The 144,179-nt window shown below is 33.7% G+C and overlaps 7 protein-coding genes, 1 non-coding gene and 2 pseudogenes across 8 annotated transcripts; 6 read left to right on the top strand and 4 right to left on the bottom strand.

Annotated features, from left to right (window-relative positions):
- Nucleotides 1-34,984: 34,984 nt before the first annotated feature.
- LOC146921622 (uncharacterized) lies at nt 34,985-45,341 on the bottom strand. Its single transcript, XM_085711346.1, has 10 exons — nt 45,246-45,341; nt 42,239-42,302; nt 40,987-41,054; nt 40,721-40,876; nt 40,220-40,334; nt 39,336-39,339; nt 39,088-39,217; nt 38,764-38,943; nt 35,436-35,545; nt 34,985-35,135 (listed from the first exon to the last, which is right to left on the bottom strand). The coding sequence occupies exons 1-10, from the start codon at nt 45,339-45,341 to the stop codon at nt 35,063-35,065; spliced, it is 996 nt and encodes a 331-aa protein (XP_085567472.1). The 3' UTR covers nt 34,985-35,062.
- A 3,068-nt stretch (nt 45,342-48,409) lies between these two features.
- Nucleotides 48,410-49,119, top strand: LOC146921621 (protein MAINTENANCE OF MERISTEMS-like). Its single transcript, XM_085711345.1, has 2 exons — nt 48,410-48,947; nt 49,067-49,119. Exons 1-2 carry the CDS (start codon nt 48,410-48,412, stop codon nt 49,117-49,119), a joined length of 591 nt encoding a protein of 196 aa, XP_085567471.1.
- Nucleotides 49,120-49,213: 94 nt separating this feature from the next.
- On the top strand, nt 49,214-49,717 carry LOC146921620 (uncharacterized). Its single transcript, XM_085711344.1, has one exon. The coding sequence runs from the start codon at nt 49,214-49,216 to the stop codon at nt 49,715-49,717; it is 504 nt and encodes a 167-aa protein (XP_085567470.1).
- A 15,022-nt stretch (nt 49,718-64,739) lies between these two features.
- On the bottom strand, nt 64,740-66,254 carry LOC146921619 (uncharacterized). Its single transcript, XM_085711342.1, has one exon. It carries the CDS (start codon nt 66,252-66,254, stop codon nt 64,740-64,742), a length of 1,515 nt encoding a protein of 504 aa, XP_085567468.1.
- A 12,801-nt stretch (nt 66,255-79,055) lies between these two features.
- On the top strand, nt 79,056-79,163 carry LOC146921618 (small nucleolar RNA R71). The gene has a single exon (XR_015012995.1). It is a non-coding gene; the product is annotated as a small nucleolar RNA R71 (small nucleolar RNA).
- Nucleotides 79,164-91,825: 12,662 nt separating this feature from the next.
- LOC146921617 (protein MEI2-like 4) lies at nt 91,826-95,150 on the bottom strand. Its single transcript, XM_085711341.1, has 5 exons — nt 95,045-95,150; nt 94,381-94,796; nt 94,095-94,253; nt 92,414-92,715; nt 91,826-92,217 (listed from the first exon to the last, which is right to left on the bottom strand). Exons 1-4 carry the CDS (start codon nt 95,148-95,150, stop codon nt 92,497-92,499), a joined length of 900 nt encoding a protein of 299 aa, XP_085567467.1. The 3' UTR covers nt 91,826-92,217; nt 92,414-92,496.
- Nucleotides 95,151-95,463: 313 nt separating this feature from the next.
- On the top strand, nt 95,464-97,173 carry LOC146921616 (uncharacterized; annotated as a pseudogene).
- A 7,605-nt stretch (nt 97,174-104,778) lies between these two features.
- LOC146921615 (lysine histidine transporter-like 8) lies at nt 104,779-106,004 on the top strand (annotated as a pseudogene).
- Nucleotides 106,005-115,766: 9,762 nt separating this feature from the next.
- LOC146921614 (uncharacterized) lies at nt 115,767-126,595 on the bottom strand. The gene is made up of 10 exons (XM_085714969.1): nt 126,536-126,595; nt 125,332-125,399; nt 125,065-125,220; nt 124,569-124,684; nt 122,918-123,009; nt 122,034-122,137; nt 121,711-121,890; nt 116,743-116,852; nt 116,363-116,457; nt 115,767-115,966 (listed from the first exon to the last, which is right to left on the bottom strand). Exons 1-9 carry the CDS (start codon nt 126,573-126,575, stop codon nt 116,382-116,384), a joined length of 942 nt encoding a protein of 313 aa, XP_085571095.1. The 5' UTR covers nt 126,576-126,595; the 3' UTR covers nt 115,767-115,966; nt 116,363-116,381.
- A 12,907-nt stretch (nt 126,596-139,502) lies between these two features.
- On the top strand, nt 139,503-143,505 carry LOC146921613 (replication protein A 70 kDa DNA-binding subunit B-like). The gene is made up of 7 exons (XM_085714968.1): nt 139,503-139,776; nt 140,371-140,485; nt 141,952-142,049; nt 142,154-142,327; nt 142,428-142,499; nt 143,092-143,208; nt 143,288-143,505. The coding sequence occupies exons 4-6, from the start codon at nt 142,175-142,177 to the stop codon at nt 143,119-143,121; spliced, it is 255 nt and encodes an 84-aa protein (XP_085571094.1). The 5' UTR covers nt 139,503-139,776; nt 140,371-140,485; nt 141,952-142,049; nt 142,154-142,174; the 3' UTR covers nt 143,122-143,208; nt 143,288-143,505.
- The last annotated feature ends 674 nt before the right edge of the window (nt 143,506-144,179 follow it).

Genomic DNA, 144,179 nt, shown 5'->3' with positions numbered 1-144,179 from the left:
ATATATTGTGAATATATATAATAATAAGGCATTTCTTTATTGATTTTGTTATGTTTCAAAATAATAAAGTCCCTAGAATAGATAGTTCATGTAATGGAATATTAAGTGTGACTTAATCATGAGATTACATTACGTAAAGAACGCTATTCTTAAACATATCCATAGTCAAGCTTTAATATGAATTGGGATAATAATAAAGCATAAAGACTATTATGTATGTAGACTGATGACCGCATCTCATGGGTCATTGATATTGAGATATTAAGTCTATACATAGGTATAAATATTAGGGGTAATATTTATACTGGATTGACCCACCGTGAGAATACTACATAGTATGTTATGAAAATGTCATAAGATATTCTCACAATGATAATAATGTATATTGCTCTTAGACCTGAATCCACTATGATCCCTAGATGTGGACTCAAGTGCTTTGTTGCCATTCTAACGTTGTCTGTAAAAGGATAACCATAACGTTGGTTGATGGGTACTTGATGAATCATGCTGAGGGACATGAGTGTCCTAGATGGGATTTGTCCCTCCTCATAAACAGGAGATATATCTTTAGGCCTCTTGATGAAATATGACTGTAAAATTGCATGGCCATGCCGAACTAAGTCAATATAAGATATTGGACTTATTCGTTATTCAGTATATTTTGGAATCAAGAAATATAAATATTGATCTATACAAGGGTGACAATAACTATGCCTTGGGATCAATGAAGATATCGAGACAAAGGAGTAAATATACACATGAGTGTTATCATGGAAAGGTTTCGTCAGATCACTTGACATTCTTGTCACTTGGATAGCAATGATGTGTTGCTAGATACCGCTCATTGTTTATAATATTAAATATTAGATTTAATATTATTGCCAACGTGACTAGAACCTATTGGGTCACACACAAAGAACAGTCAAAAGAGAAATATATAAGTATGACTTATATAAGGGGTGCGTTTAGTAAATAACGCTAATTAGTTAGCAAAATTACTAAACTCGTTGTTGGGCTTACTGAAGCCCAATAGTGACTTATGACTTGCAGAGCACACTAGAAGTTCTATAAATAGAACTCTGGTGCTGAAGTTTTAGGTTACACGTTTTGAAGCAACCCCTTTCTTCTCTGCACTTCCAATTCATTGGCTAGCACCGAGTTTTGGAGGAGCACTGTTCGTGTGGACTTACTAGAGGCTTTGCTGCTTTGCTTAGCAGTGATCGTGATTCAGAACAGAAACTATCGAGGTAACAGTCGTATCACTGATTCATGTCAAATTCGTAATGATCCAAGGAAAGAAAATCGAAATTCTTCTTCTTCTTCTTCTTCTTCTTCTTCCGCTGTGTATGATATCTTTCGATTTTCCTTCAAATCAAATTTAAAAGAATGGGTAGTTCTTTTGAGAATAAGAATGTGAGTGTCGTAAGACTTCAAAACAGATAAACAAAGGAAGCTCCCGCTATCCTCAAGCAACTTACAAAGCAAGCTAAAAGATCAATCCTGCACGCCGTCTATCCATCCAAAGGATAAGGTAGACGGTCAACCGAACGACCACTGGGGGTTAGTCCACAATTCATAATCAAGATATAATGAAGCATAAGCATTCAAAGATTCATGCATAACACATATACATACTTAACATTCCTAGAATACTACCATCACATAAATATATTATCCCCAGCTCAACATTAATCATGTTATCATACTTCTATCTTAACACATCAAGCATATTCATACCTTAAATCATCATCAAAATCCATCACTTAACAACATCAATCAATATAAGAACTACTCACCTCACTCCTCATTTAGCATAATTAACTCAACAAATACAATTCATCATTTCAAGTATAAGCAATAAAATCGTCGTCACCAAAAAGATCATCAAATCACATTCATATAAATCACACTTCATTATTGTCACCAAAGTAAACATCGTCAATTAAATTCACCAAGTGTACAAGTATAACAAAACATTATCAAGTACACAATTCACCAAGTTCACCGATGCACATAAATCACCATGCACATATTCAACTAATTCACATGATTCATCAAACACATAGCAAGTATGACACATGTCAAATTATGCAATGTACCTAGACACGACTCTTATATGCATGTGGTACCATTCTCCTCCAAGGTCGTCATCTCATGATGCAAACATCACATCATAGTCAACGACTATAATCAATGGCTATATGGATACAAGTATCCGGTCAACGGCAATATGGATGTAAACATCCGACACGACATATGATGAATGAACATATGACTCAATCAACCATGCATATGTTCACAACAAGTTAACAGCTATAATCAACGGCTATATATATATATATATATATATATATATATATACACACACACAAACATGCATTCTTCACCAATCACATCAAAATTAACATGTATGAATTCATCACCAACAATCAACGTTTAGCGTGCTCATTAATCAACATCAACATCGTTAGCATGCTCATCATAAATCAACACTTTCGAGGGAAGTCAACATTTAAGAAATTTAATACACCAAATATCAACTCACCCTCATTTCATTTTACTCTAGTCATATAAGCATGATTACAGAATATTCCATAAGTTATCACACTAAAAACTGCAATCAAACTACTAACGTAGTCGAACCATATTTAATATTGATTAATAACTCAACTAATCCAACCTTCTGATTCAACTTAGTTCATTTAAGTGTAGCATTTACTTCATAAAAACATAACATGGACATCTATTTAGCACATTAACAATTTTTCTACTAGCTATTAGAAGCTTTTATACACAAGTCAAATCTTTAGCGTTAGGCTTGGGTTGTGTTTACACGACAGAAGTGGAAAAAGGCACATGTAACTATCACGTGCTTATGTCAGAAAATTAGACATGTCTGTATATGAAACTTATTTGCAGAAAAGTTTGTAGTTATGTCAGAAAAATAAACATTATTGTTCTAAAGTTGTTGAACTAGGAGGCAATTTTGGTTGAAACAAACAAATTTTTGGCCCCTTTCATTTAATTTTTTTTCAGAAAAAAATTGGATTAAACCAGATTGAGTTTTAGATCTTTCAAGAGATCTAAAACTTGTACATAATTTTTACTATCAAAAGCTAAAATTGATTAATCTGACATATTCTAAAGATTTACCCAAAAACGTAACATAATCTAATTTAAAAGAATGGGTAGTTCTTTTGAGAATAAGAATGTGGGTGTCGTAAGACTTCAAAACAGATAAACAAAGGAAGCTCCCGCTATCCTCTAGCAACTCACAAAGCAAGCTAAAAGATCAATCCTGCACGCCGTCTATCTATCCAAAGGATAAGGTAGACGGTCAACCGAACGACCACTGGGGGTTAGTCCACAATTCATAATCAAGATATAATGAAGCATAAGCATTCAAAGATTCATGCATAACACATATACATACTTAACATTCCTAGAATACTACCATCACATAAATATATTATCCCCAGCTCAACATTAATCATGTTATCATACTTCTATCTTAACACATCAAGCATATTCATACCTTAAATCATCATCAAAATCCATCACTTAACAACATCAATCAATATAAGAACTACTCACCTCACTCCTCATTTAGCATAATTAACTCAACAAATACAATTCATCATTTCAAGTATAAGCAATAAAATCGTCGTCACCAAAAAGATCATCAAATCACATTCATATAAATCACACTTCATTATTGTCACCAAAGTAAACATCGTCAATTAAAATCACCAAGTGTACAAGTATAACAAAACATTATCAAGTACACAATTCACCAAGTTCACCGATGCACATAAATCACCATGCACATATTCAACTAATTCACATGATTCATCAAACACATAGCAAGTATGACACATGTCAAATTATGCAATGTACCTAGACACGACTCTTATATGCATGTGGTACCATTCTCCTCCAAGGTCGTCATCTCATGATGCAAACATCACATCATAGTCAACGACTAAAATCAATGGCTATATGGATACAAGTATCCGGTCAACGGCAATATGGATGTAAACATCCGACACGACATATGATGAATGAACATATGACTCAATCAACCATGCATTTGTTCACAACAAGTTAACAGCTATAATCAACGGCTATATATATATATATATATATATATATATATATAGACACACACAAACATGCATTCTTCACCAATCACATCAAAATTAACATGTATGAATTCACCACCAACAATCAACATTTAGCATGCTCATTAATCAACATCAACATCGTTAGCATGCTCATCATAAATCAACACTTTCGAGGGAAGTCAACATTTAAGAAATTTAATACACCAAATATCAACTCACCCTCATTTCATTTTACTCTAGTCATATAAGCATGATTACAGAATATTCAATAAGTTATCACACTAAAAACTGCAATCAAACTACTAACGTAGTCGAACCATATTTAATATTGATTAATAACTCAACTAATCCAACCTGCTGATTCAACTTAGTTCATTTAAGTGTAGCATTTACTTCATAAAAACATAACATGGACATCTATTTAGCACATTAACAATTTTTCTACTAGCTCTTAGAAGCTTTTATACACAAGTCAAATCTTTAGCGTTAGGCTTGGGTTGTGTTTACACGACAGAAGTGGAAAAAGGCACATGTAACTATCACGTGCTTATGTCAGAAAATTAGACATGTCTGTATATGAAACTTATTTGTAGAAAAGTTTGTAGTTATGTAAGAAAAATAAACATTATTGTTCTAAAGTTGTTGAACTAGGAGGCAATTTTGGTTGAAACAAACAAATTTTTGGCCCCTTTCATTTAATTTTTTTTTCAGAAAAAAATTGGATTAAACCAGATTGAGTTTTAGATCTTTCAAGAGATCTAAAACTTGTACATAATTTTTACTATCAAAAGCTAAAATTGATTAATCTGACATATTCTAAAGATTTACCCAAAAACGTAACATAATCTAATTTAAAGAATGGGTAGTTCTTTTGAGAATAAGAATGTGGGTGTCGTAAGACTTCAAAACAGATAAACAAAGGAAGCTCCCGCTATCCTCAAGCAACTCACAAAGCAAGCTAAAAGATCAATCCTGCACGCCGTCTATCCATCCAAAGGATAAGGTAGACGGTCAACCGAACGACCACTGGGGGTTAGTCCACAATTCATAATCAAGATATAATGAAGCATAAGCATTCAAAGATTCATGCATAACACATATACATACTTAACATTCCTAGAATACTACCATCACATAAATATATTATCCCCAGCTCAACATTAATCATGTTATCATACTTCTATCTTAACACATCAAGCATATTCATACCTTAAATCATCATCAAAATCCATCACTTAACAACATCAATCAATATAAGAACTACTCACCTCACTCCTCATTTAGCATAATTAACTCAACAAATACAATTCATCATTTCAAGTATAAGCTCGTCACCAAAAAGATCATCAAATCACATTCATATAAATCACACTTCATTATTGTCACCAAAGTAAACATCGTCAATTAAATTCACCAAGTGTACAAGTATAACAAAACATTATCAAGTACACAATTCACCAAGTTCACCGATGCACATAAATCACCATGCACATATTCAACTAATTCACATGATTCATCAAACACATAGCAAGTATGACACATGTCAAATTATGCAATGTACCTAGACACGACTCTTATATGCATGTGGTACCATTCTCCTCCAAGGTCGTCATCTCATGATGCAAACATCACATCATAGTCAACGACTATAATCAATGGCTATATGGATACAAGTATCCGGTCAACGGCAATATGGATGTAAACATCCGACACGACATATGATGAATGAACATATGACTCAATCAACCATGCATTTGTTCACAACAAGTTAACAGCTATAATCAACGGCTATATATATATATATATATATATAGACACACACAAACATGCATTCTTCACCAATCACATCAAAATTAACATGTATGAATTCACCACCAACAATCAACATTTAGCATGCTCATTAATCAACATCAACATCGTTAGCATGCTCATCATAAATCAACACTTTCGAGGGAAGTCAACATTTAAGAAATTTAATACACCAAATATCAACTCACCCTCATTTCATTTTACTCTAGTCATATAAGCATGATTACAGAATATTCAATAAGTTATCACACTAAAAACTGCAATCAAACTACTAACGTAGTCGAACCATATTTAATATTGATTAATAACTCAACTAATCCAACCTGCTGATTCAACTTAGTTCATTTAAGTGTAGCATTTACTTCATAAAAACATAACATGGACATCTATTTAGCACATTAACAATTTTTCTACTAGCTATTAGAAGCTTTTATACACAAGTCAAATCTTTAGCGTTAGGCTTGGGTTGTGTTTACACGACAGAAGTGGAAAAAGGCACATGTAACTATCACGTGCTTATGTCAGAAAATTAGACATGTCTGTATATGAAACTTATTTGTAGAAAAGTTTGTAGTTATGTAAGAAAAATAAACATTATTGTTCTAAAGTTGTTGAACTAGGAGGCAATTTTGGTTGAAACAAACAAATTTTTGGCCCCTTTCATTTAATTTTTTTTTCAGAAAAAAATTGGATTAAACCAGATTGAGTTTTAGATCTTTCAAGAGATCTAAAACTTGTACATAATTTTTACTATCAAAAGCTAAAATTGATTAATCTGACATATTCTAAAGATTTACCCAAAAACGTAACATAATCTAATTTAAAGAATGGGTAGTTCTTTTGAGAATAAGAATGTGGGTGTCGTAAGACTTCAAAACAGATAAACAAAGGAAGCTCCCGCTATCCTCAAGCAACTCACAAAGCAAGCTAAAAGATCAATCCTGCACGCCGTCTATCCATCCAAAGGATAAGGTAGACGGTCAACCGAACGACCACTGGGGGTTAGTCCACAATTCATAATCAAGATATAATGAAGCATAAGCATTCAAAGATTCATGCATAACACATATACATACTTAACATTCCTAGAATACTACCATCACATAAATATATTATCCCCAGCTCAACATTAATCATGTTATCATACTTCTATCTTAACACATCAAGCATATTCATACCTTAAATCATCATCAAAATCCATCACTTAACAACATCAATCAATATAAGAACTACTCACCTCACTCCTCATTTAGCATAATTAACTCAACAAATACAATTCATCATTTCAAGTATAAGCTCGTCACCAAAAAGATCATCAAATCACATTCATATAAATCACACTTCATTATTGTCACCAAAGTAAACATCGTCAATTAAAATCACCAAGTGTACAAGTATAACAAAACATTATCAAGTACACAATTCACCAAGTTCACCGATGCACATAAATCACCATGCACATATTCAACTAATTCACATGATTCATCAAACACATAGCAAGTATGACACATGTCAAATTATGCAATGTACCTAGACACGACTCTTATATGCATGTGGTACCATTCTCCTCCAAGGTCGTCATCTCATGATGCAAACATCACATCATAGTCAACGACTATAATCAATGGCTATATGGATACAAGTATCCGGTCAACGGCTATATGGATGTAAACATCCGACACGACATATGATGAATGAACATATGACTCAATCAACCATGCATATGTTCACAACAAGTTAACAGCTATAATCAACGGCTATATATATATATATATATATATATATATATATATATATATATATATAGACACACACAAACATGCATTCTTCACCAATCACATCAAAATTAACATGTATGAATTCACCACCAACAATCAACGTTTAGCGTGCTCATTAATCAACATCAACATCGTTAGCATGCTCATCATAAATCAACACTTTCGAGGGAAGTCAACATTTAAGAAATTTAATACACCAAATATCAACTCACCCTCATTTCATTTTACTCTAGTCATATAAGCATGATTACAGAATATTCCATAAGTTATCACACTAAAAACTGCAATCAAACTACTAACGTAGTCGAACCATATTTAATATTGATTAATAACTCAACTAATCCAACCTTCTGATTCAACTTAGTTCATTTAAGTGTAGCATTTACTTCATAAAAACATAACATGGACATCTATTTAGCACATTAACAATTTTTCTACTAGCTATTAGAAGCTTTTATACACAAGTCAAATCTTTAGCGTTAGGCTTGGGTTGTGTTTACACGACAGAAGTGGAAAAAGGCACATGTAACTATCACGTGCTTATGTCAGAAAATTAGACATGTCTGTATATGAAACTTATTTGTAGAAAAGTTTGTAGTTATGTAAGAAAAATAAACATTATTGTTCTAAAGTTGTTGAACTAGGAGGCAATTTTGGTTGAAACAAACAAATTTTTGGCCCCTTTCATTTAATTTTTTTTCAGAAAAAAATTGGATTAAACCAGATTGAGTTTTAGATCTTTCAAGAGATCTAAAACTTGTACATAATTTTTACTATCAAAAGCTAAAATTGATTAATCTGACATATTCTAAAGATTTACCCAAAAACGTAACATAATCTAATTTAAAAGAATGGGTAGTTCTTTTGAGAATAAGAATGTGGGTGTCGTAAGACTTCAAAACAGATAAACAAAGGAAGCTCCCGCTATCCTCAAGCAACTCACAAAGCAAGCTAAAAGATCAATCCTGCACGCCGTCTATCCATCCAAAGGATAAGGTAGACGGTCAACCGAACGACCACTGGGGGTTAGTCCACAATTCATAATCAAGATATAATGAAGCATAAGCATTCAAAGATTCATGCATAACACATATACATACTTAACATTCCTAGAATACTACCATCACATAAATATATTATCCCCAGCTCAACATTAATCATGTTATCATACTTCTATCTTAACACATCAAGCATATTCATACCTTAAATCATCATCAAAATCCATCACTTAACAACATCAATCAATATAAGAACTACTCACCTCACTCCTCATTTAGCATAATTAACTCAACAAATACAATTCATCATTTCAAGTATAAGCTCGTCACCAAAAAGATCATCAAATCACATTCATATAAATCACACTTCATTATTGTCACCAAAGTAAACATCGTCAATTAAAATCACCAAGTGTACAAGTATAACAAAACATTATCAAGTACACAATTCACCAAGTTCACCGATGCACATAAATCACCATGCACATATTCAACTAATTCACATGATTCATCAAACACATAGCAAGTATGACACATGTCAAATTATGCAATGTACCTAGACACGACTCTTATATGCATGTGGTACCATTCTCCTCCAAGGTCGTCATCTCATGATGCAAACATCACATCATAGTCAACGACTATAATCAATGGCTATATGGATACAAGTATCCGGTCAACGGCTATATGGATGTAAACATCCGACACGACATATGATGAATGAACATATGACTCAATCAACCATGCATATGTTCACAACAAGTTAACAGCTATAATCAACGGCTATATATATATATATATATATATATATATATATATATATATATATATATAGACACACACAAACATGCATTCTTCACCAATCACATCAAAATTAACATGTATGAATTCACCACCAACAATCAACGTTTAGCGTGCTCATTAATCAACATCAACATCGTTAGCATGCTCATCATAAATCAACACTTTCGAGGGAAGTCAACATTTAAGAAATTTAATACACCAAATATCAACTCACCCTCATTTCATTTTACTCTAGTCATATAAGCATGATTACAGAATATTCCATAAGTTATCACACTAAAAACTGCAATCAAACTACTAACGTAGTCGAACCATATTTAATATTGATTAATAACTCAACTAATCCAACCTTCTGATTCAACTTAGTTCATTTAAGTGTAGCATTTACTTCATAAAAACATAACATGGACATCTATTTAGCACATTAACAATTTTTCTACTAGCTATTAGAAGCTTTTATACACAAGTCAAATCTTTAGCGTTAGGCTTGGGTTGTGTTTACACGACAGAAGTGGAAAAAGGCACATGTAACTATCACGTGCTTATGTTAGAAAATTAGACATGTCTGTATATGAAACTTATTTGTAGAAAAGTTTGTAGTTATGTAAGAAAAATAAACATTATTGTTCTAAAGTTGTTGAACTAGGAGGCAATTTTGGTTGAAACAAACAAATTTTTGGCCCCTTTCATTTAATTTTTTTTCAGAAAAAAATTGGATTAAACCAGATTGAGTTTTAGATCTTTCAAGAGATCTAAAACTTGTACATAATTTTTACTATCAAAAGCTAAAATTGATTAATCTGACATATTCTAAAGATTTACCCAAAAACGTAACATAATCTAATTTAAAAGAATGGGTAGTTCTTTTGAGAATAAGAATGTGGGTGTCGTAAGACTTCAAAACAGATAAACAAAGGAAGCTCCCGCTATCCTCAAGCAACTCACAAAGCAAGCTAAAAGATCAATCCTGCACGCCGTCTATCCATCCAAAGGATAAGGTAGACGGTCAACCGAACGACCACTGGGGGTTAGTCCACAATTCATAATCAAGATATAATGAAGCATAAGCATTCAAAGATTCATGCATAACACATATACATACTTAACATTCCTAGAATACTACCATCACATAAATATATTATCCCCAGCTCAACATTAATCATGTTATCATACTTCTATCTTAACACATCAAGCATATTCATACCTTAAATCATCATCAAAATCCATCACTTAACAACATCAATCAATATAAGAACTACTCACCTCACTCCTCATTTAGCATAATTAACTCAACAAATACAATTCATCATTTCAAGTATAAGCTCGTCACCAAAAAGATCATCAAATCACATTCATATAAATCACACTTCATTATTGTCACCAAAGTAAACATCGTCAATTAAAATCACCAAGTGTACAAGTATAACAAAACATTATCAAGTACACAATTCACCAAGTTCACCGATGCACATAAATCACCATGCACATATTCAACTAATTCACATGATTCATCAAACACATAGCAAGTATGACACATGTCAAATTATGCAATGTACCTAGACACGACTCTTATATGCATGTGGTACCATTCTCCTCCAAGGTCGTCATCTCATGATGCAAACATCACATCATAGTCAACGACTATAATCAATGACTATATGGATACAAGTATCCGGTCAACGGCTATATGGATGTAAACATCCGACACGACATATGATGAATGAACATATGACTCAATCAACCATGCATATGTTCACAACAAGTTAACAGCTATAATCAACGGCTATATATATATATATATATATATATATATATATATATATATATATAGACACACACAAACATGCATTCTTCACCAATCACATCAAAATTAACATGTATGAATTCACCACCAACAATCAACGTTTAGCGTGCTCATTAATCAACATCAACATCGTTAGCATGCTCCATAAATCAACACTTTCGAGGGAAGTCAACATTTAAGAAATTTAATACACCAAATATCAACTCACCCTCATTTCATTTTACTCTAGTCATATAAGCATGATTACAGAATATTCCATAAGTTATCACACTAAAAACTGCAATCAAACTACTAACGTAGTCGAACCATATTTAATATTGATTAATAACTCAACTAATCCAACCTTCTGATTCAACTTAGTTCATTTAAGTGTAGCATTTACTTCATAAAAACATAACATGGACATCTATTTAGCACATTAACAATTTTTCTACTAGCTATTAGAAGCTTTTATACACAAGTCAAATCTTTAGCGTTAGGCTTGGGTTGTGTTTACACGACAGAAGTGGAAAAAGGCACATGTAACTATCACGTGCTTATGTCAGAAAATTAGACATGTCTGTATATGAAACTTATTTGTAGAAAAGTTTGTAGTTATGTAAGAAAAATAAACATTATTGTTCTAAAGTTGTTGAACTAGGAGGCAATTTTGGTTGAAACAAACAAATTTTTGGCCCCTTTCATTTAATTTTTTTTCAGAAAAAAATTGGATTAAACCAGATTGAGTTTTAGATCTTTCAAGAGATCTAAAACTTGTACATAATTTTTACTATCAAAAGCTAAAATTGATTAATCTGACATATTCTAAAGATTTACCCAAAAACGTAACATAATCTAATTTAAAAGAATGGGTAGTTCTTTTGAGAATAAGAATGTGGGTGTCGTAAGACTTCAAAACAGATAAACAAAGGAAGCTCCCGCTATCCTCAAGCAACTCACAAAGCAAGCTAAAAGATCAATCCTGCACGCCGTCTATCCATCCAAAGGATAAGGTAGACGGTCAACCGAACGACCACTGGGGGTTAGTCCACAATTCATAATCAAGATATAATGAAGCATAAGCATTCAAAGATTCATGCATAACACATATACATACTTAACATTCCTAGAATACTACCATCACATAAATATATTATCCCCAGCTCAACATTAATCATGTTATCATACTTCTATCTTAACACATCAAGCATATTCATACCTTAAATCATCATCAAAATCCATCACTTAACAACATCAATCAATATAAGAACTACTCACCTCACTCCTCATTTAGCATAATTAACTCAACAAATACAATTCATCATTTCAAGTATAAGCTCGTCACCAAAAAGATCATCAAATCACATTCATATAAATCACACTTCATTATTGTCACCAAAGTAAACATCGTCAATTAAAATCACCAAGTGTACAAGTATAACAAAACATTATCAAGTACACAATTCACCAAGTTCACCGATGCACATAAATCACCATGCACATATTCAACTAATTCACATGATTCATCAAACACATAGCAAGTATGACACATGTCAAATTATGCAATGTACCTAGACACGACTCTTATATGCATGTGGTACCATTCTCCTCCAAGGTCGTCATCTCATGATGCAAACATCACATCATAGTCAACGACTATAATCAATGGCTATATGGATACAAGTATCCGGTCAACGGCTATATGGATGTAAACATCCGACACGACATATGATGAATGAACATATGACTCAATCAACCATGCATATGTTCACAACAAGTTAACAGCTATAATCAACGGCTATATATATATATATATATATATATATATATATATATATATAGACACACACAAACATGCATTCTTCACCAATCACATCAAAATTAACATGTATGAATTCACCACCAACAATCAACGTTTAGCGTGCTCATTAATCAACATCAACATCGTTAGCATGCTCATCATAAATCAACACTTTCGAGGGAAGTCAACATTTAAGAAATTTAATACACCAAATATCAACTCACCCTCATTTCATTTTACTCTAGTCATATAAGCATGATTACAGAATATTCCATAAGTTATCACCATAAAACTGCAATCAAACTACTAACGTAGTCGAACCATATTTAATATTGATTAATAACTCAACTAATCCAACCTTCTGATTCAACTTAGTTCATTTAAGTGTAGCATTTACTTCATAAAAACATAACATGGACATCTATTTAGCACATTAACAATTTTTCTACTAGCTATTAGAAGCTTTTATACACAAGTCAAATCTTTAGCGTTAGGCTTGGGTTGTGTTTACACGACAGAAGTGGAAAAAGGCACATGTAACTATCACGTGCTTATGTCAGAAAATTAGACATGTCTGTATATGAAACTTATTTGTAGAAAAGTTTGTAGTTATGTAAGAAAAATAAACATTATTGTTCTAAAGTTGTTGAACTAGGAGGCAATTTTGGTTGAAACAAACAAATTTTTGGCCCCTTTCATTTAATTTTTTTTCAGAAAAAAATTGGATTAAACCAGATTGAGTTTTAGATCTTTCAAGAGATCTAAAACTTGTACATAATTTTTACTATCAAAAGCTAAAATTGATTAATCTGACATATTCTAAAGATTTACCCAAAAACGTAACATAATCTAATTTAAAAGAATGGGTAGTTCTTTTGAGAATAAGAATGTGGGTGTCGTAAGACTTCAAAACAGATAAACAAAGGAAGCTCCCGCTATCCTCAAGCAACTCACAAAGCAAGCTAAAAGATCAATCCTGCACGCCGTCTATCCATCCAAAGGATAAGGTAGACGGTCAACCGAACGACCACTGGGGGTTAGTCCACAATTCATAATCAAGATATAATGAAGCATAAGCATTCAAAGATTCATGCATAACACATATACATACTTAACATTCCTAGAATACTACCATCACATAAATATATTATCCCCAGCTCAACATTAATCATGTTATCATACTTCTATCTTAACACATCAAGCATATTCATACCTTAAATCATCATCAAAATCCATCACTTAACAACATCAATCAATATAAGAACTACTCACCTCACTCCTCATTTAGCATAATTAACTCAACAAATACAATTCATCATTTCAAGTATAAGCTCGTCACCAAAAAGATCATCAAATCACATTCATATAAATCACACTTCATTATTGTCACCAAAGTAAACATCGTCAATTAAAATCACCAAGTGTACAAGTATAACAAAACATTATCAAGTACACAATTCACCAAGTTCACCGATGCACATAAATCACCATGCACATATTCAACTAATTCACATGATTCATCAAACACATAGCAAGTATGACACATGTCAAATTATGCAATGTACCTAGACACGACTCTTATATGCATGTGGTACCATTCTCCTCCAAGGTCGTCATCTCATGATGCAAACATCACATCATAGTCAACGACTATAATCAATGGCTATATGGATACAAGTATCCGGTCAACGGCTATATGGATGTAAACATCCGACACGACATATGATGAATGAACATATGACTCAATCAACCATGCATATGTTCACAACAAGTTAACAGCTATAATCAACGGCTATATATATATATATATATATATAGACACACACAAACATGCATTCTTCACCAATCACATCAAAATTAACATGTATGAATTCACCACCAACAATCAACGTTTAGCGTGCTCATTAATCAACATCAACATCGTTAGCATGCTCATCATAAATCAACACTTTCGAGGGAAGTCAACATTTAAGAAATTTAATACACCAAATATCAACTCACCCTCATTTCATTTTACTCTAGTCATATAAGCATGATTACAGAATATTCCATAAGTTATCACCATAAAACTGCAATCAAACTACTAACGTAGTCGAACCATATTTAATATTGATTAATAACTCAACTAATCCAACCTTCTGATTCAACTTAGTTCATTTAAGTGTAGCATTTACTTCATAAAAACATAACATGGACATCTATTTAGCACATTAACAATTTTTCTACTAGCTATTAGAAGCTTTTATACACAAGTCAAATCTTTAGCGTTAGGCTTGGGTTGTGTTTACACGACAGAAGTGGAAAAAGGCACATGTAACTATCACGTGCTTATGTCAGAAAATTAGACATGTCTGTATATGAAACTTATTTGTAGAAAAGTTTGTAGTTATGTAAGAAAAATAAACATTATTGTTCTAAAGTTGTTGAACTAGGAGGCAATTTTGGTTGAAACAAACAAATTTTTGGCCCCTTTCATTTAATTTTTTTTCAGAAAAAAATTGGATTAAACCAGATTGAGTTTTAGATCTTTCAAGAGATCTAAAACTTGTACATAATTTTTACTATCAAAAGCTAAAATTGATTAATCTGACATATTCTAAAGATTTACCCAAAAACGTAACATAATCTAATTTAAAAGAATGGGTAGTTCTTTTGAGAATAAGAATGTGGGTGTCGTAAGACTTCAAAACAGATAAACAAAGGAAGCTCCCGCTATCCTCAAGCAACTCACAAAGCAAGCTAAAAGATCAATCCTGCACGCCGTCTATCCATCCAAAGGATAAGGTAGACGGTCAACCGAACGACCACTGGGGGTTAGTCCACAATTCATAATCAAGATATAATGAAGCATAAGCATTCAAAGATTCATGCATAACACATATACATACTTAACATTCCTAGAATACTACCATCACATAAATATATTATCCCCAGCTCAACATTAATCATGTTATCATACTTCTATCTTAACACATCAAGCATATTCATACCTTAAATCATCATCAAAATCCATCACTTAACAACATCAATCAATATAAGAACTACTCACCTCACTCCTCATTTAGCATAATTAACTCAACAAATACAATTCATCATTTCAAGTATAAGCTCGTCACCAAAAAGATCATCAAATCACATTCATATAAATCACACTTCATTATTGTCACCAAAGTAAACATCGTCAATTAAAATCACCAAGTGTACAAGTATAACAAAACATTATCAAGTACACAATTCACCAAGTTCACCGATGCACATAAATCACCATGCACATATTCAACTAATTCACATGATTCATCAAACACATAGCAAGTATGACACATGTCAAATTATGCAATGTACCTAGACACGACTCTTATATGCATGTGGTACCATTCTCCTCCAAGGTCGTCATCTCATGATGCAAACATCACATCATAGTCAACGACTATAATCAATGGCTATATGGATACAAGTATCCGGTCAACGGCTATATGGATGTAAACATCCGACACGACATATGATGAATGAACATATGACTCAATCAACCATGCATATGTTCACAACAAGTTAACAGCTATAATCAACGGCTATATATATATATATATATAGACACACACAAACATGCATTCTTCACCAATCACATCAAAATTAACATGTATGAATTCACCACCAACAATCAACGTTTAGCGTGCTCATTAATCAACATCAACATCGTTAGCATGCTCATCATAAATCAACACTTTCGAGGGAAGTCAACATTTAAGAAATTTAATACACCAAATATCAACTCACCCTCATTTCATTTTACTCTAGTCATATAAGCATGATTACAGAATATTCCATAAGTTATCACACTAAAAACTGCAATCAAACTACTAACGTAGTCGAACCATATTTAATATTGATTAATAACTCAACTAATCCAACCTTCTGATTCAACTTAGTTCATTTAAGTGTAGCATTTACTTCATAAAAACATAACATGGACATCTATTTAGCACATTAACAATTTTTCTACTAGCTATTAGAAGCTTTTATACACAAGTCAAATCTTTAGCGTTAGGCTTGGGTTGTGTTTACACGACAGAAGTGGAAAAAGGCACATGTAACTATCACGTGCTTATGTCAGAAAATTAGACATGTCTGTATATGAAACTTATTTGTAGAAAAGTTTGTAGTTATGTAAGAAAAATAAACATTATTGTTCTAAAGTTGTTGAACTAGGAGGCAATTTTGGTTGAAACAAACAAATTTTTGGCCCCTTTCATTTAATTTTTTTTCAGAAAAAAATTGGATTAAACCAGATTGAGTTTTAGATCTTTCAAGAGATCTAAAACTTGTACATAATTTTTACTATCAAAAGCTAAAATTGATTAATCTGACATATTCTAAAGATTTACCCAAAAACGTAACATAATCTAATTTAAAAGAATGGGTAGTTCTTTTGAGAATAAGAATGTGGGTGTCGTAAGACTTCAAAACAGATAAACAAAGGAAGCTCCCGCTATCCTCAAGCAACTCACAAAGCAAGCTAAAAGATCAATCCTGCACGCCGTCTATCCATCCAAAGGATAAGGTAGACGGTCAACCGAACGACCACTGGGGGTTAGTCCACAATTCATAATCAAGATATAATGAAGCATAAGCATTCAAAGATTCATGCATAACACATATACATACTTAACATTCCTAGAATACTACCATCACATAAATATATTATCCCCAGCTCAACATTAATCATGTTATCATACTTCTATCTTAACACATCAAGCATATTCATACCTTAAATCATCATCAAAATCCATCACTTAACAACATCAATCAATATAAGAACTACTCACCTCACTCCTCATTTAGCATAATTAACTCAACAAATACAATTCATCATTTCAAGTATAAGCTCGTCACCAAAAAGATCATCAAATCACATTCATATAAATCACACTTCATTATTGTCACCAAAGTAAACATCGTCAATTAAAATCACCAAGTGTACAAGTATAACAAAACATTATCAAGTACACAATTCACCAAGTTCACCGATGCACATAAATCACCATGCACATATTCAACTAATTCACATGATTCATCAAACACATAGCAAGTATGACACATGTCAAATTATGCAATGTACCTAGACACGACTCTTATATGCATGTGGTACCATTCTCCTCCAAGGTCGTCATCTCATGATGCAAACATCACATCATAGTCAACGACTATAATCAATGGCTATATGGATACAAGTATCCGGTCAACGGCTATATGGATGTAAACATCCGACACGACATATGATGAATGAACATATGACTCAATCAACCATGCATATGTTCACAACAAGTTAACAGCTATAATCAACGGCTATATATATATATATATATAGACACACACAAACATGCATTCTTCACCAATCACATCAAAATTAACATGTATGAATTCACCACCAACAATCAACGTTTAGCGTGCTCATTAATCAACATCAACATCGTTAGCATGCTCATCATAAATCAACACTTTCGAGGGAAGTCAACATTTAAGAAATTTAATACACCAAATATCAACTCACCCTCATTTCATTTTACTCTAGTCATATAAGCATGATTACAGAATATTCCATAAGTTATCACACTAAAAACTGCAATCAAACTACTAACGTAGTCGAACCATATTTAATATTGATTAATAACTCAACTAATCCAACCTTCTGATTCAACTTAGTTCATTTAAGTGTAGCATTTACTTCATAAAAACATAACATGGACATCTATTTAGCACATTAACAATTTTTCTACTAGCTATTAGAAGCTTTTATACACAAGTCAAATCTTTAGCGTTAGGCTTGGGTTGTGTTTACACGACAGAAGTGGAAAAAGGCACATGTAACTATCACGTGCTTATGTCAGAAAATTAGACATGTCTGTATATGAAACTTATTTGTAGAAAAGTTTGTAGTTATGTAAGAAAAATAAACATTATTGTTCTAAAGTTGTTGAACTAGGAGGCAATTTTGGTTGAAACAAACAAATTTTTGGCCCCTTTCATTTAATTTTTTTTCAGAAAAAAATTGGATTAAACCAGATTGAGTTTTAGATCTTTCAAGAGATCTAAAACTTGTACATAATTTTTACTATCAAAAGCTAAAATTGATTAATCTGACATATTCTAAAGATTTACCCAAAAACGTAACATAATCTAATTTAAAAGAATGGGTAGTTCTTTTGAGAATAAGAATGTGGGTGTCGTAAGACTTCAAAACAGATAAACAAAGGAAGCTCCCGCTATCCTCAAGCAACTCACAAAGCAAGCTAAAAGATCAATCCTGCACGCCGTCTATCCATCCAAAGGATAAGGTAGACGGTCAACCGAACGACCACTGGGGGTTAGTCCACAATTCATAATCAAGATATAATGAAGCATAAGCATTCAAAGATTCATGCATAACACATATACATACTTAACATTCCTAGAATACTACCATCACATAAATATATTATCCCCAGCTCAACATTAATCATGTTATCATACTTCTATCTTAACACATCAAGCATATTCATACCTTAAATCATCATCAAAATCCATCACTTAACAACATCAATCAATATAAGAACTACTCACCTCACTCCTCATTTAGCATAATTAACTCAACAAATACAATTCATCATTTCAAGTATAAGCTCGTCACCAAAAAGATCATCAAATCACATTCATATAAATCACACTTCATTATTGTCACCAAAGTAAACATCGTCAATTAAAATCACCAAGTGTACAAGTATAACAAAACATTATCAAGTACACAATTCACCAAGTTCACCGATGCACATAAATCACCATGCACATATTCAACTAATTCACATGATTCATCAAACACATAGCAAGTATGACACATGTCAAATTATGCAATGTACCTAGACACGACTCTTATATGCATGTGGTACCATTCTCCTCCAAGGTCGTCATCTCATGATGCAAACATCACATCATAGTCAACGACTATAATCAATGGCTATATGGATACAAGTATCCGGTCAACGGCTATATGGATGTAAACATCCGACACGACATATGATGAATGAACATATGACTCAATCAACCATGCATATGTTCACAACAAGTTAACAGCTATAATCAACGGCTATATATATATATATATATAGACACACACAAACATGCATTCTTCACCAATCACATCAAAATTAACATGTATGAATTCACCACCAACAATCAACGTTTAGCGTGCTCATTAATCAACATCAACATCGTTAGCATGCTCATCATAAATCAACACTTTCGAGGGAAGTCAACATTTAAGAAATTTAATACACCAAATATCAACTCACCCTCATTTCATTTTACTCTAGTCATATAAGCATGATTACAGAATATTCCATAAGTTATCACACTAAAAACTGCAATCAAACTACTAACGTAGTCGAACCATATTTAATATTGATTAATAACTCAACTAATCCAACCTTCTGATTCAACTTAGTTCATTTAAGTGTAGCATTTACTTCATAAAAACATAACATGGACATCTATTTAGCACATTAACAATTTTTCTACTAGCTATTAGAAGCTTTTATACACAAGTCAAATCTTTAGCGTTAGGCTTGGGTTGTGTTTACACGACAGAAGTGGAAAAAGGCACATGTAACTATCACGTGCTTATGTCAGAAAATTAGACATGTCTGTATATGAAACTTATTTGTAGAAAAGTTTGTAGTTATGTAAGAAAAATAAACATTATTGTTCTAAAGTTGTTGAACTAGGAGGCAATTTTGGTTGAAACAAACAAATTTTTGGCCCCTTTCATTTAATTTTTTTTCAGAAAAAAATTGGATTAAACCAGATTGAGTTTTAGATCTTTCAAGAGATCTAAAACTTGTACATAATTTTTACTATCAAAAGCTAAAATTGATTAATCTGACATATTCTAAAGATTTACCCAAAAACGTAACATAATCTAATTTAAAAGAATGGGTAGTTCTTTTGAGAATAAGAATGTGGGTGTCGTAAGACTTCAAAACAGATAAACAAAGGAAGCTCCCGCTATCCTCAAGCAACTCACAAAGCAAGCTAAAAGATCAATCCTGCACGCCGTCTATCCATCCAAAGGATAAGGTAGACGGTCAACCGAACGACCACTGGGGGTTAGTCCACAATTCATAATCAAGATATAATGAAGCATAAGCATTCAAAGATTCATGCATAACACATATACATACTTAACATTCCTAGAATACTACCATCACATAAATATATTATCCCCAGCTCAACATTAATCATGTTATCATACTTCTATCTTAACACATCAAGCATATTCATACCTTAAATCATCATCAAAATCCATCACTTAACAACATCAATCAATATAAGAACTACTCACCTCACTCCTCATTTAGCATAATTAACTCAACAAATACAATTCATCATTTCAAGTATAAGCTCGTCACCAAAAAGATCATCAAATCACATTCATATAAATCACACTTCATTATTGTCACCAAAGTAAACATCGTCAATTAAAATCACCAAGTGTACAAGTATAACAAAACATTATCAAGTACACAATTCACCAAGTTCACCGATGCACATAAATCACCATGCACATATTCAACTAATTCACATGATTCATCAAACACATAGCAAGTATGACACATGTCAAATTATGCAATGTACCTAGACACGACTCTTATATGCATGTGGTACCATTCTCCTCCAAGGTCGTCATCTCATGATGCAAACATCACATCATAGTCAACGACTATAATCAATGGCTATATGGATACAAGTATCCGGTCAACGGCTATATGGATGTAAACATCCGACACGACATATGATGAATGAACATATGACTCAATCAACCATGCATATGTTCACAACAAGTTAACAGCTATAATCAACGGCTATATATATATATAGACACACACAAACATGCATTCTTCACCAATCACATCAAAATTAACATGTATGAATTCACCACCAACAATCAACGTTTAGCGTGCTCATTAATCAACATCAACATCGTTAGCATGCTCATCATAAATCAACACTTTCGAGGGAAGTCAACATTTAAGAAATTTAATACACCAAATATCAACTCACCCTCATTTCATTTTACTCTAGTCATATAAGCATGATTACAGAATATTCCATAAGTTATCACACTAAAAACTGCAATCAAACTACTAACGTAGTCGAACCATATTTAATATTGATTAATAACTCAACTAATCCAACCTTCTGATTCAACTTAGTTCATTTAAGTGTAGCATTTACTTCATAAAAACATAACATGGACATCTATTTAGCACATTAACAATTTTTCTACTAGCTATTAGAAGCTTTTATACACAAGTCAAATCTTTAGCGTTAGGCTTGGGTTGTGTTTACACGACAGAAGTGGAAAAAGGCACATGTAACTATCACGTGCTTATGTCAGAAAATTAGACATGTCTGTATATGAAACTTATTTGTAGAAAAGTTTGTAGTTATGTAAGAAAAATAAACATTATTGTTCTAAAGTTGTTGAACTAGGAGGCAATTTTGGTTGAAACAAACAAATTTTTGGCCCCTTTCATTTAATTTTTTTTCAGAAAAAAATTGGATTAAACCAGATTGAGTTTTAGATCTTTCAAGAGATCTAAAACTTGTACATAATTTTTACTATCAAAAGCTAAAATTGATTAATCTGACATATTCTAAAGATTTACCCAAAAACGTAACATAATCTAATTTAAAAGAATGGGTAGTTCTTTTGAGAATAAGAATGTGGGTGTCGTAAGACTTCAAAACAGATAAACAAAGGAAGCTCCCGCTATCCTCAAGCAACTCACAAAGCAAGCTAAAAGATCAATCCTGCACGCCGTCTATCCATCCAAAGGATAAGGTAGACGGTCAACCGAACGACCACTGGGGGTTAGTCCACAATTCATAATCAAGATATAATGAAGCATAAGCATTCAAAGATTCATGCATAACACATATACATACTTAACATTCCTAGAATACTACCATCACATAAATATATTATCCCCAGCTCAACATTAATCATGTTATCATACTTCTATCTTAACACATCAAGCATATTCATACCTTAAATCATCATCAAAATCCATCACTTAACAACATCAATCAATATAAGAACTACTCACCTCACTCCTCATTTAGCATAATTAACTCAACAAATACAATTCATCATTTCAAGTATAAGCTCGTCACCAAAAAGATCATCAAATCACATTCATATAAATCACACTTCATTATTGTCACCAAAGTAAACATCGTCAATTAAAATCACCAAGTGTACAAGTATAACAAAACATTATCAAGTACACAATTCACCAAGTTCACCGATGCACATAAATCACCATGCACATATTCAACTAATTCACATGATTCATCAAACACATAGCAAGTATGACACATGTCAAATTATGCAATGTACCTAGACACGACTCTTATATGCATGTGGTACCATTCTCCTCCAAGGTCGTCATCTCATGATGCAAACATCACATCATAGTCAACGACTATAATCAATGGCTATATGGATACAAGTATCCGGTCAACGGCTATATGGATGTAAACATCCGACACGACATATGATGAATGAACATATGACTCAATCAACCATGCATATGTTCACAACAAGTTAACAGCTATAATCAACGGCTATATATATATATATATATATATATATATATATATATATATAGACACACACAAACATGCATTCTTCACCAATCACATCAAAATTAACATGTATGAATTCACCACCAACAATCAACGTTTAGCGTGCTCATTAATCAACATCAACATCGTTAGCATGCTCATCATAAATCAACACTTTCGAGGGAAGTCAACATTTAAGAAATTTAATACACCAAATATCAACTCACCCTCATTTCATTTTACTCTAGTCATATAAGCATGATTACAGAATATTCCATAAGTTATCACACTAAAAACTGCAATCAAACTACTAACGTAGTCGAACCATATTTAATATTGATTAATAACTCAACTAATCCAACCTTCTGATTCAACTTAGTTCATTTAAGTGTAGCATTTACTTCATAAAAACATAACATGGACATCTATTTAGCACATTAACAATTTTTCTACTAGCTATTAGAAGCTTTTATACACAAGTCAAATCTTTAGCGTTAGGCTTGGGTTGTGTTTACACGACAGAAGTGGAAAAAGGCACATGTAACTATCACGTGCTTATGTCAGAAAATTAGACATGTCTGTATATGAAACTTATTTGCAGAAAAGTTTGTAGTTATGTCAGAAAAATAAACATTATTGTTCTAAAGTTGTTGAACTAGGAGGCAATTTTGGTTGAAACAAACAAATTTTTGGCCCCTTTCATTTAATTTTTTTTCAGAAAAAAATTGGATTAAACCAGATTGAGTTTTAGATCTTTCAAGAGATCTAAAACTTGTACATAATTTTTACTATCAAAAGCTAAAATTGATTAATCTGACATATTCTAAAGATTTACCCAAAAACGTAACATAATCTAATTTAAAAGAATGGGTAGTTCTTTTGAGAATAAGAATGTGGGTGTCGTAAGACTTCAAAACAGATAAACAAAGGAAGCTCCCGCTATCCTCAAGCAACTCACAAAGCAAGCTAAAAGATCAATCCTACACGCCGTCTATCCATCCAAAGGATAAGGTAGACGGTCAACCGAACGACCACTGGGGGTTAGTCCACAATTCATAATCAAGATATAATGAAGCATAAGCATTCAAAGATTCATGCATAACACATATACATACTTAACATTCCTAGAATACTACCATCACATAAATATATTATCCCCAGCTCAACATTAATCATGTTATCATACTTCTATCTTAACACATCAAGCATATTCATACCTTAAATCATCATCAAAATCCATCACTTAACAACATCAATCAATATAAGAACTACTCACCTCACTCCTCATTTAGCATAATTAACTCAACAAATACAATTCATCATTTCAAGTATAAGCTCGTCACCAAAAAGATCATCAAATCACATTCATATAAATCACACTTCATTATTGTCACCAAAGTAAACATCGTCAATTAAAATCACCAAGTGTACAAGTATAACAAAACATTATCAAGTACACAATTCACCAAGTTCACCGATGCACATAAATCACCATGCACATATTCAACTAATTCACATGATTCATCAAACACATAGCAAGTATGACACATGTCAAATTATGCAATGTACCTAGACACGACTCTTATATGCATGTGGTACCATTCTCCTCCAAGGTCGTCATCTCATGATGCAAACATCACATCATAGTCAACGACTATAATCAATGGCTATATGGATACAAGTATCCGGTCAACGGCTATATGGATGTAAACATCCGACACGACATATGATGAATGAACATATGACTCAATCAACCATGCATATGTTCACAACAAGTTAACAGCTATAATCAACGGCTATATATATATATATATATATATATATATATATATATATATATATATAGACACACACAAACATGCATTCTTCACCAATCACATCAAAATTAACATGTATGAATTCACCACCAACAATCAACGTTTAGCGTGCTCATTAATCAACATCAACATCGTTAGCATGCTCATCATAAATCAACACTTTCGAGGGAAGTCAACATTTAAGAAATTTAATACACCAAATATCAACTCACCCTCATTTCATTTTACTCTAGTCATATAAGCATGATTACAGAATATTCCATAAGTTATCACCATAAAACTGCAATCAAACTACTAACGTAGTCGAACCATATTTAATATTGATTAATAACTCAACTAATCCAACCTTCTGATTCAACTTAGTTCATTTAAGTGTAGCATTTACTTCATAAAAACATAACATGGACATCTATTTAGCACATTAACAATTTTTCTACTAGCTATTAGAAGCTTTTATACACAAGTCAAATCTTTAGCGTTAGGCTTGGGTTGTGTTTACACGACAGAAGTGGAAAAAGGCACATGTAACTATCACGTGCTTATGTCAGAAAATTAGACATGTCTGTATATGAAACTTATTTGTAGAAAAGTTTGTAGTTATGTAAGAAAAATAAACATTATTGTTCTAAAGTTGTTGAACTAGGAGGCAATTTTGGTTGAAACAAACAAATTTTTGGCCCCTTTCATTTAATTTTTTTTCAGAAAAAAATTGGATTAAACCAGATTGAGTTTTAGATCTTTCAAGAGATCTAAAACTTGTACATAATTTTTACTATCAAAAGCTAAAATTGATTAATCTGACATATTCTAAAGATTTACCCAAAAACGTAACATAATCTAATTTAAAAGAATGGGTAGTTCTTTTGAGAATAAGAATGTGGGTGTCGTAAGACTTCAAAACAGATAAACAAAGGAAGCTCCCGCTATCCTCAAGCAACTCACAAAGCAAGCTAAAAGATCAATCCTGCACGCCGTCTATCCATCCAAAGGATAAGGTAGACGGTCAACCGAACGACCACTGGGGGTTAGTCCACAATTCATAATCAAGATATAATGAAGCATAATCATTCAAAGATTCATGCATAACACATATACATACTTAACATTCCTAGAATACTACCATCACATAAATATATTATCCCCAGCTCAACATTAATCATGTTATCATACTTCTATCTTAACACATCAAGCATATTCATACCTTAAATCATCATCAAAATCCATCACTTAACAACATCAATCAATATAAGAACTACTCACCTCACTCCTCATTTAGCATAATTAACTCAACAAATACAATTCATCATTTCAAGTATAAGCTCGTCACCAAAAAGATCATCAAATCACATTCATATAAATCACACTTCATTATTGTCACCAAAGTAAACATCGTCAATTAAAATCACCAAGTGTACAAGTATAACAAAACATTATCAAGTACACAATTCACCAAGTTCACCGATGCACATAAATCACCATGCACATATTCAACTAATTCACATGATTCATCAAACACATAGCAAGTATGACACATGTCAAATTATGCAATGTACCTAGACACGACTCTTATATGCATGTGGTACCATTCTCCTCCAAGGTCGTCATCTCATGATGCAAACATCACATCATAGTCAACGACTATAATCAATGGCTATATGGATACAAGTATCCGGTCAACGGCTATATGGATGTAAACATCCGACACGACATATGATGAATGAACATATGACTCAATCAACCATGCATATGTTCACAACAAGTTAACAGCTATAATCAACGGCTATATATATATATATATATATATATATATATATATATAGACACACACAAACATGCATTCTTCACCAATCACATCAAAATTAACATGTATGAATTCACCACCAACAATCAACGTTTAGCGTGCTCATTAATCAACATCAACATCGTTAGCATGCTCATCATAAATCAACACTTTCGAGGGAAGTCAACATTTAAGAAATTTAATACACCAAATATCAACTCACCCTCATTTCATTTTACTCTAGTCATATAAGCATGATTACAGAATATTCCATAAGTTATCACACTAAAAACTGCAATCAAACTACTAACGTAGTCGAACCATATTTAATATTGATTAATAACTCAACTAATCCAACCTTCTGATTCAACTTAGTTCATTTAAGTGTAGCATTTACTTCATAAAAACATAACATGGACATCTATTTAGCACATTAACAATTTTTCTACTAGCTATTAGAAGCTTTTATACACAAGTCAAATCTTTAGCGTTAGGCTTGGGTTGTGTTTACACGACAGAAGTGGAAAAAGGCACATGTAACTATCACGTGCTTATGTCAGAAAATTAGACATGTCTGTATATGAAACTTATTTGCAGAAAAGTTTGTAGTTATGTCAGAAAAATAAACATTATTGTTCTAAAGTTGTTGAACTAGGAGGCAATTTTGGTTGAAACAAACAAATTTTTGGCCCCTTTCATTTAATTTTTTTTCAGAAAAAAATTGGATTAAACCAGATTGAGTTTTAGATCTTTCAAGAGATCTAAAACTTGTACATAATTTTTACTATCAAAAGCTAAAATTGATTAATCTGACATATTCTAAAGATTTACCCAAAAACGTAACATAATCTAATTTAAAAGAATGGGTAGTTCTTTTGAGAATAAGAATGTGGGTGTCGTAAGACTTCAAAACAGATAAACAAAGGAAGCTCCCGCTATCCTCAAGCAACTCACAAAGCAAGCTAAAAGATCAATCCTGCACGCCGTCTATCCATCCAAAGGATAAGGTAGACGGTCAACCGAACGACCACTGGGGGTTAGTCCACAATTCATAATCAAGATATAATGAAGCATAAGCTTTCAAAGATTCATGCATAACACATATACATACTTAACATTCCTAGAATACTACCATCACATAAATATATTATCCCCAGCTCAACATTAATCATGTTATCATACTTCTATCTTAACACATCAAGCATATTCATACCTTAAATCATCATCAAAATCCATCACTTAACAACATCAATCAATATAAGAACTACTCACCTCACTCCTCATTTAGCATAATTAACTCAACAAATACAATTCATCATTTCAAGTATAAGCTCGTCACCAAAAAGATCATCAAATCACATTCATATAAATCACACTTCATTATTGTCACCAAAGTAAACATCGTCAATTAAAATCACCAAGTGTACAAGTATAACAAAACATTATCAAGTACACAATTCACCAAGTTCACCGATGCACATAAATCACCATGCACATATTCAACTAATTCACATGATTCATCAAACACATAGCAAGTATGACACATGTCAAATTATGCAATGTACCTAGACACGACTCTTATATGCATGTGGTACCATTCTCCTCCAAGGTCGTCATCTCATGATGCAAACATCACATCATAGTCAACGACTATAATCAATGGCTATATGGATACAAGTATCCGGTCAACGGCAATATGGATGTAAACATCCGACACGACATATGATGAATGAACATATGATTCAATCAACCATGCATTTGTTCACAAGTTAACAGCTATAATCAACGGCTATATATATATATATATATATATATATATAGACACACACAAACATGCATTCTTCACCAATCACATCAAAATTAACATGTATGAATTCACCACCAACAATCAACATTTAGCATGCTCATTAATCAACATCAACATCGTTAGCATGCTCATCATAAATCAACACTTTCGAGGGAAGTCAACATTTAAGAAATTTAATACACCAAATATCAACTCACCCTCATTTCATTTTACTCTAGTCATATAAGCATGATTACAGAATATTCCATAAGTTATCACACTAAAAACTGCAATCAAACTACTAACGTAGTCGAACCATATTTAATATTGATTAATAACTCAACTAATCCAACCTTCTGCTTCAACTTAGTTCATTTAAGTGTAGCATTTACTTCATAAAAACATAACATGGACATCTATTTAGCACATTAACAATTTTTCTACTAGCTATTAGAAGCTTTTATACACAAATCAAATCTTTAGCGTTAGGCTTGGGTTGTGTTTACACGACAGAAGTGGAAAAAGGCACATGTAACTATCACGTGCTTATGTCAGAAAATTAGACATGTCTGTATATGAAACTTATTTGCAGAAAAGTTTGTAGTTATGTCAGAAAAATAAACATTATTGTTCTAAAGTTGTTGAACTAGGAGGCAATTTTGGTTGAAACAAACAAATTTTTGGCCCCTTTCATTTAATTTTTTTTCAGAAAAAAATTGGATTAAACCAGATTGAGTTTTAGATCTTTCAAGAGATCTAAAACTTGTACATAATTTTTACTATCAAAAGCTAAAATTGATTAATCTGACATATTCTAAAGATTTACCCAAAAACGTAACATAATCTAATTTAAAAGAATGGGTAGTTCTTTTGAGAATAAGAATGTGGGTGTCGTAAGACTTCAAAACAGATAAACAAAGGAAGCTCCCGCTATCCTCAAGCAACTCACAAAGCAAGCTAAAAGATCAATCCTGCACGCCGTGTATCCATCCAAAGGATAAGGTAGACGGTCAACCGAACGACCACTGGGGGTTAGTCCACAATTCATAATCAAGATATAATGAAGCATAAGCATTCAAAGATTCATGCATTACACATATACATACTTAACATTCCTAGAATACTACCATCACATAAATATATTATCCCCAGCTCAACATTAATCATGTTATCATACTTTTATCTTAACACATCAAGCATATTCATACCTTAAATCATCATCAAAATCCATCACTTAACAACATCAATCAATATAAGAACTACTCACCTCACTCCTCATTTAGCATAATTAACTCAACAAATACAATTCATCATTTCAAGTATAAGCTCGTCACCAAAAAGATCATCAAATCACATTCATATAAATCACACTTCATTATTGTCACCAAAGTAAACATCGTCAATTAAAATCACCAAGTGTACAAGTATAACAAAACATTATCAAGTACACAATTCACCAAGTTCACCGATGCACATAAATCACCATGCACATATTCAACTAATTCACATGATTCATCAAACACATAGCAAGTATGACACATGTCAAATTATGCAATGTACCTAGACACGACTCTTATATGCATGTGGTACCATTCTCCTCCAAGGTCGTCATCTCATGATGCAAACATCACATCATAGTCAACGACTATAATCAATGGCTATATGGATACAAGTATCCGGTCAACGGCTATATGGATGTAAACATCCGACACGACATATGATGAATGAACATATGACTCAATCAACCATGCATATGTTCACAACAAGTTAACAGCTATAATCAACGGCTATATATATATATATATATATATATATATATATATATATATATATATATAGACACACACAAACATGCATTCTTCACCAATCACATCAAAATTAACATGTATGAATTCACCACCAACAATCAACATTTAGCATGCTCATTAATCAACATCAACATCGTTAGCATGCTCATCATAAATCAACACTTTCGAGGGAAGTCAACATTTAAGAAATTTAATACACCAAATATCAACTCACCCTCATTTCATTTTACTCTAGTCATATAAGCATGATTACAGAATATTCCATAAGTTATCACACTAAAAACTGCAATCAAACTACTAACGTAGTCGAACCATATTTAATATTGATTAATAACTCAACTAATCCAACCTTCTGATTCAACTTAGTTCATTTAAGTGTAGCATTTACTTCATAAAAACATAACATGGACATCTATTTAGCACATTAACAATTTTTCTACTAGCTATTAGAAGCTTTTATACACAAGTCAAATCTTTAGCGTTAGGCTTGGGTTGTGTTTACACGACAGAAGTGGAAAAAGGCACATGTAACTATCACGTGCTTATGTTAGAAAATTAGACATGTCTGTATATGAAACTTATTTGTAGAAAAGTTTGTAGTTATGTAAGAAAAATAAACATTATTGTTCTAAAGTTGTTGAACTAGGAGGCAATTTTGGTTGAAACAAACAAATTTTTGGCCCCTTTCATTTAATTTTTTTTCAGAAAAAAATTGGATTAAACCAGATTGAGTTTTAGATCTTTCAAGAGATCTAAAACTTGTACATAATTTTTACTATCAAAAGCTAAAATTGATTAATCTGACATATTCTAAAGATTTACCCAAAAACGTAACATAATCTAATTTAAAAGAATGGATAGTTCTTTTGAGAATAAGAATGTGGGTGTCGTAAGACTTCAAAACAGATAAACAAAGGAAGCTCCCGCTATCCTCAAGCAACTCACAAAGCAAGCTAAAAGATCAATCCTGCACGCCGTCTATCCATCCAAAGGATAAGGTAGACGGTCAACCGAACGACCACTGGGGGTTAGTCCACAATTCATAATCAAGATATAATGAAGCATAAGCATTCAAAGATTCATGCATAACACATATACATACTTAACATTCCTAGAATACTACCATCACATAAATATATTATCCCCAGCTCAACATTAATCATGTTATCATACTTCTATCTTAACACATCAAGCATATTCATACCTTAAATCATCATCAAAATCCATCACTTAACAACATCAATCAATATAAGAACTACTCACCTCACTCCTCATTTAGCATAATTAACTCAACAAATACAATTCATCATTTCAAGTATAAGCTCGTCACCAAAAAGATCATCAAATCACATTCATATAAATCACACTTCATTATTGTCACCAAAGTAAACATCGTCAATTAAAATCACCAAGTGTACAAGTATAACAAAACATTATCAAGTACACAATTCACCAAGTTCACCGATGCACATAAATCACCATGCACATATTCAACTAATTCACATGATTCATCAAACACATAGCAAGTATGACACATGTCAAATTATGCAATGTACCTAGACACGACTCTTATATGCATGTGGTACCATTCTCCTCCAAGGTCGTCATCTCATGATGCAAACATCACATCATAGTCAACGACTATAATCAATGGCTATATGGATACAAGTATCCGGTCAACGGCTATATGGATGTAAACATCCGACATGACATATGATGAATGAACACATGACTCAATCAACCATGCATATGTTCACAACAAGTTAACAGCTATAATCCACGGCTATATATATATATATATATATATATATATATATATATATATATATATATATATATATATAGACACACACAAACATGCATTCTTCACCAATCACATCAAAATTAACATGTATGAATTCACCACCAACAATCAACATTTAGCATGCTCGTTAATCAACATCAACATCGTTAGCATGCTCATCATAAATCAACACTTTCGAGGGAAGTCAACATTTAAGAAATTTAATAAACCAAATATCAACTCACCCTCATTTCATTTTACTCTAGTCATATAAGCATGATTACAGAATATTCCATAAGTTACCACACTAAATACTGCAATCAAACTACTAACGTAGTCGAACCATATTTAATATTGATTAATAACTCAACTAATCCAGCCTTCTGATTCAACTTAGTTCATTTAAGTGTAGCATTTACTTCATAAAAACATAACATCGACATCTATTTAGCACATTAACAATTTTTCTACTAGCTATTAGAAGCTTTTATACACAAGTCAAATCTTTGGCGTTAGGCTTGGGTTGTGTTTACACAACAGAAGTGGAAAAAGGCACATGTAACTATCACGTGCTTATGTCAGAAAATTAGACATGCCTGTATATGAAACTTATTTGCAGAAAAGTTTGTAGTTATGTCAGAAAAATAAACATTATTGTTCTAAAGTTGTTGAACTAGGAGGCAATTTTGGTTGAAACAAACAAATTTTTGGCCCCTTTCATTTAATTTTTTTTAAGAAAAAAATTGGATTAAACCAGATTGAGTTTTAGATCTTTCAAGAGATCTAAAACTTGTACATAATTTTTACTATCAAAAGCTAAAATTGATTAATCTGACATATTCTAAAGATTTACCCAAAAACGTAACATAATCTAATTTAAAAGAATGGGTAGTTCTTTTGAGAATAAGAATGTGGGTGTCGTAAGACTTCAAAACAGATAAACAAAGGAAGCTCCCGCTATCCTCAAGCAACTCACAAAGCAAGCTAAAAGATCAATTCTGCACGCCGTCTATCCATCCAAAGGATAAGGTAGACGGTCAACCGAACGACCACTGGGGGTTAGTCCACAATTCATAATCAAGATATAATGAAGCATAAGCATTCAAAGATTCATGCATAACACATATACATACTCAACATTCCTAGAATACTACCATCACATAAATATATTATCCCCAGCTCAACATTAATCATGTTATCATACTTCTATCTTAACACATCAAGCATATTCATACCTTAAATCATCATCAAAATCCATCACTTAACAACATCAATCAATATAAGAACTACTCACCTCACTCCTCATTTAGCATAATTAACTCAACAAATACAATTCATCATTTCAAGTATAAGCTCGTCACCAAAAAGATCATCAAATCACATTCATATAAATCACACTTCATTATTGTCACCAAAGTAAACATCGTCAATTAAAATCACCAAGTGTACAAGTATAACAAAACATTATCAAGTACACAATTCACCAAGTTCACCGATGCACATAAATCACCATGCACATATTCAACTAATTCACATGATTCATCAAACACATAGCAAGTATGACACATGTCAAATTATGCAATGTACCTAGACACGACTCTTATATGCATGTGGTACCATTCTCCTCCAAGGTCGTCACCTCATGATGCAAACATCACATCATAGTCAACGACTATAATCCATAGATATATGGATACAAGTATCAGGTCAACGACAATATGGATGTAAACATCCGACACGACATATGATGAATGAACATATGACTCAATCAACCATGCATATGTTCACAACAAGTTAACAGCTATAATCAACGGCTATATATATATATACACACACACACACACACACACATGCATTCATCACCAATCACATCAAAATTAACATGTATGAATTCACCACCAACAATCAACATTTAGCATGCTCATTAATCAACATCAACATCGTTAGCATGCTCATCATAAATCAACACTTTTGAGGGAAGTCAACATTTAAGAAATTTAATACACCAAATATCAACTCACCCTCATTTCATTCTACTCTAGTCATATAAGCATGATTACAGAATATTCCATAAGTTACCACACTAGAAACTGCAATCAAACTACTAACGTAGTCGAACCATATTTAATATTGATTAATAACTCAACTAATCCAACCTTCTGATTCAAGTTAGTTCATTTAAGTGTAGCATTTACTTCATAAAAACATATCATGGACATCTATTTAGCACATTAACAATTTTTCTACTAGCTATTAGAAGCTTTTATACACAAGAAAAAAACTTAAGGATCTTTCTACTTACCAGAAGATCCATCTAAGATGTAGATGCAGTTCATTTCTTTGATGGAGTTGATCCTTTTCCTTTGTCAGTCTTTTTCTTACCGATTTTCCTCTTTGAACCATTCCTTTAATAGTACGTAGTACATATAAGGAAAACAAGATCAACTATATTGTTAGCACTCAATGGATAGATAAGAATATATCATAAGCAAACCTCGAAATTCATCTATTTTTTTGTCAATATTACTACTAGAAAAAGTCGAATTACCCAAAAAAAGTGCAGACAAAAAATAAAATTGATCTACAATTCAATTCGACCATTAAACATAAAAACAACAAAACTAGAGACTAACTCATTCATGTTTGATTTTTATCGATAATTCAACTTTTTATTATAGCGTATTTTGTTAACAATTTATAAATACCTTGCATTTGGTGTTCGTTGAAATGTCGAAAAATCTTCACTCTTTGCCATAGCATACAAAGCCTCAATTTGGGTCAAATATTCTATCCTACCATCAACTTTGTACTCAACCTACATCCAAATAATATTCAATTAATTACATAGATAGTTGTATATATATGTGAAGAGTATAATCAACAATTGGAATAGATTTATAAGCTATATATAGAAGTTTTAACAAATAGCGATTTATCAAATATTAAAGAGAAATTTTTAGAGTAATTAGTATAATAAAAATATTAGTGATTTTGAATACTCTATGGAAAAAAAAACAAGTGTGGCTCAGGGACAAAAGGAAAAGTAGAGAAAATAGAGAAACTCTCTAAAATTCTCAAAGAAAGGTTTATATTATTGAAATGTTTCTATGCTTGATGATTTCAATGTGTCTAAACACTTGGTGGTGAGCCTTATTTATACTACTCTAGGAAGGCTCTCCATTACAAAGTAGAAAGATCTAGAAGCATTTATTACAAGAAAAGTCTAGAGATATGGATATCATAGTTCATATGACTAGAAGGACCTAGAAACATCAAGATTTTCCTAGTGCTTAATTCTATTTTATTTAGTAGAGTATCTAGTAGCTTCCTTATTATTATTAAGTATTCTAGAGACTTCCACATTATTCTTTATTATTCTAGAGAGTTCCATATTATTCTTGATCATTCTCCCCGGGTTGGAGGAGACTCGTCCTCGAGTCGAAAGTCTTCTTCATCGCCAAAGTATGGTGGAAGATCAGCAACATTGAAGGTAGCAGAGACTCCGTAGTAATCCAAGGGAAAAATCCATACTAACAACTTCCCAAGGTGGCTTAGGAATTGGACGGGACATACATAACTTTGATGTATGCTTCAATGGTTCCTTCGCGACTAAAAGTTCTAGTGACTTGCATTCATCTTTTCCTTTATTGAATTCATTAAGTAGTAAAGGTGCCAACTTGATTTCAATCACATCTTCATTATCCTTGTTGAGAAATTGTAGATTGTACGGATGTGGGTGCTCCTTTGTCGGCAACTTTGATTTTTCTATCATATTGTTTGATACAACATTTTCAAAATTTTTACCATCCATGATGATATCAAAAACCTTACCTTGTGAGGTGTTGGTGTGGATGATATTGTGTTTTAGACATGATTCTTCTTTTGTTGTTGTGAGTGAGATTCTTCTCATTTTAAGCGGTTCACTAGAGTCGAAAGGAACATATTCTTTGTCGTATAGTGGTTCGTCATTCTCCTCTTTCTCAAACACTTCATGAATGTCATTGGGAACATATTCATCATCATATATTGGATCTCCATTTCCCTCTTCTTCAAACACTTCACAAATATCAGCACCATCATATTCTTTATCGTAAATTGGTTCTCCCATCGACTCTCCTTCAAACGATTCATGAATTTCATCTTTTTCTTCTTCAAAAATATCATGTATCTCCTCATTAATGATGGTGATGGATTTACGATTTGGACAATCTAAGGCTATGTGTCCATACCCTTGACAAATGAAACATGTAGGTATCTTGGTATTTCTCTTTGTGATTGTGTTATGTTGGGGTCTAAATGAGGAAATAGGTTGATGGGTTAGGGGTTTGTGATAATTGATATGATTTTTGGTGGAGGAAAGTGGTTTGTATGAATATTTTTTGGTTAATTGTTTTTGAGTAAAATTGTTTTGATAATAATTAGGAGGTAAATACTTACGGCTTAGTTTCCGACGCATTTTGTCCCACGTCTTGATCTTGCTTTTCCCTTCACACTTACGTCTCCTTTTAAGATTTTCCCACCAAATTAAAGCATGTTTCTTCAGCTTGGCAGCAACGATCTTTACCTTTTGCTCCTCTGGAACCTCCTTATACTCAAATACACGTTCAACAATTTGTAGCCAATCCAGAAAATCATCCGGTTGTAGATTCCCTTCAAAATCTGGAATGTCTACTTTAATATCATTCATCTGAAGCTGACGTCGTTGTGAGCGACTGCTTCTAGATGATGAAGGGTCACTACTAGAGCCATCATCATCAACTCTTCTTCGTTGTGCTTCCAATATGGCTTGTTGGTCATTGACGGTCTCTTGTAGTTCCTGAATTTGTTGCCTCATTTCTTCCATCTCCATCTCTTGCAAACCTCTTGCATTCTGTCTTTGAGGTGGCATTTTGACGATATTAGTTCAACAAACTATTTGGTGATGATTGTGGTGATGAGTGGTGGTTTAGTTGGTGGTGAAGATTGTGATGGTGAGTGGTGGTTTTGTTTGTGGTGAAGACTTGTTAACCAAGGGTTTTCTTCACTTCCCAAACAAATGGCGGTGTTAGTTTTGCGAATAAAATGGTCGCAAAGTGAAGTTTTACAAAGGCAACTCCTTGCTCACTTGAAAACTCACTTTCCGTTGATTTTTTCGCACAAACTCAACTCCGAGGTATCGTAACCAGCTCTGATGCCAAATCTGGCTCAGGGACAAAAGGAAAGGTAGAGAAAATAGAGAAACTCTCTAAAATTCTCAAAGAAAGGTTTATATTATTGAAATGTTTCTATGCTTGATGATTTGAATGTGTCTAAACACTTGGTGGTGAGCCTTATTTATACTACTCTAGGAAGGCTCTCCATTACAAAGTAGAAAGATCTAGAAGCATTTATTACAAGAAAAGTCTAGAGATATGGATATCATAGTTCATATGACTAGAAGGACCTAGAAACATCAAGATTTTCCTAGTGCTTAATTCTATTTTATTTAGTAGAGTATCTAGTAGCTTCCTTATTATTCTTAAGTATTCTAGAGACTTCCACATTATTCTTTATTATTCTAGAGAGTTCCATATTATTCTTGATCAAAGTGTAAATGAATAGACACATTAACTTGTCGTGCACTAAATTGACACTTCATCTATGTCATTATAAGTCCCTAAAAAAACTACGTGTAACTATCATTGTCACATTTAAAATACTGTTTATCTCAAATTATTTATATTTTTGGAATATAAAAAAAAACATATTCATTAGTTTTTCCCAATAATATCCTCATATTTATAAATAGTCTATTGTTTTTTGACAATAAAAAATAGATGACTTTTTTACTTGTATGGATAAACGAAATTAAAATAACCATCGTAAACTCACATACACAAGGAGAGGAAACGGGGTTTGAACCCCGGTGATGACGTCCAACCTAAACTTTTTGGCATTGTTGCCAGTTAAGTTAGGATTCGTGGACATAATTAAATTAAAGAAAACAAACATTGTAAAAGCGACAATTATAATGAGACTGACTGTGTAAGCTGGATAAATTAAAGAAAACCATACTCTGAGCTTATTATTCATTTCAGGATTATAGCCTTGAATCGTTCCCAAGCATCTAACTCCATTATGTTCCTTGCAGATAAAGAGTCCCACAAACTGATAAGGCTCATAAGGTTCAGTTTTAGTCCCATTTACTTTCTTTGCATACCACGGTTTGCCCTCTATTTTCACTTCTGTTTTTGTCTGAAAATATATAACAAATTTCATCAAAATACAAAATATATTACTTTTTGTGTTAAACCAAATATCGAAATTAAAATGTACAACTATCATTATTTAACATATATTATAGTGATTAATTTCAATAAAAATGACTCAAGTACATACATATGTTTGAGCAAAATTTGAATTTTCTTTATTCATGTCCTCCTCTGGTGGAGTTACTTCAGTTTGTTCAATGTCCATGTCGACTCTACTTGAATACGCACCAACTTCAAAAAAAAATAAAATGAAACCACTTTAGAAATTAGTAGAATCAAATTTACATGCTTTAAATGCAGAGTTTAATGGAGATATGATGTTCGTATAAATAGTTTAAAACTGACATTCAATAAGAGCTGATCATATAGGCACACAAACCTATATTATGATATTAGTTTAAAAATAACTGCAATTGATTTGATTCATATTGAACATCATTATAAAAATAATTTACACTGACATTACATCTTTCGTTTTCTCAAATATATTTATGTGTATATATCATGACACACACACACACACACACACACACACACACACACACACATTCATACATATATGAATGTACACATATATACATCAACTATACACGTATAAAAGTTTGACATATGTGATATTGTGATCTCTAAGCTAATTGATGTATAATTTCAAGAAAATAGCATTCCCATGTATGTCATAATCATAACTTAAGTAATTTTTGATTATTTGAAAAAATATTGTATGATTTATAATAGTGTACCAATTAGTAAAGTACTATATGGAGACTTCAAGGCGAATAATACAAGGAAAACATATTTCCATACCAAAAGAATTTACGAAGTATTCTTAAAATAAAATAAAATTAGTTCTACTTTTTATATCTATCTAAATGTGTATTTATGGACAAAAACACTATTTTCTATTCATATGTGCATTTTTGAAATCATATATGATTTATTACAAATGTGTAAAGTCTCTTTAAGGCAATTGCATCAAATTCATTGTCCTATAAAATATTAATGTTCATAATCAACCAAAATTTCTTCTTACTTGAAAAATTTCCCCTCCTCCTTTTAGAAGTGGATGTCTCTTCCGCTACAGCAGTCTTTTTCATTTTAATTTCAGTAGCCATATATGTACTATTGCTGCATTTATATACATTTAATCACAGAATATTATAGATAAAAGATAAAAAAGGGGAAATTATTAATAGTATAATAGATAAATTGATAGACATTCAACATTAAGATAAGTATTTGCTTATATTATTTTATAATACCTTGGTGGTAGGGGTGATACTTGTTGGACCTACATATATCTTCCTTGTTTGCCATATTTTCAAAAATTTCATCAACGGTCAAATACTCCATTCGGTTATCATTCTTGTAGAGAACCTAAATATCCAAATAACTAATGTTAACATATATACAAGTGAATTAATAATGAGTTTAAATTAAATTCAACAATTTTTCGAAATTTTGAAAGAACGATTTTCTTAGTATCAATCATAGTAGCCAGTATAATATAAAGAATTAAACATACATGTCAATTTTTTTAAATTCGATAATTTTTAATAAACTAACTATTATGATTGATTGTCCATGTAAAAAATCCTTTCACTACTACTACAATTTATATGAACTCAATCCTAATAAGAATGTCAAAATTGATAATGTTAACATATCTGTGAATAATCTATAAATTAACTTAAAGGAAAATGTATCATAATGAGTTTATATGTCACAATTAATCAATTATATATAAATGAAGGAATTCATACTTCAAACAGATTCGCCGAGGGCATGTAGTTAGTAACAGTCCCAAGAACTTTAACCCCTTTGAATTCCTTGTAGATGTCACAACCTATTATTTTTTTAAGTTCTGGCACACTCTTATCTTTTTCAGGGTTGTTACTTGGTTGAACTCTATTTGCATCCTGTTCACAAATGTGATGAAAAATATAAAATATTGAATAAGAGAACTTATAGTGTTTAGTTTTCATCAAAAGTATGCAAGTACATTAAATTGTGTATAGTTTAGCCTAACCTCTGTCTTTTCACAAGTTTCGACAGTAATCTTGTTGACAGCTCCAGCTATATATGAACCAACTTCAACTACAAATGATTTTTTTTATATAGAAATTAGTAGAGTGAAGTTTAAGTAGTATAAATACATGTCTATATGTAATAGACCACATGTATATTACAAACAAGTAGATACATATAATCATTGAGTGCACACTTATGATGTACTTCCAAGGAGATAATAGTTTCTTGTTTTCAATGAAGTGATTTCATTCTAGTTCTAGTAATAAAAGAATGCTTATTCTAGTTCAAACAAACACACACAAAAAAGATGGATGCATGCATACATACATACATACATACATACATACATACATACATACATATAATCATTAAGAAAAACTAATGATATTTTGTTATCTGTCTTTAGATCATTGTATTGGAAAAATTATTCTATTGAAATGAAGTGATTTTATACTATTAATATAATTGTATTTATGTTTTGAAAATCAAATCTGAAACCAAATCATTAAAACCTCCCTGGCCATGGTTAAGTCAGTCGTTCAACCAAGATTGAACTAAATTAAAAAAATGTAGAAAAGTAAAAGAGAATTCAACAAGAAATAAACATGTAAAAACAAATCAAAGATGGTTAAACCACAAAAAAGATTATATATATTAGTGCATTTTGTGCTCAACAATGACTCGAATATGATTAACTCTAATATATTGAAAATCACAACAAACTCTTATCCATATGGTTAACCTAATTGAATAAGACAAAACAAAACATTGATAATTTATACATAGTTAAGTACTTGTGAGATTGCATGAGTTGTACACTCCCAGTCCTTCAATTACCTTGGAGCGACTCTTCCTTTCAACAAACTAACTTGAATCTAAGTTCAATTTTTTTTTTTAATAATCTAGTTGTCACCCTTTTGATCTCTCAATCTCTCTCTTACTCACACATGCACGCGCGCAACACACACACACACACACACACACACACACACTTTTTTTCCACTTTCTGTTTGAAATTATTCAATTTTCTTTTTTAATTTTGATTTTTTTTATTGATATGACAATCTCTTACAGCAGATCAATTTAATATTACATTTTATATCTCTAATCTCAAGATCAAACCAAATGAAATGAAAAGAATATCATTTTCTTATACACATACTAACAACTTAATCGAAAACAAGAGAAAGAATGTAATTCATGAATTCAATCCAAATCATATAAAATTAAATAGATCACGAATAATTTACCTCTGTCAGCAAAGCATTTATCATTATCTTTGCCATCCATTTTGATGTGAAGATCTTCAAAATCCTAAACAATTCAATCCAAGAATCACAAAAATCAAATTTAATTACTTTGATAGTTAGAAGATCAAGAACCTATCCAAACATACAATCTAGTAAAATTAAACAAGAAACACATGTTCACACCTTCAAGTATTGAGAAAGAAAATTTACTATCACAAAGTAAATCTCTGATCAGAAATATTTGTAACTTGGTTTACAGTAATTTATATAAGTGTGGTTGACTTCATTAGATACATTATCTCTCTAAAATGAATCTCAAATGAAATTTTAATTTCAGAAATCTTTTACCCCAATAACATATTTTCATATGTAGATTTATTGGAAAAATATATAAATTTATTAACTTTATATTAAAAGAAAAAAAAATAATAGTACATATGGAAATGAATAATTTTTTCTTTATTTTGTTTTTTCAGTCAAACAATTAATAATTAATTTATTATGTATAGTGTTATTTTATTTGGTTTAATTTTTTTTTCTTTCTAAATCAAGAGTGTAATAACATAAAAAAAAGCTGTAAGACATCCTAATCAGGTTGGCACCCCTTAAAACCTCTAATCCAATGACAAGCACTCATATATTATTAAAAAATGGGGACAACAATGAATTTTCTAAATCTATATGATTTCCAGATATATATACCACTTCCTTATTTGTTTTCCATAAAGATGACTATTAGGGCCAAAATTAATAGGTTTTATTAAGTTACCTTGCAATGAGTTTAGTTTGTAATCTATTAAGGACACGTTTGATAGTCGAGATATGATAGTAAATAGGATAAAAGCCATGAATATTGATATGATAAAATATAGATAAGATACACTCTTTTCCCATACTGTGTTTTATTTGAATAAGATAGTAAAAAAAAAAATAACATTATAGTATCATATAATGCATTTGCGATAAAATAATAATAATATATATATATATATATATATATATATATATATATATATATATATAACTAATATTGTTATTGTCATTAAACGTAATATATAGCTGGTGGTGGAGCAAAGCAATTGTTGCGATGGTTAGAACAAATCTTTCACTAGTACATGGGCGAATACCTACAAAGTCGTAAGTCCACAATGCTCCTGTCAAAGAGGTTCAAGAAACTTTGGGGAATTTTCTAAGAATGAGAGTGTGTACCTGTTTTCCGGTATGCCATTCTTATTTTTAAGCCTAGGGCATGGATATGCCAATTTTAGCATTTAGGCATAATGTCTGGGAGATATTTGGATCAAGCAAAGGGCTTCAGGGTGCTCTAAGTATATGATTCTATGTGACAATACTCGTATCTAATGTATGTAGATTGTAGTGACATGTTAATGCCTTTTTGGGCCTTTGTGGAAATCTTTTAACACCTGCACAAAATCTTCAATTTTGTTGCGAGCCTCTCCGATTTGCTGATTCAATGTCCATTACCTCAAACCCAGTAAAGGCTTGAGGCGGAGATAAACCCTCAACATAATAATCCCAATGCAACTATCTTTGTTTCCTACTTGATTATGACCTAGAGAAAGTCTTAACTTTCCGTCTAGGCCCTTGGGATTCGTTGATGTATCATATCTTACCTTTTGACCCAGTAAAAACCTGGGGAAGAGGTGGACCCTCGACATGATGTTGATGTTAACTGTTGCAGCTTTCAATGTTTCCTACCCAGTTAAGACTCGATCAGAGTCTTGAATTTCTCCATTGGCCTTTACTATTTATTAATGCAATGTAACTTATTTTCCTACCCTGTGGAAACTTCAGGAAGAGATGGACCCTCAAGATAATATTGATGTTGTGTTCCTTTACTTTTATTTCTTTGAGCCTCTAAGGAAAGGCATTTAGCCAAGAGGTGTTATCTCCATTCCCAACTAGCCATGTGAAACACTGGGATAGAGGTTGGCGATAGGGATGTTTCCCACACCGACTCGGTGGCTAGCTGAGTAGGGGGTTTTGCCAAATAAGGTGTTTTTTGACTCCATTATGAGTGTGAGGGGTAATGGCCATGTCAGTGTTGTAACCAAATGTGTTATAAAAAATGCCTCTTAAGTTTTGATGATAATAAAGTATGAAAGAACAATTTTATATACTAATATGTATTCAAGTGTGCATGATCTAAATAGTATAGTTTGTCTTCTTCTGACCACATGTAGAAAATAACAAGAAAAGTCAAGGAAAATAATGTTTGGTTTGGTTTGCTTCATGAACCATGCAGACCCCTAACCCCAATAGTGTTTATACGTGGTAATTTATCTTTAAGTGAGAAGTGTATCAAACAACAAATAATTCGAATTTGGTGGGTCTTTCTAAGATGCAGTTGTAAATTTATTTGCACTATACAATAAGGAAGTGGACTATGATATTCCTTTTCCATTAGCCTTCCCCAAAGGTCACCATTAACTGCATGTTTCCCCACAACTTGGTAGTAGCTTCATTGAAGCCTGGTAGATATTATCCAAGATATAGGGAGAGGTTCCTGCTTGAAAAATACTATTTCTTGATAATTTCGACATACATAATGGCACAAGAACTGTCTTGGTCTACCTAGACCCTTCTATCCTCTGAACCGGCACACATAATTTGATTAAGAGTGGTACTTTATAGTCTGGGAATCCACAAGACAATTCTTTATCATAGAAAGCCAGTGGAAGATGTTGGATTTTGAGTCTTTCTTTTCAATGTGAATCTCTTCAACTTTATAGCCAGCATAATTCCATTTCAATGTGAATCTCTTCAACTTTCCGCCTTGGATAAGGGCCTCAATTTGAATGTTTAACGTGAATGTAATCGTCTTTGTGGGGCTATGGTGGAAGCAACAATACTTGAATGTAGCTACATTGGGTATATCCCATAATGGATGATGGAAATCAAGTCGTTCGTCCATGAACTTCACATTCAAACATATAAGTAATATACTCTATAAACAAACGTTGAGGTAATATACTTAAGCTCATACCATGAGTTTATGGAATGTCGTGGATACTCTTAAACCACACCATGGGGTATCTTCATCCTTCAAATGGTCATCTAGATCAATTAGCCCCTTGTCCATGTCGATGAAGGGAGGCTTTCTAAACGTCTAGGGTAACAATTTTAGTGTGAAACTTCTAAGGAATGGTCCATTTGCAAACAATTTTTCTTCGTGGTTAGAATACTCTAAGGACACTGAGATGTGTTGACCTCTTTTCATCGGAGAAGAGTGTCAATACATTCTACTTCCCGAGTCATGTGGCAATGAGTTTTTCTCATGTCGTACACCCCTCTGTCACATCGAGGAGGTGAATTTTTATTTATTCCTCCTCTGCTTTATTTCGAGTCATGACGGGGAAAATGCATGCACTTTTGAGGTTTCATTAATCTCCTTTATTTCAATGTTCATTTATCTATTTGAAGTATATGTTTCTATGATGGCATTCATCACATCAAGATTGACTCGCATGTTATTGATGCCTGGAGAAGATTTCAATGTGAACATATTTCATTAGTTGAGGGATTTTTGTCGATGGTTGAAGTGCCATAATGATCAATTGTAGTTGCACCTTCTCCACCCTAGCTAAACTTCGATGATTTTCCCCATTCGGAGTTGTACATTCTCCACCCTGGCTAACCATTGATAATGTTCCTCATGCATCTATAACTGATGTTGTATCCATTGATAAAGGTCCTATAGATTATCTCTTGCATTGATCCTTGTTGAATTGTTGACATCATTGTTCTCGATCTCTAAAAGATCAATACAGGCTTTGATAGGCGGTGACATGTGCTCCTTTACGGGTTTTGAATGTTCTGCCACAATGATTACCGATATAAAGGAAATGATCACAACCCGAGAATGGCGTGGTGTAGTAGATTCTTGAATTGCGATATTGGAGAGAGCTTGAGAGGGAGTGGTTGCTTTGTTTTTGGTGTCGATTCCAGCCACAATCAAAGTATTTGAAAGATAGATAAAGGTTTTGGAGGAACGACCATAGACTGAGCCAATGATCTTTCCATTGAGTGTATGAATTGGTTATGGTGGAGTATAGAAACCCTTGTGGTGGTTCTCGACGGTTTGAGAAAATCCTTCACTAATACAGAGGGTGTACCTAAAAAAACACTCATGTGTTATAGTTATAGATGTTCAAGAAGCTCTGAGGAAGTTTCTAATTTGAAAGTGTGTACCTTTTTTCAATGTTTCACACCCTATTAATAGGCCCACATACATTGATATCTCAGTTTTACATTAGATGAAGAAAAGTGCTCAAAGGTGCTTTGAATCTAAAAGGATTGGGGATATTAGACACTATTCACAATATTAGACTGCGAATTCTGCTCTTTACCCAAACAGTTTCGCTCATTCCCAAAGTAAAAGACATTTTTGCCCTTACGCATGTTAACTCACGTAGCGTGAGTAAAATTACGCCATTTATAACAATAATGTGACTTAAGTTGCGCAGCGTGACTTAAGCTGCGCTACGTTACTTAAGTCAGTTATCAGCAACACAGCAACACAGAACCTCCATTTTTCAACTTTTCAAAAAACGAAAATTTTACCCCCAAATCCAAATTTCACCATTCTTGCGCCATTCAAACCAAATTTCGTCCACAATATCAAGTAAGTGATTATTATACTACTTCTTTGCATTATTTTGGTTGAAATTTTCGAATTTTTGTAGAAAAATTAACATTTTCAGGTTTTTAAAAAATTGTCTTGCATGTTAAAGATTATGATTGTTAGTGACGAATTAACTTACGAATTGTTGTTTAGCGTACAATGTGGTAGGTTCGGGTTTAGAAATTGCTAGATTACATAGTTGTTTGAAAATTGCACACTACGTGTTCGGTAAAATGCCTGAATGATGTTTTTTTGTTTTTTTGTTTTTTTGGATTGTTAATGGTGTAATTAGTTAGAATTATATTTGTTAATGTTGATTATAGTTAATTTGACTGCAATGTGGTAGTTTATGGATTCAAATGACACTGTCGACATTATAGTACTCTTGTTGTATTGTTAAAGATGACACGTGTGTTGCTGTCGAAATTATGTGCAAATGTGTTAAATATTTTTTTATTTTTGTGCAGATATGTTTGAGCAGGAGAGGCCTGACAGATTTAGGGCAGGGAGGCCTGCCCCTACTAGTAGTTTACAGAGGGAGAAGGATGCACTACGCACTCCTCCTGGTCGAGGTCGAGGTCGTGGGAGATTGGGGGGCACGAGACTTGGTACCGTTGATGCTGCAGGTCCATCCACATCACAGACGGGTCCATCCTAGATAATGGACCCGACACAGTCCCAGCCTGAGCAGCATTATCAGGAGCAGGCGTATGAGGAGCAGCATTATCAGGAGCATCCTGAATTTCAGTCGGGTTATCAGTATCAATATCAGGAGGGATATGAGTATCACCAGGGGTATGATGCTCAGTTTCACCAGGGGTATCTGACTGAGCAGCCTCCTCAGCAGCAGCATTTCGAGCCTCCTCAGCAGCAGCAGTTTGAGCAGCATCCTGAGCAGCAGCATGCAGAGCCTGTTATGGAGGACGAGGATGGGGGCTTTCCAGGGGGGCCTTACGAGTTGTCACTTTTACCAGACTTCGGTAAACACGTGGCATGCAAGTATAAATTGCTTTATTTAATTCAATGATATTTTACTATTATGTGAAGTTTATCTTACGTATAATATGTTATGTTTATTTAATTTAAGTATAACTACGTAAAATATGTCATGCTTATTTTACATATTTAAGTATAATTGATTTATTTTTAACGTAGAATATATATAGTTTATTATTATGTCAAGTTTATGTTATGTAGAATATATATAGTTTATTATTATGTCAAAGTTTATGTTACGTAGAATATATATAGTTTATTATTATGTCAAAGTTTATGTTACGTAGAATATTTATAGTTTATTATTTCATGTTTATTTTACATATTTAATTTTTTTTTTTTTGTATTTCAGTTGCAAGTGCATTGTAAGATTAAAGGCATCTCGCACGGGAGGAAACTGAAGCCTTCTGCCTTGTCCCTTCCGTTGCTGGTAGATGATAACCTTTGGTTCTGGGAACCGGTTGATAGATCGGGTCTAAGGCCCCTCCTTCTGACTGGGTACGACAATCTCCCACGGTTTAGTGTGTGCCATGGCTGAGAGATGCCATCAGGAGACCAGCAACTTCCATATGCCTGTTAGGGAGATGACCATCACACTGGATGATGTTGCTTGTCTCCTAGGCATCCCCGTCACTGGACGGCTCATCCAGGAGGAGGATTTAGATCATGACCATGTTGTAGATCTGCTGGTGACCCACCTTTTGTTTCCGGTGGAGGATGCGGTTGGGCAAGTGAATGATTTTGGTGCCTCTGTCTCTTACACGGCCCTGAAAGACCGTTATGACCACCTGTTGAACAGGTGTAACCATTTGCTGGGAGAGGATTTATCAGAGGAGGAGGAGCAGGAGCTGAGTCATATTAGGCCCGCCTGTGTCAAGGCGTTCTTGTTGCTCTTGCTTGGCTACACCCTTTTTGCCAGCAAGAACAACAAAATTGTTAGTCTGCTGTGGATGCTTGCGATTCGGGATTTGGCTAACATAGGCACATGGTCATGGGGCGCGATGGGACTTGCTTTCTTGTATGAGCAGCTGAATCTTACCTCAGACTCAAATGTTGGCTCAGTTGGTGGTTACATGAGCTTGCTTGTGCTAATATATTTTTTCTTCTTTTTTTAAGTTAAACGTAAATGTATAGTTTCCTGTATGACACTGGTGTGCTGATATAGATTTGTCTCTTTGTGTTTGCAGGGAAGAGTTATAGCTCACTTCAGAGGCTTGTTGGATTCGATGGAGCATTGTAATGTCACCTGGAGGCCGTACGAGCACTGACGAGACGTGACGCCTTTTTAGGACGTGTGCTGGTACTCCGGATGGATCATGGCCGGTAAATAAAAGATGGTGTGTCACTTGCCCAAGTGGGTTCTGAGGCAGTACGGTTATGTTCAGACCGTTCCCCGAGCACCTACTACGATTATGCCTCTTGCCCCACCAGATGTGGCTGCTGCCTTCTTGGAGTTTGCTCTGCATGTCGTTCCCCAGCAGCATAGGGGTTCCCAGGTCCTAGACGACGAGCCTTGGAAGCATTCAGATAGGTATGTTAGGTGGTTCTACCGTGTGTCTCATCCTCTCATCGTCAACCCTGGTCCAGAGCCTGACATTGTCATGTCGAGACCTGTCTACCAGGATATTCTTGTTGACCAGGAGTGGGCCAGACATCCTCCCGATTCATTGCAGGTCATCAGCAGCATCAGAGGCAGAGTGGAGCATGCGATGCAGATTCCAGAGGTGGTTTCTAATCCACTCTTCTTTGGCATTTTGGAGGGCCTCCGTACTGATTATAGCGTGTTTGAGCAGCAGCCGGTTCTGAGGAGGAGGTCTAGGAGTCCACATGAGGAGTAGTATTGTCTTATTTTAGGACTTGTTTTTATGACTTTTTGGATATTTGTAGTATTTTCCTGACATTTTGGTTGTACTATATTTACATTTGCGCGGTTGCACTTATTTATGACATTTACGTTAATTTTCGTTAAAATTGCGTTTCTATATTATGAATGAATGAATGCATGTTCTCTAAATTATAAGTTTTGGTTGAATGAATGAATGGTTGTAGCTATGTATGAACGAACGAATAAACAGGGAACAAGAACATGACAGTAGTTGCTGCCTGTGCCTGTCTGTTTTAGTGTGTGCACAGAACCACCGTGAGTTAACTCACACTAGTGTTAAAACTAGCGTGACTTAACTCATGCTACTATTTGGTTTAGTTAAAACTAGCGTGACTTAAGTCACATATCATTTTGTACTAGTGTAGGTTAAGTTGCGTAAGGGCAAAAAGAGAATTTACTTGGGGAATGAGCAAAATTGTTTGGGTAAAGAGCAAAATTCTTAGATAGCATGCGAATGCTTTATTGGAAGTTGGTCACAATATTAGACTCTAGATCCAAAGGTTTGGGCCTTAACCGGATCCGAAACAAATATAAAACTACAAGTTATCCGAGTGAAGAAACTAAACATACTCTCTCCGTCCCGCAATACTTGACCTACTTGGCCATTTCACACAGATCAAAAAAAGTGTAAAGATGAAAGAAAAAGAATGATATTTTTACTGAATTGTCCTTATTATTATTATTTTTAAACCTTCACTTTTTTAAGTAATGATTACTTTCTTTGTTCCACTACAAACTTTTACATGGAGACCACAAAAAGTAACTATAAGGGGTAAACTTGTCAAATTAAGCTTAAAAATTTGAGAAGGTCAAGTATTGTGGGACAAATTTTTTTTCTAAATAGGTCAAGTATTGCGGGACGGAGGGAGTAGTTTATAATAAAAAAATAAAAATTATTTTAAATTATTTAGATTTTTAAATTGAATTTAATTAGTAAAGGGACATACGTATAAAAGTTTGAGAGAATATATATGAGTTATAATAGATAATAAATTATAATATTTGATTATGATAAAAATTAAATTGAAAGCGCAACAATTGCAACATATTCAACATCCACACTATCTGTAATCATAGTGACAACAACCACAACCCTAATTTTACCATTGTCAAGATTTAACATTGTCAAGAAATTATAGTCAATTATATGTGTGACATTATGGTTAGTTATAATTAAAGTCAAAAACCATCTAAAAAAGTCAAACATTTTTACTAATCCTAGCTGTGTAAAGATTATCTTAAAGAAAAAGTATAACAGTTAGTTCATGTATCACAATTGATAGATTATGTATATTAAAGAGCTCATTACTTATAACAATTTCAGCGAAGGCATATGCTTGAAGTACATACCTTGCAGATATTACGGTCTATTGATGTTTTAGGCTCCATGGGTGCATCCTTCTCTTGTTCAGCAGTCTTCTCAGAAATATCGCTACAATCATCCACATTTTATAAAAAAAATTAAATATAAAAATTGATACTTAATGTAAAAATTATTAGGATTTAATTGATTCATATCTATCTACAGTGTAATTTTATTTTACCTTGTCAATCAATCATAATTGTTGAATCATTGATAACATTTGATTTTAAACACACGCGATTGATTAACCGTGTAAAAAGTTTTACACTAACAGTACAATAAAATCAATTTTAAATTATTAGTATACTGATGGTTATTTATTATTATTTTGTAACCAAAAAAAAGTATACTGATGGATGAATTTTACTATACCTTGGTACTGGTATTTGTTGAACCATATTGTCCAAAATTACACCGAGCCCAATATGCTCCTCTGGGTAATCATCATCTTTGTATCGAACCTAAATATCCAAATTAATTCATATTAATGTTCAACTTTATTAATAACGAGTTTGTAGAAAAATCAACATTTTATATAAATTCTAAAAGAGCAATTAGCTAAATATCATATCAATTAATAAAGTCAAGAAATATTTTTTAAGCAACATAGCTGCAAAACTAACACACATCAAGCCGTAACATAAAAATACTTACATAAAGAATAAAACTTGTTATTATCTGGATTTAGCTTACAGATATAAAGAATCATATTTTATCAAGGTACAGGGCATGATTCATAGTGCGTGTACCATTGATTAATTTTAATTATTTTTATATAAATCAAAGAACTCTTACTTTTTTTGAGGGAATCAAAGAACTCTTACTTTAAACAGATTCAATGAGGGTTCATAGGAAATAACAGTTCCAAGAGCTTTAACTCCTTGAAATTCCATGTAGAGATTACTTCCGATGATTTTATTATACTCTATCACAACCTGCTCCTGTTGAGGATTGTTATCTGCATTTGTCTCCTGTGCATAATAGAAATCAATAAAATATAAAATTCTTACAAGTAATTTTAATTAATTTTTTTAATCCAACATAATTAAGATATTTGACCCTAAAAAGACATCACAATATATCTCTACAATTAAAGCCTTTGAATTTTCTATGAGAATAATCTTCGAGTCAGTTGTTACTAAAAAAAAATGACTACTCAACTTTATTTTATATGGAGTTAGACTGTCTCCCTAATGCGTGACTCAAAAAATCATAAAAATCATACTCAACTTCATTTTATAAGGAGAATCATTCTATCAACTATCCGATGTCTTTTTAATTTTTTTTTTAAAGGAGTGACTTTACACAGAGATTCCAAAAAGAACTACAAGAATCAATCTTCAAACCTAATTCTATCATTTTCTCCAATCTCTTCCTGTGGCGAAAAGATTCAATGATTTGTATACCCAAGGTGTTACAATTGTTTCCCAACCATAGTTTCTAAACAAAAAGGAACCGACCCTTGGCCTTTGATTTCGTAAGGATCCCCTCTTGTGTAGCTAGTTTTAACTTTACAAGTATATAAACAGCAGTGTTTAATTTCTCATTTCATGCAAGTAATCAATGGTGTGTATCTTCACTCTCTCTATGAATCAACACTTCACTCTGATAAAAGAACATTCTTGTATGATTGTATCATGCATGATGCTACAATTTGCAAGTTTGTCCATTGCCCATGAGAATATTGAATTTTTTTTATAATATTTTTTTACAAAAGTATTGAATGATATATATTATAAGAATAAAAAATTATAGATGAGCACAAGCAAACACGATGTTCCACTATGCCTACGTTGTTACTTCTCTATTTAATATAATTCCTTTTGGAAAAATACAAAATTAGCATGTACAAAGTATAAACTGCATAAGATATTCTGACATGTAAAACCCCGTACTGTATTTTGCAATTTACCTAGCTAGATTAATTACTGTGATTTAGAACTGTTTTTCATATATGAAAACGTTTCAAGCAGTTAGGTTCCCTCGCACGGCCCGTCCCAATTACTTGTGGTTGCAAGTTACTCAATTCCCAACTATGCCCATGAAAGTCTAACCAAAAAGCAAGATTGAGTATTTGATGCAAAGTTAAGACGCAGCTTCATTGAGACGTGTGATTTAATGCCAAATTGCCATCTCAAAAGCATGCAAGACCTTTGAAAAAAATAAAAAATTTCGGAGCCAAATCATTGGCATTATTACTTAGTTCTCCTTCTTTTCTTATCCTTCATTAGATTTGGAGTTGCAGTTTCAAGTTTTTCAAGTCCACCTAGATTTCTTGATGTGTAAGGGGTTCATGGAAGATAGAAAGCTCCATTCAATGAAAAGAAAATAGAGTCATGAAGCCTAGTAGTGGTATTAGTAAAGAGAGTTCTCCATTTTCAATGAAATCCTTGCACTTCAAGAAATCTAGGTGGACTTGAAAAACATGAAACTGCAATTCCGAATCTAATGAAGGAAAAGAAAAGAAGGCTAACTAAGTAATAATGCCAATGATTTGGCTCTGAAAATATTTTCTTCTTTTTTTTCTCAAAGGTTTTGCATGCATTTGAGGTGGCATTTTGACGTTAAATCACATGTTTCATCAAATTTGCGTCTTAGTTTGCATCAAAAACTCAATCTTACTTTTTGGTTAGACTTTCATGGGCGTGGTTGGGAAATGACTAACTTGCAACCGCAAGTAATTTGGACGGGCTGTGTGAGGGAAACTAACTGCTTGAAACATGTTATTTTACGATAACTAATCTAGCAAGGTAAATTTCAATCTAGTAGGTGGTTTTACTTACATATCAGAAAGTCTTTTGTAGTTTGTACTTTGTACATGTTGATTTGGTTTTTGCCAAAAGGAAGTATTTTTAATAGAGAAGTGAGAACGTAGCATATTGGCACATCGTGTTTGCTTGTGCTCGTTTATAATTTCATATTTTTTTTAATAGGAATTTCTTATTCTTATTGTTATTATATAAGAATAAGTGGTAGGTTGGGAAATAGATTGACTGCTCAAAGGCTTAACAGAGAAATATGTAACCTAGATTGGTTTGAAATCTGGAAATTGATTAGCTATAATACTATCATTAGAATATACTATAATCACCATCTTCTTATGATTCAAGAGGATAAAAACTCCTCCCCTACCCATCAAATTCTTAAATCTGCCAAAATTTCAGTGCTAATCAATGGCAAGTCTGTGGGTTTCTTTGATTTTGTGAGAGGGGTCAGGAAGGGGGACCCACTGTCACCAATCTCTGGTTAACTCAGGTTTGTTCTCTCTGATGACTACAACCATAAATTTCAAGTTTCCTAGAGTGAAGCACAGATACGTATATGGACATGACATAGACACCGGCATGCAGAAATCACAAATAATTTGAGAAAATCACACAATTTAGTGTAATTACATGCTTTGGTGTCGTGTTGGTCTCAGACACGACACGTGTCCGACATTGGGACATGCCTAATCCGATGAGTGATCGTGTTTCATACTAGTCATTGCTTATATGTGGATGACATACACATCTTCAGTAAAGGTTTGAAAGCTAATGTTCAGTGTATCGAGTGTTTAGGTCAACTAATCAATAAGCATAAAACTAAATTATGTTCTAGACGCCTTTTGTCTATCAATGGTGGATTTACCTCCTAGTTTCATACATTATTGGTATACTAGGGAGTTTTGTTGTATCCCTAATGTTAAGTTTATTTCTAATTGGGTTTGGTCTAGTCCCCCAATTTGTATGGTTTTCTTTTACTTTAATAAAATTGTTTCTTTCATCTAAAAAACTGACTATTTTTGATCTGTTTCATACGAGATTTGAACCCCATAAATAAACCCTTAAAGTTATAAAATTAAGTTATTATCAATGAGCTACACTTCATAGAAACTTGTAAGAAACAATTCTATCAATGACCTAATAATAGTACTTAATTTATATTAAAAGAATACAAGCACGTAATATTTGTGGATAGCTTTAGGCCTAACCTCCATTATTTCACAATTCCTTAAAGTGTTTACAGCTCCCTTTGAAGAAGAACCACCTTCAACAATAAATAAAATCAAGTCTAGGAATTAGTAGAATAATAAATCATAACAAGTTGAGAAATAAAAAAATTTCAACATGACATAATGCATTATAACTAGACTTTTTCAACAATATAAGTAGTAGCACTTTGTAAAAATAAAAAAAGAAATTAAAATTCATCATCACAAAAAAAATTAATTGATAAGTTTTCATTTTATGAATTTATGTTTTTCACAAGGTTAACATATGTTTGTCGGTACAACAAACACAATGTTCAAAGATAGGGGTGGACAAAACCCGATTCTGTCTTATGACCTCTTCTGACTCGGATGTAATGGGTCGGGCATGACTCAATCAAAAGAAAAACACAGACAAAAAATATGGGACATTGCATGGACAAAACAAAATCAAGGACTAAGTTCGGGTTATCTATTCATCCCAATTTAATTTGAGGACAAAGTTTTTTTTTTAATATTAGTTTAAATACTCTCTCAGACTCGGTGGTCTCTCACAGATGACTCTTTCACTTCCACAATACCCACTTTCTATTTCGACCTCAACCTAAAGTTCACTTCAGACGTCATCCATCCTCATCTTTTCTCATTCACTCTCATGCTGTCACTTCTCCAACTCAGCCTCATATCATCACAAACCCTTGTTATTGAGTAACGATTGCACTCTTTAATTTATGTTAATATTTTAAAAATGTTTGTACCCTTGTTATTGGATAAAGGTTCGATTCCCAGCATTTTGTTAATAACTATTTTATGTTAATATTTTAAAAATACATTAAAAAAGGGTACAACTGTTATTGGATAAAGGTTCGATTCCCAGCATTTTGTTAATAACTATTTTATGTTAATATTTTAAAAATACATTAAAAAAGGGTACAACTGGGTGTTGAACTGTGTACAAGTTAAAAAAGGGTACAACTGGGTGTTGAAAAAAGGGTACAACTGGGTGTTGAACCGTGTACAAGTTAAAAAAGGGTACAACTGGGTGTTGAACCGTGTACAAGCAATTTAACAACACAGACTCAAACTGCTAGGCCATGTGAATAATCATGTCAAAGTAGCAACATATATTATATATAACGAATTGTTTAGGTTTATTATATGAAAAAAAAGGGGAATAACTTGGTGTGGCACTTGCCACACCATGCTTCAAGGTGGATCCGCCCCTGCTATGCTTATTCATAAATCAATGTAAATTTTAGTTCGCTTCTTAACAAAAAAAAAGTTAGTTCATTCTAAAATATATGTATTTTTAATGGTCTCAACGGATTATTTCCCAAAATTCTAACTTGATTAACTAAGTAAGAAAATTATCTCCAAAACACTAACTAAATTTTCTTTATTGTGATTACTAATTTATTTGTTTCACTTTTGATCGAGGTCTCTATCACACACACACACTATTCCTTTTTTTTAATCATCATATAATTTTTTTTTCTTTCGATAAAAACTTCAATAATATGATGTTCTCGTACAATAAATCAATATCAATATTTTTTTTTGAAGAAAAAATCAATATCGGTATTAGATTCAATTTCTCTACTTTGCACATTATTCTCCCGATGTAAAATCAAATCAAAGGAAAAAAATTAATTTATTTTCTTGCACAAATATTCATAGTTCAAGCAAAAAATCATATGAAAATTGTAAACAAAAAAAATATCAAAATTGAATAAAATTGTACAAATCGAGAATAAATATCATGTAGGGATAAAAAAATTATTACCTCCAAAATCATAGCATTGTGAATAATCATTGTCGCCCATTGCAAATTAGAGCTCTTCAAACCCTAATCAAATTCCATCCAAGAATCACAAAAATCAAATTTGAATACCTTGATTGTTAGAATATCCAAAATACAGACAAATAGGAGATTTATAAAAATGAATCACGAGAATCATGCATAAATATTATAAAATTGGATTTTTTTTTGTTTCACAAAACATCTTACAAGTAATTAAAAATTCAATTAATAAAAAGCAATCATCCTACAACCCAGTGACTTTAGGTATACTTCGTTTATGCGAAATCGATTTGATTAGGCATGAGAATGTGTTCGATTAACCATGGCAGTGAACAAGCGTCACAAATAACATGATTAATGTCATAACATAGTTCAAGCAATACTAGCTAAGCGCCAGAATATGTATCAATTTTTATTTGAACTAAATTAAACAACCAAAAAATCAATTCAAATCATCTCAATTGCAAAAACTGAAATAAATTGAATAAACATTAATAGAATTGATTTTATGCACACAAATAAAGATACATTGAATTGATAAAGAAAGAAATAGATATGTAATCGAAGTACTATTAAAATCCAAATCTAAGAATCAATTAACGACGTACACTGGCACCTATGGATCGATCTAGGGTTTTAGGCTTCCATAGGTTTGCACAAAATATGTATTATGAAAACGGCGGAATGAAAGATGGATTTTGGATCCAACAATTATCCTTATTTATACGGATAAACGGAAAACCTAATATCATTTGGGTCTTGATAGATTGAGCATGAGTTGGGCTTTAGATATCAGCCCACAATATTATTGGCCCAAATTTGTAATCAACTTCAGGGCTTCAGAGATACGCAGATAAGAATGCAAGCCTATAAAAAATGAGCTATAATGCACTGATCAAATTCTACTAAGGATAGTGTCTACGGTTTGGATTTGAAGATCACTAAGCGGTTCCATATTGGCCAATAGGTATGTGCCACAACATCAAACATAGGTTAAGTTAATTTAACTACACACTAAAGCATTGGGTTCATTGACATCACACTTAAGGGTTAAGTGTTAGTGTCTCCCAAAACACTATGAGTATTTATGGGTGGAATAATTTAATGCATGTATACACATTCGAAGTTATAGTATAAAAAGATACCGATCTCACAAGGACTGTGGGGCTATAGTTCCTCTGGCTTTCTGGTAAATAACTTATTTACAAGAAAATAATATGTCACAACAATAAAATAAAGATAAAAGTTTGGGGAAACAGTTAAAAAGACTTAAAAGTTCTCAAAGATGAAAATGTGGTTTAAACAATGAATTAGTTATGACAGAGCTTCACTATGATCTACAAAGCTATAGCTTTCTATGGATTCATAGCAACCTGGAGGCCTTTGGGGGTATGTTGACTCAGCCATCATGTTAAGCATGGGAATACATACCTTCACCGAAGTACAATAACAATATTTAACATGCAACATTAGTAGGTTAGGTCATCAGTAGCTATCCAACAATGGAAGAAGCTGAGCCTCGCCTATGACAAGAGTAATTGTTAGATCTCAACGCTTCTCATCACTCCTCAAAGATCTAACTGACATTCAAGCTGTAACACCTTAAACCCTTAAAGCGATAAATTACGCAAATAATACAAATCATACAAAGGATTTAGATGTTACTTCTTTTATAAGTCTAAAACATGCATAAATAATTTTTAAAAACATCGCAGTGGAATAATATCATACAACTCCTCAACAGATAATATAAAAGTCTCCAAAGTAGCCATGTCACATAATCATAATGCATCACCATAATAAATCTCCAATCTCAACATACTGAGTGAATAAAATCTCAACAAGTCATAAAATGTAAATAACAGACAGATACCCCTAATCAGAGTCCGACACACTAAGACTATGAAAGCAAAAGGCGTGGTAGCTCCAAAGCTAGCCTCCAGCAAACTCACCAAGCAAAGCAACAACTACTCCTGCACGCTGTCTACCCATCCATATGAATAAGGTAGGCGGTCAACCAAACGATCACTGGGGGTTAGATAACAATTCACAATTAAAGTATAATCAAATGAAAGTAAATGACACACAATTAATTTCAAATGATTAAACAACACTTAATTAAATCATTCACAACAACTCAACATCATTAATAATCATCAAGCATACAAGTATAGTAATACACGAGTACATTTTCACATCTTAACATATTCACCAAATTTCACTAAGTATATAAGTCACCAAGTTTCACCAATGCAAGTATTCACCAAGCACATAAGCAAGTATAACACATATAGCCAATTATCGAATGTATGATATGCGCCTAGACACGACTCTATATGCATGTGGTATTTTAATAACATTCGTTGAATACAAAGTATTTTAATCATCGTCGTTGGATATAAATATCCAACTTATGAATGCATGAACATATGACTCAATAATGCATACGTTCAAATGACAAATCACCAACATGAACATCGACATTTTTCATATATGCGATCACCATCAATATCATCACCAATTTGCATGTACGAATTCACCATCAAAAATAAATCATCAACATTAGAATCATCATCATAATCATCATCAACAACAATCACCTCAAAGAAGCAACAAAGTTTCAAATTCATATTTCACATAAAAGATGGACAACTAACCACATCATGATATTCATCATATTTGTCGCGTCATTTTTCGGAGATCAAGGCTATTTAATTAGCTTTTGACTCACTTTTTATTTCACGACTTTGAAAAATTTTATTTAAATTGGGGGGTCCGGGGGTTGGTTATATTTAAGGAAGGTATTAGCACCCTAAATATTCGTAGTACTCTACGAGAACCTTTTAGTTTTATTTAACATTTTGTGCTATAAACTTGCTTGCTTTTTTTTAAAAAAAAAAAAAATGAAACTTTGAAATGATTAAAAAAAGGAAGACCTAATTATCTACATTTTATTGATTTGGAAGGACGAGTGTCCTCTGCCTACGTACCCGTGAGGGATCAAAACCTCGTAGTTCGGGGTAGAAATTGACGTTTGATTTGTTTTGTGTTTTTTATTAGTTTTGAAAAGGTTTTAAAGTAAAAAGCCAAGTGGCAAATGAGAATTGGTTTGTATTTTTTATATTGAAAGAAAATAGACTCAAAGTATGATTAAAATTGATTTGATATTTGATTAAGAAAAAAAATAAAAAGAACGATCACTAGATTGAAAATCAAGGTTTATTATGAAAATATTTTTCTGATTTTTTGATTATTTGAATGTTTTGTGGTTTTGGAATAATGAATGAAAATTAAACTAATGGAGCAATGAAATTAATAGCGCGTGGATTTTTGTAGTGACGTTGGATCACCACAAAATCCCTAATCTATTTTTTGTATTTTTTGATATATATAAAGCGGTAAAGAAATAAAAGACACACACACACACACACACACACACACACACACACACACACACACACACACACACACACACACACACACACACACACACACACTTTTTTCTCATTTATATTTACATTGGACCTAAATACATTCTAATTGCTGGAAAATAAATGACAATAATTAAAATGCTAAATAGAAATAAAAAAAATGCTAAAAGAAATAAAAATGCAAGAAAATAAAAGAAAATAAAAGGAAGGGACAAACGAAGGGACAAAATTACCGAAGGGACAAAATTCCGAAGGGACTTATTCCGAAGGGACAGAAAAAAGAGAGAGAAGAAAAGAATAGCTCGTCAACACAAGCTAAATGAGGGAGAAGAGAGAAAAGTTCTTTGACAACTCAAGAGAACTTTTGGTGTCTTTTGAAGTGTGGAATGAGGGCTCTATTTATAGGTGAGGAGGTTGATGAGAATGGAAAAGTGGTTTAATGGATTTTGATGGTGATTTGAATGGTGTTTAATGGTGAATTTTAAAAGAGGAATGTGAAAGTCGACACTTGACTTGAAATTTTTTGGACCAAGGACATTTTATTTTTGGACTCATTAAAAAAAGTTATATAATAAAAAATAAAAAAACTTATAGAAGTAATTAAACTAAAAATAAAAAAGGTAAAATGGAAAATAATAGGAAAAAAAGTTTCTGACTCTGAGATTGTGCCTTTGAAAGTGGCGTGTAAACAAGACTTGTTTTTTGGACATTTTCTTTTGGACATTTAAAAAAGGAAAAAAAAAAGTGACTAAAATAAAAGAATAAAAATAACTAAAAATTAAAATTAAAATTACAAGAAAATTAATAAAAGATGGAAATTTTACTAAAAAAAGAAAGGAGAGAAGAGGGCCCGATATCGGAACAAAAAATGAGGTATTTTAAAGTACCCCTCTACCGAAATTTCCTTGAAAAGTCAGAGACTAATCAGGGTCAAAAGGCACATGAATGTAGGACCCTAGGTCAAAAATTGGGGTATGACAGATGCCCCTATTTAAGTTTCTTCGTCCGGAGATTTGAAGATGGAATCTTCAAGTTGACGGAACGATGAGACTTAAATACAAAAGTACACCAATTTTGGACCTAAGATGCTGTGAAATGCTCATGATATAAGTATGAATGTAGGACGGCAAAGATGATTTGACTGGGGACGAGAAACAACAACGGGATACCCAAATTCGTTGAAGAAAAAGGGATCCGACTCCGCTAGGGAATGTAGTTTCACTGGGGAAAAGATTGTCTACAAGACTTTTAGCGACATCTCTTGAACAGCTAAGCTGTGGATGACACTATTGAAATTGAAATTGATTAGTGACATCACTAGAACAGCTAAGCTGGGGATGACACTATTGAAGTTGAAATTGACCGGTGACATCACTAGAACAGCTAACGCTGGGGATGGCACCTTTTTTATAAGACAAGAATTTTGCAAGCTATTCGCTTGACATACATGATGACAAAAGAGGGTTGCAAGCTATTCGCTTGACACACAGGTAACAAAAGAGGCTCGCAAGCTATTCGCTTGACACACATGATGACAAAAGAGGGTTGCAAGCTATTCGCTTGACACACAGGTAACAAAAGATGTTTGCAAGCTATTCGCTTGACACATAGGTAACAAAAGATGTTTGCAAGCTATTCGCTTGACGCACAGATAACAAAAGAGGGTTGCAAGCTATTCGCTTGACACACATGTAACAAAAGATGGACTGCAAGCTATTCGCTTGACACCAAGGTAACAAAAGAGGTTTGCAAGTTATTCGCTTGACACCAAGGATAACAAAAGAGGTTTGCAAGCTATCCGCTTGACACAGAGGTAACAAAGGATCTTTGCAAGCTATTCGCTTGACACCAAGGATAACAAAAGAGGTTTGCAAGCTATTCGCTTGACATCAAGATAACTGTAGAGGTTTGCAAGCTATTCGCTTGACACCAAGATAACTGTAGAGGTTTGCAAGCTATTCGCTTAACACCAAGGATAACAAAAGAGGTTTGCAAGCTATTCGCTTGACACCAGGGTAACAAAATAGGTTTGCAAGCTATTCGCTTGACGCACCAAAACAAGACTTTGGGTGACCAATGCGGTTATGTATGAATGATGTGGTGTATATGCTGGGTATGAATGAATGTATGAATATGTGAAAGTATTGATGTATGAATGTATGATTGTATGAATGTATGAATGTAACTTGTACGACTGTATAAACTATATATGATGGGTAACTCGATGAAACGAGACAAGACAGGTAAGATGAGAGGCGGACTGACAACACAGTACAAACACTCGACAAACTTCCTTGAAGATGATACTATTGTGAACGAATTGTGCTGTTGACAGTGAAAAACCAGGCACAAGGTAGCAACAGATGCCTCCTGGGGATAAAGCCCATTGTCAGCCAAAAGTCTGGAAGAAGTCGCCATTTGTAAATCGACGCAGAGTGTTCTTCCACTGGTATGCTTCAGCAGTCATGTTTTTTTTTTCTTTTTTTTTTGAAAATCCCTAACTTTTGCCTGGACCGCCCTTTCGGGTTTTCAGTCCAACGGGAATATATTCCTTTTTTGTGCCCCTAATTTTTGCCTGGACCGCCCTTTCGGGTTTTCAGTCCACCGGGACGCTCTCTATTGCCTAAGTCGCCTTTTCAGGTTTTCAACTTAGCAAGCTTTTCATTTTTTTGTATTTCTTTTTTGAATTTTTGGATTATGACTGCGTCTTGCTCAAAGCAGAGGTCCTCTCCATAGTGTTTAGCTATGTTTCTCTTCCGGAGTGTAACCGTTCTCGAGGCGGATGCGGATGTATGCTTCACCTACTCACGAGTTCAAAGAGGATGTGTTTGTTGTTCACACTTTTCAAAAGATGTAAAAAAGGTTTTGTATTGTGAAAATTTTTGCTTCAAGTATTGCCATCAAAAATAGAAGAAATTTTGCAAATAGAATAAATGAGAGTTCCAAATAAATGGGCACAGGCTCAAATTTGATGAATTGAGTGGTGGCCTGCCAATGGCGTGGCCCCACAGATTTTTGAAAAATTTGGAAAATGGTAAATATATGGGAAGGTACATTGAACACAATAACCGTTATTCTCCCTAACAACTTTGAATGCCCCTGTTCCGAGTCTTTGATCTGCAGATGCTTCGAATCGGAGGTCTTTTGATAGCTGGATGCCCCAAGTGGATCGTGCCTGACCGGATGCGACCTTGAATTGCCCCTGTTCTGAGTCTTTGATTTGTAGATGCTTAAGTTGGAGGTTCTTTGATAGCAGGTATGCCCCATGCTTCGAATTGGAGGTTCTTTGACAGCGGGTATGCCCCAAGTGGATTGTGCCTGACCGGATGCAATTACTTGTCATGATCCTTAACTTTTGCATAGGTCGCCCTTTTTTTGGGTTTCAACCTATCAGGATGATTATATTTTTTTTGTCTCTAATTTTTGCCTGGACCGCGCTTTCGAGTTTTCAGTCCACCGAGACGCTCATTTTTGCCTAAGCCGCATTTTCAGGTTTGCGACTTATCGAGCTCATATTTTTTGACAGAGTATTTCTTGACTGCACCGGCATTCATAGGACGTGTGAGTTTGTCACTATCCATAGTTGTAAAAGTATCGCACACGAGCCTTCATAGTTAGGCGTCCCCTTGCCCTTGGAGTCTGGTTGGAAAGTAGTACAAAGTTCCCTTCTTGAAATTCATGGGGACGAACCTTTTTGTTAGAAGCTTGTTTTAAACCTCTTTTGATATATTAGCACAAGGTCGTCATACGTTTAAATTCGATGAAGCTTGGACTTTAGCAGAACTACTATTGACGGGACTTCGACTTCCACGAGAAGCACGGCCTCCATGTTGCATATTGGGGAAGGAGGGGGGGTTGCCCCTGTTGAAATGTGTACTGAAGTACGATATCCATGCGAGGCAACGGTAACATCTCATGCCAGTCTTTGAAAGTGACCACCATCTTCTGGACAATATTTTTGTTTGTAGCTTCAACGGCCAAGATGCCCCAGCATGCGAGAGATCTCATCGGGAGTGTCTTCATTCTTCCCTTCAGCTTCGGATACAAGGAACTCAAAGTTGGAAGAGAGTACATGGTTAATGTCTTCAACGGGTTTATTAATGCATGATTTGATTATTGATATAAACATTATGATTATGCAGATACGTGGAAATGATTAAAGGAAAAAATAATTTTTTGGTTTTTTGTATTACCATTTTTCCAGAAAAAAGCACAAAATAAAAACAAAGTCGGAATCAAAGCGACTTTTTTAATTGATGAAAATACATAAAGCAAAGAGCCCTAAACAAGTTCACTTCCGCCTCGGGTGGGACGAAAGGATTTTTTTTGAAAGACATAAAACAACAAACAAACATATTAATTGAACAGATGAGTAATAGAAATAAACATCAGCAACGACTCGATTGCAGCTTAAACATTCCATGTGTCAACCTTAGATACCAAGATCCGATAGCGAATTAACTTGCACTTTTCAAATTCAAACTCTTCAAAATGTATAAGGTTTTTTCGGATCAACTTCTGAACTATCTTCTGCAACGCAAAATAGTGCTCGATATCATGACCTGGTGCCCCTTGATGGAAAGCACAAAAGAGATCCGGCCTGTACCGGGATGTCAATTTTGCTGGCACTGGAGGAGGTGCCTTGGTGTAAACCAAATTCTTTTCGAGTAATTTTGGAAACAACTCTGCATACTTCATGGGAATCGGATCAATCTGTGTCCTCGGAGCCTGTTGTTGAGGTTGTTGTTGACATTGTTGGAACTGGGGTTGATAACCCGACCTTTGAACATTATTTTTGATAGGCATAACAGCGGCAACGGGGTGATAAGCGAGATATTGTTGTTGAGGCTGACTTTCCACCACACTCATTTCCTGGTCTTCCTCCTCTGAACTGTCAGTGGGAACACTTTCTTTGACCAAACGTCCTTCTCGGACCCCTTCTTCAAGATGTATTCCCGTAATCATCATCTTTGCAAAGTTGTTGGCAACACTTCCAATCATTTTCTCATAATAAAAATGATCCAGAGTCTTCAAGAAAATCTCAGTCAATTCTTTCTCTTCCAGAGGTGGACGAACTTGATCAGCAAAATCTCTCCATCGCTGGGCATATGCCTTGAAAGATTCATTATCATTCTGGGTCATGGCCCGGAGTTCGTCTCTGTCTGGGGCCAAGTGCAAGTTGTAGTTGTATCGTTGGACGAAAGCATTACCCAAATCTTTGAAAGTTTTGACATCAGCACGGTTTAGTCCCGTGTACCATTTCAAAGCGGCACCAGTCAAACTATCTTGAAAGCAGTAGATAAGAAGTTCATCATTGCCGGCTTGAGGGGACATCTTTCTGGCGTACATTGTCAAATGGTCCTTAGGGCAAGTATTCCCTTTGTACTTCTCAAAATCAGGGACCTTGAATTTGGGTGGTATCACGACATGTGGTACCAAGCAGAAATCATAAGCAATTTCCCCGAACAATTCTTCCCCGCGGAGAGCTTTCAATTCCAACCGTAATGCATCAAACTTCTCTCTCAGCTCTTCTACCTGGTTATATGCAACCACACTTCCTGGTTGATAGATTGGTTCATGAACCAAAGGAGTAGAGTAGGTCATATCAGCTTGAGGGAGCAAAGGGCCTGATTGTTGCGCAAAAGGAGTTTGAACCTTAGAGACAACGGGACAGAGTATTTCACTAGCACTTAAAGGTGTACTCCAGATATAACCTTCCAGCATAGCATGTTGAGGAGTACTAGCAAACACTGTTGAGATCGGAGTAGTGGAAGCAACCGTCTGAGCTTGAGTACTGACAATAGATATTGGCTGACTCTGTGCAACCGTCATCAAAGATACTAAGTTCTTCAAAATCTTATTTTCGGCCTGGAGGGTTGTCACCTCTTCACAAAGCTTGTGGTTCTCTTGTTTAAGATGATCCATTCTGATTTTCTCGAGTGTTGTAGATGTGAGTAGACTGATGGATTGACCTTTTGTAGACAAAAACAAAGTATGAGACACAAACTAGAAACTATGAATGCAGAATGATGCATGATATGTTTATGCAAAAAAAAAAAATGGACACATTTTTTATTTATCGAAGGACTTGTCAAAGTAATTGTAAATATCATAAGGAACATTGTTTCATTTGATAATTTGAAATATTACAAACTGTTCCCTTAAGGGCAAAAGCAAAGTCAAGGAAAAAAGACCCTAACAAAGGCTAAGGTTTAGTCAAGACTTTTGAAGATGTATTTCTTGGTGTTCCTCTTTACAAGGTCAACACCTCTGATGTTTATAAAAACTTATCGAAGTCCTTCGGTATTTAATGATAAAAAGTTTATGAATGTATGCATGTATGCATGATTATGCAACAAGAACGGTGAAAATATGGCGAGGTTTAAGTCCATAATGTTGGAGTCAAGGGTAATAATGTCTTTTGGTAAGGACTATGGTTTCATTTGTACTTGTAACAAGGGTTCTACCAAGTTCCCAGAGTTATCAACCACTCCTGAACACTATCGGGTTACGGAAATACTTCCGATCCAACAATGTTCGTAAGAAAGTCTCGTCTGAGTGTGGTATCGCGTGTCAACTAAACCAAGATTACTCATGATTAGCCACCGCACCACGTCCTAAAAGGCCAAGAGGGGTTAAAGGTAACTAAAGGTCCTCAACTTTCGACAGTCACTTGAAAATAACATGCCAAACACGAATACTCATGCCAACATAATATACTTCCAAGATCCCTCAGTTGAGTGGGGTTATCACATGTGTCACAAACCAAAATTCACTCTTGGCAAGGCACTATGATTATACCACCGTCCTATCTTAAATTTCTCTCAAGTCCGGGTGTAGGACTTATCTCACCACTCACGTTAGAAAGAAGAAAGAAGAAGGATGAACAAATATACACGTATTTCCATCTTTTATTATTTTTTTTAAGCAAGTAATAGCACAAAAAATTAGATAAAACCAAGTTAGGCTCAACCCTCTTAGGGGACATTTCCCCAGTGAAGTCGCCATTTCTGTCGCGTCATTTTTCGGAGATCAAGGCTATTTAATTAGCTTTTGACTCACTTTTTATTTCACGACTTTGAAAAAATTTATTTAAATTGGGGGGTCCGGGGGTTGGTTATATTTAAGGAAGGTATTAGCACCCTAAATATTCGTAGTACTCTACGAGAACCTTTTAGTTTTATTTAACATTTTGTGCTATAAACTTGCTTGCTTTTTTTAAAAAAAAAAAATGAAACTTTGAAATGATTAAAAAAAGGAAGACCTAATTATCTACATTTTATTGATTTGGAAGGACGAGTGTCCTCTGCCTACGTACCCGTGAGGGATCAAAACCTCGTAGTTCGGGGTAGAAATTGACGTTTGATTTGTTTTGTGTTTTTTATTAGTTTTGAAAAGGTTTTAAAGTAAAAAGCCAAGTGGCAAATGAGAATTGGTTTGTATTTTTTATATTGAAAGAAAATAGACTCAAAGTATGATTAAAATTGATTTGATATTTGATTAAGAAAAAAAATAAAAAGAACGATCACTTGATTGAAAATCAAGGTTTATTATGAAAATATTTTTCTGATTTTTTGATTATTTGAATGTTTTGTGGTTTTGGAATAATGAATGAAAATTAAACTAATGGAGCAATGAAATTAAAAGCGTGTGGATTTTTGTAGTGACGTTGGATCACCACAAAATCCCTAATCTATTTTTTGTATTTTTTGATATATATAAAGCGGTAAAGAAATAAAAGACACACACACACACACACACACTTTTTTCTCATTTATATTTACATTGGACCTAAATACATTCTAATTGCTGGAAAATAAATGACAATAATTAAAATGCTAAATAGAAATAAAAAATGCTAAAAGAAATAAAAATGCAAGAAAATAAAAGAAAATAAAAGGAAGGGACAAACGAATGGACAAAATTACCGAAGGGACAAAATTCCGAAGGGACTTATTCCGAAGGGACAGAAAAAAGAGAGAGAAGAAAAGAATAGCTCGTCAACACAAGCTAAATGAGGGAGAAGAGAGAAAAGTTCTTTGACAACTCAAGAGAACTTTTGGTGTCTTTTGAAGTGTGGAACAATTTTCGAAAAATTCGTGTCGTTGAACATTTTTTCAAAAAGTTCGATTCGATTCACAAAACTAGGTTCAGTCCAATTCATTTGATGTTTCCAAAGGGTTAGAAAGCATAGCAACAGTTAAACACATCAACAAAATCAGTTAAGAAAGTCCGGATCGACCCCTGAACACCCAAAACATGGGGTTCTGCATTGTGCAACTTCCCACGGTGAGCTAGAACTCACCCAGTGAGTTACACCAGGACATGATCCCTGTTCTTGGGTTTTCTCTCGGGAACCCCGTCAATTTTCACCTCCAAAATCCCGATTTTGATGCCCTTTGACCCAAATTCGTTCCCCAAACTTGTCCATTGGTTAATATACATCAAAAGACAATCAAAGCAACAACAAATATTCATAACATCAATTCTCATCAAAATCATCATTATGTTCATTTTTCACCAAAACTCACATTTTCTCATTTTTCATTCAAACTTTACAAACAACTACTCCCCCCGGTCTCAAATGTAAGAAACTTTTCACTTTTTAGGTTCATTCAGTAAATGATGTATGTGGTCTATAATAAGACCACATACATCATTTACTGAATGAACCTAAAAAGTGAAAAGTTTCTTACATTTGAGACCGGAGGGAGTACACCAATTCGAACCCCATCAACATACAAACATGTATAAACATTTACGAAGTGAATTTAAACGTGTTTCAACAATAATCGCTCATTAATTTCATGATTTACACTCAAATAAGCAAAAATAATCAAAACAACTTATCACCAAGAATAACTATCAATTTTAAACATATAACATAATAAATTCATGAAGTTTATCATACCCATAATTACACATGAATTAAGAGCACGCAATTTATCATCAAAAAATCAAAAAGGTCACAATTAACACAAAAGCACTTAAACCCATAATTGAAAATAAGAGATTATGGCTTAATTAATGAAAAGGATCTATCCCCCTTGCCTCTAGCTTCAAAGATCCTAGCTATGACTTCAATTTAACTCCTAGCTCTTCAAACCCCAAGCTCTCCCTCTAGCTTCCTATTCTTTCCTCTTGTGATCTACTTTCTCTCTACCTCTTATGTTTTTGTGAAATGAAATAATGAAAGGCTTAACCTAATTTCTCACAAGAGTTATGTTTATATACCACCTTTTGATTGGGCTAGGTTTCTAATTGTCATAACGGGTTTAACATTCTTACCAACTAATTCTCAAAAGTTACTACCCACTTAAACCGTGACTTCCTTGGTAATTGTTGATAGAGATTTAGGGTATAGTTTCCGAAGAATTAAACTTCTAGAACATAATGAAAGTCTATAAGTTCCCTTTGATCTTAGTATTAATTTAAGGAAAATGCTAACTTATGCTCTTGATCTATTAAAATTGAGTGTATAATATTTTTCAAAGACTATTCATATTTGTGATTGAACAAATGATTGGTAATTGATTAAAAGGGTGAATTATCACATGATATTATTTGTTTTACATAATTAACTAATGTTGTGGCTATGTAAATTGATGTACATCACCATTGATATGCTACATGTGATTGTCATAATATTCCATGTGTATTAGAGGGTCTAAGACCCTTGAGATGAATATAATTTATCCACTTTCAAGAAGAATTTGGTTTTCTTCTCTATAAAAAGAAAAGAAATGATCAAGAGACATCAAGTATATTTGAGTAAGTTAATATATATTTATTATTAATTTAATATGGAGCATCCTTGAAGGATTGCATAAAGAGTGGACTATTTTTGATCATTATGTAGATTATGTGTATTATAGTTTCGGAAGAACCACTTTTTAATTTTTAATATTAAAGCATCCTTGAAGGATCACTCAAACAATGAATTTTCTTGATCATTGTTCATGAAGATTTGAGATATAGTTTCTGAAGAACAATAAATGAAATTTGTATTATTGGTTCATTCTAAAATGTATGTATATACTAATTCAAGGTCTTAAGCGAGTATTGTTCCTATAACTTGGCCTCACTAAAGAGCACATTAATTATATATATATATATATATATATATATATATATATATATATATATATATATATATATTGTTGGATTTCGTTTGTGGATGAAAAATGTTTTTTGTAAAAGACTCAAAATGATGCAAGAAACTAATTTTAGTATTACCTTTGACACTACAAAAACTATTGAAGGCTCTAAAAGAGCCAATATTTGTTACACGGGGGAATAGAATTACATATTGAGAGTGATTATATTCCTCTAAGTCTCATTAACTTTCAAGGACATTCTTCTAAATGAATATTATATTGAAATAAGAAACGAAAGACATGTTGAATATCTCTATATTACGAGACATATTCTGGATAAAATAAGTGTAGTGAAAATGTTACATTTCTTTTTCAATGAATTATACTACACATATATTAGTGCAATTGAAGTATATATTATTGTAAACCAAAAGTTTACGAAATTAAGTATTTCGTTGGCAAGATCGGTTGGGTCATCTTCAATATGTTATGATGCGAAGAAAAAAATAGTTAATGTTATTTTTATGGATATGTTTTGAAGAGGCGGAAGTTTCTTCAAATCTAAAAACTTTTTTGAATTACTAATTTTCAAAGAAAGTTGATAATTTGAGAAAATGAGTCTCTAATTTCACAATACTCGTGAACCAATACACACATAATGATCATGTGGACCAAGTAGATATTTTATAACTTCAAATTGATGCATCAATTATGGTCATGTTTATGTTTATTATTAAATCACAACCACAAGTTTGTGAGATTATTTGACTAACATCACATTTTCCTTATTTGATATGTATTGATCGTATACGAAAATTGATATTGAATATTCGGTAACATATGTTCATCTATTAAAATGGGCATGAAGATCCATTCATTAGACGTCTAATGTTAACTGTACGATTAATATTTATAATATAAGAGACATTGATTCGCATACATGCCATCCTCGTATACGCATTTTTGGTTTATAGGCCAATATTTCCCATATGCGCATATTTTGGATGTGTTGTGTATGATTCAATTGCTCCAATACAATGCAATTAGAGGAGTTGCAAAAGAATATTGGGAAAATATATTTGATATGAATCTCCATTTTGTTTTTGGTTACTTATGAATATCCATCTTTTATAAAGTATAATTAGTCAATAATTGGTGGCTTGTTTACAACTCAGTAGGCTGATTGTCAATTGATGAATTAATTTTTATTATTAGGGGGAGAAAATAAGCAACTGAATATTTGAACTAGAAGTTCAAATGAATCATTTAAGATAAATTATTATCATCTCAATCTTCATCCTCATATAAATTAGTGTGAACCAGAAGTTCAGAATATGATTTCATCTGCAAAGTTAAAAAAAAAACAAAATATTAGTTATTAATACTCCTATATAATAGATCTCCATGTGGGACAATCTAATATTAAAAATGAATATCAACTGAGCCTGAAATATGACATACCAGTCAGTTTCTCATACAAAGGATATGAAAATTTCAAAAGAGAACTTTGACTATATTTATCTTTTAGTTCCAGCAGAACTAATCAGGTACCTAAAATTGATGTAAATAAAGAGATCTCAATAAACTATGTCATGAATGGAATGTGATGAAACCGAAATCAAGTCAACAATGACGATGAATTTACATAAAATATAGCGTTGTATGTAAAAATGATAATGAGGATCATGGATCAAAGTTTATTAAGGATTATAGAAAATACAATGATTGACTAAATAAGAAGACACATTTGATGCGAAAATAAACTAACTTTGCAAAGTGAATGGTTTTTGGACCAGTAGTCCATGCATATGAAGATAAAAAAAACAATGAGAATCATAAAAATATATATAAAGTTTGACTTATTGTTCAATAGAATTGATGAAAATTTTAAAGAGACGTATTCACCTGAAGTGAATTAAAGTACATTATCATACTTAATTAAGGCTATCACCGCATAAAAGATCCAATAATTCTATGAAGGAAGTCTTTCATGACTAACTTGTTATTTTTATATAAAATGCGCGGAAGGTTTTAACTTTATCAAAACATACAATTCAGATTTTTGAAGATATTGTTTAATTAAATAAAATTTTAGAAACATGATGTATAATATTCTTAAAGAACATTTTCTAAAAGAGAGATTTACATATCATATCATTTTTCCACTTGAAAATAAATATGAGAACTCTTGAAGAGATTTTTTATATTTAATTTTTTAAAGATAAGAAATTGAGATGAAATATGTAGGAAAGATAAATATTTATTTGAGATTACAAGTTGAGTATTTGAAGAATATCGCTATTGTTGATCATGAAATTTATATATCAAGGTGCTAAAATGGTTATATATGAAAAAAAATCATATTTGTCGTACACTCCAATGGTTGTAATGCGACTAGATGTAAATAAAGACCGGTTGAGAAGAACTAATTGGTCATGAAGTACCAAGTTTTAATTCAATTAAGGAAGAATAATGCAACTTGATAATTATTAATGTTATCATACATCATCTGTTATTTTAGATATGCATGTTATTTGTTTGATTCTCAACATTCATGTGTTTGATTGAGGGATATGATTGAACACAGAAGAAACTTGTGGTTTGTCTTTCGGAAGAGTGAATGCAACAATCATTTATGAATATGATACCATATGCATTGCTCACTAGAAACGATATGATCTTCATAAGAATGATGATACAAGCAATCAACAAATTTGTCCGTGTGATAATCTTGCACACATTTTTATAAAGCCAGTCCCAAACATAATTTTTAAACAACTGATACAAAAGATTGATCTTCATCATCTGAGAGATGATTGTTTGATTGACAGAGAGATATAAATATATCTTGCACTCTTTTTCCCTTCATCATGGTTTTGTCCCACTGGGTTTTTCTGGTAAGGTTTTTAACGAGACAAATATTTCGGATATCGTACTCTTTTTCCTTCACTAGGATTTTTTTTCCTATTGAGTTTTTTTCTTAGTAAGGTTTTAATGAGGCATATCCTTCATGGACATTCAAGGGGGAGTGTTATGAATAATATTGGTATGATGTGGATGTCCAGTGTCCATAAGCTTTCTATATTCCTTAACTCCTATGAGTAAATGACTTTACTCGTTATCATTGACATTTACTCCTATGACTCTTCATACACTTGTAACTTACAACATTTGTGTCCTATAAATAGGTCATATATGTAATGTAAAGAACACATTTGTGAAATAATACAATGTACTGTCATGTTCTCTCTTTATCTCTTTGATTTCTCTATTCTTCTATATTTTACAATATCTTGTATACTTTTGATCAATTTCATAACAAATAGTCTAATATATAATTAATATATGTAATTATAGTCTAATTCATAATCTAATAATTAATGCAAGATTTACCCCAAATACATTATTAACTATGCAAGATTTATAGTCTAATTTTTAAATCGTTGTTGTGACTTTTTACCCCAAATAAGACAATGAGACAAGAACATTTTTTTTATATAAAAATAAACGATATTCATTCAAATTGATAGAGTAAATCGATACAATATAAATCTAAAGTCGTTAAAAACAAAAAAGATGAATCTACAAACAGACTCACTGCATCCATGTTAATAGCACAAAACGACAGAGTATCTATGCCTACAAATATGACTATATTCAACCCTCCATAACACTCATATCTCCAGATCTATAACGTTTAGTCGTCGACGCCAAAGTCATTGATTGAATCTGTAATTGCTAAAAATTATTCTTTTATCTTGAATCAAATAAACACCGCACTAAGACGAGAAACACACTGCACAAAGTCTGAAAATCAAAACAAACAGAGTCGTACAAAGACAATAAAATTACAAAAACAAACGAAGGAATGCTGGATATATGTGGAAATTACTTATATAACTAAAAAATAAGGAAAAACAATTTGGAGGAGTGATTTAAGGTCAAAATTGACCTTAAATACCCCTTTTCGGTAGACAAGAAAAAGGGTGGTGTCAGCTAAGGTTTTGGAAGGAGAGAAAAGAAAGAAAAACTAAATGAGTTGAAATTGAAATAAGTAAATACTTCTAACAACTTTTCAGACAAATTTATTATTCCAACAACTTTTTTCTATTATCTGTAATTTTTGTAAACCACTGATAGAGCCAAACCGCAAGTGCACGGCCTATCGAAGTAATAGTAGTAAGAAGAGTATCGTTCCGCTAGGGAGTTGTGAATTCAATTAACTTTTAGAGAATGATTAGAAGATAGAGAAGTTTATAAAAAATGGGGTTTAATTGCTGAAAGTAAATAACAATAATATAAAAGAGCCTTGGGATTATTGGTTTGCCATAATAACAAATCCTTCACTAGACAAGACTTAAACATCTAATTTCATGGTTTACACACTAACTTCTAAAGACCGGTTTCCCTTAACCCCTCACCTTTCCGATGAAAGTCCGGTGAGAGTTTACTTCTAGCAACCAAGCCTATTTCGCTGACATGATTTCTAGAAGATGCATAGAGGATTGAAACTACTCTTTGTCTCAATAATTGCAAAGACTATTTCACTGTTTTGCAATTATTGTCTAGATTCACTTGTTCCAACATCGAGACTCCGCTCTCGCTTTATGAATTGATGTTTGGGATGATGGATTAACGATTATCAAACCCTCCGCTTTCGCTTCCACAGTTTGATAATTGTTAATCCACGTTAAGACGGTGAATCTAGATTAGAAATTAGGGTTACATAGAAATTAGGGTTTAGGCTTGTTTTGTTTAGGATTGAGTCATTAGACTCCCCAACAATCCCAAGACGAAGAAGTCTACTCACTCATGTTCATCGTAGACATGGGGGAAGAAGAGAGAAAAAACAGTAAAATAAATTGCAAAGAAAGTAAAAGAGAAATAAAGACTTTTTATTAAAATAATACTTGAAATAAACAAAGTAAAGGTGAATGTTTTATGGTGGAGAGCTACTCTATTTATAACTTTACAATCGACTTAGAAACTAAGCAACTAAAGGGATAAAACGGTAAAGCTGCAACAGGGTAACTTGGGCCCGAAGAAAAGCAGCAAAAGAGTGTTCTGGCACATGTTGGCACGGGCCGTGCCAAGCTTCTGACTTTGGGGGAACATATTTTTGTCCCGTATCTTCGTATTCTTGCGCTGTATTTGCTCCAGTCCTCTTTCTTTCGCTCCAAGGCACCTTCCACCATATATTCATTCCTAAAATAAAATAAAAGACAATTTAAAGTAAAATATTCTAAAAGGAAATAAATTATAATAAAACTAAATCAAATCTTATTTAAAACTAAACTAAATAAAACATTAAAATAAACTAATCTATGACTCATCAAACTCCCCCACACTTGAATCTTTGCTTGTCCTCAAGCAAAAGGCAACAGACATAGCAACATCAAAAGATTATTATGGCAATATTAAGAACACATGTCTCAAAAGAAAGGCTTTGCTTCAAGTACACTAATTACAATTTCAAATACTTCTCATGAACCTATTCTACCCAACATCAAGTCTCAAGTGAGTGTGTGTGTGCAGTCCAACCCTTTTCTTGCTCCTGTATAAGACAGATATTATGAGGAATAGGTTCTATCCTTAATGCTAAAGTAACCGAGAAAAGTCCTTTCTTCATTTCATATAAGAGTGATGGTAATTTAAGTTAAAATTAGATTAGATTAACAATTAAGCACAAGGGGCTGCAGATGCTTAGGGGCTATCTATCCTCGTAGGAAGTCTTCTCGGATGTAATTGTCCTTTCCCCCTAGATTCAAAATCACCCTAAGCAGTGCTGCAAAATTTTCTTTTACTTCATCTCCGCGTAGGAAGTCTTTTTGGATGTAATTGTCCTTTCCCCCTAGCATTGATGAATTTGTTTCACTTTGAGTTCAAATTAGGGAGTCACCACCACAATTAGGAAGTTAGGGATTGTCCTTTCCCCCACATGTTGGTGTCATTCTCCCGCCCCATTTAACATTAACAAATTAATAAGAATATAACAATTAAGAACAATTTGATTAATTTCCCACACAAACTTATACTACTTTTACTCTTAAGACTTTAAAGGGTCTAAGTTAACACTAAAGATAGAACGTGTTCCTTAAAATACCTATTCATGCATTTGCTCCAGGATTGCAACCGGGTGCTTTTCTCATTGGAGAATTTCACAATAAAACAAGACATGGGTATAGCAAGTACAAAAGAAACACAAGAAACTACTTTTATGTACAAGAAACAACCTTTAGAGAAGAGACAAAACAAAAAAAATTTATCATATTTTACATTAAAAACAAGCTACTAGTCATGTCTCTTGCTATAAAAACAAAACAAAAGAATAAAGTTCAAGGGAGTTTGGGAACACTACGACTCTAGACACTTTATTAGGCCCCCCCACACTTAGGGGAAGCATTGTCCTCAATGATTCAAAAAGAAAAATAAAAGAAGAAGAAGAAGAAGAAGAATAAGAAGTAGTAGAAGAAGAAGAAGAAGAAGAAGAAGAAGAAGAGTAGAGGAAGAGGAAAGCTCACAATTTTATTGAAGTCCATAGTGGACTTTGGATGTGAAGGTGTTGCATCATGTTTCGAAGCATTTGATTGTTTTCTTCATTTATTCTATTGCTCCTTTGGACATTGTTTCTTTCAACACCTTATCTTTGATGCTCGGTGCTTATTCTTTGAACTTTGGTTTGCATCCATGCCCGCCGTTCATCATTATAACTTCCACCGGCTTCTTGTTCATGGTGCAAGTTTGCACCGACCTCCTCTTTATTACCATCATCATCACCATCATTATGTACCTATTTAATTGCTCAGAATCCTTGAATTGGATCCCATGATTGCGGGCTGATGATTGCTTCTTGCTTGCACCACCTCCAGAGGCTTCAATCTTCTTACTTTCTTCATTGATGTCATTGACCTTAACTTGACTTGGTGTGGATTTTGGGTGAAGGTTAGGGTTAGGAAAGGTTTTGGTTGGGAAGAGTTGGTTTAGTGATGGAGTTGTGGTTGAAGTGAAGTTTAAGAGTTGAATGATGGAGATTGGTGAAGAAGTTTTGGTTTTTGGGTTATGGTTTAATGGTGTATGAATTTGGTTTAGAGGGTTATGGATAAAGGATGAAAGAGATTATTTTGAATGAGGAAAAAAAATAATTTTTTTTTTAATTTTTTTTTTTTAAATTTTTTTTTTTTTTTTTGCTTAAAAGTTGGCACGGCCGTGCCACCACCGGCACGGGCCGTGCCAAGCTTCTGGAGGAGAGAAGGAATTTTTTTTTTGATTTTTTTTTTAATTTTTTTTTTTGAAAAACATTTTTTTTTTGTTTCAGGTCAATGACTTCAACTTTCTTTCACTTTTTTGTATCATATTGGACAAATACCTACAAAATAAATTAAAATAACACAAAACAAACAAAAATAAAAGCAATAAAAATCATGGGTTGCCTCCCACGAAGCGCTTGTTTAGAGTCACTAGCTTGACGGTTAGAAGGTGGTTTATCTATCCTATATCCAATCTCTCAGAAAGGGATAATGGCAACAAACTAACATGCTCTCCCAAATCACACATGGCTTTCTCAAATGTTTTATATCCTATGACACAAGGTATGGAAAATCTCTCTGGATCCTTAAGTTTAGGTGGCAATTTGTTTGGAAGTATTTCAATAAAATTTCTAAACTGCTCATCTAACTTGGATTTAGCAAACTCTTGTGTTAAATGAATTTTAGGCTCATGAGATGGTGAAACAAATGGCTTGTCATTCTCTCCTATAGCTTTCTCACTTTGAGGCTCATCACTTCCTATCTCTTCTTCATTGCTATGAATTTTACCAACGGGGTCCTCTAATTGGTTACCATCCCTAAAAATAATAGCACTTATATGGTCTTTGGGGTTGGTTTCAATTTGGCCTAGAAGGACTTCGGAGGTTTGAGAGGGATTAGCCACCTGTTGGGGTACTTGAGAAGTCTGAGTCTCTATCATCTTACTGTGAGTAACTATGGAGTCTAAGTTCGATGTATGTTTGGCAAGAGATTCCTTCAAAAATTCAGTTTGATTTTTAAGCTCTTGGAGCTGCTTGGATTGATCAATAACACATTTTTCTAGTAAAATTTCCAAGCTGGATTTTTGAGGAACTCCTTGGTTGTTTGCATAACCGGGTGGTGTTGTTTGTTGTCCAAAAAGATTTTGAGGGGTTTGAAAAAAAATTTGATTGTTTTTAAACCCTTGATTATATTGAGCATAGTTTACTTGCTCAGGACTTCTAACAACACTACCTAGTTGGCAATCAATGCCAATATGGCCAAATACACCACAAACTTCACAAAGAGGTGATACAGGGGGAGGTGTGACAGCACTAGTATTTATTTTATCAAATTTTTGTGTGAGTGCGTCAACTTTAGCAGCTAGATGATCAAGGGAAGAATTTTCATACATACCTACCTCTTTCTGAGAGGGTGAAGGAGCAACATTAGTGGTGTCCCTTCCGTAGGTCCACTGATAGTGGTTTTGTGCCGTGTCCTTGATCAAAGCATATGCTTCTGTGTATGTTTTGTTCATCAAAGCTCCACCTGCAGCTGCATCAACATAAATTTTTGTGGGATACAAAAGGCCATTATAAAAAGTGTGCATAGTAAGCCAATTTTCTAAACCATGATGGGGACAAAGTCTAAGCATTTCTTTGAAACGCTCCCACGCATTGTAAAGAGATTCTCCATCTTTTTGAGTGAATTGTATGATTTGTTTTCTTAAGTGAACAATTTTAGAATGAGGAAAGAATTGGGCAAGAAAGTCTTGCTTCATTTGATGCCATGAAGTGATAGAACCAAGTTTCAATGAATTAAACCAAGCACTAGCTTTTCCCCCTAAGGAAAAAGGAAAGTAGTGCAGCCTTACGACCTCTTGGTTTGCATTCACAGTTCCACTGAGTCTTAAAAAAATTGAAATATGAAGATTCGGATCCTCAGTGGGTGATCCGAAAAATTGATTTTCCTGCACTAACTCAATAAGTGCAGGTTCTATTTCAAAATTGTCATCAACCGTTGGGTACACAATAGCATCGTATGACTCATTTGAAGATGGGATTGCATACTCTATGAGAGTGCATTCCTTAGCCATATCGTTATTATCTTCCCAAGAAGTTAAAGGCAAAAGAAGAAATAGAAAAAGATTTTTTTTTTATATATAAAATAAAATAAGATAAAGAGAAAGATTTTTTTTTTTTTGAAGTAAATAAAATAAAATAGAATCAAATAAAGATTTTTTTTTGAAAGAAACAATAAAATAAAATAAAACAACGAAAAAGATTTTTTTTTTTTTAGTCTAATCACTATTAAAAAGTTAATCAAATTTCAACAACTCCCCGGCAACGGCGCCAAAAACTTGATAGAGCCAAACCGCAAGTGCACGGCCTATCGAAGTAATAGTAGTAAGAAGAGTATCGTTCCGCTAGGGAGTTGTGAATTCAATTAACTTTTAGAGAATGATTAGAAGATAGAGAAGTTTATAAAAAATGGGGTTTAATTGCTGAAAGTAAATAACAATAATATAAAAGAGCCTTGGGATTATTGGTTTGCCATAATAACAAATCCTTCACTAGACAAGACTTAAACATCTAATTTCATGGTTTACACACTAACTTCTAAAGACCGGTTTCCCTTAACCCCTCACCTTTCCGATGAAAGTCCGGTGAGAGTTTACTTCTAGCAACCAAGCCTATTTCGCTGACATGATTTCTAGAAGATGCATAGAGGATTGAAACTACTCTTTGTCTCAATAATTGCAAAGACTATTTCACTGTTTTGCAATTATTGTCTAGATTCACTTGTTCCAACATCGAGACTCCGCTCTCGCTTTATGAATTGATGTTTGGGATGATGGATTAACGATTATCAAACCCTCCGCTTTCGCTTCCACAGTTTGATAATTGTTAATCCACGTTAAGACGGTGAATCTAGATTAGAAATTAGGGTTACATAGAAATTAGGGTTTAGGCTTGTTTTGTTTAGGATTGAGTCATTAGACTCCCCAACAATCCCAAGACGAAGAAGTCTACTCACTCATGTTCATCGTAGACATGGGGGAAGAAGAGAGAAAAAACAGTAAAATAAATTGCAAAGAAAGTAAAAGAGAAATAAAGACTTTTTATTAAAATAATACTTGAAATAAACAAAGTAAAGGTGAATGTTTTATGGTGGAGAGCTACTCTATTTATAGCTTTACAATCGACTTAGAAACTAAGCAACTAAAGGGATAAAACGGTAAAGCTGCAACAGGGTAACTTGGGCCCGAAGAAAAGCAGCAAAAGAGTGTTCTGGGGACGGGCACGGCCGTGCCACATGTTGGCACGGGCCGTGCCAAGCTTCTGACTTTGGGGGAACATATTTTTGTCCAGTATCTTCGTATTCTTGCGCTGTATTTGCTCCAGTCCTCTTTCTTTCGCTCCAAGGCACCTTCCACCATATATTCATTCCTAAAATAAAATAAAAGACAATTTAAAGTAAAATATTCTAAAAGGAAATAAATTATAATAAAACTAAATCAAATCTTATTTAAAACTAAACTAAATAAAACATTAAAATAAACTAATCTATGACTCATCAACCACTCATGTATTAAGGGACAAACGCGGTATACATTTCAAAGAAAAAAAAAAAGATGATAAATATGTGATGTGATTGAAATGTAACAATTAAAAAAATTAAGAGAATTGCATAATCATTTCACGATAAAATATAATATCTAAATACCCAACTTAAGGAGTTCAGATCCTCTCCATTTGGAGAGTAAATGGCCATCTCCCTTTACTTTCATATCCAAGTGACATGTGGTTTAAATGAAAATCAATGGCTCAGATTTAATAATCAACTTAAATCATTTATTTTAAAAATTAAAAATCGAATTTTTTCAGATCCTATCCTCTCTCATCATCTTCGTAAAACGCTTTTCCCTTCTTCTCTGGAAAACCCATTTCTCTTCTCTTCATGATATCGGCCATAAAACATGGTTCCTTTCGTCTGCACGACACTCACCGAACGACGAAGGTCACTCAAGTGTCTTGTCAATTCTTTGTCGTTGTCGTAAAATTCCACCACGGGGTTCTTGATGGTGTAGTGATTGTTAATTGCGACGGCAGAAGAACAGGTCGGTGGTAAGCGTAAAACTTCGATTTCGGTTTACAACTAGTGTGGGTCTCATTTTTCCATTGTTATTGCCTCTCTCGTTCATTCCCTCTCTCTATTTTACCTGTGTGGGTTATTGTTGTCATATAAAAGGGGACTGGGATAAATTTGAGTGAATTCAATTTGGATCAATTTTTCTCTATTTTGCCTAATGTATTGATGTAACAGGTGTTTAACAAGGTAGCTGATTATGAAGAACACCTTTTAGTTAACTTGATGTAAGAAGACGGATTAAGGGATTAGAAGACTGATTCCAACATAATTTGGAAGAAGACTAGAAAGGAGAAGACTACTATATACTATAGAAGAATTGGAGTTATAGATGTAGTGAATTGTAATCAAACATAGGACTATTGATTTGTGTTGTTCAAACATGTAGTGAATGTATTTTGTATTTTAATCTTGTTGAGCTTTTGGGGGCTGCTATTTGGTTTTCAAACAGGACCTGCTGTTTTTTTTGTGCTGATGTAGCCGAGCAGCTGCTGAGATGAAACAACAAGTCCTTTGTTTTAGGGTACCTTAGAGAGTCTTTTGGATTGCATTGACATGTTGATTTGCATTTCCATGTTGACTTCCACCTACATATTCATTTAAATTCAGATGCAGACTTGCAATGCCATGTTGATTTGCAGTCCCATGTAGACTTGCAGTGCCAAAATGATTTGTAGTTCCATGTTGACTTGTACTCCCAATTCCTTGTAGACTTGCAGTGCCAAAATGATTTGCAGTTCCATGTTGACTTGTATATCCAATCATTTGTTTTCCACCAACTTGCCTTGACACATATTCATGGAAATCTTTTGGTTTCAGTCCAGATTCATCAGCTAACACAATTTGAATAGCTTGAGACTCGTATATGCGTCGATGAGAGCGAATCAGTATATAACAGGGACATACAACAATAGTAACAATAAAAATCAGTATATAACAGGGACATACAACAATAGTAACAGAGACATGTAAAAAATGAAAGACATTAGATGTTACATAACATAGTAACATGAATAATAAGATCAAAAGAGGGCCAAATTGACAGCAAACTAACAATAAAAACCAGTATATAACAGGGACATGAAACCAGTATATAACAGGGACATGTATAAAATGAAAGACATGAGATGTTAAATAACATAGTAACATGAATAATAAGATCAAAAGAGGGACAAATTGATAACAAAATAATAATGCGGAAAGTGACGCATACATGAGCCAAAGCGACGATGCGGAAAGCGCCGGAGTGAGATAGAATAACAAATTGTAGAGAAAGATGGTGCTCCAGGTTAGCAACTCTGCACTGATGAAGAAGAGTGATTTTTGAAGCTCTGCAAATTGAAGGAGAGTGATTTTCTGGGAACCCTGCACTGATGAAGAAGAGTGATTTCTGGAAACTCTAACTCCTTTCCCGCGCGCGTCTCTTCATTTCCTTTTTTAATTATTAATTAATATGAAAAAAATAAATTTAAATCTGAGCCATTGATTTTCATTTAAACCACATGTCACTTGGATATGAAAGTAAAGGGAGATGGCCATTTACTCTCCAAACGGAGAGGATCTGAACTCCAACTTAAGGCACACTGATTTGATGGACTTAAATTTTCTACTACCACCATCACAATTTGGTCCAATTTCTGATCAATCACAAACCCTTCAAAGCAATTGGAACTTTTCTAGAGGCAAAACTGGGAGAAAATTGCAACGTTCACTTTTATACAAACTGACCAAAATACTCCCCACATGAGTTAACTCACGCTCGGTAAACTGAAGTATAACCTGCGTGAGTTAACTCATGCTAGGTTATATCCTACATGAGTTAACTCGTGATGGATTATAAGATACGTGAATTAACTCACGCTGACTTAAGTCAGGTAGCGAGCGTGACTTAAGTCACGCTGCGTGTAACACCAGTATCGGTTAACTCACGCGAGGATATTTTAGATAGCTAGAAATGAGGGAAACTTGATGGGAGAAGAGCAATTTTCAAACAGGGAACGGCCACTGTATAGAACTTTTCTGCTCTGCGGATGGGGGTACTATGTCGTAGTTACCCTCATCTATATAATCCATCCACCCACCCACCCACTATTGCACAAGCCATATTAAAATTAATTATGCTATTAGAATAATAACTTAAATTAGACTTTCTTTCTATTGTTAAAAGATGTTTTATGTAAATTTAATAATAAAATTAATAGTTTTTTTTTGTGGTGGCCGGGGTTTGAACCCCGGATCTTGCATATTTTATGCATTGTTCATACCAACTGAGTTAAGCTTACGAGGACAATAAAATTAATAGTCTAATATATGTAATCGCCGTGGACAAAACTTAGGTACAGTACCCTAAGTCCTGTTTTTACTATTCCCCAATAAAAATATTACACGTGTGCTTGTCCCTCTTAACACAGGTTAGTAACCAACGACTATGTTTTTGGTGAAAAACCTCCTGAACCTAATTAGATAATTCCTTTGTGCTCCCCGTAAAATTTTGTACAAAACCCATGAACAACCATCATCGAAAACCAGTGTTTACCGGCACCGTGAGTAGGCATGGCAACAAAACCCATACCCGTGGTTACCCACTCGAACCAAACCCAATTTGACGGGTTTTCCCCGTTTTGACTGGGTTTGGGTATGGGTTTGGGTTTTTCCCGATTTCAAAACACGGGTATGGGACGGGTAACGGGTATATAGGTACCCATCCCGAACCCATACCCAAACCCGTCCCGAATGCAGAAAAGTACTTTATGTTGATATGCCATGTTATTTTGTTTGATAATTGTTGTGTTATAAAAACTACCATTGATATTGAAAGGAGCAACTAAATCAATCGGTCTAACAAATGTTAAAGTGAACATATTGTTGGATAAAACATTACAATATTTATCTAAGGGTTGCAAAAAAACTTATATTTTCTATTAAAAAAATTATTCAATGCGGGGACGGGGATGAGACGGGGATACCCGAACCCGTCGGGGACGGGGATGGGGTTCAATTTTATCATCCCCGTTGGGTATGGGTAGGGTAACGGGTAAGTATATGAGAATCGGGTATGGGGACGGAGAACGTAAAACCCGTCCCCACCCTGCCCCATTGCCATGCCTAACCGTGAGAATGGAAAGCGCGCCTGCAATTGTATTGAAAAAGAAATAAATACACGTGTAATATTTTTATTGGGGAACAGTAAAAACAGGACTTAACTGTACCTAAGTTTTGTCCAATCGCCGTCTAATTTATATCCTAATTTGAAAGAATTACACAAATAAATTAAGACAAATACTACTCAGAGCCCAAATAATCCAAGTTACACCCCAAAATTACTAATATACTCTTTAATTAAAAAAAAGTTCAATTTAATTCAAAACTCACAAAACACAGTTCACGTATTCTCTTCAAAAGAAAAGTTCACATATTCCCTCAAACCTAGAAAGAAGCACGAACATGCCTAGACGCCTTCATCTCCTTCCATCCGCTCGGATATCATCTTCAAGAGCAGCCAATCACGCCAATCGCTCGTGTGTCTTCTCCATTAGGGTTTGTAAGTTTTCAATTCTTCATCTCTTTCAGCATGCACGCGTGTATCTGATCTCCTAATTGCTTTATTCTTAGTGATTTATCATTTTTTTAGCTGGACTGTGTTGATTCTATGTATACGTAAATTCAGTTTACATTGTTTATGTAAACTCAATTTACATGAGTTAAGTAAACTAAGTTTACGTGTACATGTTCACGTGTTCACCCACATTGTAAATTGAGTTTACTTAGTTTATGTAAACTCAGTTTACATAAGGTAAATAAACCAACGTAAATTCATTTTACGCAGTTTATGTAAACTGAGTTTACAAACACTATGTAAACTGAGTTTACGTGTCCATGTATAACTTGAATAATCTTAAATTACTCCTTTTAAGAATATGTATGTAAATTAAATTCACTTGTGACCTATGTAAACTTAAATTACGCTACCCTGTCCACGTAAACTTAAATCACGTTATACCATGGAGCAAACAAAATGACATCGACAAACATTCATGGTGAAATTAACAACATCAACACTGACAATGGTGAAACTAACATCGATTAAATCATAGAGAAACCGATAAATAGAAACTCAAAGAAATTTATGAAATTCACTTGTATGAACAGAATACGGATCAATGGAAATATGTTGATTCAATTGGCGATTTTAGTATGTATTAATTGCATATCCATGGTGGTTTGAGGGTGAAAAAGTGATAAAGAAAAAAAAGTTTTAAGAAATTTACAAGGAGAGGGCAATTACGATATTATTGTAAAATTTTAAAAAAAAATTGAGTGTAACTAGATATATATGGGGTGAGACTAGAAAAAGTCATAAATTAATTAAGGGTTAATAGTGTTTTACCCCCTGTAATATAGGTCATTTCCGATTTTACCCCCTGTGATTTTTTTTTTTGGATTTCGTCCTTGTAATTTGAAGATTTTTGGTTTTGGACCTTTATGAATTTTGACAGTGCAAAATCGAAGATATGACACGAGGTAAACCAAAATTTGCTCAAATTAACAGGGGGTAAACCGAAATTTTTTCAAATTACAGGGGTGAAATTTTCCATGAATGTCCAAAACCAGAAATTTTCCATGAATGTCCAAAACCAAAAAATCTTCAAATTTCAAGGATGAAATTCAAAAAAAAATATTTTACAGGGAGGAAAACCAGAAATGACTTATATTACATGGGGTAAAGCACTATTAACCCATTAATTAATGCAAGATTTCTAGTTTTAAATTATTGTCGTAAATTTTTACCCCGAATAAGTCAATGTGTCAAGGACATATACATATATTAAATAAAATAAAAAAATTCCATCAAAAATTAAATAAATAAATAAATAAATAAATGCCTCCCATTTAAGGAATTTGCATAAAAAATTTAAAAATCTTTTCATTATAGTTACTTCGGTCACATTTGTAACCAATCATTCTTTTTCTAAGTTTGGACTTTGGAGTAATTATAGTCCAAAGACATTAAAAGCATTAAAAATATCTTGGTCGATGATCCATTGCGTCAAAAATGTTTTTTTTCTTCTTCTATGATGTCAGACGCTGTGTTTTTTTTATTTGTTCTTGATTTCAACCCTTAATACTCCCTCCATTCCTTTTCTTTTGATGTTTTAGCTCTTGACACAAGTTTTAAGGAGTGATTAAAGTATATAAATATTTATGTGTTTTTGACTAAAATGTCCTCATTTATCATTAAATTCACATGTGATAAACCAAAGGTCACAACTACTTTAATAGTTTATAGTGTTTTCCAACAAGGGCAAACTTGAGAAAACAATAATAAATTCACTAAAACATCAAAAGTTTTGGAATATAATTGAAACTCTAAAACATCAAAAGAAAAGGAATGGAGGGAGTATTATTTTATTTTTTTCGTTTCAATCACTTAGTTGATAGTTAAAATCTTATTTATAAAAGGTCTTAAGTCTTTTGGACAACTTTTTGGAGCCAAAAATATTGCTGCACTTTTCCTTCCTAATATTTTGTTGTTTGTTTATATTTTTAGAAAATGATCGCCTATCTTACGTATTTATCTTATTTATCAAGGTTCTTAAGTCTGTTAGACAACTTTTTGAAGCCAAAAAAGTTGTTGCACATTTCCTTCCTAATTTTTTGGTGTTTCTCTATTTTTTTAGAAAATGATCGCCTATCTTACTTATTTATCTTATTTATAAAGGTTCTTAAGTCTGTTAGACAATTTTTTGGAGCCAAAAAAGTTGTTGTACATTTCCTTTCTAATTTTTTGGTGTCTCTCAATTTTTTTAGAAAATGATCGCGTATCTTACTTATTTATAAAAGTTCTTAATCTCTTAGACAACTTTTTGGAGCCAATCAAATTGTTGCACATTTCCTTCCTGTTTTTTTGGTGTTTATTTCTTTTTTTTAGAAAATGATCGCGAATCTTATTTATATTATTTATAAAAGTTCGTAACTACAACTTTTTGGAAACAAAAAAGTTGTTGCACATTTCCTTCCGAATTTTTTGGTGTTTCTCTATTTTTTAGAAAATGATTGTGTATCTTATCTTATTTATAAAAGGTCTTAAGTCTCTTAGACAACTTTTTGGAGCCAAAGATGTTGGTGCACTTTTCCTTCTTAATTTTTTGTTGTTTATTTATATTTTTAGAAAATGATCGTGTATCTTATTTATAAAAGATCTGAAGTCTTTTGGACAACTTTTTGGAGCAAAAAATGTTGCACTTTTCCTTCCTAATTTTTTGTTGTTTATTTATATTTTTAGAAAATGATCGTGTATCTTATCTTATTTATAAAAGGTCTTAAATCTCTTAGACAACATTTTGGAGCCAAAAAATTTGTTGCACATTTCCTTCCTAATTTTTTGTTGTCTGTTTATATTTTTAGAAAATGATCGAGTATCTTATCTTATTTATAAAAGGTCTTAAGTCTCTTAGACAACTTTTTGGAGCCGAAAAAGTTGATCCACATTTCCTTTCTAATTTTTTGCTGTTTCCTTATAATTCACATATCTTATCTTATTTATAAAAGTTCGGAAGTCTTTTAGACATCATTTTGGACCCAAAAATGTTCTTGAAGTCTAAATTACTTCGGGGGTTTTAGGATTTGTCTATTGGAACTATTATCTGGTCCTAGCTATGTAATTTTAGTTTATGTCTTTGGTTGTACATTCAAAGGTTGAACCAGTACCAGTGGAAACACAAAAAAGAAGGGTCAATGGTTCAATGGTGAATGAGAACATTGATCCGACACAGAAGTTATCATCTGGATCGAGCTCTAACAACTTACATGATGCTATGGAATCTAAAGATTTATCAACTCCAATTTTAGAATTCGAACTTGGTGGTACCTCCGAACAAGATCCACCATCAGCTTGTGTGAAGGGGTGCAAGCTTTGCATGATGTTTGTGATTGTTTCAAAGAACAACCCAAACTGCCCAAGGTGCAAAGCGTGTTTGATAGATGTTGACGATGTTTAATTAAATTATGCGGGAAAAAAAAGAAGGAATAGTGGCATTTAAGTACTTGTGTTTTTTGAAATAAAGGATTTGATATCTTTTTTTTTTTTTTGGTGGAAAAAGGATTTGATATCTTTATTCATAAATAAATAAGGAATAAGATAAATATATGTTCTATCTCGTGTCATTGTAGTTTGATTTTAACTTATATATTCTAAATAATTATATAAAAAAATCCTTAAGAGAATGATCTAAAATATATTATCAATATATTATCAAGCAGGGGTCAAACTATTTAAATCTACAAAAATATTAAATGACACACAAACATACGTATGTGAGCGCTTGCAATCCTTCCAAGTATAATCTTATCTTATTTATAAAAGGTCTTAAGTCTCTTAGACAACTTTTTGGAGCCAAAATTTGAGGTTAATATTGTCATTTTAATTGAACAAACTTTTGCTAAATTTGTGCCATAAACTACTAAATACGTTTTTTTTTCTTCCATAATCTTAGTTTGTTTGTTTTTTTTTTGTTTTTTATTTCTTTCATAATTTTATTTTGTTTTTCTTTCACATAATTATTTAATAATCTTATTTATAAAAGGTCTTAAGTCTCTTAGACAACTTTTTGGAGCCAAAATTTGAGGTTAATATTGTCATTTTAATTGAACAAACTTTTGCTAAATTTGTGCCATAAACTACTAAATACGTTTTTTTTTCTTCCATAATCTTAGTTTGTTTGTTTTTTTTTTGTTTTTTATTTCTTTCATAATTTTATTTTGTTTTTCTTTCACATAATTATTTAATAATCTTATTTATAAAAGGTCTTAAGTCTCTTAGACAACTTTTTGGAGCCAAAATTTGAGGTTAATATTGTCATTTTAATTGAACAAACTTTTGCTAAATTTGTGCCATACACCACTAAGTACGTTTTTTTTTCTTCCATAATCTTAGTTTGTTTTTTTTTTTCTTTCATAATCTTATTTTGTTTTTTGTTTGATGGACATCATAGTTTGTTTTCTATTTTCTCTATTTTTTTGGTAGTGCTATTTTCTCTATTTATTTGGCAATATAAACACCAATCCCATATGTTTTTTTGTTTTTGTTAACTATATTCTTTAAATTATAGACCTATTATATTCTTTATACTTTACAGTGCATTTTCCGTTCTCTTATTTTTTTAGCACATGTTTGTATTTTTAAATTATTGAATGGAAAACATTATTGATGTGTTCTATTTCGATTTTACAGTGATATACACAATTGAGTTTCAGAAACGTGGATTGCCTCATGCACACATCTTAATTTTCCTACATCCTCAATTTAAACATTCAAATCCTGATGGCATTGTCAAGATAATATCTGCTGAACTACCTGCTGAACAAGTTGAACCTGTGCTATTTAAAATTGTTTCCAGTTTTATGATCCATGGTCCTTGCGGAATACAAAACAAGAATTCTCCATGTATTGATGATAATGGGAAGTGCACGAAATTTTTTCCAAAATTTTTTTGCGATAAAACCACAGTAGATGCAGATGGATATCCTGTGTATAGAAGGAGGGATGATGGCAGGGTTTAAAGGTAATGCTTTCGTTCATAATGGATTCGTTGTCCCATATAATAAACATCTTTTGATGAAATACAATGCTCACATAAATGTTGAGTGGTGTAACCAATCCCGTTCCATAAAATACCTGTTCAAGTATATCAACAAAGGACATGACCGTATAACAGCTTCATTTTATAAAGGATCTCCTGATCAAGAACATAATGGGTTGGTTGACGAAATCAAGTTATATTATGATTGCAGATATTTGTCATCGTGTGAGGCATCATGGATATTATTTGCTTTTCACATTAGTTACAGAGAACCATCAGTTGAAAGATTGCCTTTTCATTTGGAAAATGAACATTATGTTACCTTTTATGATCATGAGAGAATTGATAATGTTCTAGATAAAGAAAACTCAAAAAATTCCAAATTTTTGGCATGGATGGATGCCAATAAAAAATATCCTACGGCAAGAGAACTTACATATAATGAATTTCCTTCCAAATTTGTATGGAATGAAAAGAAAAAACATTGGAACCCAAGAAAAAGAGGATTTAAAATAGGAAGAATATATATATTTTGTTCATCCTGGTAGTGGTCAATTATATTACTTGAGGACTTTGTTGAATTATTGTAAATGTCCTACTTCTTTTGAAGATATAAAGACCGTTAACAATGTTGTCCTGAAGACATTTAAGGATGCTTGCTATGCAAGGGGCTTATAAATGATGACAAAGATCATGTTGATGTAATTAAAGAAGCAGCTCAGTGGGGCACATGTAGTTTTCTAAGGATCTTATTTACAACTTTATTGCTGTCAAATGAAATTCCAAGTACAGATTATGTTTGGATAAATACCTAGAGGTATTTAAGTGATGACATTTTATATAGGCAACGAAGGCACGTGAAAATTTCAGGTATATTCAATTCTCATTATTTCTTTTGCTTCATTATTTATAATATTGAATTTTACTATTATCATATTTAACTTATGTTTTCACTCTATATAACATATTTGGTTTTGACTGAAGATGAATTGAAAAATTTAACTTTGGTGGAGATAGAAAAATTGTCGCGGAGAAGGAACAAAAGTCTAAAAAAATTTGAAACCATGCCTCAAGTCAACATGCCTTTGAATCCTGAATCTCACAATCAACTTATTTCTCACAAGCTTAATTATAATCATTGTGATCTAATTTTGGAGCACAAAAAATTAACTTCCACAATGACTGAAGAACAAAAGAGCATATACGACACAATCATGAGTTCTGTGGATGCGAACAGCGGTGGTTTTTTCTTCATTGATGGGTACAAGAAAAACTGCACTTTGCGACTTTTAAAATTGCATTTTGCGACTGTTAGAAGGGTCGCAAATGTACATTTGCGACTGTTCCCCAACAGTCACATTTGTTGGGGTCGCAACTGTCTTTTGCGACCATTCATAGAACAGTCACACCAACTGCCGCAGAAGGTGTTGCGACCCTTCATCAACAGTCGCAAATGTTAAGTTTTTTTTAAAAAAAAAAAGGGGCTTGCGACCCTTCACCAACAGTCGCAAATGTTAAGTTTTTTTTTTAAAAAAAAGGGCTTGCGACCCTTCACCAACAGTCGCAAATGTTAAGTTTTTTTTAAAAAAAAAATAAAATTGAATGGGGCAGTTTTTGTTGCCAATTTAAATAAATATATTATTAAATACTTAAAATACATAAATATATAACTAAAAATATCAAAATCTCATTCATATAATTCTTTCAAGAGTAGCAATCAAAACAATAGATAAAGTACATAGTTTAAACATTGAAAAACCAATACACTAGTGGGTAATCATTCAAAATAATATTACCAAACAAACAATCAACCTTGACAGTATCATGTCTAATAGCTCTCCCCCTTCCAAACAAACAATCCTCAACAGCATATCCTTAAACACAAGTAACCAGAAAACAACCTATCAGACAATCCTAAAGTACAAAAGACATAATGTATAGTTTGTTCTTCAGAGACAAAGTTCTTACTTATTCTAAAGGAACATCTCCAACCATGAACAAATCCCCTTCTTCATCTCCATAAGTTAACACGTGTCAAACTTCTAATTGGCTATTGGACCTATAATGAATCATGTTGAGTGTGAGTTTAAAAAAGCGTGTTAAAGTGAGTGTTTCTATCATTACTTTCAAAGTTAAGACATACGCCTAACCTATATTATGCAGGTGATATTTTTTTTTCAGATGAGAGGTAACTCTACAACTGACCCAAGTTCTATGATTCAAATAAATGATACACGAAGGTTTGTGAAGCTTACAGTTAATTGTCCTAAAGCTGTGGGACTTGACTGTTTTTTAGCCTCTCTGCACAACTTCTCTCCTAACCAAACAAGAGAAGTTATCAATCGCAACCATTTTCCATGACTGGAACGCAATTTTTCTCGTCTGAAGCATTTATGGAAGATGAATTATCAAGCATGTTAACAGTGGTCTCTCCATCCTGATTATCACCATGTAACTCCCTCTTGTCTTGCTCAAGGTGCTTTTGTGTCAATTTCATAATGGCAGCAAGGCTATCAGAGTTCAATTTCATTTCAGCAATATGAGATGACACATTTACCTAAAAAGCCAATTACAAAAGAAACACGTTTTATTTTTCTCATAAAATAGTTGTATGCATTCAGACACACAAAGCAAAAAAAAATAAAAATTGAAGCACAGACAAAGAATTGACCATGAAAGACAATGCATCTGATCATAGTATACATTGATTACAACTTTCTAATCCAAAGGCAATGATCATATTTCAAGTCCGATAAATGCCTTATATAACGATGCAACTAATCATCAAAAGAATGAATTTTTGATGCAACTTTCTAATCCTCATATAGCTCACAACAACACACTCCTCTCGCCATATATGCTTCACTCAATTCATTATAGTAGTGTGCATAACTCAGGTCTATGCATTTCACTCAATTCATTTCATGTATCAAACTAAATTTACACTTACTTACAAAACTATTTTTCAAGGCATGTAGCAGTTCCTGTCTTTCAGCATAAAGTATATTCATAGAAATTGTGATAATCATGTTTCTATGCAAGAGTATAGTAAATCTTTATCACAGTATACAAACTTCACACCATAAAGAAATAGTTATGTAGTGCATTATCTTCCAAATTAATATACTCCTATGCAAGAGAACTCATTAAGTTCAGCCTTCAATATCATTCCACCATGTGATCCTGTAAAACTCTTTGGATGTGCATTCGATAAGTGCATCTAATTTTGATGCAAATCCACTTAGACAATGTTAAAAGTTGAATTGTTACAAGAATGCACTAACCTTCATTAGTGGGCTTGCTTCTTATGATTCTGAAGCGTGAGCAGAAAAATCCAGAGAATCGTATAAAAATATGGTGAAGTTCAGTCTTTGAAATTGATGAATCGTATAAAAATACTTCGAGTGTTCCTTGATTCACACCTTTTTTGGAAGGACCATCCTGAGAAATTTGTAAGACAAATAGGAATTATTGGAAAACTCTATACAAACATTACTCAACTGTTAATGATGTATCAGAGTCTTTGCACAGTTCAATGTACTATTATCAAAGTCCGTTAAGTCTTTGTTTGGATAAACAACTTAATTAAACACTTATAGCATAATAGCTTATCCTATAAGTGTTTATGTATAAGCTATTTCTACAACAAAAGATAAAACAAATTCAAACTGTTTTCTTATAGGCTATAGCTGTTTTCATAACTATGATGCAGAATTTATAAAATTAAGTTGAAAACAACTTATGGACATGTCATATGTTGTTTCCATAACGTTCTCGCAAACAATCTACAAATACATATTTCAGTAGATAAATTCAAATAAATAAATTGAAACAATCTCTAACTATTAGTAGTTACTATCACAACTGATTCATGCAGACATATAAAAAATAACTAAGAGTAAGTTTCATCGAGGAATTAAAAATGCGGCATCCAACCTTTGGAATAGAATAATGAATATCGAATTTCTTGTGGCCGAAGAGTCTATTATAGTGTGCTCTCATTGCATTTTGGGCAGCTCTAATATCATAATATGATATCATAGCATGCCCTTGATGCTTGCAAGCTCTATCAAAAGTGTGAATATCTCCAAATTGCTTCAAATCCATATCAATATTCAAATACAAGAAGAAAATAAGTTAGTATCAAAGTCCACAATATTAAGTACTAAATGAAGAATATGTCTATACAAACTAAAGAACAAAGAAATCAGAAAAAACATACCTCAAAAAGTGCTTTCAATACAGAATCTTTAACATCACTATCAATATTTCTCACAAATAATGTTCTAGAAGGGTGTTCGCCATAAGGGTTTTCTCCAGCGATTGAGCTATTACGAACTCCACTAATGAATTCAGAAATCCTTTCAATAGAGGGTGAATTTTCAACATCTCCAGGATCAATACCTCCATTACTACTGAAAAGGTCTAATTCATCTATGTCATTGCCATTGCTATCACAGATGATGTAGTTGTTCCCATCGGTCACTCCAGAAAGTAAATCATCCTCGTCCGGGAGTAGATTCCCAATAATTTGAGCCTCAAGTTCTTCAAGAGAGTCAGAAAGCTTCTCTTCCTCATAATATGATGCAATTGTATCCACTGAATGTCCATATAAAGCATTATTTGCAGATAATCGCACTACACAAACAGAAGCATACAAAGAATAGCAGATTAGCCAGCAATTAACCTCAAATAAGTCAATAAAATGCAAACAATAATACTCTAGCATACCTTTGATGTTGCTTTAACCTCAAGAACAATTTCTACAAACTGCAGAGAAAGATGATAATAAAAAAATGAACTTTTTGATTTGGGGGTGAATGAATTATTGAAAATTACGAAATTGAGATAAAGGGTGATCGAAAATTGAAGGAAAAATGAATAACCAACCTGATCATAGGAAACATCAGCGGTTCTGGGTTTGAGGGATAAATGGAAGTGAGGAGGAATGGAACGAAGAATGACACAATCGGTTTCATAAACAGCTTTCATAGCTTCAACTTCTTCACCTACTTCTTCTTCTTCATTTCTTCGTAATCCATTGTTCTCTATTGTTCATAAGCTGTTTTTAGCTAACTTCAGGTTTGAGAGGATTCGACCGTGGGTTTCAGCGGATGAACAGAAAGGGTTTGCATTGAAACATCGGCGCTTTTGTGATTAGTGTGATGCAGGTCGACGATTTCAACGACGGATGGGTTGGACGGAAGGACGGCATCATGGTGGAACAAAATAAAGGGTTCGATGCGGTACGATGGGTTCGAGTGAAGGAAGGGTTTGGGGTCTCTAGGTTTGAAGAAGAAAAGGAATGGTTCTTGATTTGTTCAAGAAGAAAGGGTTGGATGCAGCGAAGAAAGGGTTCGTGAAGAAGAAAAGGGTTCATCTCTGGATTTGTAAAGCAGTACAAAAAAAGAATTAATTGAAAAAGGGGGACTGAATAAATTGGGAAAGAGTGTTAATGTGGTATAACTCAAAACCTGCGGCTGTTTGGTAAGGGTCGCAATATTTATCAAACCTGCGGCAGTTGGGCTTAAGGGTCGCAGAAACTGTCGCAAATGCATACTTTGAGGCAGTTTTAAGGTAAGGGTCGCAGATGAAGTGTCGCAAATTGAAGATTTTCTTGTAGTGGCGGAACCGGTAAAACCTTCATTTGGAAAGTGATATCTGCATAAATTAGATCGAGAGGAGAAATTGTTTTGACGATAGCATCAAGTGGGATAGCAGCATTACTTATTCCAGGTGGCAAGACAGCACATTCTAGATTTGGCATACCAATACAAATATTCGAGAATTCAACTTGCCCTATCAAGCCAGAGGATCCTTTAGCGCAACTAATCGTTGAGTCAAAACTTATTATTTGGGATGAAGCTCTGATGCTTTATAGGCATTGCTTTGAAGCAGTTGATAAGACTTTTAGGGATATACTTCGTGTCTCTAATCCTAGAAGTGCGGATATTCCTTTTGGAGGAAAAGTGATCGTCTTGGGTGGTGATTTCAGGAAAATTCTTCCGGTCATTCCAAGAGCACCAAGACATGATGTTGTTGATGCTAACATCAATTCATCGCGCCTTTGGAAACATTGTCGAGTCTTAAAATTGACCAAAAACATGAGGCTTCAAACTGGATCTTCATGTTCTGATGTCAATGAACTCAAAGAGTTCTCTGACTGGATTTTAAATGTTGGAGATGGAAATATTGGAGACAACAAGCCCTCTCAAAAAAAAACAATGATGGGGAAGCTGGAATTGAAATACCAGATGACATGTTGATCAAGAACTCAGGTGACCCAATTTCTTCAATTGTTAATAGCACATGTCCATCACTTTTGGAGAATATGAGTGATATTTCATTTTTTCAAGATAGGGCAATTATAGAACCTACCAATGATATTGTTGATTCACTGAACAATTACATTTTATCGATGACTCCTAGTGAGAAAAGAACATACTTAAGTGTTGATAGTCCGTCTACACAGGATGAAAATATTAATGGTCCTGATCAGATTCGCACTCCAGAATTTTTTAACACCGTCAAATCTTCATGTTTGCCAAACCATGAGTTAAATCTCAAGGTTGGAGTTCCAATTATGTTATTGAGAAATATTGCTCAACCGTTAGGATTATGCAATGGTACGCGTCTTATAATTACACAAATGGGTAATTTCGTACTTGAGGCAAAGATAATATCAGGAAACAGTATTGGACAAAAGGTATATATCCCAAGATTGACTTTGTCTCCATCTCCATCTGATACAAAACTTTCTTTCACGTTTCAACGTAAACAGTTTCCTATTATGGTCTCATTTGCAATGACTATCAATAAGAGCCAAGGACAATCTCTTAAAAATGTTGGAATATATCTTCCAAAACTCATATTTTCACACGAACAGTTATATGTTGCTCTTTCACGCGTTACTTCAGGTGCTGGGCTGAAGATGCTGATTTGCGATGACGAAGGACGTGTCTCCAACAAAACTAATAATGTTGTCTACAAAGAAGTCTTTCATAATTTAAGATAGGTAATTTACACATATACATATTTGTATATATTTTCTATTTGTTTATTGTTGCGTGCATCTAGCTATGTTTTTCAAAGCATTTTTATTTAATAATGCCTTTCTTTCGAACTATATATATATATATATATATATATATATATATGTGTGTGTGTGTGTGTGTGTGTGTGTGTGTGTGTGTGTGTGTGTGTGTGTGTGTGTGTGTAAGAAATAATATTTAGAATTTTGTTGTTGACAAAAAAAGTCAAAACTTATCAACTAAATTTGTTTCACAAATTAACAATATGTTATGCATTTTTCTAATACTTTTTTATATGGTTATGTAATTTGTATTTCTCTTTATACCTTATGCCATTTAAAATAATCGTGTATAATCATACAAATTTATTTTATTTCATGCCAGGTTGATCATCATCTTTATGATGAATTTTTAATTTGGAATCAGCAAAAGTCATGGACACTAAACCGAGTTTTACCGATTCAATTGTTGAGAATTGATACGACTTTATTATCCACAAATTTGTATATTATTACTCAAGACAAACTTATATTAGTAGTTGCATTTGGTTATTTTTATTTGTCTATCCAATGTGATAACGAGAATTCTAAATTACTTCAAATTTTTATTGGTTTTATTTTGGACACGTTAATTCATGCTCACTTACAACTATTATTGTTTCATTTACTATTACTTTATTTATTAATCAATGTCATATCTAACTTCCCGTGCATCGCACGGGTCTAAATACTAGTAAGGGTTAATAATGCTTTACCCCCTGTAATATAGGTCATTTCCGGTTTTCCCCCCTGTAAAATTTTCTTTTTGGATTCCATCCTTGTAATTTGAAGTTTTTTGGTTTTGGACCTTCATGAATTTTGACTGTACAAAATCAATGATATGGCAGGGGGATAAACCGAAATTTTCTCAAATTAACAAGGGGGTAAACCGAAATTTGCTCAAATTGCAGGGGTGTAAACCGAAAGTTCCTCAAATTACAGGGGGCAAAATTTTTCATGAAGGTCTAAAACCAAAAAATCTTCAAATTACAAGGACGGAATCCAAAAAAAATATTTTACAGGGGGTAAAACCGAAAATGACCTATATTACAGGGGGATAAAGCACTATTAACCCTTAAAATAATTACCCCCATCAAAAAATCAACTTGACAAGATTCTCTACCACATTAATTTATTTGTTCTTGATTTCAACCCTATTATTTTATTTTTTTCGTTTCAATCCCTTAGTTGATAGTTAAAAGTTGCTAGTTAAAATAATTACCCCATCAAAAAATCAACTTGACAAGATTCTCTACCACATTAATGTCTTCTATATGATTGAGTTGTTGGAGGACCAAAATCAAAGAATTTACAACGTTAAGAACAAAATTTTATATTTTCTTACCAGGGCGAAAATCAAGATTCGCTTAAATGTTAGGTTCAAAATCATAAACAACCTTAATCTAAATTTCAATATATTAAGTTGAATTGGCATAGTCCCCGTGAGCTTAGCTCAGTTGGTAGGGACATTGCATGATATATGCAGGGGTGGGGGTTCGAACCCCCGACACCCAACTTCTCCACATTCCACATTTAAAATGTGTGAGTTCTAGCCACTAGGCTACTTGACAAAAGAAAAAAAAGTCGAATTGGCATAACTTCCTTTGGCATAACTTCCTTTTAAAAATAAAATTTAGTAATTGGCATAACTTTGGAATTCAAAATATTTATGAAAGCTTTATCATGAGCAGGAAAACATCATAAATTACATATTAGTTAAAATTATAAAAGTGAGCGTTACTGTCATAGAGTTAACAAAAAGGGATTAACACCAATATTTACATGACACAAAATGAACGAAAGAAACACATTAAACTCTTGTGTAGGAACTTGGTTATTAATAATTTGACCGTTAAAAAATAAAAAATCTCTTTGACGTCAAAAAAGTAATATCAGCTGAGCAATATTCAGTCTCTTCACATATGCTTAGTAATATTCAGTCTGGAAGATTACATTGAAAGGATAGATGGTAAAATGACGGATAATTGTGAATCATTGTAATATGTCAAAATATAAACCTTAAAAACCATGAACCATCAACTTAGTTTTAAATAATTAAAAATAAAAAATTGTAAAATAGTTAAAAGTTTTTAAAAATATAAAAATTGAAAAATAGTTAAAAAAATTGGTGAGGTAGCACTCAACCAAGCAACACTAAAAAAATTATATGCATTAGCGTAACAAAAAAACAGACAGACGGACATAAAATATTACTCTAAACGTTAATGTGTGTATATAATCGCGAGGATGAAGAAAGGAGATAAAAATATTTGGGATCATTAAATGACAGCGTGAATAAAAATATTTGTGAGATTGTGATGATTAAACGATATTGAAATTAAATATATAAGTGATAAAAAGATAATAAAATTCCTTTGAAAAAAATATAATAAAATTAAATGGAATCTCCTTAAAAAATTAATGGAACGGTTAAAAAAAATAAAGTTAAATGTAAGAAAAAAAACATATTGAAATATAATATTAAAAAATAAAGAAAAGGTTCCCAGCGTGGATTGAAAAGAGGTGCTTGTGAAATAAATTGTCGAAAAGTAGTTTTTTAAAGTAACATTCAACAGCTTCTGGTCAAAGCTCATTCTATTCAATTTTATGCGTTCAAAAAAAGTACTTTTTCTAGTAAGTACTTAATTGATATTGTATTCGGCCTAACTTCTCCTTAAAAATGTAGAGAAGTTTGAAAAAATTCGGGTCAAACGATACCTTAATCTCCCACAACGGCAATGTAGAAGCAACTGAATTTGGGAGAAAAAATTGAAAAATAGTTAAAAATATAAAAATTGGAAAATAATTAAAAGTTATTAAAAATATAAAAATTAGAAAATAATTAAAAAAATTGGTTAGGGGCAAAAATGGAAATTCATAGGCCAACTCTAAAAAAAAAACCACCCTCCAATAATTGAATTACCAAAATGCCCCTCCTAGGGGCAAATTGGTATATTCAATGGACATTAACTTTTATATATAGTATATAGAATAGATTATTCTTATTGGAAATGCACTCATGAGTTTCTTTCCTCGTAGTATTTCTCTGTTTTTCATATATATTTTTCTCTGATTTCTCTTGCATCTTTTTATTTTATTTTTGGTCAGAAGTGTGTGTACCATTTTTTTTTGAAAGAAAAGTTTATGTATCTTTGATGAGTATGAAAAAAATCATTTTATAGTATCTCCATGCATTTCACGAGGAATTATTTTTGTACTACAAAATTATGTCATGAAAGGACTATATGGCCTTTCCTTTATATATAAGTAGGGCAGAATCCTAGAGAACCATTCTAGTGAGTCACCTTCAATGGCATGTATTCGAACAAAGTGTAAATGGGACTGTACGCAGGGTCGTCCCCGACAATTCGGAGGCCCCCTTATAATCTTGACAATTTTTCATTTAAAAATAATTGAAAAAAATCTTAAGACTTTTACCCACAGACAAATAGGCATTTACCTATGGATAATGCATAATTGACAGCAAAATTGTTGTCTTTTAGACTTTTACCTATGGAAAAAGGACATTTAGTGACGGATTTTGGCCGTAGGTACAAGTTTTTTTTTTCTTTCCGTTTTTTCCAAATTTTGAGGCCCCTCTAAGTTTTTGGCCCTGTGCCAAGGGCCTTGATGCACTTGCACAGGCCGGCCCTGACTGTACGTGTAAAGCATTTACCTAACCTCAAATAATTCATGAAAATTGTACAAGCTACACGCACGATCTTTATTTATCATCAACTTTATTCATCCTCCAAAAATCACTTTTACACATTCAAGATTATTTGGCCTCACAACAATCAAACATAGACTTATAAGTATAATGCTGAAGGATAAATTAACCACTCAGGACAATGACTCCACCAAAAAACCACTATGAAATGAGTGGAGTAACTTTAACACAACTATTTAGAAGTATTTTACCTTTCATTATTTCAGTTGTGTGACGACTATTTAGAAGCTGAAAAATGTGGTCATGCAACTAAAATACTCGTGACCATTATTTTTCCATTTAGTTAACCAAATAAATTCCGGAAAACTAGTGGTCACGCAACTTAAAAAATATGGTCTCACACACACCATATATTTGGTTAACTGAATTTTTTCAGAGTGGTACAAAGGGGTGTACACATTAATGGTGTCTACCGATCATTGCTCTTATTTGACCCTAGTTTACATTCATTTTGAGCAAGTCACAAATTTTTTTCAACAAGTCTTCCATAGACCCAAACTACAAAAACACAGTTTAGGCATACTTACATAAAGTCAAATTTTTTTTTTGTTACAAGTAAATTGAACTTTTATGACTCACCAAAATCAAATTTTAAAGCTCAACAAATGTAAACTAGATACTTACCAATCACTAACCAAATAAATCCACACGTTCGTAGAGTAGAGGGAGTTGAAACCATAACTTTACAGACAATTCAAGTCCTAACATAAAATCAAAACATTTTTTTTTTTGGTTACAACATAAAATCAAAACATTGAACAAACATGAGTTATTTTAAAAAGATTTAAAGATTAATTAGAAGGTAAAATTACCATTTTGTGAGTGTGTCAAGGAATTTATATTTGTTCTTATGACCATTAAGAATAAACGCATTTATTCTTTCATTTCCTTTTACCCTTGTCTATCTATTCTTCAACCACCATATCTAGGCATGTCAACAAAACTTATACCCGTGGGTACCCACCCAAACCAAATTCAATTTGACGGGTTTTTCCCGTTTTGATTGAGTTTGGGTTTTCCCCTGTTTCAAAACACGGGGTACAGTACAGGTAACAGGAATATAGATATCCACCCTGAACTCATACCCAAACCTGTCCCGAACGTTGAAAATCAATTTATTACTATTTTATATTAATAAAAATCTGAACCTTAAATCATTTCACTCTTTGAGTTGACAATTATTTATCATAGTTCTCTCTTTTCTCCTTCCATATCTCACAATGTCGACCTCTCTTTTCTCCATCACCATAGCAATTGATTGTCATCATCTCTTTGTGGATAATGCATTACAACGGGGCTAAAAAATACTTTTATTTTTATTAATTTTTTTTATCTACTGCAGGGATGGTGATTGGGCGGGGATACCCAAACCCGTCGGGTACGGGGATGAGATTCGAATTCTCATCTCAACTAAGTATGGGTAGGGTAACGGTTAACTACATGAGAGTAGGGTATGGGGACAAGGAAGGTAAAATCCGTCCCCTCCCCGCCCAATGCCATGCCTAACCATATCATCATTCTCGTGGCTATATATTAAGCTCTTGCCCCTCGTCTGTTGCAATTAGCTCACCCATCTTTGTTTTTTCACTCGATTGTTCCATTTTTCCCTAAAATATCTTCCCTATTTTTCTTTGTTTGTAAACCTCTTTTGTTTAGAAACACATGCAAAGAGAGATGAAGAAGAAGAGAAAGAAGATGAACACTCACCAAGTAATATATTTTCTTTTTAATTCCTTGATCTGTTTTTGTTTATAACTTCTTACTTCATTCATTCTTCTCATCCACCTTCTTATGGACAATAAGATTCTAGCATCCATACATGTTGGATTGATTGATTAATTAATTTCATTAGCATCACTAAGGTCTAGCATCCATGAATAATCATAATCAATTAATTATTAACAACCTTAGTCATTAAAATTTGTGATATCATTACCAAAAATATACTACAACACATAGGAAGTCATGTTTTTGTTTGCCTTCAAGCTATACTGTTATTATTTGTCCTATAACAACAATGGTTTTTGCTTGATTTCAGTGTTGTTTTCAACATGTTGTTTGGTCTAAGCACAAATCTACAGCATAATGTCCACGTGCATTATTTCTAAGGGATTCCATGTGGGCCAAGTAAGTAGAATTTTTATTTGTTACTTGTTTTTCTTTTTCATTTGATAAAAAAAAAAAAAAACTTCATTAGTTCAATTTTCTGCATCCCCGTCATTCTTTCGGCTCTCATTGCAAGTTTCAACTAGTGAAGTCCGGATACTTCAAACATGAAATTAATATTATTCTTTGAATGTAACTTTGCAAGTCATCTGTGGAACTGGTTCTTCTCTATTACTAACATAAGCATGCAATTCAGCAACTGTCTAGATTTTTGGAAAATTTTGGATAGAAATTGGTCTCCACAATGCAGGACTGTTCTCAAAGCCTGCATGTTCAATATTATTTACGCTGTTTGGATCAGAAGAAACCATGTGAGATTCAAAGATAAGCACATGCACTGGAAACCTGCTCTTAACATGATTATTGCGCAGACCTCTCTTGCAGGTAACATCACCAAAGAAGTTTATAGAGGGGACATGCAGGAATTCAGAATTCTTAAAACTTTCAAGGTGAACATTAAACCCCCCAAGGCTCCCATAATCAAAGAGGTAATCTGGGCACCACCGATGACAACTTGGATCAAAGCAAACACAGATGGAGCAGCTACCAAACACCCTAACAGAGCAGCGGCAGGAGGCATCTTCCGAAACTCAGAGAGCATATGCATTGGTTGTTTCACTCAATCACTGGGGGAGCAAAACGCTCTATATGCTGAGCTTGTAGCTGCCATGACTGCTATTGAGATTGCTCACAACAACGGCTATTCTCACTTTTGGTTAGAAACAGATTCGCAATTGGTCACTTTAGCTTTCAACTCTTCTTCTGTGGTTCCTTGGGTCCTTAGAAACAGGTGGCTTAACTGTATGTATAGGATTAGACAGATCAGATTTTTTGTGTCGCATATTTTTAGAGAGGGCAATGCTTGTGCCGACAGTCTAGCAAATATTGGTCTTTCTTTAACTTCTTCTGACTTATTTTGGTCTGACAGTTTACCTGACTCCATTAGAGGAGAGTACAATAGGAACAGGTTGGGTATGCCCAACTTTAGATTTGCTACCTTTTGAAAAGGTTTTGGTATGGTCCCCCTTTTCTTTTTGTACTCTTTTTTTGTTTTAATCTAATGGTATGATGCTTTTGCATCAGTTTATAAAAAAAAAAAAAAGTAATGAAATGAAAGTGTTGAAAAAACGGTAAACTTCTAAAATAACATTAACATCTTTTGGTACCTTATGATACATTGAATCCACTAGAAGCTATTTTGCTTGCAATTTACATTATCTCCAATTTCGCACTGTCATGGAAAATTCAGGTAATTCTCATCATAATTTCAAACAAACAAAATATAACAAAAAGTATATATACATTTGAGATAAAAACTACAAATTCTCTTCAGTGCTAAGGTCATTCAAACACAGTAGTTATTAATACGTCACTCTCAAGAAACAAATTTATTGTTGGTTAGCTATGAAAGAGTTTAATCACGATTTCTGTCAGATTAATTTTACTTAATTAGCTGATCCACTTATACTAAAATTGATGCTAATCTCTTAATTTTACATAGTTGGACGATGTGTAGCGCTAGTGCGCACTCGCTGAGCGGGGTCGAGTGGTTCTTAGTGTTTACTTGTTTGGCAATTCTTATTGCTCAGTTACCTCTATCTCTTATTGTACACTCTTTTGGTCACTTTCTGCTGTTAATTAAGAAAGATAGGCCAATGGGTGTGTCCTCCAGTACTAAGTTGGTGTCACAAGAAACCACTGTGGTGAAGATTACCGACATTTTGAATGCTATTGGAATTATTGTGCTAGCTTTCAGAGGTCACAATCTTGTGCTAGAAATTCAGGTACGTAACATTATGATTTATGGTATATATAGGCTTCATCATTAAAAAAATACAGGTTATTATATCTTTTAAAAAAACAATTATTACATTTATTTTGGATCATTTGTGACAGCTGCACAATTGTGCAGTAGATCCAACAACTCTGCAGTTGTTGCTACTGTGTAGCTGCGACAAATGATCCAAATTCAATTACATTCTATGAGATAGTATGATTTAATATGTCAAATATGGTTCATACTTATTTGTATATTTATGTTGCTTTCAGATATCTTCAGATAAAGGATTGTTAACTGCGTTCCCGCAATTCCACAAAAACCAAATAACAAAAATCTCAATCGGTGCACTTTATGTTCTAGTGATACTACATTGTTTGAGTAGCTTCCAAGTCTATGCAATGCTTGTATTTGACAACTTGAAGCTAAGATACACACCCATAGAGAATAAAAAAATGTCCTAGATGGTTGAGAACATGCTTTCGTCTATTCTTTGGAGGGTTGACATTTTTTATAGCGGTAACATTCCCTTTCTTGCCATGCCTTGCAGCTCTAATAAGTGGAATGATCCTTGTTCCCCTCACATATGCATACCCTTGTTTCATATGGTTAGCTATTAAGAAACCTCGTAAAAATGGTGCAATCTGGTTCTTCAACCTCCTACTTGGTTGCTTATGGATGCTTCTAAGTGTTCTTTTGATGGCTGCGGCTATAAGGACTATGGCTGATAAAGGGCTACATGCTAATTAACTTCTTCAAACCATAATAAAGGACAAGTAACTACCCACGATTATTTATTATTTATTACATTTATTCAAAGGCGAGGAAAGCAGTTCTCATTCCAGTAAAGTAGTTCTAGCTCTCTTACAGGAAGCCGTTGGCAAACTACCAAATCCGTCATCACGACACTGCTAGGCTTTTCATTTCTGCTTTTACAATTAAATCATTTCTTGTATTCAGAACTCAGTCAAAAACACTTTATTAACTGCATAGCTGATTTCTTGATATTCCACAACTGCCTCAACGTTTTTCGCACCAAAACTCCTTAATGACCTTTCTATGTAAGGATCTGCCCCCTTAAAAGAACGGTACACGTTCATTACACCACCTCGTTCTCCAACTGAAATAATTACATTGATACTTTACTATTTGAAAAAACAAATATAGATTAGAATAAAGATACATAAATATAAACAAAACAAAAATGTACAGCACGATCTTTTTCTTTTCTCCATCGTCAAGTTTAGTTCTCTTTGCCCAATCTTTTCCTTTATAAAATTCAGTGAATAAGTTTATCACTGAATAAGAACAAGGATGTTGATTTATTATTGCATGAAATTTCACTTCAAAGTAAAGGCATTGTTGCAAAATGACATTAGTTTATTGGAAATGAGTGGTTCTATGCAGTATACTGGGATTTATAGCTGATGCACCTGATTTTCCTTTGGTGGTGACTAACCTTCCCCTCTTACAAATCAAGTAGCAGCAACATAGAAAGAAAAAAAAAATACTATTAATGATGAAGGGTGACCAGAACACAATTTTATTGCAGTGGCGAAATTTCATTTTATTGATAGCTTGATAAATTTGTAACAATCCTATATCATTCTCATTCAATCACTAATGTTCTGACTGCAGTATATCTTTCCCATTTTATTGTGGTTTTTGCAACAATGATGAAATATATATTTATTATGTATATGGATTGATTCTGATGAAAGGAATCTATAGTTCTCGATCTTGATTAACGTGGTTGTGACATGTTGGATTGCAAGGGTAAGGACAATCTATCTGATGGAAAGGCCTTCTGTCATAAAACCAGTCTGCTACAGCTTTTGCAACGGTCTGCAAGATTTTATGCAATGCAAACAAGTCAGTTATTCAGCTATATTAGATTCATTATTGCGACCGCGGAGTTGTTGGATCGGGATACAATAGTATGCCAACCTGAATCGAACGACTCTGAAGCAACCACAAAGGACATTGATCGAAAACTCGTGATGTTATATTTTATAGATGAAAGGGAAAGGAGGTTAAGATAGTCAGCCTCTTACTGTGTTGGCCAACAATGGTGGGCCACTAAACAGCCATAATTCCTGCAATTCAGTTTGGCAGTGGAGATAGCAAGAGTCTATGAACATTCCTTCGGACGAAGAATTTCCTATAGGAGCCAAAGCCCTTAGGAATTCTGTCCTAAATCCTGAAAATCAAGGATGGTAAAAGTGAAGTTAGATAAAATGTTAATTTTATTGGTAAGGGTGGGTGACTAACTATAAGATAAAATCACGGATTGGTGAACTTACAAGAAAGAATTAATGTTAGTCAAAATAAAAATATTAAGAACAACAAGCCCTTTTTCTCATGGTAATGCTTTTAGTTATATCTAGCTTGCGATTCTTCCAATCAGCAGCATCTGGCGCTAAAATTTCTTAATCTGAATCAAAGAAATATCTTGAGGATCAAGGAAAAGCTTTGTTGAATATCTCATGCTATTAAGAGCTAATATCAAAAACATCAAATGTCATGTTCATTTTGGAATGAGTTATCAAGAAGCATTTACCACTTGTACAACTATTTTGGTGTGAGGAAAATAAGTTTCTCAGTGAATCAAGAAATACAATTTGATTGTTTATATATTTTTTTTTATCTAAATCACATTTCCAAATTTTCTAAACTCAGCTTGGAAAAACAATGACTGTTACCTATTATAGTTCACCAATATTGGAAAGAGTGCTACGGCGATCCAAACTTGCCTGCATCACTATCCAAATAAAGGATTCGTATTTTGTGTAGTCACACAAATTTTGGCCGTCAGATCAACTTCAGAGGATTTTAAGTTTGGTATTTTATGTAGTTCAAATTTCCTCTATCTTGTTTTGATTGATTTCTTTGTTAGGATAGTTTTAAACTTATATTTTACATGATTGCATAAAATCTATGTTATTATGTTTAGAATATAACCTTTCTCTTACATTTATGTAGGTATATTGTCCTGAGAATGTAGCATCTTACTTTTCTCTATCAATTGCATTATCTTATAATCTTGACACATGACTGTCAAATTTTCTCTCTTTCCAATTGTTTTTTTTTTCAAGTCGATTCAAAACTTTAATATGTAACTTCAATGTTACGGTGTTTTATGCAGGAAGTCAAATTTGACAAGGCCAAGGATTCATTTATGGTAGAACATTAAATTAATTCTGAGAAGTGAAACTCTTCCTTGGTGGTTCAATAGGGAAAACAGAAGGTAATTCAACTTTCTGATCTATGTGCATGATTATGGAATTGAATATGTATTAGGAATTTATCTTGTCTCTTTACTAGTTTTATTGGGTTATGGCTTAATAAGCTGAAATCTATGGTTTTGTCTCTGGTTTATACATGATATATCCATGGAACTGAATTCTATAGTTTTTCAAATTTGTTGCAGGTTCTTCAAAAGTAAAAAAACCTTGTGGTCAAATTTTGGTGATGAAAGCTTAGGAGACTAAACGATGGCATGCTTGAGGATATTGCTATTGCAAACATTAGTGGGGCTATAGATGTGCACTACTTGGTGCGAAAATGAAAACATGATAAGAAGGAACAAAACTAGTGGGGCTATAGATGTGCACTACTTAGTATGTAATTGAAGTTGTGTTGCATAGTTCGTTTCCATTATGAATTCAAATTTCAAACGTTTGTAATATATTTGGAGTTGCAAATTTCAATGAAGGTTGATCTTCTAAAATTGGTTAATTCAAATATGAATAACAAATTTGGTATATTCACAATTTTTTAGTCTAGACAATTTTGCGACACTTTTTACAATAATGATAATTGTAACATTTTTTTAATGTTACCGGTGATACAAAAAGTGTTACAATAATAAAACATTTTGCGACACTTTTTGAATGTTACAGATAATACTCTAAAATGTAACTAAAACTCTTTCGTTACAGGGGATTTACCTAACAATTATTAAAATGTTACTAAATTTAATTAGTAACATTTTTCTTGATTTAGTAATAGTTTTCAAGTGTTACTAAATCTCAATTATGGTGTAGTCTACATCGAGTTGAAAATCATATTTTACAAAGTCTGGGGTTATAGTGTGTTTTTAAACTATTCTAAAATCATTTTTCACTTGTGAATTGATTCAAATTTTTAAACATAAAGGTTTGAGACACTTTTGAAACGATTCAAATCATGCACAAGATACTTTGAGTCGATTCAAACTTCATTAGGATGATTTTCAATCGATTCAAACTTCATCCTAAATCAAATCATTCTTCAAACTAACCCGTAATGCATTTTTAGTCATCTAAATCGATTCACACATTCTGTCAACCGATTCAAACAATGTGCCACTATGCGAGTCAAATTTAAATGAAAGTCACATATGGTTCAATTTCCTACAACTAATGATATATATTATAAGAATAAGAAATTATAGATAAGCACAAGCAAACACAATGTGCCACTATGCTTACAATGTTACTTCTCTATTTAATATAATTCCTTTTGTAAAAATACAAAATAAACATGTACAAAGTATAAACTATACATAAGATATCCTGACATGTAAAACCACTTATTGTATTTTGAAATTTACCGAGCTAGATTAATTACTGTGATTTAGAACTGTTTTTCATATAATAACATATTTCAAGCAGCTAGATTCCCTCGCACAGCCTGTTCAAATTACTTGTGGTTGCATGAAACTCAATTCCCAACCATGGCCATGAACATACTTTCTATAAATCACAGTATTAATATAAATCTTTACTAAGATTTATTTAGAGAATATCTTCTTACTAACTCTATTGGCCTAAGGCCCATATCTAATTTCCTATCATCAACAAATACCTACTCTTCCTTTTTTCTTAGACTTTCATGGGCATGGCAAGGAATGAAGTTTCATGCACCACAAGTAATTTGGACAGCCTGTGCAAGGGAACCTAACTGCTTGAAACATGTTATTATGTGAAAAAGAGTTCTAGATCACAGTAATTAATCTAGCTAGGTCTATTTCAAAATACAGTAGGTGGTTTTACTTACAAATCAGAAAGTCTTTTGTAGTTTGTACTATGTACATGTTAATTTGGTTTTTCCCAAAAGGAAGTATATTAAAAAGAGAAGTGAGAACGTAGCATGTTGGCACATCGTGTTTGCTTGTGCTCATTTATAATTTCTTATTTTTTTAACAGGAATTTCTTATTCTTATTGTTATTATATGTGTGATTCAATATTTTTGTAAACAAAAATAAAAAAAATACCATTTAATACTCTTATTGCAAGGGACAAACATGCATATTATGCATCATACATGATACAAGAATGTCTTGTTCATAGATTTTTAATCAGGAAAATTTTTATGCTGGCAACAAAGTAACTTGTGTTCAGAACTAATGAAGATGAACATACTGAAGTGTTGATTAGAGAGAGAGAGAGAGAGAGTCTTTGGTTGGACCTTCAAAATGTTCTAGGATCTCATGAGAAAAGAGGATGCAAGTTGCCTTTGCTAAAGTCTAGTAATGAATTTAGGTGTTGGTCCAACACTAATTCCCTAACTCATTTCCTATCCAAAGGTAAGGAGTTTACTTGGAAGTTGGAACAGTGGTAGGTTGGGAAATAGATTGACTGCTCAAAGGTTTAACAGAGAAATATATAAGTGGATGCAAACTCCCCCCCTACCCATCATTCTAGATTGGACCACTCATGAAGGATATAAAAATATTGTAGCCTCAATTTGGAATCAACACATCACCGTCACTCCTATGTTTATATTCCAACATAGGAGGCTCGAAGAAGAATTTGGCAACATTGGAGCTAATGTTAAATTATCAGTGTTACTCCAGTCTTAGGGTTGAGGGAATTTGATGTATTCCCAACACTCTCACTGAGAAGAATATATACCTCTATTTGTATATGACGATGATAACACTTTCCTCACTAGAATACCTGATGCAAATGAAATTAGAAGTGCAGTTTCTGAGCTCAATGGTGAGCTATGTCATTAATTCCAAGCAGCACTTTTGCTAACATAGTGAGGTATTGCCTAACCTTAACTCTAATATCATTATTCTTGTTCCTAAGGTTCAAAATGTTGACAGTTTGGATAACTTTAAACCCATAACACTAGCTAATTTTCAATTCAAAATAACAAGTTGAGAAATCAAAATATTTCAACATGACATAATGCATTATATATAACAATTGCATTTTTCAACAATATAAGTAGTAGCACTTTGTCCAAAAAAGTAATTAAAAATGATTATCACAAATTCTTTTTAATAGATAAGTGTTTTTTTTTTTTTTTTAAGAATATATGTTTTTCACGAGGTTAACATATGTGTGTGGGTACAACAAACTTAGTGTTGCATGATAGGGGTGTAAAAAACTCGGTTATGTCTACGACTCGTCCTGACCTGAACGTAATAGGTCGGGTATGACTCAGCCAAAAGAAAAACACAGACAAATAATATGGGACATGACATAGACAAAACAAAACAGCGACTAGGTTCCTTCAAAAAAAAAAAACAGCGACTAGGTTTGGGTTATCTATTGGTCCCAATTTAATTTCAGAACAAAAGTTTTTTTTAATATTAGTTTAAATACTCTCTTTGACTTGGTGGTCTCTCATAGATGACTCTTTCACTTCCACAATTCACTTTCTATTTCGAACCTCAACCTAGAGTTCACTTCACATGTTAAGCATAAAGTCAAACAAACCATTCCTTTTTACACAATCCGTATTTTCCTCAATTTTATATATGTTGCACAACTTCACATACGAGGGTCTTGGTCATGTTTTTTACACTCTGATACCTCATCTTACTTTGAGATGGCTATGCTTATCCATAAATCAATATAAATTTTAGTTCGCTTCTTCAAAAACAAAATATAAAGAGAACGTAATTCATAAAATATATCAAAATTGAATAAAATTGTACAGATTGAGAATAAATATCATGTATGAAGGGACAAAAAAACTATTACCACCAAAATCATAGCATTGTGAATAACCATTGTCGCCTATTGCGAATTAGAGCTCTTCAAACCCTAAACAAATTTCATCCAAGAATCACAAAAATCAAATTTAATTACATTGATTATTAGAATATCCAAAATATATAGACAAATAGGAAATTTATAAAAATGAATCACGAGAAACATGCATAAATATTATAAAATTTGATTTTCTTTTTGTTTGTTTCACAGAACATCTTGCAAGTACTTCGAAATTCAATTAATAAAAAGCAATCGACCCGCTACAAATTTTTTTGCCTTATTGATTACAAAACTAACTAAACAAGTGCCAATCAATTTTATGCGAATTCCATTTGATTAAGCATCAAAATGTGTTCGATTAACCGTGGCAGTGAACAAGCGTCACAATTAACACTATTAATGTCATAACATAGTTCAAACAATACAACCTAAGTGCCATAGCATGTATCAATTTTTTTTCGAACTAAGTTTTTTTTTGACAAATTTTCGAACTAAGTTAAACATGCAATAAATCAGTTCGAATCATCTCAATGGCAAAAACTAAAATGAATTAAATAACCGTCAATAGAATCGATTTTATGCACACAAATAAAGATACACAAAATTGATAAAGAAAGAAATAGATATGTAATCAAAGTATTATTAAAATCTAAACCTAAAGAATCGACAAACGAAGTATACTTACACCTATGAATCGATATAGGGCTTTAGGCTTCCATCACAATTGGTTTGCACAAAATATGTATTATGAAAACGGCGGAATGAAAGATGGATTTTGGATCCAACAATTATCCTTATTTATAGGGATAAACAGAAAACCTAATATCATTTGGGTCAAGATAGATTGAGCATAATATTATTGGCCCAAAATTATAATCAACTTCTAGGCTTAAGAGATTCTCATTTTTACTAGACTTCCAAAATGGGCTTTGGGTCAAACATAAAATGTGTACCTCTATTCCTTTCATTTCCAACGCTTATTTGAACACCTCAATCAGATACACACAACGAAATTTATGGTTTATATGGTGAATAGGGGTCAGAACATATTAAATATGATTGCTTGTTTTCATTAAGAAATAGACAGAAAAACGATCAAGTCATCTTACATTACTTTCAGCATATTTTTCAGTTACTTTAGAAGTGATTTAACCCAATTAAGGCCAGTTTTAGACAAGTTGTTTATGGTTTAAGGAAAATTTTGTAATCTTTTCATAGTGAGTAATGTAATTCTAGTTTTTCCCTAAACCAAGCAATACTCGGGTGTTTTGTGAAAATTCAAGAGGCCTCTGAGGACATTACAAATTGGACAAATTCTATCCCAATTCCTAAGACATGTTTGGAGGAAGAAAACACTAAAAAAGACAAAAAAAAAAAAAAAAAAGGCAAAAATGCACAAGTAGAAGTCATGTTCCCCGGGTGTATTGCCATGTGCCCCAGGTGTGTGAAGAGTGCTAAAAAACATTGTTTTCCGGATGCAAATGTGAAGCAAGCCAACCCACACGCGGGCACGTGCATTTATGAGAAAATACATGTTTTAGTTGTGTTTTCTCTGCGGGTTTGGGGAAAACCTAGTTTTTCATCCCAAACCCAGATTGAAACTTGCCTATAACTACAAGAGTTCTCATTCACAAATATTAATTCAGAAGTTGACAATTCAAGAGGAGGGCAAGCACTAGGAGCATCAAGGGAGGAGTCTCTCCTCAACCTTTGTTCTTACAATATGTTTTATTTCTTTTTAAATTTGTTTATAGGTACCATGAGTACCTAAATGATATTTGTTTAGGGGTTCTAAGAAGAAACCTCTATTGTTTGTTGGATCAAATTAATTTAAGTCTTTTATTCAATTATGTTTTGAGATCTTTATAATTTTTTATGCGAAAGTCTTAATGTTAAACCAAAATGGGTTTTGAACATGGCTCTGAAGTTTTAATGATAACAAAATATGAAAAAACAATTGGATATGCTAATGTATGTTCAACTGTGCAGGACCATAAAATTAAATTCTAACTCTTAAGTCAAGTTCTGGTTTTCAAACATCAAGGCTACAAACACATAAGATAACATCTGAAGCAAAAGAGAAGCTGTTAAGATTTGGAACATGATCTGAAGAAAGGTCAATCAGACAATCAACATCCTAATTAGAAGAGAATTTTTCGTTCAGAATCATCTTAAGGAAAGAAGGCTCTTAAGGATACATGCATTTGAAGACAACATCAACAGCTGAAGACTCTGACCTGTTTTGTCGTCTTCTGAAGCAAGGTCGCTTTCAAACTTTGAATAGTATAGTTTGTCTTCTTATGATTGTGTGAAAAAACATGATGGAGTAAGCCCTAATAGCCAATATGTATTGATTGAATTTGGCTTTGTATCATGACGTTAATATGTATTTATGAATATATAACAAGGCATCTCTTTATTGATTTCGTTTTGTTTCAAAATAATAAAATCCCTAGAATAATTAGCCAGTTTAATGGAACATTAAGTGTGACTTAATCGTGAGATCCCATTAAACTAATGGACATTATTCTTAAAGTATCCATAGTCAAGCTTTATTGTGAAGTGAGATAACAATAAAGCATAGAGATTATTATGTGGGTAAACTGATGATCACATCTGACATATCATGGATAAAGAGTTATCAAGTCTTCACATAGATATAAATATTAGAAGTAATATTTATATTGGACCACTATGTACACAAGATGTCAGAGTCGTGTACTTTGTTGTCGTACAAATGCCATCCGTAAAGGAATGACTATAAAGTCGGTTGATGTGTACTCCACGGATCATGTTGAGGGACATAATGGAACTAGATGGAATTTACCCATCATACATAACATGAGAAACGTATAATGGTCCAATATTGAATTCGACAAGGGTGGCATGTCATGCCTTGTGTTTAATATAGACATTAAGGAAAAAAGGTAATAATACAAAACATCGTTATCACATAAAGGTTTCGTCAGATCATATGAAATTCCTCTCACTTGGGTAGTAGTGATGTGTTTCTTACCGCTCACTATTTATAATATTAAATATAATATAATATAATATAATATTTAATTTTACTGCCAATGTGACAAGAACCTACATGGTCACACATAAAATGACAGTTAATTACAAGGTGCTCTTAGTGTTAGGTTTGTTTTGTTTTGATGATGTTTGATTTGGCTAGGTTCAAGTTATTTTTTACGATATTTATTTTTCATTTGCTTATAGTGATTAACATATGTTAAAGCACCTAGCAATCCTTGTTCTTGGTTCCTACATTGTGTCAAGTTAGTGTCAAGCTTTATTGAAAAATATTTTTAAGCCATAGGATGTAATGAATGATATCTATGTAATGAACCAATTGTAATGAATCAAGATATTTTTATGTTTTCAAATTTGTTTTCTGTCACTTTAGTCCCTAGACCCACATCATTCATCCTTATCAGCCCATAAGAATTGACACCTCAGCTGTTAACGACCATTTCTAACATCAAGGACAAGACTTTCAACAAAGGTACACATCTAAGGACTATTTTGTATTTTACTCTGAGTCAGCGACCATTGTAACAACAAAGTACAAAGCTCGGAACCAAAGTGATTGTTTCCCCTTAAAAAATAGTTGGGAGTGGAGAAAGTTCCGCCATAAAAAAATGGAACATTGAAAGTCATAATTTTCTTTAAATTTTATTGACACGACTCCCATGCTGACTTAAAGAAGGCCTAACTTGGTCGTTTTCACCCACTAGATTTCTATTAATATATTTGCCAAAAAAAAAAAGATTTCTATTAATATATATATCAAATATAGAAGAAAGAAAAAATCTGATTATAAAAAAAACCACGAACCAATATTTAAAGCAATTCAAGTTTTATATTCACTTTAAAGAAATTAGAAAACATCGACAAGTTTAACAAACTTGTAAATTGCGAAACATACAAAAATAAAGGAAAGTAGCATAAATTAAAGTTAAAGATGGTGCAAAATAGTTTGAAAATATCATGAAATAGTTTCAGGTTCAAGAGCTTTTGCCAAACTAATAATTCTCCATTGTTGTATAATTTCCTTCATATTTTGTGACCTAAAATATACACCACAAAAAATATTGTCAAACAAGAGTTGTTGCAAGTCTATAAGATATTTTTTTCATGTCGATCAATAAATCATAAACTTAGAAGTTATGCTAATTGTATTTACATATATTTTTTCTGAAAAAGTTGTAATTACAAATATTTTTAAAATTGATTTAGATATTTAACCGATGAGACCTCAGAATTATGGTTCAATTGATTAAAATTAACCTTTTGAATCAGAGAGAAACTGCAATCAAACTACTCAAGTAGTCGAACCATATAGAATATTGATTGATAACTCAACTGATTCAACTTATGATTCGATTTAGTTCATTTAATAGTAGCATTTACTTCATAAAGACATATCATAGACAAGAAAAAAACTGAAGGATCTTTCTACTTACCAGAAGATGCAGATGCAATTCAATTATTCTTTGATGAAGTTGATCCTTCTCCAATGTCAGCCTTTTTCTTACCAGTTTTCTTCTTTGAACCATTCCTTTAATTGTAGGTAGTACATAGAAGGAAATCAAGATCAACTATATTGTTAGTACTCTAATGGATAGATGAGAATATACCATAAGTAAACCTAGAAATTCATCTATTTTCTGGTCAATATTACTACTAAAAAAGGTCGAATTACCCAAAAAAAGTGCAGACAAAAAATAAATCTTCAATTCAATTCAACATAAAAACAACAAAATTAGAGACTAACTCATTCGTCTTTGATTTTTATCAACAATTCAACTTTTTATAGCGTATTTTGTTAATAAATTATAAATACCTTGCATTTGGTGTTCGTTTAGCTGTCAAAAAGTCCTCACTCTTTGCCATAGCATACAAAGCCTCAATTTGGGTCAAATATTCTATCTTACCATCAACTTTGTACTCAACCTACAACCAAATAATAGTCAATTAAGTATATAGCTAGTTGTATCTATATGTGAAGAGTATAATCAACATTTTAATTAGATTTATAAACTATGTATATAAGTTTTAGCAAATAGAGATTTATCAATATCAAAGAGAAATTTTCAGAGTAATTAGTATAGTAAAAATATTAGTATATTCAATACTCTATGGAGAAAAAACAAGTGTAAAGGAATACACGCATTAACTTGTCGTGCACTAAATTGACAATTCATCTATGTCATTATAAGTCTCTAAAAAAACTACGTATAATTATCATTGTCATATTTAAAATATTTTTTATCTCAAATTATTTATCTTTTTGGAATATCAAGAAAAAATGATCTGGACCACTCACACGGTTACATGTGTTCAATTTTACGCCGCCTCAAGGCTTCACACTCAAAGGAGCACGCCTCCAAGTCGGGATCACGCTACATGTGTCCACTCCCGCTCCTAATCAAACGCCGCATAACCCGGAGACGATTATGCCACGTCCGATCCTATATAAGGGTGAAATTGCTTCACCCTCAAGGTACACAACACTTTTCACAACTCTCCTAAGACTTTTCTCTCAGTTCCATTACTGACTTGATCGTCGAAGTGTTAACGTGTCTGCAGGCACCTTTTGTTCCACCGCTGAAGACGCTTTGTCCCTGCACAGGAAGCATTTACCTATCATCAGAGCTTTCTCTGCAACCGTAGCAACTCAACTATTCTCACAGGAGGGGGAGCGGGCATCATCCATAAGAGCACGGAAGGATTGACGGTCGAGTTATCCCTCTGGTTTAGAGTCTCGTCAACCAACTATCAGGTAGAGTACGATGTTGTAATAGCAGGACTCGGTCTGGCCCAAGACCTGGGTGCCAGAGAAGTTAAAGTGAAAAATGGATTCTCAGTTGGTTATCTCCCAAGCGAGGGGCGACACTCAAGTGAAGGACGCCCTCCTCCAGAAATACCTGGCCACGGTAAAGAAAAGGGTCTACAGCTTTGACTCTTGGAAATATCGCACATCCCAAGAGAACAAAACACAAGGGAGACCGTACTATCGAAACTAGCAAGCACGAGGGCAAGCGGGATAAACCACTCCTTCGTACAGGAAACCTTAGCGAAGCCCAGTTACGAAATGAGCGCAATGGTGGGCACAATCAAACCCATTCCGCGTAAGTAGATGATGCCGATCAAGGAATACATTGAAGAAGGGAAACTCTCGGACGATCCGACGGAAGCAAAAACGATAAAGCAAAGAGCTTGTAAGCACACAATCATAGAAGGACGGCTCTTCAAGAGAGGATTTTCCACCCCGCTCTTGAAGTGCCTTGACTCGGGAAAAGCAGCATACGAGTTAGAGGAAGTTCATGAAGGCGTCGTTGGCCAACACTTGGGAGGGCGAGCCTTGGCCAGAAAGTTACTAAGAGCATGATACTATTAGCCCACGATGAAAAATGATGCTATGGAATACCTAAAAAGATATGACAAGTGCTAGAGATAAGGGGTTGTGTTCAACGCACCATCATTCAAACTTGGCACCCTCACCACGGCTTGGCCTTTCGCCAAGTGCGGCATTGACCTCCTAGGACCATTCCATAAGGGAGTTGGTCAGGTGAAATTCCTAATCGTGGTAGTAGATTACTTCACCAAATGGATCGAAGTAGAGCCACTGGCCAAGATAACGACAGCAAACGCAATCAAGTTCTTCCAAAAGAATATCTTATCCATATTTGGCGTCCCACAAGAGGTGATTACCGATAATGGGACACAATTTGCAGGCAAAAGAATGAGAGAACTCATGAAAGAATTGAACAGCAAGCAACACTTCACTTCGGTAGAACACCCTCATATGAATGGACAGGTGGAGTCCTCCAATAAGGTCATACTAAGAGGTTTGAAGAGAATATTAGAGGAGGCAAAGGGAAGCTGGCCCGAGGAGCTTCCACACGTCTTATAGGCGTACCACTCCACTCCGCATTCAACCACTAGGGAAACACCTTTTCGCCTCACCTTCGGGACGGAGGTAATGATCCCTATTGAAGTAAAAGAATTGAGTTGGAGGACGGCACACCCACTCGACCATAACGCCAATGTCGAAGCCACTCTAGAAGAATCAAGGACCTTTTCCGCCCTAATTGAGGCTGCCATCAAACAGGCCACGACCACCCGATAAAACATGAGAGTAAGACCCAGAGACTAAGACCCAGGAGACCTTGTCCTCCATCGGGCAGACGTGGGCAACAAGAACGCCCTAGAAGGGAAGCTGGCGGCCAATTGGGAAGGACCGTACAGAGTCACCGCTAGCACAGGGACCGGCGCCTACATCATCGAATCACTGGGTGGCCTCCCAATCCCAAGAACATGGAATGCAGACAAACTCAAACGCTACTATTGCTGAATGTCAGTAGTCTTAATGCATCATCTAAATACACCTTATTCTTGTTAATATGAGTCATTGTGAATCTATGTTATCAACGCTAACAAACGGGCGTCTTTCCCAAAAGGAAACATGTTAGTTGCAAGTTTTCTCTCTATTTTATGATTGCCAGGACTCAAAGCCGCATACGAGGGTAGCACCCTCCGGAGGGAGGGCACAAAGGTATCTACTCTCATGTAGAACAAAAAGGCCTTGCACCCATCGCGTGACCCGCCTCAGGGGCTAGCTACCCCAAAGGTAGAGTGTCTCGCCCCTAAATTCGCTAAAGGTGGGAACTAAGTCTTGGCCGGACGTGTTCCCTTGGGCGACCAATTAAACACAAATAAAAGAAGGTTCCGCCGCATGAAACAAAATGCATCAATGCGAACCAAAAGAGTCGTCTGCCGCATGAAATAAAATGCATCAGTGCAAACCAAAGGGAACCAGGCACCGCATGAAACAAAATGCATCAACGCGATAAGGCACCAGGAAATCACACTTGCCGCTGCATGAAACAAAATGCATTGGAGTGAACTACACGAGCTGGGCGACGCAAGAAATCACACTTCCCAACGTATCATGGAACAAAATGCATACACTCCAAAACGTGGCATGAAATAAAATGCGCGAACAATCCAAAACTTGGCATGAAATAAAATGCGCGGATACAAATGGAAAGGAAAAGCTCGGGCGGCATAGCAACAATGATAACGAAGGAAAGAAAAAGGCTTTTAGGCTTCTTTTCATTCAAACTTTCAAGTCAATTACAAGAGGAGCCGCAGCAGCGGAAACTACATCAAAAAGAAAAGGAAAACAGAATTCTTACCCTAAACAATCACTAAGAGGTTGCTGAAGAAATGAACAATGCTCGGTTGCTAATATTAAAGTCAAACCAGAACCTGACGGCATACTCACACCCAGGAGAAGACTCAAATCAATGCTTTGACGAGGTTGGCGAAGGGAAAGCCTAGTTCCATCAAAGATTTAGACCTCTTCTCCATTTCCACAAATCATCACGAAAAACACATGATATTTCCCTCTATGACCCACACAAAAAAGGATCATCACTTTCTCAGAATCAAAACAACAACGGAGAAAAACACTCAGAAGTGGAAACGAAAAGATGATAAAATGGGGAAAGAAGAAAAGCCCTTCTCAACAAACAATGCCTAAAAGGAAGAAAGGGCTTTGGATAAAACCAAAGGGAATATTCTCTTTAAATAGCCCCAAAACCATCCACATCAACAAATGAGATTGAGCAACAACAAAGAGCCATGATCAGACGGTTGGCAATGGTCTTTGGAAAATGTAACGCGGTCAAAGCTACACGCTCATATATCATTTTTCCAGGAGCGCGTACAACACCCGAACAAAACACATGGAAAGAAGAATTGAACGACCATCACATCGCCAACGCTCCATCTGAAGCATTTAAGTGGCAATTACTCCCACTAACTCATAGTCGGGCGCCTCCTACTCACGAGCGGAATCAAAGCTTACCAACAAACACTTCAAGGCCCGTCCGGAATAGCTCATCAACGGACGCCACACTCTTTGCGGGCGGGCTTCAGTTCCTGACACAACGCATTGACGTCTGCCAAACTAAGTCATCAACGAGTGTCTTTGATCGAGCGCCTCCTTCTCTGCTAAAGTCATTGAGTCATAAAGACATCAACGACTTGGGAGGCAACTATTCTAGACCACTTACAAGGCTACAGGTGTGCAATATTACGCCGCCTCAAGGCTTCACACTCAAAGGAGCACGCCAACTCGCCTGCGTCGTGCCACACTGGAGCACGCCTCCCTTCCGGGATCAAGCTACATGTGCCCACTCCCGCTCCTAATCACACGCCGTATAACCCAGAGAAGGTTATGCCTCGAGCGTGCCTATATAAGGGTGAACTTGCTTCACCATCAAGGTACACAACACTTTTCACAACTTTCCTAAGACTTTTCTCTCAATTTCATTACTGACTTGATCGTTGGAGTGTTAATGTGCCTGCAGGTACCTTTCGTTCCACCGCATAAGACGCTTCATCGCCGCACCGGAAGCAGTTACCGATCATCGAAGCATTCTCTACAACCGTTGCAACTCAACCATTCTCACCGGACAGATCAAAAAATATTCATTAGTTTTTTTTTCCAATAATATCCTCATATTAATAAATAGTCTATTTTTATTTTGATAAAATAATAAATAGACCTTTTTATTTGTATGGATAAACGAAATGAGAATAATCATTGCAAACTCACATAAGCAAGGAGAGGAATCGGGGTTTGAACCCCGATGATGACGTCCAAGCTAGAAATTTTGGCATTGTTGCCAGTTGAGCTAGGATTTGTGGACATAATTAAATTAAAGAAAACAAACATTGTAAAAGCGAGAATTATAATGAGACTAACTGAGTAAGTTGCATAAACTAAAGAAAACCATACTCTAAGCTTATTATTCATTTCAGGATTATAGCCTTGAATTGTTCCCAAGCATCTAACTCCATTATGTTCTTTGCAGATAAAGAGACCGACAAACTGATAAGGCTCATAAGGTTCAGTTTTAGTCGCATTTTCTTTCTTTGAGTACCACGGTTTGCCCTCTATTTGCCCTTCTGTTTTTGTCTGCAAATATATAACAAATTTCATCAAAAGAAAAATGTATTACTTTTTGTGTTAAACCAAATATTAAAATTAAAATGTTTAACTATCATCATTTAACATATATTATAGTGATTAATTTCAACAAAAATGACTAAAGTACATACACATGTTTGAACAGAATTTGATTTTACTTTATTCATGTCCTCCTTTGGTGGAGTTACTTCGGTTTGTTCAATGTCCATGCCGACTCTACTTGAATAAGCATCAGCTTCAACAACAAAAAAAATGAAACCACTTTAGAAATTAGTAGAATCAAATTTACATGGTTTAACTGTAGAGTTTAATGGAGATACGATGTTGGCATAAATAGTTTTAAACTGACATTCAATAAGAACTGATCTTATAGACACATAAACCTTATTGTGATATCAGTTTAAAAGTAACTACAATTGATTTGATTCATATTGAACATCATTATAAAAATAATTTACACAGATATCACATCTTTCATTTTCTGAAATACATGTATGTGTATATATCATGACATACATACACACACATTCATACATATGTGCATGTATACATATATACATTAACTATACACCTATAAAAGCTTGGCATCTTTGATATTATGATCTCTAAGCTAAATGATGTACAATTTCAAGAAAATAACAATCCCATGTATGTCAAGATCATAACTTAAGTAACTTTTGATAATTTGAAGAAGAAAAAAACATATAGTGTAGCAATTAGTCAAGTACTATATGAAGACTTCAAGGGCATTAAGAAAAGGAAAACATATTTCCATACCAAAAGATTTTACGAAGTATTCATAAAAAATAAAATAAAAAACTAGTTCAACTTTTTTTATATCTATCGAAATGTGTCTTTATGGACAAAAACACATTATTTTTCTATTCATATGTGTATTTTTGGAATCATGTATGATTTATTAGAAATGTGTAAAGTCTCATTAAGGCAATTGCATCAAATTCATTGTTCTATAAAATATTGAGTCGGTTCATAATCAACCAAAATTTCTTCTTACATGAAAAATTTCCCCTCCTTTTTGAAGTGGATGTCTCTCCAGCTACAGCAACCTTTTTCATTTGAATTTCAGCAGCCATAGATGTAGTATTGCTGCATTTATATACATTTAATCACATAATAGTATAGATAAAAGATAAAAAGGGAAAAATTATTAATAGTATAATAGATAAATGGGTAAAATATGCTTTTCGTCCCTGCAATTATAGGTCATTTGATTTTTCATCCCTGAGCTTACTAATCCTCCCATTTTACCCCTGTAAAAATTAATCATTTGAAATTTGGTCCTAATCACGTTTTTTTGCTGAGGTGGAGAGTCATTAGCAAAAGTCACACTAAAAAGACCATGTTGCCCTCATTGACTTCAACTTTGTGTGAAAAGACAACAATGTCCCTTTCTTCTTCCTTCTCCCCCATCTCCAAAAACCACTTTGGAATGGCTTTCCCACCACCGTCAAACTCGAATCCATCGACGAACTCGAATCCACCAAATTCTGAATGAAATTGAAGTTGCTGTCATGGAAGCTTGTGTTTGTTGCTGTGACATCGATGATAATGATGTCATGGATGTTGAAGATGTGCAAGAATATCTTCCCAATTTATTAATTTATTAATCAGCACCTTTCTTGTTCTGTCAATCGTGTCGCTGTATTCAACTGTTGATCGTTCAAATGATTATTTCGACATTTTCGGATTGTAAGTTAATTGGATTTTTTTTTCTGGGTGTTGAAATTGTGAACAAAGTTTTGATTTTTATTGGTTGATGAATAATGGGTTTGTTGTAATTTGTTGATTTGAAGCTCATAATGTTTTACTCGTAGGAAATTCATGTTTTGTTTATATTTAATCCTAGGTTATTAATTCATGGATGTTGAAGATGTTCATGGGAGAAGAGGAGTTGTAGATCAAACAAGGGGTTAAAAGGAAGATTGCAAGAACACTGAAGAAGCATTCGTGTGGTTGAAAGGCTAAACAACACGTTTTGAATCAAACATGAGGTTTACTGAAGTTTGATCCAGATCCAGATCCGACTCCCTTTGCCGCGGTGGTGTCTCCGTTCGGGATGCGAGTTTCGATTTTTGGTTTTGGTTTTCCATGGTGGCGTTGCAATCATGATTCTGGGAGATGAGAAGGAACAAGAATAATTCTTGAATCATGATTCCATGGTTCTTGTGAAATATGATGAAATTAGCCTTTTGAAAGTTCCATTTTGGTGAAATTGGGTTCTTGTAAAAATGGAGGAAGAAGGAAGAAAGAAGAAGAATAAGAGAAAATATCGAGAAAGAAGAGGGAAGAAGAGAGGGATGAAAGAACTTCAGGGGCAATATTGTCATTTTGCGCATTTCATATTTCATTAAGGGCAAAATTGAAACTTCAGGTTTGAAAAGCTGAGTCAGCGAGGTGGTTTCCCAATCAGCTGGTGCCAAGTATGCGCCACGTAAGTAATCAGATGCCACATATGCTAAAAAAGTTAATTAGGACCAAATTTCAAATGATTAATTTTTACAGGGGCAAAATGGGAGGATTAGTAAGCTCAGGGATGAAAAATCAAATGACCTATAATTGCAGGGACGAAAAGCATATTTTACCCTAGATAAATTGATAGACATTCAACATTAAGATATGTATTTGCTTATATTATTTTATTATACCTTGGTGGCAGTGTTGATACTTGTTGGACCCTCCATATATCTTCCTTGTTTGCCATATTTTTTAAAATTTCATCAAGGGTCAAATACTCCATTCGGTTATCATTCTTGTACAAAACCTAAATATCCAAATAACTAATGTTAACATACAAGTGAATTAATAATGAGTTTAAACTAAAATCAACAATCTGTCGAAATTTTGAAAGAACAATTTTCTTAGCATCATTCATAGTAGCCAGTATAATAGAAAGAATTAAACATACATGTCAATTTTCTAAAGTCGATAATTTTAATAAAATTACTATTATGATTGATTGTCCATGTAAAAAATCCTTTCACTACTACTGCAATTTATATGAACTCTATCCCAATAAGAATGAGAAAATTGATTATGTTAACATATATGTGAATAATATATAAATTAACTTAAAGGAGAATGTATAATAATTAGTTCATTTGTCACAATTAATCAATTATATATAGATGAAGGAATCCATACTTCAAACAGATTTGCTGAGGGCATGTAGTTAATAACAGTCCCAAGAACTTTAACCCCTTTGAATTCCTTGTAGATGTCACAACCTATTATTTTTTTAAGTTCTGGCACACTCTTATCTTTTTTAGGGTTGTCACTTGGTTGAACTCTGTTTGCATCCTGTTCACAAATGTGAATAAAAATATAAAATATTGAATAAGCGAACTTATAGTGTTTAGTTTTCAGCAAAAGCATGCAAGCACATTAAATTTGTGTATAGTTTATCCTAACCTCTTTTTCTCCACAAGTTTCGACAGTAATCTTGTTGACAACTCCAGCTAAAGATGAACCAACTTCAACTACAAATGATTTTTTTATAGAAATTAGTAAAGTGAAGTTTACGAAGTATAAATACATGTGTATATGTAATAGACAACATGGATATTACAAACAAGAGATACATATAATCATTGAGTGCACACTTATGATGTACCAACAATAACGTTAATAAATGTACTTTGAAGGAGATAATAGTTTCTTGTTATCAATGAAGTGATTTTGTTCTTGTAGTAAAAGAATGCTCATTCTAGTTCAAACAACCACACACATGCACGAGCGCGCGCGCACACACACACATATGCATACATACATACATATAATCATTAAAAAAAAACTAATGATCTTTTGTTATCTGTCTTTAGATCATTGTATTGGAAAAATTATTTCTATTGAAATGAAGTGATTTTATACTATTAATATAATTCAATTTATGTTTTGAAAATCAAACCTGAGATCAAATCATTAAAACCTCATTGGTCATGGTTAAGTTGTTCAACCAAGATTGAACTAAATTAAAAAAAATGTAGAAAAGTAAAAGAGAATTCAACAACAACAATAATAAAAATGTATAAACAGATAAAGCCGGTTGGACCACAAAAAAGATAATATATATTAGTGCATTTTGTGCTCAACAATGACTTGAATATGATTAACTTTAATATATTGAAAATCACAACAAACTCTTATTCACATGGTCAACCTAAGATTAAGACCAAACAAAACATTGGTAATTTATACATAGTTAAGTACTTGTGAGATTGCATGAGTTGTACACTCCTAGGCCTTCCATTACCTTGGAACGACTCTTCCTTTCAACAAACTAACTTGAATTTCAGTTCAATAAAAATTATTAGTTTTTTAATAATCTATATCTGTCTCCCTTTTGACCTCTCTATCTCTCTTTGACTCACACGCAGGCGCGCGCGATCACACACACACACACACACACACACATTTTTTTTTTCACTTTCTGTTTGAAATTATCCAATTTTCTTTTTTAATTTTGACTAATTGTAATGATATGCAAATTTCTTATACTGTACAAATATTCACAATTTAATCGAAAACAAGAGAAAGAATGTAATTCATAATTTGCCTCTTCAAAAAAAAGAACGTAATTCATAAATTAAAATTAAACAGATCACGAATAATTTACCTCCGTTAACAAAGTATTTATCATTATCTTTGCCATCCATTTTGATATGAAGATCTTCAAAATCCTAAACCAATTCAATCCAAGAATCACAAAAATCAAATTTGATTACTTTGATAGTTAGAAGATCAAAAACCTATTGAAACATACAATCTAGAAAAATTAAACACGAAAATGATTAATCTATCAAAAACATACACCCTTTCACACCCTCAAGTATTGAGAAAGAAAATTTACTACCACAAAGTAAATCTCTGAGCAGAAATATTTGTAACTTGATTAACAATAATTTATATAAGTGTGGTTGACTTCATTAGATACATTATCTCTCTAAAACGATCCTCAAATGAAATTTGAATTTCATAAACATTTTACCCCAATAATATATTTTGATATGTAGATTTATTGGAAAAATATATAAATATAAATTCATTAACTTTATATTAAAAGAAAATAAAATAATAGTACTTATGGAAATGAATAATTTTTTTATTTATTTTGTTTTTCCAGTCAAATAATTAATAATTAATTACCATATATAGTGTTATTTTATTTGGTTAAATATAACTTTTTTTTGTTGAATTAAGAGTGTAATAACATCAAAATGGTTGTAAGACGTCCCAATCAGGTTGGCACCCCTTAAAACCTCTAATCCAATGACAAACACTGGTATATATTCAAAACTGGGGAAAAGAATAAATTTTCTAAATCTATATGACTTCCCGATATATATATATATATATATATATATATATATATATATATATATCACTTCTTTATTTGTTTTTCATGAAGATGACTGTTAGAGCCAAAATTAATAGGTTCCTATTAAGTTACCTTGCAATGAGTTTAGTTTGTAATCTAATAAGGACACATTTGATAATCGAGATATGATAGTAAAAGATAGGATAAACTACATGAATATAGATATGATAAAATATAGATAAGATAAAATATTTTCCCATTTTGTGTTTTATTTGAATAAGATAGTAAAAAATATAACATTATAGTTTCATATAATGCATTTGTGATAAAATAATATATATATATATATATATATATATATATATATATAACTAATATAGTTATTGTCATCAAATGTAACATATAGCTGGTGGTCGAGTAAAGCAACTGTTGCGGTGTTAGAACATATCCTTCACCAATGCAGGGGCGTATACCTACAAAGTCGTAAGTCTACAATGCTCCTGTGAAAGAGGTTCAAGAATCTTTGACAAAATTTCTTTGACTAAGAGCGTGTACCTATTTTTCGGTATGTCATTCCTTATTTTTAGGCCTAGAGCATGTATATGCCAATTTTAGCATTTAGGCACAATGACAAGAAGATATTTGGATCAAGGAAAGGGCTCAAGGGTGCTCTAAGTGTATGATTCTATGTGACACGACTCTTAACTAGTGTATGTAGATTGAAGTACCATGTTAATGCCTTTTTTGGGCCTCAATGGAAATAGTAAACTCTAGGTCCAAAGATTTGGGCCTTGGCCCAGACCGTAATAGTAGCTCCCTAAGTCATTGGCTCATTGCTTGAGACAAGTACTTTGGAATATTTAAATGTGAGTGCCCTGTATGTAGATAGCCATATTGTTAAGATACGGTGGTGATTCTTTGATCCAAGTGATATTTGTCTTTGGGTATTCTGGTCGTAGCGTCTAAGTTAACGCATGAGGTGACCCTTCATTTCAGTAATACATTGAATTTTGCGCATAATGATTGTGATTTTTGGTTCATGTTCTTTGAGTTGTCTTCTGTAACAACCCGATTTTTCGTTAGATTTATTTTATTATTTATTTATGTGTGTTATATGTGCTCTTATGTGATTATTTGCGTCTGTGTGTATTTTTGGTCGGGAATTGTAGAATTCGTGTTAGAAGGGTATTTTAGTCATTTTGGACTTAGGGGTATTTTGGTCATTTTGAGAGTAAGGGTAATTTTGTAATTTTGTTGAGGATTTTTTTTAGTGCTTAGTGAGAGTGGTTATTTAACTAAGTGCTAGGGAGTTGTAATGAATTGTTTATTACCGGTAAGTGACCGTTAGTATTACATTTTACCGTTAAGTGGGTAGTAACATTTTAGTTAGAATAGAAATGGGTTAGGCCCATTAAGATGTTGTGAGTTAAGCCCAATTACGTGAACCTATATAAACTCTTGTTAGTAGAGAAATATGGTTTTTCACCAACATTTGCAATTGAGAAGAGATAGAGATAGAGATAGAGAGAAGACAAGGGTTTCAAGAGGAGAGCTAGAGAGAGAGAGAGAGAGAGAGAGAGAGAGAGAGAGAGAGAGAGAGAGAGAGAGAGAGCTAAAGGGAGGTCAAGCTTCAAGGATTGGAGCTAGGATTGGAGTTAAAGTGAAGCCCTAGTTGATTTTGTGAAGTATTAAGGTAAGGGGGTTAGTCTTTAATCATAATCTAGTAGTCTAACTTCTACCCTAATTCTTAGCATAATTGTGGTTAAGTGCTTAATTTGATTTTGGTTGTAGAATTTCGTGCTTAATTTTGTTGACATGATTATGTACATGAATTGAATGATAATTGTGTTGTTGTTGTTGTTGAATTTGTATGTCAAAATGGGTTTATATGTATATGACATGTTCTTGGGTGAAATTGATGATGAATGATGTTGTGGTTGTTAGAATGATGATGAATTCATGTTCAAATGTTGTTGTTGTTTTAACATGTGTTGTTGATGAATTGATGCATTGGGTATCATTGAAATGGTGAATTGGTGATGAATTTGTTGTTGTTGTTGAAAGTTGAGAATGTTTGGTGAATTGGTGAACTATTGATGAATTGATGTTGTAATCTCAAAACTTGTTGATGTTTAAGTGTTTTATAGTGTATATGATTTGTAAACACGTTTTGGGTTAAGTTTTAGGGTTTGGGTGAATCAAAATGGGGATTTTGGATGAAAATGGGTTGGAACCCGTAACTGATTTTTGACAGTCTGAAGGAGGACGCTTAAGCGTGCTCACCACGCTTAAGCGAGCAGCAAGTGTGCTGCCAGCGTGCAAACACTGAGCTACGGTGTTTAGGATGCTTAAGCGTGCGACGGACGCTCAAGCGTGCTACCTCCTGTACAGCCAAATTTGATTCTTCGTTTTGTGCACTTGGGGACCAATCCAGGCTTTCTAAAATGTTTCTTTTAACTTGTTTAACCTCTGTTTATACACTTAAACCTACTGGAACTTCATTTGAATCAAATTGGACTTGGATTTGTGAAATTCTCTAACTTTTGAAAAATGGTCCAAGAACGCCGATTTTCCGGAAACTCGTTTTTCTTTGGGAATTGAAGTAGGATTAAGGTTGTATAATGTTTATATGATTTATAAAAATGGATGTGATTGGTTTCATCAAATCTTGACATGTTTTGCTTTGAAAATGGGATTCTTTAGTGAAAATAACAAAGTGAGACGAACTTTGTGATTTTCATGATTTCGTCGTTTTTAGCCTGTGAAACGCCAAGGTATCCCGTACTGCACTCATATGTGGCCTAGAGGTATACTTAGTTGAGGCATTGAATCTTGTTTACTTGGTTTGGTTCAATAACTTCAATTATTTTGAAAATGAGATATCGATAGACGAACTTTGTTGAAAACGGTTCCTTTGAACCAACTACCTTGTAAATCTTTTGTTAATGACCTTATATGATTAATTGAGGATATACGAATGATTGTTGAAGGTTGAATATGATGTTTATCATAATGTTGTATTATTCCAGTTTGCTTGGTTTATGAGAAGTATGTGGGATTGTTGTGAGATATTGTGTAGTTGATGATGATTTATGTGATGATGACTCATATGTGAATTGTGATTTGTTGAATGTGTGTGGACATGAATACTTGATAATGCAATTGCTGTTGAGATAGTCAATGTAATTGGAGGTGTACTTTTACATTGTCGTTGGTGGTTATTGTGCATTATCGGTTCGTTGTTGTATGTCCATGCATCATATCATATTGAGTCATATGTTGAAATGTAAAAGGAGGTGTACTTTTACATAGTTGTTGTAAGAGGGGGTGTACTCTTACATGTAAGAGGGGGTGTACTCTTACATAGATGTGCGGTTGGAATCTAATGGCTGTTGTTACGGTACCACATGCATGTATGAGTCGAGTAGGCACATTGCATATTGAAATGAAATCTTGATGTGATATGTGATACTTGTTTGTTGGTGATAAGTGGATGCTTGCTTGTAATATTTGGATTGGTCGAATGGATGTATATTTGGAAGTTAATTGTTTATGCAACTATTTGAGAATTAATTTAACTTCTTCATATCCTATTATTATTTATTGATTATGATTAATGTAATGCTTACCCCCAGTGGTTTTTGCCGCCTACCTGTCTGTATGGATGGGTAGACGCTGTACAGGAGTAGTTGCTTTGGTGAGTGCTTGGATAGCGGGAGCTTTATCCGCTATCATTTTGGAGTTTAGTTTAGGGCTCTGATTAGGTCGAGTCGGTGTACCTTTACTTTTGTTGGATTTTATTTATGTTGAGATGTACTCATTGTTGAGACTTTGGAGGATTTTATGTTGATGTATTGTTGCCCATGGCATATTTATGATGAAGATTTTGTATATGAATTTTATCCGCTGTGACTGTTGAGATATTTTCTCTAGATATGCATGTTGAGTTTTTGGTTTTTGTGAGACGTAGCGTCTAATTCTTGAATATTTGCTATATTCGCATGTTTTATTGCTTAAATAGAATTAGGGCATTACAAGTTGGTATCAGAGCCGTGGTCAGTCATGTCCGGACTAGTATCCGTTGAATTTTCCTGTTAGTATGCGAATGGTAATGAGTTACCTTCGATACTTGTTTGTTGTGCTGTTGTTCTTATCTGTTGGTTAGTTTTGTGTAGAAGTGAGATGGTTGGTGGTAGAGATGATGGAGCGATTGCAGAAGCTTTGACTACAATGGCATAAGTGTTGGCTCAGGCTAATGAGCAGGCGGCGGTTGGTCATCGTGATCCTAGAGAGGCTGAGGAGCGGAGGCTTGATCGTTTCTTGAGAAAAAGTCCGCCGACGTTCAAGGGTAGGTATGACCCGGATGGAGCTCAGACATGGATGCAGGCCATGGAGAGGATCTTTCGTGCTATGGTGACTAGTGAGGATCAGAAGGTCAGATTGGCTACTCACATGCTTGCTGAGGAGGCTGAGTATTAGTGGACCAATGCTAAAGGAAGGCTTGAGGATGGTGGAGGAGCTGTGACTTGGGCTAGGTTCAAGACTGAGTTTTTGGGGAATTACTTTCCTGGGGATTTGAGGACCAAGAAGGAAGTGGAATTCTTGAACTTGAAGCAAGAGAATCGTTCAGTGGCTGAGTATGCTGCAAAGTTTGAGGAGCTTTCGAGGTTTTGTCTGTATATCAAAGCGGAGGATGCGATGGTTTCCAAGTGTGTGAAGTTTGAGAGCGGTTTGAGGCCCGATATCTACCAGTATATGTGTAGTCAGGAGATCTGAGATTTTGACACTTTGGTGCATAAGTGTCGTATGTTTGATGATGCCGGAAGGGCTAGGGCTAATCATTACATGGCTCAGCATGATAAGAAAGGGAAGAGTCATGGATTTGGGAAACCGTACAACAAGGACAAGGGAAAGAAGAAAGAAGGTGGTGGAGGCTCTAAGTCTAATGTTGTTGAGGTCAGGTGCTTCAAGTGTGGCACATTGGGTCATTTTGCTAATGATTGCAAGAAGGGTGATAGTTGCTACAAGTGTGGAAAAGCGGGTCACAAGGCTTATGAGTGTACATATGTGGAGAAGGAGATCACTTGCTACAATTGTGGTGAAAAGGGGCATATCAGCACTAAGTGTATCAAGCCGAAGAAGGCGACGGGGAAGGTGTTTTCATTGAATGCGGAAGAGGTGGAGCATCCGGATAATCTCATCCGAGGTATGTGTTTTATCAATAGTACTCCTTTGATTGCAATTATTGATACTGGTGCAACTCATTCTTTTATCGCGGTTAGTTGTGTTGAGCGTTTGGGTTTGGTTGTGACTCCGTTGTCTCAAGGGATGGTTATCGACACCCCAGCTAGTGGTTCGGTAACTACTTCCTTAGTGTGTGCTAAGTGTCCTGTTAGTTTTGGCAATGTTGATTTTGAGTTGGATCTTATGTGTCTTCCGTTGAAGCATATGGACGTGATTTTTGGTATGGATTGGATGTTGACTTTTGGTGTTAACATTAATTGTTTGACCAAGAGTATAACGTTTTCTAAGCCAGTAGCTGAGGAAGGTGGAAAGTTCTTGACCGCGGAGCAAGTCAAGAAGTCTTTGGACGGTGAAGCTAGTGTGTTCATGATGTTTGCTTCCTTGAAGGAGAGTAGTGAGAAAGGAGTTGGTGATTTGCCGGTAGTGCAAGAGTTTCCAGAAGTTTTTCCGGACGACATTACCAAGTTACCGCCGGAGAGGGAAGTTAAGTTTGCAATTGATTTGGTACCTGGAACGAGTCCTATTTCGATTGTGCCGTATCAGATGTCTGCATCAGAGTTGGGTGAGTTGAAGAAGCAGTTAGAAGAGTTGCTTGATAAGCAGTTTATCAGGCCGAGTGTTTCTCCGTGGGGTGCTCCTGTGTTGTTGGTTAAGAAGAAGGATGGAAGCATGAAGTTGTGTGTGGATTATCGGCAATTGAATAAAGTGACAATTAAGAATCGGTATCCGCTTCCGAGGATTGATGATTTGATGGATCAGTTGGTTGGTGCGGAAGTGTTCAGCAAGATTGATTTGAGATCAGGATATCATCAGATTAGAGTAAAGGCAGAAGATATATCCAAAACTGCGTTTCGAACGAGGTATGGACATTATGAGTATTCTGTGATGCCATTTGGAGTATCTAATGCGCCAGGTGTTTTCATGGAATATATGAATAGAATATTTCATCCTTTTCTGGACCGTTTTGTGGTGGTGTTTATAGATGATATTTTGGTGTATTCGAAGTCAGAGGAAGAGCAGGCAGAGCATTTGAGGATTGTGTTGGGAGTCTTGAAGGAGAAGAAGTTGTTTGCTAAGTTGTCGAAGTGTGAGTTCTGGTTGCAGGAAGTGAGTTTCCTTAGTCATGTGATTTCTAAGGGTGGTATTGTCGTGGATCCGTCGAAAGTTGATGCAGTGTTGCAGTGGGAATCACCTAAGTCTGTTTTTGAAGTTAGAAGCTTTCTTGGTTTGGCAGGTTACTATCGGAGGTTCATTGAGGGATTCTCTAAGTTGGCGTTGCCATTGACGCAGTTGACTCGAAAAGGGCAAGCTTATGTTTGGGATGCTAAGTGTGAGAAGAGTTTCCAAGAGTTGAAGAAGAGGTTGACTTCAGCTCCAGTGTTGATTTTGCCAAACCCGAGGGAATCGTTTGTTGTGTATTGTGATGCTTCTAAGATGGGTCTTGGTGGTGTGCTTATGCAGAATCGTCAGGTGGTGGCTTATACTTCGAGACAGTTGAAAGTGCATGAGAAGAATTATCTGACTCACGATTTGGAATTAGCGGCCGTGGTGTATGTGTTGAAGATTTGGAGGCATTATCTGTATGGTTCTAAGTTTGAAGTGTTCAGTGACCACAAGATTTTGAAGTATTTGTTTGATCAAAAGGAGTTGAATATGAGTCAAAGAAGATGGTTAGAGTATCTTAAGGATTTTGATTTTCAGTTAAGTTATCACCCTGGAAAGGCGAATGTTGTTGTTGATGCTCTGAGTAGGAAGTCGTTGCAAATGTCTGCTTTGATGGCTAAGGAATTGGAGTTGATTGAGCAGTTTCGAGATTTGAGTTTGGTTAGTGAGTTGACACCAGAGGGTGTGAGGTTAGGGATGTTGAAGCTGATGAGTAATATCTTGGAAGAGATTAAGAATGGTCAGAAGGAAGATTTGGAACTTGTAGATTGTGTGGTGTTGGTTAACCAAGGTAAAGGTGGAGACTTCAGATTGGATGAGAACGGTGTCTTGATGTTTCGTGATCGTGTTTGTGTACCAGATGTTCTTGAGCTTAAGAGACGGATTTTGGAAGGTCACAGAAATGGTTTGAGTATTCATCCAGGAGCGACTAAGATGTATCAGGATTTGAAGAGGTTGTTTTGGTGGCCTGGAATGAAGAAGGAGATCGCAGAGTTTGTGTATGCTTGTTTGGTTTGTCAGAAGTCTAAGATTGAACATCAGAGACCGTCGGGTTTGATGCAACCGTTGTTTGTGCCAGAGTGGAAGTGGGATAGTATCTCTATCGATTTTGTCGGAGCGTTGCCGAAGACTGTTAAGGGTTTTGATTTGATTTGGGTGATTAATTGTTGATCGGTTGACGAAGTCGGCACATTTTGTTCCTATCAAGACAGGTATGTATGTGGCTAAGTTGACTGAGATCTACATTGAGCAGATTGTTAGATTGTATGGTATTCCTTCTAGTATTGTGTCGGATCGGGATCCGAGATTTACTTCTAAGTTTTGGGAGAGTTTGCAAGTTCCCTTGGGAACTAAGTTGAGGTTGAGTTCTGCTTATCATCCCCAGACTGATGGTCAGACGGAGAGGACTATTCAGAGTTTGGAAGATTTGTTGAGGGCTTGTGTTTTAGAGCAAGGTGTCAATTGGGTCGAATGTTTACCGTTGATTGAGTTTACTTACAACAACAGTTTTCATTCTAGTATCGGATTGGCACCGTTTGAGGCTTTGTATGGTCGGAGGTGTAGGACTCCATTATGTTGGTATGAAACAGGTGAAAGTGCATTGTTAGGACCGGAAGTTGTGCAAGAGACTACGAAAAAGTTTAAGATGATTCAAGAGAAGATGAGAGCGTCTCAGAGTAGGAAGAAGATTTATCATGATAAGAAGAGAAAGGACATTGAGTTTCAGGTTGGTGATCATGTGTTTTTGAGAGTGAATCATGTAACCGGTGTTGGACGTGCTTTGAAGTGTCGGAAGTTGACTCCTCGTTTTGTTGGACCGTTTGAGATTATCGAGAAGGTTGGGGTTGTAGCGTATCGGATTGCGTTACCACCATCTTTGTCGAATCTTCATGATGTGTTTCATGTGTCTCAGTTGCGGAAGTATGTGTATGATGCGTCTCATGTGATTCAAGTGGATGATTTGGAAGTAAGAGATAATTTGACCGTTGAGACTTGGCCAGTTAGGATTGAGGATCGTGAAGTGAAGCGTTTGCGTGGCAAGGAAATCGTTTTGGTTAAAGTGATTTGGGTTGGACCAACTGGTGAGAGTTCCACTTGGGAATCGGAGAATAGGATGAAGGTTTCGTATCCGGAGTTGTTTCCTTCAGGTAATTTTCGAGGGCGAAAATTCTTTTTAGTGGGGGAGAGTTGTAACAGCCCGATTTTTCGTTAGATTTATTTTATTATTTATTTATGTGTGTTTTTTTTTTTTTTGACAAGTTATTTATGTGTGTTATATGTGCTCTTATGTGATTATTTGCCTCTGTGTGTATTTTTGGTCGGGAATTGTAGAATTTGTGTTAGAAGGATATTTTAGTCATTTTGGACTTAGGGGTATTTTGGTCATTTTGAGAGTAAGGGTAATTTTGTAATTTTGTTGAGGATTATTTTTAGTGCTTAGTGAGAGTGGTTATTTTACTAAGTGCTAGGGAGTTGTAGTGAATTGTTTTATTACCGGTAAGTGACTGTTAGTATTACATTTTACCGTTAAGTGAGTAGTAACATTTTGGTTAGAATAGAAATGGGTTAGGCCCATTCAGATGTTGTGAGTTAAGCCCAATTAGGTGAACCTATATAAACTCTTGTTAGTAGAGAAATAGGGTTTTTCACCAACATTTGCAATTGAGAAGAGATAGAGATAGAGATAGAGAGAAGACAAGGGTTTCAAGAGGAGAGCTAGAGAGAGAGAGCTAGAGGGAGGTCAAGCTTCAAGGTTTAGAGCTAGGATTGGAGTTAAAGTGAAGCCCTAGTTGATTTTGTGAAGAATTAATGTAAGGGGGTTAGTCTTTAATCATAATCTAGTAGCCTAACTTCTACCCTAATTCTCAGCATAATTGTGGTTAAGTGCTTAATTTGATTTTGGTTGTAGAATTTCGTGCTGAATTTTGTTGACATGATTATGTACATGAATTGAATGATAATTGTGTTGTTGTTGTTGAATTTGTACGTCAAAATGGGTTTATATGTATATGACATGTTCCTGGGTGAAATTGATGATGAATGATGTTGTGGTTGTTAGAATGATGATGAATTCATGTTCAAATGTTGTTGTTGTTGTTTTAACATGTGTTGTTGATGAATTGATGCATTGGGTGTCATTGAAATGGTGAATTGGTGATGAATTTGTTGTTGTTGTTGAAAGTTGAGAATGTTTGGTGAATTTGTGAATTATTGATGAATTGATGTTGTAATCTCAAAACTTGTTGATGTTTAAGTGTTTTATAGTGTATATGATCTGTAAACACGTTTTGGGTTAAGTTTTGGGGTTTGGGTGAATCAAAATGGGGATTTTGGATGAAAATGGGTTGGAACCCGTAACTGATTTTTGATAGTCTGAAGGAGGACGCTTAAGCATGCTCACCACGCTTAAGCGAGCAGCAAGCGTGCTGCCAGCTTGCTGAAAGCTTGCAAACACTGAGCTACGGTGTTTAGGACGCTTAAGCGTGCGGCGGACGCTCAAGCGTGCTAACTCCTGTGCAGCCAAATTTGATTCTACGTTTCGTGCACTTGGGGACCAATCCGGGCTTTCAAAAATGTTTCTTTTGACTTGTTTAACTTCTGTTTATACACTTAAACCTACTGGAACTTCATTTGAATCAAATTGGACTTGGATTTGTGAAATTCTCTAACTTTTGAAAAATGGTCCAAGAACGCCGATTTTCCGGAAACTCAGTTTTCTTTGGGAATTGAAGTAGGATTAAGGTTGTATAATGTTTATATGATTTCTAAAAATGGTTGTGATTGGTTTCATCAAGTCTTGACATGTTTTGCTTTGAAAATGGGATTCTTTTGTAAAAATAACAAAGTGAGACGAACTTTGTGATTTTCATGATTTCGTCGTTTTTAGCCGGTGAAACACCAAGGTATCCCCTACTGCACACATATGTGGCCTAGAGGTATACTTAGTTTAGGCATTGAATCTTGTTTACTTGGTTTGGTTCAATAACTTCAATTATTTTGAAAATGAGATATCGATAGACGAACTTTGTTGAAAACGGTTTCTTTGAACCAACTACCTTGTAAATCTTTTGTGAATGACCTTATATGATTAATTGAGGATATACGAATGATTGTTGAAGGTTGAATATGATGTTTATCATAAATGTTGTATTATTCCACTTTGCTTGGTTTATGAGAAGTATGTGGGATTGTTGTGAGATATTGTGTAGTTGATGATGATTTATGTGATGATGACTCATATGTGAATTGTGATTTGTTGAATGTGTGTGGACATGAATACTTGATAATGCAATTGTTGTTGATATAGTCAATGTAATTGGAGGTGTACTTTTACATTGTCGTTGGTGGTTGTTGTGCATTATCGGTTCGTTGTTGTATGTCCATGCATCATATCATATTGAGTCATATGTTGAAATGTAAAAGGAGGTGTACTTTTACATAGTTGTTGTAAGAGGAGGTGTACTCTTACATGTAAGAGGGGGTGTACTCTTACATAGATGTGCGGTTGGCATCTAATGACTGTTGTTACGGTACCACGTGCATGTATGTATCGAGTAGGCACATTGCATTTTGAAATGAAATCTTGATGTGATATGTGATACTTGTTTGTTGGTGATAAGTGGATGCTTGTTTGTAATATTTGGATTGGTCGAATAGATGTATATTTGGAAGTTAATTGTTTATGCAACTATTTGAGAATTAATTTAACTTCTTCATATCCTATTATTATTTATTGATTATGATTAATGTAATGCTTACCCCCAGTGGTTTTTGCCGCCTACCTGTCTGTATGGATGGGTAGACGCTGTGCAGGAGTAGTTGCTTTGGTGAGTGCTTGGATAGCGGGAGCTTTATCCGCTATCATTTTGGAGTTTAGTTTAGGGCTCTGATTAGGTCGAGTCGGTGTCCCTTTACTTTTGTTGGATTTTATTTATGTTGAGATGTACTCATTGTTGAGACTTTGGAGGATTTTATGTTGATGTATTGTTGCCCATGGCATATTTATGTTGAAGATTTTGTATATGAATTTTATCAGTTGTACGACTGTTGAGATATTTTCTCTAGATATGCATGTTGAGTTTTTGGTTTATGTGAGACGTAGCGTATAATTCTGGAATATTTGCTATATTCGCATGTTTTATTGCTTAAATAGAATTAGGGCGTTACATCTTCTAGTGAACATGTGTGAACCTTTTTGGTCGAGCATAAAGTAGTTGAATGAAAACTCATGTGTATTCCAAGGAGATCTTACACCATAGTTAGAGTGTTATCATGTGTAGAATCTTTCATCTTATTTTCCATGCGGATTCAATTGATTTTCTTATGAAAATTTTCTTAACTTGTAGTCTATGATTTATCCCCGGCATCTCTTTGTTTCTAAAAAACTATTTCATTTTGTATGATACTGCACCCTCCTTGAGTTGAATTTATTAAAACCTTGAGTTCATTCCTTTGTTGACTAATGTGACCCCTCTCTAAATCTTCGAAGGTATAAATTCCTCTATTCCCTTGGTTGTGATTAATGTGATTCATGAATGGGTCCTTCGTGGAGCCCTGGTTGTGGTCCATCATATATGTATGTCTCTATGCCTTATTCGTCTCTTCATCTGAAACCATAAGGTGGTGGTCGTGCCATTTCCCTTCTATTTCAAGGAAACCCACACTAGCGTTGGGCGGCTTGAAACACACACTACAAGAAAATGTCATATATGCTACCGAAGACATGCTACGAAATTTGTCTGTAGTTAAAATCATATGGATTGGCTTCCATTTGACTATCTAATTTTTTTTTCTCTCTCATTATAACTAATTTTATATTATTATTTTTATTATTTATTATTTATTTTTGATTAATCACATTTAATTTTTTTCTCTCTTTTTCCCAAACATTTTTCTCATAACTGTAACACAGAAACACGCGTTCTCTTCTATCGCTCTCGATCTTCATCATTCAGAAACCACATCAATGATTCCTCATCCTCTTCCATGGACGCTACCGATCTTAACATTCGAATCTCGCTTCTTACTCCGATCTCCGATCTGATTGTTCAATTTGACTTCGCCGTTCCTCCATCTCCGATCTATCATCATATGGAGATCAATGTCATCATCTTTCTGTTTCTGAATATCTAGTTGAGTTTCCATTTCTTATATTTCATTTTCAATTTTTCTGCTTATTTACAACTAAGTTTGATTTCATCTATGATATAAAATCTCGGATTTCTTCAATTTCATCATGATTTCTTCAATTTTTAGATATTCTGAATTAAATTAGGGTTTATTTGTAATATTTCTCTTTTGTTTGGAATCTCAATTTCTACCTAGTTTATATTCAATAATTTTGAGTGAATTCCATTTTTGTGGACAATTGATGAATATGTGTTGTGCACCCTGTCGTTTTTATGATTTACAATATTCTATAATTGTAGTAGAGAGCTGATACTGTCCTAATTAGTGAGGCACAAGAGAATAAAATTTGAGTATTTTTGTTGATTCGATGATCTGAGTGTTGATTTTGTGTTGAGTCATTTTACTGTGGTTAGGATAATCGAATAGGAGTCATTGGATTAGGTTTTTTAAACTAAAATTTGAGTTACTAATTTGTTCGTAACGATGCTATTTTATTTATGTGTTGAGATGTTTACGATTTTGTTTCAAGTGATATTTTTTTATTTGATGTTGTGAAATTGCTGATTTTGGTTTTGAATGGTTTGTTGCAATTGCAGCTTGTGAGGAGCAACAGTAATAGGTTTACACCATCGCAGACTGACGAACAAGCACATCAGTTGTCTTATCTGCAAAAGCACTTGGCCTGTGGAGGGGGAAAGTGAAGAATCTCTGGTTTGTTTGTTTACTGTGTGGCTTCCATGAGTTTCTGACTTTGGCCGCATTACTTTGTTTTTCGTATTATATTCTTTATAGTGTGTGTATAGATACCTATATATGTTCAAATTTTTAATTTTTGGAGAAGAGTTGGTTAGAATAAAACCCTAAGGACATTGTGAAGTTATCCAATAGCTTAAGTGTTTGCTCTATGTTGTTGTGATTTTACTGTACTTCTATGTGTATCTAACACACCCTAAGGACATATGGAGTGTTAATGATTGAAATATGGGACAAAACCAATTCTGGTTATTGCTGAGATTGGGCCATATGCAATTTCAGTTTTGTTGTTACTTGCACAATGGTTAATTTAGGAAAATCTATTATGTGATTGGTTGCTGTATAATTAAATGATTTAGGACATAACCATTTTTGCGGAGAAGGATCATTGTTTCAAGGTTGTGGTGTGTCCAGTCAGATACCATATTTTCCTCTATCATCCAGTGTTAATTTCATATGCCGACCATTCAAATAAGTTCTTTACACTGGGATTGTGAATGATGAGTTGCAGGTTGAAAAGTGCAACGATGGTCGTTGTCGTCTTGTCAACGGGTTTGGGGTTATTCTCCCTAACAGTTACTAGATCAAAGCACGAGCTTTGTTATACCATATAGAGTTAGATAGAAAATACTAACTAAGCTGCTAGAACTTGGGAAACAAAAATACAAAGAGTCTAAGATGCAACACTATAATTTAAATCACATAATTTGTATCTAAATCTAATTCAAACTATTTCTCATTGTTTGCTGTTGACACTGTTATATACTTAAAACAGGGCATACCCATGTTGCAGAAGCCTTAATTAAGGATTATTTATATTTCCCTGAATTCTCAATTGTCTCTTAAGTTTTAAGTTAGTTTGTTGCTAATATTAATTTTTTGTTGTCTCAATTGCATTTCTACCAATTAGTAACTAAAATAAGAATAGTGTGGAGGATCACTAGTCAAAATTGAGTTGAATAAACTCCAAATTGATTTGTCCTTATTTGAGTTTGTTTTCTCTTTATTTGTTTCTCTAGTACACCTTTATTGCTATTGAATGTTGTCACTTTGATAGATTATTGTAACAGTAAATAGCTTAAAGTTCTTATGATTAGCTTGTGTTGACCATAGACGTTAAAGTAAAATAGTACAAGTTGTCACTGTTGGTAAAAATCATGGTTCAAACCTTTGTGCTTTTTTGGCACTTGAGACAATGTATATATCCTAGAGCATTTACACAGTTTTTTTTTAATTTTGATTCCTCTATCAGAAATATGTATTGCTCTGTTCATGTGGTGCTAAATATTGTTTTTGTTTTCCATTTGCAAGTGAATTTTGCTAACTTTATTAGGTACAATGAAGTATTTAGTATTCCTATGTTTAAAGGCATTGATTTAGCTTTTTTAAGTGCTAAATATTGATTTAGTATTTCTATGCTATAGAAGAAAAAGCCATGATGGTGATGATGGTACTTCAATTTTATTCAGTATCTGTGCGGACTCTTGGAGCTCCTTTTGTTGCGAGCTCATGTCAAACATAGGTATCCACCTCTACACCACTTCAATTTTAGAATTTGAGTTTTGTTTGTTTTAAATGATTTTTTGGTGATTATTTATTTATTTATTTAATTTAATGGCGTTTCAGTTCTACTCCTCGAGATTGGCCATGACCCGTAGAGTGCGTCCTCTTGTTTCATTGAATCCTTATTTGGGTGGTTGGACAATCAAGGTCAGTGTTACAAGCAAGGGAACTATGCGTACCTATAAGAATGCTATAGGAGAAGGTTGTGTATTCAATGTTGAACTGACTGATGAAGATGTAAGGAACAAGTTATTTGATTTTACTTTTTTTTAATGTTGTGTTGGTTTTTAAGCTAGGGGGTGACATGTTCTGTGATTTTGTTTTGAAATATTTTCAGGGTACTCAGATTCAAGCAACTATGTTTAATGATGCTGCAAGGAAGTTTTATGACAAATTTTCTATGGGAAAGGTATTTTACATTTCAAAGGGAACTTTGAAAGTTGCTAACAAGTAGTTCAAAACTGTGACAAACGAATATGAAATGACTTTGAATGAGAATTCTGAGGTGGAAGAGGTTGCCAATGAAGGTGTTTTTACAATAATGCATTCATCTTCTTTTTTGAAGCGATAGAAAGTCATAGGACACTAACCCTGTTTGAGTATTATTTGTAGTTTAAGATTGTGATTTTTGTTTGCAATTTATCAAGGAGGCTATTGTTATAATTCAAAGCAGTGACGATGTGTCATGTTACCCTGTCCGAATTCAAAGCTGACTCCTTTGATTTTTTGATTCCACGAAGATTTTTTGTGTAAGCTATAAGTGATTTTCAGAATCGTGTAAAATAAAGTGATTTTCAGAAGTTATCTTAGATTAACATGGTGAATTCACAAACTAATGTTCCTATTTAATGTAGATAAGGTGCCTGGTAATTCGTTTTCTATGGCGCCAATGAATGAATTAACAAACTTTCAGTTTTCTTTTCTCTCTGAGATTCTCATGATGTGCAGATTGATTTTTACTGTTTGATAACCAATTTTTAACATTTATGTGTTTTACTTAGGTTTGCTCGTTGGTATTCCTTCAACGTTAAACCAATGCCCTGCCCACACTCCAAAGATCCTCCCTTGTGAAGAAGTCTAGGTAGAAGCCTCAAGAGCGGATGAGGGTCTTGACGGATGTAAGTCTCTTTGATTTATATTGAGTAATGAAATGTCATATGATTGTCACTTCGTTGAATATTATTTGCTGATTTACAGGCCTTCAAAACAAGTGAATATAGCTCTGAACCCATGCTACGTAACTGTGGAATTTCTATAACTTGTTTTTTCTTTTTTCTTTTTTCTTTTAAGGCATTGTGTTTAGCCTCTCTTGATGTTGAATTACTTGTATGAGACCTAATTTGTTATCAATATATTTTGAATTTCTTGTTGTACTCAACTAAAGTTTCTTATTAATTGATTGGTAGTTATTTAAATGTTTTTTTTTAATGTTAAAAGGTCCTAATTACTAAGATTCATTAAAGAAATTCTTGTTAAATTTCTGCTGTAGATTTGCTATGGAATTGCTACGACAAATCTTAGTTTTGTTGCTGTAGATTTGTTGTGAAATCGCTATGATAAGTCATGGTTAATTTACTGCGGAAAATTAACTTTGAAAGCATTTTTGCTGCGGAATAACTAAACATTTGCTAGGATTTTTGCTTTACGACCTACGGATTTACTAAGAAATATATCCCTAGCAAATTTGTCTCTCAATCCATGCTACGGCCGAATCAATAGGTATTCCCTAGCATATCTCTAGCTAAACTCGTTTGCTAGGAATTAGCTGCGAATTAACTCCGGAAATGGGCGTAGCAAATCACATATTTTCTTGTAGTGACATTTACGATCAAGAGTCGAGAAAAGTAGAGGTGGGAAAATGACTTGTCCATTAGAGCGAGACATCATCTTATGCTACTGCTCATTCGTGCATGGATTCCTTGGGGAAGAAAGGAAAAAATTATGCTAAAGGTTATAAGTCACTTCGTCTAGATGCTCGCAAGTATGGCTAAGTAACTGACGAAAACTTGAGTTAAAAGTCAGACATTTTTACTAATCATAATTGTGTAAAGATTATCTTATAGAAAAAGTATAATGGTAATTAGTGCAT

Source organism: Medicago sativa, chromosome 5 (assembly GCF_051527215.1).
Source record: "Medicago sativa cultivar Bolivia chromosome 5, Bolivia_mono, whole genome shotgun sequence".
Taxonomy (NCBI): Eukaryota; Viridiplantae; Streptophyta; class Magnoliopsida; order Fabales; family Fabaceae; genus Medicago; species Medicago sativa.
The sequence above is the reverse complement of the archived record's forward strand: the minus strand, read 5'-3'. Positions and strand labels throughout refer to the sequence as shown.

Bases quoted from the DNA above. Each gene is read 5' to 3' on its own strand.
- LOC146921622 (XM_085711346.1), bottom strand. From the start codon at position 45,341: ATGGACAAGGGGCTAATTGATCTAGATGACCATTTGAAGGATGAAGAT. The intron at 38,944-39,087 runs GTATGTACTTGA...ATATATTTTCAG, and splicing joins CAAATTTTGCTCAAACATAT to ACAAAAACAGAAGTGAAAAT. The intron at 35,136-35,435 runs GTATTTATAAAT...GTACTATTAAAG, and splicing joins CAACGAACACCAAATGCAAG to GAATGGTTCAAAGAGGAAAA.
- LOC146921621 (XM_085711345.1), top strand. From the start codon at position 48,410: ATGGCTGAGAGATGCCATCAGGAGACCAGCAACTTCCATATGCCTGTT. The intron at 48,948-49,066 runs GTTACATGAGCT...TTGTGTTTGCAG, and splicing joins AAATGTTGGCTCAGTTGGTG to GGAAGAGTTATAGCTCACTT.
- LOC146921620 (XM_085711344.1), top strand. From the start codon at position 49,214: ATGGTGTGTCACTTGCCCAAGTGGGTTCTGAGGCAGTACGGTTATGTT.
- LOC146921619 (XM_085711342.1), bottom strand. From the start codon at position 66,254: ATGGATCATCTTAAACAAGAGAACCACAAGCTTTGTGAAGAGGTGACA.
- LOC146921617 (XM_085711341.1), bottom strand. From the start codon at position 95,150: ATGAAAGCTGTTTATGAAACCGATTGTGTCATTCTTCGTTCCATTCCT. The intron at 94,254-94,380 runs GTATGTTTTTTC...ATGGATTTGAAG, and splicing joins TATTGAAAGCACTTTTTGAG to CAATTTGGAGATATTCACAC. The intron at 92,716-94,094 runs GTTGGATGCCGC...TTGGCTTTTTAG, and splicing joins TTCATTATTCTATTCCAAAG to GTAAATGTGTCATCTCATAT.
- LOC146921614 (XM_085714969.1), bottom strand. From the start codon at position 126,575: ATGGATGGCAAAGATAATGATAAATACTTTGTTAACGGAG. The intron at 125,400-126,535 runs GTAAATTATTCG...AATCATTTGTAG, and splicing joins TAAATACTTTGTTAACGGAG to TTGAAGTTGGTTCATCTTTA. The intron at 123,010-124,568 runs GTATAATAAAAT...ATATAAATGCAG, and splicing joins GTATCAACACTGCCACCAAG to CAATACTACATCTATGGCTG.
- LOC146921613 (XM_085714968.1), top strand. From the start codon at position 142,175: ATGACCCGTAGAGTGCGTCCTCTTGTTTCATTGAATCCTTATTTGGGT. The intron at 142,328-142,427 runs GTAAGGAACAAG...AAATATTTTCAG, and splicing joins TTGAACTGACTGATGAAGAT to GGTACTCAGATTCAAGCAAC. The intron at 142,500-143,091 runs GTATTTTACATT...TGTTTTACTTAG, and splicing joins ACAAATTTTCTATGGGAAAG to GTTTGCTCGTTGGTATTCCT.